This window comes from Lissotriton helveticus, chromosome 5_1 (genome assembly GCF_964261635.1).
Source record: "Lissotriton helveticus chromosome 5_1, aLisHel1.1, whole genome shotgun sequence".
NCBI lineage: Eukaryota > Metazoa > Chordata > Amphibia > Caudata > Salamandridae > Lissotriton > Lissotriton helveticus.
In genome coordinates, this window is record NC_136065.1 from 1666326491 (window position 1) to 1666470669 (window position 144179).

Below are 144179 nucleotides of genomic sequence, written 5' to 3' on the forward strand. Positions count from 1 at the left end.
AACACTGCTTAGAGGTGATAAATTGCTCAAAATAGTTTAACCATGTGCTCCGAGTTATGATAAGTAGCATGGCCCATGTTAATCCCTCCCATGCTCATGACGAGCTCAGCTCGATGCGGTGGCTGTGTGTTCCTGATGAGCTGAGTTCGTCATAACAGCCACAACGCTCGCACACGGGGCTAATTCCCCCGCTGTGCTGAGCGTTCTAAAGAAACGGGTGTGGCCATGACGAGCTCAGCTCGTCATGAGCACACGGCCACCTTGGCTCATGACGAGCTCAGCTCGTCATGAGCACTGGAGCGCTGTGCGCGCCCCCCGCGCCCCCCAGCACAGCGGGGGAATTAGCCCCGCAGGCAAGGGGTTAAGGTGTATTTTAGGCGTTTTTGAAACGTGGTTTTAAATAATGTTTGGATTTTCAAGATGGCATGCGCTATTACTTGAAATAGAGTGTCAGAAAAATCCATGATGGGTAGGCAGCCTGGAAAACTCAGGATTTAAGGAAAATAGTTTTATTTCTGAAAGCAATATAGCTGACAATCCCAGGTGCCTACCTGTTTCAGTTAAGCTCTGAATAATAAACTTCACTTAGGAATAGAGAGAATAATGGTAAAATAAAATACAGCAGAGACACTGGATCTGAATAGTGCCAACAGCAGCCTAGAGTTGTCTGAGACGCAAGTGCTGGGATATCTTTGAGAGAGAAAAAGAGTGAGAGAAAGAGAGAGAAAGAGAAAGAGAGAGAAAGAACCAGTGAGAGAGAGAGAGAGAGAGAGAGAGAGAGAGAGAGAGAGAGAGAGAGAGAGAGAGAGAGCATGGCTGGTCCTAGGACTTTTGGGGCCCCAGGTGAATGGGAAGATGTGGGGCCCCTTTAATTTGAGACATCCAGGGCTGGCGGCCCTCAGTGCGCCAATGTTTGTTGGCGCCTCCCCAATGAGCTCCTTATCTGGGAATTCCCTCACTACCACCCTATAACAGTTCTCCTCAAGTTATGCTATGTGGATTGATGCTAGGCAGTTTATAAAGCGCATAGCTGCCCGAGGTTTTCCCAGTGCTGCGCGAGTCATCATGTTCACTAGCGTGATTCTGAAGTGGTACATGTCTAGGGCTAGTGGTGGTAAAGCCATGTTTTAAGCATTTTTCTGAATCTGGTCTTGTTCATTTAGTTTCTGAGCTCATTGGGAATAGCATTCCAAAGCTTGGGGGTCAAATGCGAGAAGGATACACGCCCCCCAATCTGATCCTTTGGACCTTTAGCAAGCAAGATTTGGAGGATCTAAAGGTCCTTCTAGGAGTGTAAGGCACCATAAGAGACACTATCAAGGAGGGTCCATTATGGTTGATTCCCCTATGCGCCAAGTAAAGTGCCTTGTATTTTATTCTTTCCTCCACTCAAGCCAGTGAAGGCAGCCACTGCAAATTTTGCTGAGGTATGTTTGGGAAGCTTGAGGATAGTCCCTGCTGCCACACTTTCAACTAACTGGAGTCCCTTGATAATATATTTGTGTGAGCCCATATACATGGAATTCCCATAGTCCAAGCAGGAAAGAATCATCACTTGGACCACTATTCTCATAGATTGTGTAGGTAGGTCTAGGATTTTCCGTAGGGTTCTGATAAGGCCACAGCAAGATGGTGTAAATATTTTTACTTGGGCCTCCATAGAACGAGAGCTATCCAACCATATACCTAAGGCCGTAATGGGGGAGGAAGGGATTGGCTGTGCCCCCAGGAACTCTGGCCATTTCGAGGGTTGTTTGCAGTGTTGGCTTGTTTCCTAAAATCATCAGCTTGGCTTTGTTTCCCTTCAATTTAAGTGGCAGTTAGCCCTCCATCATGCAACTTTCTCTAGACAAGGGGCTAGTTGTTGTAAACCTGTTCCCGGGTAACGGGAGACTACCAGTTGGGTGTCGTCAACATAGGAGTCCATCAACACCCATTATTTCTTGATGATGTCTGCCAATAGACTCAAATAAATGTTTAAAAGTGTAGGCCTCAATGCAAGCCCTTCGGAAGCCCACACTTCAAGGGAAAGACATCTGAATAGCAGGGAGGTTCTCAAATTTAAAAGGACTTTTCTTTTAGGAACGAGAAAGGCCAGGTCAAAAGAATTTTGCATTCCTATTTCAGTCATCTAGAGCACCAGAGTCTCATGGTCAACGGTATTGAACGCTCAGCTCAGGTAGAGAAGAATAATGGCCGTGGAACCTCCTTTGTCCAGCACTATTTTCAGCTCCCCTGTTATTGCTAATAATGCGGTTTCCATGCTATGTTGTAGATGGAAATTAGTCTGAGTCGGATTAAGAAGAGAGTTCTCCTGAACACCAGCCTCACTAAAAGCCCTGACCCTGGGTTTATGCCACTCACCTTCATTTGGCTCGGCGCTGCCTTTTAATGAATGCTTTTACCTGCCCTGGACCTTGCAGTTATAATGCAGCTGTATGAGGCCAAGGAGAGGCTCCTTCTCTCCTGGGCTTCACAGGGATAGATCATGTCAGAAATGAGGCTTAATATAGTGGGCTCCTCTCTCCTGGGCTTGGCACCCATCATCCAAGGCTGCCAGACCCTGGGGGAGGTCCCTTTGGCTTGGCTTCCTAGCAATACATTATGACTGTGTGGCCAAAGGATAAACATTCAGTAAAAGGGCTGTACATGTGGAGAGGTGTGGTGCAGTGGTCTGGCAAGCTGACTTCGGAGCACAGGGCTCACGGTTCGATCCCCGGCTCCGGTGGCAGCTCAGCTCAGCACCATATGACTCTGGGCAATAACTCACTTAATTTCCGCGATAACCCCAGCGCCTTGAGACCCATAAGGGTGAGTAGTTTGCACTTTACAACTACGGATTTCCATTCCAAAACAAAAGTAAACAACATAAACCCAGAGTCAAGGCTTTCAGTGAGTCAGGTCCCCCTGGATTTCAGACACCGTAATAATTAAAATCTGCCTTTGAAAGAAGGCCCTATCGCTCTGTATTGATGTCCTTTACAGGTCAAAGCACTAATGCAAATATGGACAAATGATAAGAACCCCAGCAAAGAAGCTGTCCTAGATCAAAGGGAGACCTGCCCCAAAAAATACAGTGCAGCTAACCATCATTTCCGAGTCTGAGTTAATGGTTATATTCATGTTGCTATGGACCAGAGGACTCCCTGGTAGAGGATCACCAATGACTTTGTACAACCCTCAAAGCTCTTAAAATGCTTTCTCCTAACACCCATAAACCTTTTCCAACCCTCATAGCTGCCATGTTTCCCAGGTCCATGCATAATGTGCTGTTCCAGTCCAGGGTTTTTCTTTGATTTCCGGGGCTTGTTGTCTTGCTTCATAATGGCATAAACACTACTACAAGTACCAGAAATCAAAATAAAAACTTGGGCTGTAGCACCACATCTTGCATGGACCTGGAAAATTTGGCAGGTGGGCCCTTAGTGACATTCAACCAACCTCCAAGCTAGCCTGTTCTTGCCCAACACCATTTTATATTTAACTTTAATAGTGTGTTAGAAAGAAATGACATCCTATAGCCTTTCCTTTTACATCAGGAAGATTGTCACATAGACCAATTTTAACGTCCTCTCACTTTGCAATTAGAGACAAGAAAACAACCTCTATAGGCAGCAATTTGTTAGACAACATCGCCTGACATTTGATGTCTGTCTTTGAAATTTACAGGCATCTTTATTGCTCATTCACCTTTGGAACTCCAGCATTCTAATGTTGGGGGTACTGCAGCCCCCCTCCATCCCACCCCTACCCCACACTCCTACTTCCAGCTACTATATCCTTCTTTGTCTCCTACATGGTCCTTTCTTATGCATGTGCCTTATTTGTTTACACTTTTCCTCGACTCCTCCTGGTCTAAGCATATTGTTTCCCCATATTCACCTCCTCGTGTGTTGCTCTTATTCACTTCTCTCCATTATCTCCTTTGCTGTTCTTTCTCAGCCTCCCTTCAACATCTTGTCTCTTGATCACCTTTCTCCTCTTAACCCATACTGTCTCACGTTTGAAGTCTTCCCATTTCCCCTCCATAGCTATATTTTATCTTCACACTTTCGCTCTGCACTCTCCCATCCACTTATCTCCTTAAAGGGCAGGGTAAAGTGCACAACAGACCCAGATGTTAACACACACAACACATGTGATAACATTAAAGCAATAATTTAAAAGCATCTTTATTGCTCCTTCACCTTTATAACAACAGCAGGGTTATTTGGGGGGTTCTGTAGCACCCCACTCTCCCCTACTTCCAGCACATGTGAAAATTCTCTGGACTGCCCACACATCAAATGCACCCACAAATGTAAAACTCTGCTGTGTTTCATGGACTGTGGAAGCAAAGTCAGGCATGACTCACAGTTCCAGAACGTGAGGGTATTTTTATATTATGCGAACTCAGCCCTAAGTCATTAGAGAGCTTTACCTGATCATCAGTTACATTACAAAAGGGTATATTAATTTTTAGGGGCATGTGGAAATAGTGATATGCCCAGAATCACAGAATGTTCAGCAGACGCTGTGACTCTCACCTAATTCCTCAGTTCCATTAAGCTGCTCAATGAGTGCAAAGCCCAGGGGCTTCACAGTCATACTGTAAGCCTACGAAGTTCAGGAGATGGGGGCCCCCCTACCCTGGACTGCACAGTACTGAATAATGACAGTACGACCCAGGGCAGGGGGCACCACACTTGGACCTTGAGCCCTGATCCAGTGCTGCAAGGCACAGGGGAGGGACCTCTCCTGCCCTGGGCCTCACATCACTGGATAATGGATGCGAGGCCAAGAGAAGGGGGTCCCACACTTGGACCCTGATCGCTTCCAAATCCAGTGACGTGGGGGCTACCTCTCCTGGCATTAGAAGAAGTGTGGCACTTTGCCTATAAACATTGCCCAGCCAAAGCGTCTCCCTCTTCTACTGAGCTGCCTCTCCTCACCCATTAATATTCAGCCGATTCTAAAAACAAAAGGGCCATTTGTTGCGTGGAAACGCAAATGGCACCTTTTCAACAGAGAACAACCCCGCCCTTGACCAGCTCAAACAAACATCTTTTCTGTTGTCCCAAGACCTCTGGGCATTCATTCCATCCCCCCATGCCCGTAATCCCAGGAATGACACCACACCTTTAGAACTGCTGAGGTTAAAGCACCTCGTTTGCAGAATGTAATGCAGTGATCAGAGGGAGGGGGGGGGAAGGGGTCCAGGAGGAGCAGGTGGCCTGACTATAATGTAGCCTTTCATGTGGAAGCGGGCCCTATGTTTTTGAGGTGAGCGCGGGGCCCACTGAGAGAGAGAGAGAGAGAGAGAGAGAGAGAGAGAGAGAGAGAGAGAGAGAGAGAGAGAGAGAGAGAGAGAGAGAGAGAGAGAGAGAGAGAGAGAGAGAGAGAGAGAGAGAGAGAGAGAGAGAGAGAGAGAGAGAGAGAGAGAGAACCAGCGCCAAAAACTTACAACTTCTCTGGAAAGAGGAATATGATTCCCAGGATTGGTTTTGTGCAGGAAGGTGCCCCTTTCTGCACAAAAACAATCCTGCATGCAACACATGCACTCTTGCACTATGGTGCAACAGTGCCTCTATTGGCAAAAGGGCGCCAGCGCACGGGAAAGGACAGGAATGCGCTGTATTGCCTTAAAATCAGCAATACGTGACTTTCCCTGTCGTGCATCACAGCAAATTAAATTGCTACTCTGCACAGCGTGACTTCCTCATAAATGAGGCCCTGAGTAGGCAGAAAACGGTAAACAAAAAACAGAGGATAAAGACGAAGCAGCTCGGGGGATAGGCTGAGTAACCTGGAAACAACTGGGAGATGTTGTCAGGCTGTAACCCACTCCTTTCACTTGCCTGTTGTAATCACTTACCCTTAAGATCCAGCGGTCCTGCGAACAACCCAGAAGTGATAACTAGCCAACCTTCTAGGTTCCTGTTCTCCTTACTCACTAAGCCTGATCTGCAACTAAAGGAAGGTCTAAACCCTTCATACCTGGGTAAAGGCACTGTGCTAGCTCAATCTTTCAAGATGTTCCTGACACGCAGCTACAAAGATGTTGCAGGTGGCCAGAAGGTGTCGCCTAAGTCAGGACTGCAGATCTTAGCACTGCAAAATACATAAGAACATAGGATTGAATACAGTATACTTTTTTTTTGTCCTCATTTTGCCAGACATCTTGATGGGATTATACTCTTGTCTCTCTGTCTTGTAGTGGAGGACCTGACTGAAGACCATAGAACAAGACCCTTGTATATTCACCCACGAGTATACAGCTGTTTTCAATTCCATCTCCGCACTAACTGGGCCAACCCTGGAAATAAGGAGATAATATGGCCAACAGAGTAGATGGCGTAATCATCGGACTCACGTTTCCTTTTCTCTCCACTTTATCAACAGAGCCCATATTCTCTGCTTTTTTGATCACACGCCATATCAGATTCACTGATATATATATATATATATATATATATATATATATATATATATATATATATATAAAACACTCTTGAAGTATTCAGAAAAAATCGGAGAGTTCCCGGATTTCCAGAATTTACAAATTTCTTGTCTTGCTAAAAAAAAGCGTAAAACAAAAAATTGGATTCTACAGCAGAAATTTGCATTTCTTGATCCAAACTTAATCCAAAAAAGATTAAACAAATTGTTACTTTTAGATGTAATCCAATGATTTCTTCCAGTAAAACATTAATCACATTCCAAAAAGGGGCGACTTTAGAACATGAAATGAACATATGTATATCGTCAGCCTCCATCTGCATACACCTGGGATATGTTTAGACCTTACCAGTAACCTTCGCAAGTTTTACAGACCAATAATACTCTGTACCGATCTGTACCACATGTTTGACCCCTTTGCTTATTTGTATTAGCTGTCTTATTACTCACATGATTGGCTTTGCAGCCACCTATTTGTACTGTTTTTTTCTATTGGTTTATCTGTCTGACTATGCTCCCTCATGTACCCCCTCTATGTAAAGCGCTCTGATATCTGCAAAGATCTTGTCCGCGCTATATAAAACTTTCAAAATAAAATAAAATAAATAAATATACCCGATAAGTGCTGAACAAGTGGTTTCGTTTAGTGGTGCTGCTTTTACTACTTTTCTCAATATGACATATGAATTACTCCACATTTGCATCAAGTCTCGATTATCAAACTCTTCACCCCACAGTTTGTAAATTTCATTTTCAATATTTCTGTCTGCCTCCGCGAAAGCCCAATACCAAAATGATATTTCCTTACGCCACATTACTTAATTGGATTTATCATCTTCCACCTCTATCCAATCTTGCCTTGTTGTCATGTAGCGTGGAAGGGTATACTCAGATGTGAGTCCCTTGCTCATTGCACCATCAGGATTCAAGCAAGCCGGGCCGAAGACGGCTGAAATGCCAGAAACCGGTCCCCGGAAGCTTGTTTCCTTCCCAGTGTAAGAATTGGCTTTTGTAGTCTGGTCTGCCCTGTTCCCATGATGCACTGGGCCAGGGACAGACTAATTTGCATACAGCCAGGTTCTGAAACTGGGATGGTGCAATGAGCTAAAAAACGGTGTTGGATCTAGCCCTGATCTCTTGACTGGGTGAGAGTATTCTGCTTAATTCAGAGACTCTGTCCATCACCACCCCTTGTTGTAAATATTTTTGTCCACCCTAAGCGTGGAAGGGTATACTCAGATGTGAGTCCCTTGCTCATTGCACCATCAGGATTCAAGCAAGCCGGGCCGAAGACGGCTGAAATGCCAGAAACCGGTCCCCGGAAGCTTGTTTCCTTCCCAGTGTAAGAATTGGCTTTTGTAGTCTGGTCTGCCCTGTTCCCATGATGCACTGGGCCAGGGACAGACTAATTTGCATACAGCCAGGTTCTGAAACTGGGATGGTGCAATGAGCTAAAAAACGGTGTTGGATCTAGCCCTGATCTCTTGACTGGGTGAGAGTATTCTGCTTAATTCAGAGACTCTGTCCATCACCACCCCTTGTTGTAAATATTTTTGTCCACCCTAAGCGTGGAAGGGTATACTCAGATGTGAGTCCCTTGCTCATTGCACCATCAGGATTCAAGCAAGCCGGGCCGAAGACGGCTGAAATGCCAGAAACCGGACCCCGGAAGCTTGTTTCCTTCCCAGTGTAAGAATTGGCTTTTGTAGTCTGGTCTGCCCTGTTCCCATGATGCACTGGGCCAGGGACAGACTAATTGGCATACAGCCAGGTTCTGAAACTGGGATGGTGCAATGAGCTAAAAAACGGTGTTGGATCTAGCCCTGATCTCTTGACTGGGTGAGAGTATTCTGCTTAATTCAGAGACTCTGTCCATCACCACCCCTATTCTGCTTAATTCAGAGACTCTGTCCATCACCACCCCTTGTTGTAAATATTTTTGTCCACCCTAAGCGTGGAAGGGTATACTCAGATGTGAGTCCCTTGCTCATTGCACCATCAGGATTCAAGCAAGCCGGGCCGAAGACGGCTGAAATGCCAGAAACCGGTCCCCGGAAGCTTGTTTCCTTCCCAGTGTGAGAATTGGCTTTTGTAGTCTGGTCTGCCCTGTTCCCATGATGCACTGGGCCAGGGACAGACTAATTTGCATACAGCCAGGTTCTGAAACTGGGATGGTGCAATGAGCTAAAAAACGGTGTTGGATCTAGCCCTGATCTCTTGACTGGGTGAGAGTATTCTGCTTAATTCAGAGACTCTGTCCATCACCACCCCTTGTTGTAAATATTGTTGTCATGTAGCGGCTTCGCCGTTCCGAGCGCCGCAAGGCACGTGAAGGCTCGGAAATCCTCACTTCCGGGCGGAAGTGAAGTCCCGGTCTAGTTCTCCGCCACCTAGAAGCACTTCCGGGGTTAAACGCTTAAATGCGTTAATCTCCGCCGGATCGGTGCTTCTGATTATGAGTGTATCCTGTTCAGAGCCCAGCAGACTGCAGAGGACTGTTCCGCTTCTCGTCGTAACGCCCTTGAAGTCCTCACCGGAGATTCGAGTCACGGTAACGCATTCAGTGCAGATGCGCTGTTCGTGACATTTATCCTTTGCCGCTTTTGCTGTTTCAATTGTTGTTTTCCCCGTGTGTGTTCATATCGCGCAGGAGCGCTATTGAGCATATCACCTGAGTATTCCTCTTCACATGCAACCGCGCAGGAGCGCTGCTGCAATTACTGTTTAGTTGAGCGCAGGAGCGCTGTTGATCATATACATGTTGCGCAGGAGCACTGTTTGAACATGTACTGGGCCGCGCTATAGCGCTTACCCTGGAGCCTTGGTTTTGGGACACATCGCGCAGGAGCGCTGATTTCTTATGGTCAGACATTGCGCAGGAGCGTTATTCCCTTGGTTATTATTCACCGCGCAGGAGCGCTTTATCCTGGGTTATTTTGTCCTTTGGTGATTTTTCTTGCTTTTCTCATTTCTTGCGTAGGAGCGCTTTACTTTATGACATTGCTGAAGCGCCTGGGCGCTAACTTGCTGACCTTTCTTTCCTTGGTCCTACACGCATAGTGCACCTTGGTGAGTTTTGGGGACAGGGGCTCCTTCCTGCATGTGTTTCGTGGTTTGCTCTAAAGCAGGAGTAGTGCCTTATCCTAATTGGGTCTTTTCTTGTTCCCTCAGCCGTGCCAAGACCCTACCCTACTCCACTTCCACCAAAGACCTCTCCAATCCTTATTTGGCCCCCATCCCTGGATCCATCTCATCCTTGCCGGGTGCCACTCCCCGCACGGGTCAGTTGGGTACAGGGGCGGTGGTTCTTGTCGTCTCTGCGGAATTGCTTCACAAGCCCAGGTGAGTCTTGTGGGGCATCCGACACTTGCCTACCAGGCGCTAAGTTAATAATATTTGAACCTTGTCAGTAAACCGTTGGTACAATTCCTCAACGCTTCCCAGCTCATCAAGTTCTTACCAACCTTAAGGTCTGCCCAGCAACGTAACGTAACTGGTGCTATGTAAAGCGCTCCGATACCTGACTCAGTTCGGGTCTAGTTCGTGTTCTATAAAACTCTGCAAAAAAAAAATACCACCGCTTATCAAAGGTTGACTCAGTTGGTCCCTCAGACACTCCGGTGTACCGGGAGAATCCCAAATTGGTGCCCATGGTGAAAAATATGAAATTCTTAATGTTTTTTGCATATACATCCATGTCTTCAGGGCGGACTTTAAAATCTTAAGCTGCACTTTTAAAAAAACATTTAGGGTCTCCGTACTTAAAAAGAAAACCAATTTGACCATAAGGTAAGTCAGTCAATAATGCCTCAAAGAGTGCGCCTATCGATTAATTATCTACTTTGTTGGCCAGCATTCGAACATTCTTAAATTGGAAAGTGTAACAAATACAAGAATATCTGGTAATGCCAATCCTCCATTATCTAATCTCCTACGTAATTTTTACCAGGAAATCCTGGGACCTTTTGATGCCCAAGTAAACCTCCCTATTCCCCCCTGGAGTTTCGCTGTATCTTTCTTTTGAAACGCCAATGGGATAGAATTAAACAGGAATGTCACTTTTGGCAGGATAATCATTTTTATGAGGTTGACCCTTCCATAAATATTAAGAGGTAAATTCACCCACTTAGAAAGTAAACCTATAACATTGTGGCTAACTTTCTTCCAGTTCATTTGTATAATATCTTCCATCTTCTGGGTTATTTGAACTCCTAGGTATCTTATTAGATTCTTCACCCTGCAACCTACCACCCCCTGGTTCCAATCCATAACTTCACCTGGGTTCACTTTATACCCTGAAATGTGACCGAAAACCTCCGCCTTCCTCATCAGATTTGGGATTGGCTCCTGCGGGTTGCTGGTATAAAGCAACCAATCATCTGCATAGAGCCCTAACTTAACTTCAAAAGTATCAGACTTGAAAGGAAAAATAGCCATGTCAGACCTAATCAGATTAGCTAAAGGCTCAACATATATATTAAAAAGAAGTGGAGAAAGGGGACAGCCCTGCTTTGTACCTCTGAAGATTTCAAACCATTCTGACAACCTCCTGTACATTAAAACTCTAGCTTTAGGGCCATGATATAGAGTCTGAATCACTGATACCATTTTTGTTGGAAAGCCAAAGCTTCACAAAGCCTCCCATAGGGAGGGCCAGTGTACCTGATCAAAGGCCTTGGCTGCTTCCACAGACACTATTGTCAGAGGCAGTTTCCGAGCCACTGCCAAATCAATAGCTCCTAATAACTGGAAAGTCAACTCAATCAATTTCCTCCCGGGAATAAAGCCTCATTGATTGGGGTGGATAACCTTGCGTATTACTCTAGCCAGCCGGGCTGCAATAATACCAAAAAAGATCTTATAATCCGTGTTTAATAGCGAGATCGGCTTATATGAGATCTATCTTCCGTGGATCCTTATTAGGTTTCTGGATCATAGTGACTGTAGCTTCTAACCAAGATTTAAGAACCTTTTTTCTCCCATATATACCTTATTAAATAAAATCTGAAGAACAGGAGTTACAATACCTATAGTACAGAGAAATACTTCTATGGGGAGGCCATCTGGCCCAGCTGCCTTTCCCTTAACTATTGATCTGCTTCTCCAGAAGTGCAGTCACAGATTTCAAGACACTGGGCTCAAGAGTAACTGGAATATAACTCTCAAACATGGGAGAAGCAGAGCTGGAGGCTGACAAATAAAGGGGTATAAAAAGTAACAAAGAAAAATATAAATAGAATGAGAGGCCCTGAACACTGAGCTGAGAAGCTGAAATAAAAAAATGTGCAGGACAGAGAGAGATGGTGGCGAACTTGTACAAACTTGTATGAAGGATCGGGGACCCTACAACACAGTTAAAGGCAAGCTGTCTAGTACTACCTGCCAGAAACATGCCAGCGCTCACTCCTCCTTCTCCTGTGTGTCCCGTCCTTATTCTATGCCCCAGCCTTCTGACGGATTTCCTTCACTTCTCCCATCGACCTGTTGCTGTCCAGTTCTTGCACCTGAGGTATGTCTCTGGTAACTTTTTATCTGCATTCCCGATGAAGCTTGCTGATGCTGGTGTGTTGAAGAGTGAACCCTTCCACTCGCTTCATGCCTTCGTTTTTCAATCTTCCTTGTTATACATAGTATTTTTTAGCACATATCTACAAGTTTCGAATGGGTCTGTAAATGTATGTTTGTCTTTCACATAAAGGCATTAATCTCCTGATCTTGGAGATGTGTGTTGCTTACGAGAGAATTAAATGTAATAAATACAGCTTTTCAAAAGTAATGTAGTGATCCATTACTTCTTTGCCATCGTGCTCCCAACACTGTTTTTCCAATATTCTCTTTAATAATATATGCTTGTCTGGAATATAAACAACATGAAGTAAAAAAGAAATAATACATGCATTGTGGATTGCTCCTCCCCACACAACAATAAATATTTCAAACAGTGAAATAAAAGAAGTATTCTTTTCTCATCTTTTTCAGTGTTTGTGAACACCAGGAGATAGTAAAAAAAAAGCATAGGCATTACAAGCGCAGTACTATTCCACTTTTGACAAAATGGTTTAGTTCTGATTATTTTTTATTTTCTTAATTTTATTTATTTAAGCTTATACAGCGCACAGCTACCCGCAGTGGGTTTGCCGGCACTAAGGGACAGACTGAAGAAGAATTTGTATGCTGAGTATGCCAAAAGGAAGCTCCAATTTACTGTTGGAAGAGCCAGGTTTTAAGCCCTTTACGGAAGCGAAAAAGATTGGTTTCTGTCTTCAGGGTCATGGGAAGAGCATTCCAGAGTTTAGGCCCCAGATAGGCAAAAGAGCGGCCTCCTATTTTAGCTAGCCTAAATCTGGGGATGGAAAAATCACCGTTGCATGAAGATCTGAGGACACGATTAGGTTTATAGGCCTGAATAAGGCCCTGAAGGTATTTAGGGGCAGAGCCTTGCCTAATTTTAAAAACATGGCAAAGGGCCTTGAACTGGATTCTCTCCGGGACTCCAAGCCAATGTAGGTCGAGAAGAGCTGGGGAGGCGGATATCCTCCTGGGGACGTTGCGAAGCAGCCGAGCAGCTGCGTTCTGAACAACCTGGAGTTTTTTATGGTTGTCAGATCAGCTCCGAGATATAGAACGTTGCCGTAGTCCAGGCGGGAAACAACCAACGCCTGGACTACCGTTCTTTGTGTGGAAGGGGGCAACATCCAGAGAATTTTTTGAAGCCATCTCAAGGTGGCGAAACAAATAGCGGCTACCTTTACAGCCTGCTGTCTCATCGTAAGTTTCTCATCAATGATGAACCCGATATTGCGAACTACAGTTACAGGCTGAGGGGTAGGTCCCATATCATTGGGCCAATGGTGGGGGCCCCAGAGCTCCTTACCCCTGCCAAGTATCACAACCTCGGTCTTGTCACCGTTAAGTTTCAAGAAATTATTCTTCATCCACCTAGAGACACAAACCAGGCCTTCTCTCAAGACAGAGGTATTTGTGCCCTCTGTGTTAGAGAGAGAGAAGATGATCTGTGTGTCATCGGCGTAGGAGTATAAAGTGAGTCCGGCTTCCTCTATGATGGTGGCCAGGGGTCTTACATAGATGTTGAATAATAGAGGACTAATTATAGACCCCTGAGGCACGCCGTACGCCGATGGACAGATTTTAGATGAAGCAGAGGCCGAAAACACCTGAAAAGTAAAATATAAAATATAAGAAAACATATATTTAATTTCAGTGATGTGTGTTACTGCCTGGGCCATTAAGGCTCACTATGGCGCTATCCTTTAAAGTTCATTAATGCTACGGCTTGCCGCAACTGATATTCATTACTTTTTATAAACACTGATGCTCATCAGTGTCATAGCAAGGGTGCCAAGGACTCTAGTGTTAGTAGGGGAAAACATAAGCTGTTTGGATAGCAAACTGCATCAGTAATCATGATTCAGACCTCTGAGCCCTAGTGCCACTTCACCTGCTGCACTACCGATAACTACGCCCCTGCAGCTCATTGAGGCTAATAACAGACACAGAACATTAATACTTATTATTCGTTGTTAATATTGCCACTGTTTCCAATACCCTGGAGGACTTCTGGCTCATTCATATATTGTGTTATCACAACAGCTTTATTTAACATTGGGGTCATTAATGTTTATTAATGCACGGGTCCATTCAGAGTCCTTACTGACTGGCACCATTGAGACAGAGGCTCTGATAGTGACCAAAATGCCTTAGTCCATTAATGCTTATAATGCATGGAGCCATTGATCCACATTAAGGTCAGAGTCCATTGATGATGTGGCATTGGTTTTGATGCCACAAAGTTTTTTTAAATGCGAAATTCGCTGAAAACTGTTTTTAATTATGGTTTATTTAAGGTTAAGAGGCGGTGAAAAGTGCCTCTAACACAAAGACTTGAAGAACCTTTCATCATGTGTGTAAAGGTGATAGACATATATCAATCAGTGACTGAGGGACTATGTCACTCACTAAGAGATGACACTTCCACTTTTCATCTTTCTACCAGAGAACGTTCACTTTAACCACTATGTAACTAACCTCTTCCCTGGAACGAATTCCTTCCCAAATCATATTGCAGGGGATAAACCTGGATTCCTCGTTTCACCGCACTATTATTATGAAATGAATGGATGTATAAATCCCCAATTATATAATCTCTTTCCATCCTTGGTTTTTTTAAGGGGATGATTAGAAGCAAATAGTGTTATATTTTTCTCTCTTTTTAAAACAAAATTGAAGTGCAATTCACTTTTGAAATCAAAGTTATGGCCCTTAAGAAACTATAGGATACTGCAAATCTTGAGTTGGCCAATAATATGAAATATTGATCCGCTTAGTAAAGAAATCAAGTAGGTGTAACTTGTGCACCCGCTAGCGTTTTGGAGCTAGTTTCTAAGTCTACTGGACCAAGGTAGCAAGTGTATCATCATAAAATTAAGCAGAATGATCTTGAGTCGGATGCTCATTGATGTTATCAGAGACAGGAAGCAAACCGAAAAAATAAAGGGTGATTGGTATGCTGATGTGTAACATGCATCGATCTAGGCATATATTTGATCCGTCCTTTGAGAGACGAAAGCTAAACAGAATTTGCACAATGACCTGGATAGAACAATCTTTGACTAAATTCCCACTGGATTATGGTGCAACATCAGGTACATAATTAAACAGCAACGTGGACATAATTGGAAGCCGAACAATGACATAAACTAAGCAGCGCGACAGGGAACAATTATGCAAACGTTGAGGTATAACTGAGCAGTGCTAAAAGTCATATTGAATGGAGCAGTGCCACATGGCACAGTTGGACAGCTCCACAGGGCAACACTGAGTAGAATCAGAGGCTGAGTTGAATTTCTTTACAGGGGACTTTAGGCTGACTGGACCAGTACCATACGGCATAACTAGGTTGTAATATGGGCCATGGCTGCACTGACCCAGGAATAATTAGATCTGCATTAAATATATAATTAAACTGCAAATAAATATATTTGAGCTGTGCCACACAAAATTGATCTCCACCATATGCTGAATTGGGTTGCACCATGGAACATAATTGAGCTTTATTAGTGGCATAATTAGGCAGATGAATAATTTAGCTGTACCATGGGGCAGAATGTAACTGCACAGAGTGGTGCACTGCATTGTTGAACAGATTTGAGCTGCATCAGGAGCACAAATGAGCTGTATGGAAAACTCAAAACAAAATCCATCCATTGATAATTGAGCTGCACTGTGAGGTACAACTGTGCAAGTTCAGCAGCACCAGGGATATTATTGGACAGGCATAATTGAGCTGCACTAGAGGCATAATTTAGCATAATTGATCACTAAATGGACCATAATTAAGTAGAACCCAGTACACAATATGTTGCGTGAACTAAGAATTTCTTAGCGCTACAAGGTTTGCTTTTACACCCACGAGTGACTGAACTTAGTTCAGTACATCACGGCTTGAAAGTGAAAGAGCAGGTTATTGTAGTCTCACCCAACCCCACTCAATGCATAGTTAAAGTGGTGTCCATCCTTTTGGGGTTACTAACAGTCTCTAAAAACGTTCAGAGATATAGAGGTATTTCAAACCCAATTTTGTACTTTAAAATATCACACACAAGCACTACACTAAGATAAGACACTTTATGCTTAAAAGTGTTTTATTTCAAGTCTCATCCTGTTTCTTAGGACATGCAAAATAACCACACAGAATGTTATTAAAACAGCACCGTTGCATGTTGCTAACAACAAGAAAAATATGAAACTTTTTACAAGAGTACTTGTATGCGCCATACTATGAGAGCATAGAGTAGCTTAACTTGCTTCTTGAGTTTCTTAGAAGGAATCAGTGCACTGCATACCTCTTCACAGTAAGAAGATGTAGTGTTCAGAAGTTAGGAGAGAGTGTTCCCTTGAGAGGAAAATAAATCATCAGTTGGGTTCAGCTTCTCTCCTCTCGGACTTGATTTAGTAGCTGCTCTCCGCGCCGGACAGGATATTAAGGCAGTACAACAGTTCGTGCAGTCTCTGTCACGATCATCTGGAAATATCTGTGTGATAATCTGGGGCGATGGACCTCTCAATCTACGTGCCCACTTGATGAGCCTTTTATACTGTTGATCACTGATCTGATATGGAGAATTATCGAGGAATTTCTTAGACGTATTAGTATAAACAAATATTGTAAATATACCTCAATTCCAGCAACATTGCTTTTGTTACAGCTGCTAGCTGACCTTGAAATACAGATAACAAGACCCTTGTCTCAGACTAATGTTGCATTAAGTGTCGCTTTAGGTGTCTCATCGATGTCACTGTCTGGATGACATGACACCATCACAGGTTCTTGGGAAAATAAGGACAGACAGCATCTATGTCAAAGGTAGACATGCTGATGACCAGCCAGAAAATGGAGTCTCTGCCTTCTCAAAATGGATTCTAGCCTTAGGACCTTTATGTCAAATAGAGATGTTCTATGCAGAAAACTGTACTAAGCTATGTAGTGTCTTGTGAGTTAACAATGACAGAACCCTTTTGGCTCTTGATGAACTTCATGCGCATGTTGGACTGGTAGCATGTGAAGAAAAATGTCAGTCAAAGAAAAGTTGACATGCCAAAGCACCAAAGCTATTCAATCATTAGCTAAAAATTACACTGAAAGTAAACGGGTATCTGATTCCTTTCATCATCAACAGTGTTGCAGCAATAAACATTATGCCTGAGGAGAAATATAATAAATTGCGGCCCTTACCACAACTTATGCCATCGAAAACCAGAGTGTATACATGGGCTGCATCAACAGCCTTAAAAAGTCATCGTTCATTTGCAGTGATGATGAAACACAAGAAAATAAAGGTGCAAGCATCCATCCATGTGATTCAAGGGACAGTATCAAGTGCCTGCCTACTCAGCTTCAGCAAAGCTGTTAATATGGGACTGATTTCTGTGGACTACATAGTAAGTCAGTTCTCTTCGTTGTTTCATGGTTTTGGTAAACCTTAAGACTATGAAAGTAAAGTTGCGCATTAATGAATATGTCTGTCCTGTTGCTTAAAGACATAGGCGAAATGCTTTTTACAAGGGGCTGTTGAAAGAGAAATTGAAACGTTACTTAAGCATGGTATCATTGAGTACTAGTCCGATGCCAGGGGTTTCTTCCATTGTGGTAGTGCCCAAAAAAGACAGTGAAGGAGCCGTACGCATGTGCATGAACATGCGTTAGGCAAACAAGGCAATCGAACGAGAGCGATATCCAGGCCCACACATTGCTGATATATTAACACAAGTAAATGGTGCACAGGTTTTCCCACGCCTTGATTTAAATAAAGGTTATCATCAGTTGGAACTCAAGAAACTGCAGGTACATTACAACCTTTTCTACACATGTTGGTCTGTTTCGATACAAAAGGTGTGTCATCAGATGCAGACCATTTTCAAGACGTCATTCGACGTACCATAAGCCTGTAATGAATGCGTTTAATTATAGTGATGACATATTGGTTTTTGGAGCTACCCAAAAAAAGCATGATAAGGCTCTTATCGTTTACTGCTGATGCAGGTTTGACTTTGAATGCAGATAAATTTGAGCTCCTTTGGAGAAAGTAAAAATTCTTTGGCCATATCTTTTATCATGGGGCATGCCACCTCTCATCCTGCTAAAGAACAAGTGCGGTCACATGCTGGGTTACATTTTTGGCATGGCTAGGTACTGTTCTAGATATAGTAATCACAAAAGGGTGCTAGAGGAGGTTTTAGGACCTGCAGGAGCCAACTCCCGACTCATGTATTCACGTCACAAAAGAAGCCCCGGGTCCGTAGTGTTAGGGAGGTCTATCATGTGACTCGAAGTGCCTTAGTGCAAAACGGGGGATTTCTCTTTTTAAGGACAGTTCCCCTCACACACCAGAGGTGTCATGCTTCATCATGGGGGTACCTCTTTGCGTGAGAGACCTAGTCCTTACGTGGGCGACAACCCCCTCGCTGCGAGGGAGGAGCTCAGGGATGTTTTGATAGGGAGGACGGGTGTACTAAAACCCTATGAGAGCTTGGTGTGAAGAAAAAAGTGCAGTGCTATAATATAAGTGGTTAAAACTGGCTACAGGGTCAGCTATGATGCAACTTTCATTCAGCTGCCGGGTGTCAGTATTAAAAACAGAATATAGCTCGTAACTCAGGTGCTAGAATTCAAGGCCTCTCTGTTATAACAAGAACAACATGTTTCAGCCTGTCAGACCTAGAATAGTGTCATAGCTTTCTTCAGGGTCGGTAATGTAGCTACTGCCATAAATATGTGAATGGTGCGTGAAAAAACATAGAAAAACTTGTGATAAATAAATGGTACAATACTGAACCAGGGATTTCTCCCAGTTCAGTATGTTAAACGTATACCCACTCTGGGTATATGGAGTTCACCACATCTATCCCGGCTTCTTAGCCATATGGTACGTGCGCCATGTGCAGTTCTCTGTGAAAGGCAGCGCTCATCTAGGAACAGTTGTTCTAGATATATACAAGACTTTGCTACTGAAAGTGCTCTATAGAGAGAGTTGACGAAAAATAATTTTTCATTTCAGTGGCCGCATGAATGGAACAGTTTTAGGAAAATTAAACAAGCATTTGAGAATGCTACTGAAATGGTTTATTTCAATCCAAAACTTAATGCAGAGATTGTTGTTGATGCTAGCCCAGTCGGGTTAGTTGCTATCGTTGCATAGCACTGCGGACCCCTGAATGCTTGAAGGCATATATTGCTACTGTGGCGTATGCAAGTGGGAGTTTGTCCCAACCAGAACGTGCTAACTTACAACCTGAAAAAGAAAGTTTAGCCATGGTATGGGCATGTGAACACTTCCATGTATTCCTGTACGGAAAGCATTTTACACTGGTAACTGATCATCAAGCTTTACTAACAATATTTGCAATCCAAAGGCCAAGATGCTTCCTCGCACTGAATGTTGGAGACTTTCAGAAACAAGAGTACAATTGTAACATTGTGCATTGTCCAGGGAAGGATCAGAACCCTGCTGATTACTTTTCCAGAGTGCCCATTCAAGATCATGGCACTCCATCCAAGGTATCTGAAGCTTATATCAAATTTGTCTTAAAAGTAAACACACCAGCTGCCATTTTGTTAGCTCAGATTATCACTGACATGAGCCATGATAGTGACATGCTAAAGCTGAAAGATATAATTACACATCAGTCGTGGAACTAGCACACTCGACCACTCACCAATGGGAGTGAATATCAAAAATACAGAAATGTCAAAGATGAACTTTCCATAACTTAAGAGGGAGTTATTTTTCAAGGGTTGAGAATCTTGATTCCAGATTGTCTGCACCAGAAAATGATGGAAGTGGGCAACGAAGGACATAGGGGAATTGTTGCCACAAAACAAACTCTCCAAGACCGAGCCTGCTTTCCATATCTCGATGAACAAATTGAGAAGGAATTAAAGTCCGGTCATGTATGCAAATGCCTATCTACAAAAGTTACTCAACACACCCTAAACATGTCAGAACTCCTGAAGCATGCGTGGGAGAGAATGTCATTGACTTTTTCACTCCAATCGACAAAGGACATCACCTGATGGTAATTGTGGATGAATACTCGTGATTTCCATTAATTGAGGATCTCTCATCCACCTCTCAAGAACATGTAATTGAGAGAACGTATAGCATCTTTGCGATATGGAGTGTTCCAGCCATCCTAAAATCTGACTATCGTCTGCATTTTAATAGTTGGTATTTCAAAGACTTCTTAGAGCATCAAAAGAGTACTCCTCTGTGGCCGCAGGCCAACAAACTGATTGAGAGATTTATGAGTACTCTAAAGAAAGACATTCAGCATGCTACACTTGAAAAGCTCAATTTTCAACCTGTGTTTAACTCTGCATTGAGAGCTTACCATTCACCAACACCTTACTCGACCACCAGTGAAAGTCCCGCAACATTGATTTCCGGGAGAACAATAATAACCGAGATCCCCCAGTGGACCAATCAGAGAGAAAGAGATGAGAATGCAACTCGTATGAGCGAGTTGGTTCAGAAACAAAAGATAAAAACATATGCAGACTGAAGGTGACATGCAAAAGACATTGTCTTTCAGAGAGAAGACAGCATGCTTGCACATCAGATGCAGAAAAGAAAACCTTATGCTCCCTTTGATGCAGAATCTTTTCAAGTGGTGTCGACCAAAGGACATATGGTGAGTGCCCAGCACCCTGGAATGTCTATTACAAGAGACTCTTCTCACTTTTGGTATTTGATTTATCATTCACCAGATCTTCATGGTGAAGGAGGGATTGATTCTGAAGCACCAGGGACTGATGCTGCCTTTTCACCATCACAACAGATCTTGGGTCATGGTGGTACCAGGTCTCAACTTTGCACGACACGTTCAGGTCGAACAATTACAAGGCCAAGGAGATTAGTTGAAGAGATTTAAATGTATATATTTTTTTAATTGGTAAGCTTTCGTTTAACAGAGCAGGAGATTTAGTGTCTTGTGAGTAAACAATGATGGAACCCTTTTGGTTCCTGGTGAACTCAGTAGAGCTATGACATAATGAGTAGAGTGTATTACAATGAAGGTTGCTTTAGAATGTGGAGTTCACAGTAACACGCAGACGAATAAAGATAGGTAATACCAAGCTTCATGTGTGGTGTAGTCATTTACAGGTACCCCGGCTGGGAAGCCTCTTCAAGCTACACAAAGGGAATGACTGGGATGTAATCTGAATGCTAAGCTGGACAAAGGAAATGACTGAGATGTAAACTGAATGGTAAACTGTACAAAGGGAATGACTATAACGTAAACTGAATGTTGAGCTACAACAGGGAATGACTGAGATGTAAAGTGAAAAATATTTGAGCTCTATCAAGGGCATAATTGTGCATAACTGAGCTTTATCAGGGTTTTAACTGAGTATCGCACTGGAGCATTTTGAGCAGTGCCAGAGCGCATAATTAAGCAGAGCCAGGGAAATAACAGAGCTGTACAACAGTGCCTAGTGCACTTCCACCACAGGCATATCTGATTATCAGCATGAACATAATCCCATGAGACATTCATGAGATGTGCCAACAGGCAGCACAAAGGGCATTATAAATCTAGGGCCGATTCTATGGACACCAGACTGATGATTGAGTAGTACCAGGGGCATAAACAGCAGCAAACAATAAGGTAATGGAAAGAATACTCGAATTATAGGAAAAGTCCAGCCCATAAGACTGGAATTACAGGGCCAAGTGATCGCTAGTGGCTGAGATTAATTCAAGCAGTCTTTCCATCACTCTTTTTCTTTTTTACAGTAGCCACCCTAGATGCGACAGGCATGACCAGACATTGGCTCTGTGCTGACTGAACCATTTATCTCAAGCTATACCTCACTGACAGTGCTTAAGCAGGCCAAAACCGGTCAGGAGCTGCTTGTGTTCCCACCTGGAGGCGACCTGCCCTGGCATTTCGGGTTGGACTTTTTCTATTAGACAAGGACCAAGACTGATTTGCGTGGGGCTGGTTTCTATGTAGAATGGCAATGTGGGCACAAAGTGATGTTGTTGAATGCAGCCCCAAGTGATCACCCTTGCCTGAGATTGATTCAATAGTTTTTTCCATTAAGATGGCATTAAAGTGTAGCATTAAGCGGCACTAGTTGCATAAATACCCAAAAGCCCATGACATATTTGAGCAGCACTCATGGTCTTGATTGAGCAGCACTATTAAGTATAACTCTGTTGAATTTTGTACTATGGTAACCTGGGCCACTGTTGAGATACACACCAGAGTATAATTGAACATTTTGGATCAGTTGCATAAAAAAATTAGTAAAGCAGTTAAATGGGACTTAATTTAGTAGAAAAACATGGCACATTTGAGCAGTAGTACAGGCATACTGAAGCAGAAGCATGGGCAACTTTAAACAGCAAAAGCACGTGAGTACAAGAGAGCAGCTCTTTGGCATCATTGAGCAGTGTCGCGTTGTTACTGAGAGTGCCATATCCAGAAGGAGCATCGATAGCATCTTGTAATATTTTTACAGCATCAAGATATCTGCTGTCAGCATCACATGGTATTTTATCTTCTGACACCAGAGTAGAATTCTAATGGGATATTGCCTAGTACAGGGCTGTGCTAAGCACTCTTTTTGAAACTGGCATTTTGTTCTGCCACATGATTTATGAAGGGTGTTTTGTTCCACTAGAACACAAAGTCCCAGGCACCATTTCTTCTGCGCCTCATACATCTGTCTGCTGTGCATTCATTCTTTTCACTGTGCAGCTCATTTTGTGATTGTCATTCGTTTATCCCGTAGCAAAGGAAACGTGCTCCTGAGTATGATGGCATACCTTGAAGTATTAAACTATTTCATGTCTTTAGAAATACAGCTACAATCTGAGTCATGTTAGCTATTACTCTAGGAAGTATGTTCTTCAAAATGCACCATCTGGTCCTAATTGCTCGCAACGTGGTGTTGATTTCCCATTTTTTGAGCTTGACGTCCAGACCTGATGGGATGAAAATGTTCTCTAATGTGCTGGGGCTGACCTACTATGGTTCCCACTCAAGTTGGTAAAGTACCCCTTCTGCATTTGACTCTCAGTGGTAGCTGTGGTCGAGCTGTCAAGGCTCCCTTTGGGGGTGTAGATACAGGTCAGTGAACAAGGCTCATAACTCAAAGTGCAAACAGTACGAACAATAAATAAATGTTCAGTCAAATACTTGTTTTTATAAGAAAAAGTCTAATTGTATTTCTAACTATGTATGCAGTGAAATATGTCATTCAGAAACAAAAATACAATCTCCCTTAAGTTCGGGGCACTATTGGTTGCCAGGCGAATCCCTGTCCCACCTTCCTTGGTGTAACGTGTTCAGGGTTATTCTCCATACACTGGTGGCTACATCAAGGAATGTAAACTATTAGACTGTACTCAAGAGTTCTCCCTTTTGTCCCTCTAGGAACTTAGTCAAAAGTGTCTATGGTGCAGCATTGTAGCAGAGAGTTCCCCGGAGCCAAACTGACCCTGTTCATGTTTTACCCACCCTCGCAGCACAGAAGAGTTCCACAATGCAGTGAGCGCCTTCAAACATGCACTAGTGAATTCCGCTCAGTTAGGAAAGGTTGAGCTACTTGTGACCCATGTGGCAGCACCTGGCATCACAGGCTCTCTCTCCTGAGCGGCGCTGCTGGAGGTCTCCCAGATGTCAGAGCAGTAGACATGGTGTCAGAGCAGCAGACATGGTAAGTTGACTTTGCTCAATGGGAAGGAGGAATCCTTTCTTCAGCTCCTAAATGGAGCCAGCAAAGGTACAATGCTGTCCTCAGTGTCTGCTGTAGTTCTCAGTTCTGAGTCAGGAGCAGTTCCCTCGCAGTGTGGGTCAACCCGCGGATCGCAGCCTCAGTCTCTCATTCGGGTGCGGTCCCAAAATCCTTGGCAATATTGGTACTGGGAGCCTCTGCTGGCATATGGCATTATCTGGGTGTAGGTTCTCCCAGCTCACACGCCCAGGCCAAGACAGTCACAAGTCTTGGCCCTCCTTGCAGCAGTAGCTTTACTGGTGGCCCCCTATGGCAAACGGAGTCAACACAGCAGTAAGGGCATAGCATGGCCTACACAGTGCTCATGTAAACGTAAATGTAAATGTTTTTGTACTTGTATAGCGCGCAGCTACCTGGACCGGGTCTCCCGGCACTTGAATTCATACCGCTAAGGAACCCTTCCTGGTTTTCCTTGTGAAGTGTCCACTCCTGGGCACCCCCATGGTGAAACCAGGCATCCTCGCACTGTTGGGGCCGTTGTGGAGATTAAGCAAGCTATTGCCCAGAGTTGCAGCGTGGGACCCATGATTAGAATAGGCACTGAGGCGAGAATATCCGGGCAGAGGAATTTGAGCCTGAGACCAGCCAAGGCGGGAATCGAACCCTGGTCCCGGGCCAGAGCTCTGCATCAAGGTCTGCCGCTCTAACCATTGAGCCACCTTTCTCCTCATCATACGGCTCAGTCTGTGGCGGCTCTCTTCTGGTATATGGGGCTCACTGAAAACAATCATGCACACGGTCAAAGGCCTGATCGGTGCTCAGCCGAATCCTCACAGATCACACATGGATGCCTCATGGTCGGGCTCCCCACAAGACCTTGCTCCCTCCAACGTTCTACTCTTTCTCACAGGGCACACTGGTCCTGGCAGGCAGGCATGCACTGGAGCTCCAGTCTTGATTTCCCTGGGTTATGTCCCCACAACAAGCAGGGTGACTAGCAAGCCTCGGGCCCCTGTCCTGTTTACAGGCAGAAGTGTTGCAGAGCTTCCCCTTCTTTCACAACCTGTCTTGATGATGGGCAGATTAAAAATGTCTGGGGACTAAACTTCCCCTTCTTATAGCCCTTTTCCAGACTTACACACTGCCAACACACACACTAGGTGCACGCTGCACAACACTTATCCCTTCATATAGTACTCCACACAAGCACACATACACTCAGCACATACTTTATCCACACATGCACTGCACAGCCCTACATCTCTCATGTAATGTAGTCCTCTCAGGCAAACATACTCCCAGTACATGTACTAACCACACATGCACCACACAGTACTACTCCATCCTAGTACTATATCTTTCCCAGGCACACATACAACTAACGAAGAGTACCTAATCCTGGACAGCACAGCATTCCACAACTTACCTGATGCAGGCCAAAGGGGAGTTAAGAACTCAGCAGCTGAACTATCAAAAAGGTGAGTGAGCCTGTAGACCTCATTCCAGTAACACAAAATAAAAAGGTCCTGTTCACTACTACTGATCACTACACTCTATGCGGTCACCACTGTGCTCATGCTGCTTAAATCATGGTTATGGACTTAGCTTTCCACCTATAGGAGGGTAGAGCTTTGGGCGCCCCTTCCTGTCCAACAAGACCAGCATCCGTGAGACAGACCTATGTCATGGAAAACACACATGATCAGTGTTTAACTGTGACAGACAAAAATCAGCATTAGGGATCCAAACAACAGTACAGTTGGGCACTCAAGGCAGTGGTACACATCTTTACCATGCAGAAGACTTTTCTGTCGCAACACTGAAAAGATGTGCACATCAGATGGGGCACATGGAGGGTGGGTCCCACTCTATGTGTCGTAAGACAAGCAGAGGAAGGAGTGTCGAAAATCTTTGCAACTGCTAACTGTCTAAAATGCTGTTAGCAAAGTTAGGTCCTCATTAATTTATTCAGGCATTTGGGAGGTGTGGAATCGTCTTTGTGTACATGTTTCAATTTCTTACATAAAGGTTTGAGACAGGAGTTTTTCTCTCTTCAGTAAAGTAGGATACTTAGAAAAAAGTATTCTCTAAGAAAACATATACATATGTGGGGAAACATCCTTTACAACGAAACTTTTACAACGCACTACCATTACGACGCAACTTTTACAACGCAAACCATTACAACGCATAGCGCTGGGGGGCGCTCTAGGATAGGGAATGTATTTAATATACTATCCAACACCTTCCCTACTATCCACGGGGACTGGAGTTGGAATAGTAAATTAAATAAATCACTATCCAGCGCCTAAAAGCACCATGCGTTGTAATGGTATGTGATCTAAAAACCGCGTTGTAAAGGTAGGCGTTGTAAAAGTATGCGTTGTAACGTCATACATCCACATGTGTGGCATGCATATGGGGCTTTGTCTAAAGTGCTAATCACAAAACATGTTTAGATTCTCCTTTTCTGTGTGGTCACCCTGGATTTTCCAACTTTTGGTGGACCCTATATTTTTGCTGGCTTTAGAACTCTATGCACTTTATCCCTGATAACCAGTAATAAGGTGCCAGTGCTCCCCCTTTAAACATCGTTGAATTGCCATATTCCTAAAAGGTATATTTAACTTACCTGTAAGTCTCTGTATGATACAAGATGTAACCACAGCCTGGAAGTTAAATGCCAATAGTTGACTGCAGCCCCTATTGAGCCATCTACGTCAGTGGCAGTGCAAACGTGGCTTCAGGTCTACTATTGTAGCCTGACTGCTGCAATTTAAAATCTGCAGCCTGACTTGTCAAAATCACCCTATTTGACAGGAGAAAAACTCCCTTTTACACATTAATAAGTGACCTCTTTGTAAGCCTTGTAGCATACAAGGTAGGGTGCATGGTGTTAAAAAGTGGGCATGAAGCAAATTAATATTACCATTACAGTGACAAGGCCCAAAAAGTTATTTTCATTGGAGCAGGCCTAGCCGTCATAGGTAGAAAACCAGAGTGCTGACTAAAATACTAATACTGCATCTATAATATGAGACCAGGTAAAAAAATAACGAAACAACTATTGTTATCAGTTAACAAAAATCCAATTCAATGGTGAAGTTGGATTTTTAATAACTATTAAGGGCAATTAACTTTTAGAAAGTTACCATTTCCCTGCCTGAAGTTCTTGGAGGCTAAGTTTCATTGGCTCTCCAGCTTCTCCCAGCCAATGATTAGCCTTGAATACGTAGACCTCATTTAGGAGCAGCAACTGCCACCCCTGGCTTGCCCCTTGCAAACCCTGACATTGCCTTTGCGATCCCTGGCCTCAGAGGTGGCAAAATAAGGAGCATATATGCAGCTCGTCCTTATAGATGTCAGTTGGACAGCACTATCTTTGTATTCTGTCACTGATTTATTTACAATAATAGTGGATAATATATGTAGATGAATAAAAGTAGAGTCCAATTAGATGGAATATAAAATTCTCTGAAAGCTGAGCCAAGTAAAAAAAGGTTTTTTAAATGTATGTTGAGTTGAGTGTGTGTGTGCGGGTGGGTGAGAGTGTAAGCGTGAATGTGTGTAAGCATGATGTTTGAGTGAAAGTGACGGTCAGAGGCAGTGGCATCTTCTCCATTATACCGGAGGAGCGTCACCCGCTGAAAGACAGCAGAGGCAAAGGACAAAAATATAATGATAAATAAACATTTTTATTGTCATTTTATTTTTAGCCCTGCAGGCTGCGAGGGGGCGTGGCCTCCCATCTTGACACTGCAGCACCAGGGAGGAGGGGGGAGAGAGGTCGGCCAAACGGCCATGCACACTTAGCCTTTCTCCACCTAGCTGCATTGTACAGCTGGGTGAAGAAACCAACACCGTCTATGTCGAAGCGCCAAACCGAGGCGCTCAGACCAATCCCAGTGCTGCTCACATGCTGGGAATAGCATACCCAGTATGTAAGCAGTTCTGGGATTGGGAGCTGGGAGCCTACGCAGTGTGCTGCAGGAGCCTGACAAGGACGTGAGGATCGGAGCATGGCGGCAACTGTCGAAGCAGGGACGTTTTTTGCTTTTTATTTATACTTGGTTTTTTTTTGTTCCCCTTGGCCCCACCCCACCACTTTGTAGTACGAGTGGCCACTACTGGTCAACGGGTATGTGATGTAACTTCCGCTACGTCTGGCATTTTGGTGAATGGATGTGCAGGCTGGAATAGGTGTGAAAAAAGTGTCAAATTCTTCCTACAAGCAGATAATAAGCTGACATGAATGGGTAAATATGACTCTCTGAACTCGACAGAATATGCAGGGTGGGGGATATGGACATAATTTTTTAACATACAGTGTCAAAGGTGGTGGCTCCTCCAATATGGCGGAGGCATGTCACCCCCCCTGCTTAAAGCCAGCAGTGCAAAAGAGAAAATAAAATAATAAAACAATTTTATAATTTTATTTTTCATCCTGTAGGCTGCCGGACGATCTGAGGGAGGGGTAGGCCATCCATACTGACGCTGCAGCTGCACCACCAGGGAGGAGGGAGTGTGGGGGGAACTGCTCAATGCACACAATGGTTTGGTAGCTGTCTAGGGCCGACCAAACCATCATGAGTACCTAACCATTCTCCAACCTGAGCTGTGTAGTACAGTCGGGTGGAGAACCAACTAAGGTTCCCAGTCCCTGTCTAAGCTTCAAACCAGGATGCTCAGACCAATCCCAGCACTGCTATCATGCTGGGAATTGTATTCCCCGCATGACAGAAGCGCTGGGATTGGCATCTGGGAGCCTGTGCAGTGTGCAGCAGTTCCTGGAAGTCCGGGAGGCAAGGATTGGGAGCAAGCCGGCAGCCGTCGGAGCGGCAGGTAAGTGCAATTTTATATCTTTTTAATTTTGTTGGTTTGTATTCCCCCTCCCCCGCCCCACCAATTTGCAATGCAAGCGGCCGCTACTGGTGTCAAATGCTGCGTGAGTGCTAAATCTTGCTTGACAGGTTTGTTGGGTCCACTTATAACACTTGGGGTGCACTTGAACAGGAGAGAACAAAACAACTCTTGCTATCCACTGTTTGGTTGCGGAAGGACCCATCTTTTGTCCTACCAGACTTCTGTCTCTGGGTTTGCTGTGGGTATAGTAACTGCTCCAAGCTGATTTTATGGGTGGCTGAAGACTTTTACGATCTTGGAAATTCTCTGACACATTGCATTTTGGGCCTGTCTGCACTAAAGCAAACCGAAACTCCTGAAAAGTTGATAGGGTTGGCCCTGAGATTATTTACCACATTGATTAGGGAGAGGCCAGGAGTCCACTCATTCACTAGCTTATGCCCGGCATAAATGTGGCATCTTCAGGCATCCACTTCAGAACACTTTCTGAATCTGAAGATTAGAAGAGGACTGAACCTGCGGTCTGTGACCCGTGGACTGGACAGCCCTAAAGGTCTGGACCTGCTCCATGGGCAAACAAGTGGATTCCAAGGGTCAGTTGGCTGACTTGCTTTGTTGCAGAAGGGAAGCAACAATCTGCAGGAGGCCTTTTACTTGAATTACCCAGCTCGCCAGTGACAACTGGACCTGGTCTGGACCCTGCTGTTGGGCTCTGCCTGACTCTCTGTGACTTTATAAGGTTCTTAGCTGAGGTTCTGGGGGGGTTTAGAAGTGAATGCCTGTGGTGGATTTGGACTTAGAAGAATAATTCAGATTGTAAAATCCCGCTCTCTATCGTGGTCTCCCTCTAATTGCACCTGGTCCTGGTGTACTGCCACCATTGACTGGTATATTTGTACTTTGTGTTATGCTATTTCTACTTAAAACTTTAAAAATTCATCTCTTTGGTACCCCTTATTGGATTTTGACATTTTTATATAATTATGTTTATTACATTTTACTATGTTTTTCTAATTCTTGACTTTATTATTGTTTTGGGTCCAAGATAAATTATTTTACATTGCCGTAATGTTAACCTTGTCTGCTTTGTGCCACGGCGACCAGGGGCTTGAGCAAGGGGTAATTTAGTGACGTTGAGGGTTGACCCTGACAAGGGTTGTGATTATTCCTTGATATGCGTAGTAACCCACCCCAAATAATAAAACAGTTTCTTAAAATGCACTTGTTATTAGCCAAAATAAATTAGTGCTTGTTCACTGACCTCTGACAGATAGAAGGATGAGTAAGACCTATTGGCAGTTATAGTTTGGGCCTGCAGATCACAAGGAATCAAAGCTGCGAGTACTTAACCCAGGGGGCTTTATAAAACTGTTCCTGTAGGACCAGAATGGACAAGTCCCATCCCGTAAATGAGTAACATGAAAGTAACTAGTGAATGAGATGTACGCTCATGTTTCTCTCTGCCTAGAATGCTGCGTTAGTCTTTAAATTAAAGACTGCTGTCTTCTCTCCCTGGTCAGGTTTAAAGTGACTCCTAGTGAGACACTCACATCGCACAGTTAAAGTGTTTCCTAGTGAGATACTCACATCGCATTGTTGAAGTGTTTCTCAGTGAGACCAGGGGCCATTCCTCCATAATGGCGGAGGAGTGTAGCCCCACTACTCAGAGACAGCAGATTAATAAAATAATAATATAATGTTATTATCATTCTATTTATCACTGTACTCTGAGCCACTAAGCTGATGAGTCTAGGGTGGGGCCGGGCCATGGAAGAGAGAAGAGGTGGGGGGCACTGTAAGTGCGCATGGCGGTTTGGTCGGCTGTCTTAGGCTGGCCAAACAGACATGCGCACTTCATTTTCTCGAACACAGCTGTATTCTACGGCCAGGTGGAGAAACGGCACAGACTCCCTGTGCCTGAGCGAGCATCAGACCAGCTTGCTGAGGCAAGTCCTAGCGTTGCTCTCCTAGCATGAAAGAAGGATCTGGATTGGGTGGGGAGTCTGTGCTTTGTGCCCCATCACGAGAGGAGTAACTAGGAGGATGGCAGCATCAGCGGGAGCGGCAGGTAAGTCACTTAAATTTATTTTTATCCCCCCCCCCCCAAACTCCGCCTGCACTACCGTACCACCTTAGACTGGCGGCAGCTGCCACTGAGTGAGACACTCATCAAACAATGAAGTGTTCCCGAGTGAGACACTCAGATCGCAGTTACACTGTCTCCAAGTGAGACATTCACATTGCACAGTAAAAGTGTCTGCTAGTTAGACACTCACATAACACCGGTGAAGTGTTTCCTAGTGAGACACTCATCGTACACTGAAGTGTTTCCTAGTGAGACACTCACATCGCACAAAGTGACTCCTAGTGAGACACTCACATTGCACAAAGTGTCTCCTAGTGAGACACTCAGATCGCACCATTGAAGTGTTTCCTAGTGAGACACTATCGCGCAGTTAAATTGTCTATTAGGGAGACACTCACATCTCACAGTTAAAATGTGTCCTAGTGAGACACTCACATCGCACATGGTCAGCTGTCACTGCTGCGCGTGCAGCTGTTCACCATCAGAAAGTGATGCTTCCAGCAGCCCCATGGTATCCCCACTGAACGTATCCCACACTGATCTCTAGGGGAACATGCCAGGACTTTGCAGAATGCAAGAGAAACTCTTTCAATTGCGCTATGTGTACATGGATAGGGTTGTGTTCTGTGTGGTGCAGCGAATATGGGCTGGGATGTCATTGCTTTGGTTTAACCTCCAGCTGACACTCCCTCATCTGCCCTATTACTTCAACCAAAGTAATCAAGAGCACAGAGAGCATAGTATAGGCCCTACCTCACACTGCCTGTTTCAGCCCAATAACGGTGGCAGCCGCAGGGCTGCATCCGGTATCGGCTTCCTCTCTTGAACAGCTCTCTGAGAGAAGAAGCCGGTCATAATCCCGGTTCCAAAACGATTTAGGTATTTGTGCAGCGCATTGAAGTCAGTTGTATCCAGAGGTGAGTCTTTTCTCACTGTCCTACCCGGCAGGCATGACAGCTGTGGATGGGTGGAATTCAGAGACATACTTGAGTTGTAGGGTGAGTACGCGTGGCCAGTCCTGGGGGTGAGGATGGGCCAACTGATGACGAGGAACTGTCTCAAGTTATAGTAAAAATCCAGGCACCTCGACTGCCGAACAGGGTACTCACACTTGTAGTTTTCTGAGCGGAAGCCTACATATTGCACCACCATGCTTGTTATGAGATTTCCTTTCTTTTTGTGTTGCATTATTGAACGTATTTCTGCAGTAGTGTCTACTGAAGCAGGCAGAAGTGCATTTTGGGAGCTGTAGTCCTGTATGTACATTTTATTAAGTGATGCATAACCCTTTCTAAGATGCATCATGCTACATGTTATCTGTACTCAGTGAATTATAGTATCATGGGCCGTGTAGTGGCTATTAGTACGAGACTCCCTGCATTATTGGACAATATCGGCATACATACATTTCCAACAGAGTGACACCAGTTAATTTCTACACCTATTAACACCAGCAAACAGAACTTCCCCTGCACCCAAAGAGGCAGACCACCAGACATGTATTTACTTATAATCAGGGACTCTTTACTTCCATGGTTCAGAGCTCGTCACTTTTACCATTTAATTGTAGATTGCTACATTTACCGCATAATTCACCATCTGCTGAATAATTTGCAGGTTAAAGGAAAGAAATGTTTCTAACTGAATGGAATCAAAACCTATTAAGCACTGAACTCCGTCTGAAATGCAGTTCACAACAGGCTGCCAAAGATTAATGGACGTTTTTCGCCCACTGATCGCTGTTTTCAAGCATTAAAGAGGAGAAAAGTCTGCAGAAATAATGTTAACATAATGGACAGGCCAAGGGTCTTTAGCTACAGTGTCAAAGGAAAAATAAAAACATTAAAATATAATTTAAGCAAGGTTAAAATAATGATTCATTCTTTGTCATAAAACATTTCACTGTTCATGCAACGCTATGTTTATTTCGCCATATTCTCAAAGGAGCAGTGGTTTACATTGTATCAAAAGTTTAGCAGATTTACAAATATTTAGCAACAGTTTTTAAAGTCTAGGATTTTGAATCTTAAAGTGCCTTCTAATGAAGCACACAGATGATAAATGTGTTTTGTACAAAAATGTTTAACTATGCAGAAAAGTATTGTGCTTCCAGTAAAGCGCACATTGGAGTGGTATGCTTCTCAGGCTGCTCTGGAGAGACAGCCTTTGTGTAAAGTGATGTTCTCGCAGCAGGAAGTGTTAGGGCTGACTCCAAGCTGGATCACCCAAACTTGGGCACAGTGAAGTGTGACATCTCCCTGAAGCAGCAATGGGGGTCAGACATAGAAGGTCTAGAAACTTCCTCTCCTGGAAAAACAGAAAAAGTAATTCTCCTTTACCCCTGCATTCACCAAAAGACAATACTCAGGAAGGCTAATTGGCATCTCCTTGTTGAACAAAAAGGTTCATGACATTTCTAAAGGTAGCCGAAGCGTTTCACTCCTCACTTCAGTGTCCGGGTCCTTCCCTCCAGCTACAGAAATGCAGACAATGCATTTCCATTGTCCCTGGTGTGCAGGGAGGTATCCTCACCCCCATCCTGAACCATGCTAAACCAGGAGGGTCCCACTTAGTTTTATAATTAATACCGCAAGGAAATCTTTAAGGTTAAACATCAAAAGAATGTCCATTTCGATGCATTCGATGTTTGCATTTCTTACTCTGTATATTCTCCCACAATGCTTTGATCATGACGTCATTGCTTCATCAAGCACAGCCTAAAGCTCTCAATATTATCCTATATATATATATATATATATATATATATATATATATATATATATATATATATATATATCAACCATTACTTTATGCTTAAACCCCTTCACCTGATCTTATGCTTATACCCCTTCACCTGATCTGCTGTCCTTGATGAAGTAGCCTAACAGTGAACAGACTGTCCGCCTGATTCTAGGCCCTCTCAAAAAGTAACTAATATAGCACTGCCTCACATGCAAATAATGATGTCTCTTTTTGTACTTTGGCATCCTTGGAGTGCATGCTACCTCAAAAGTATACTCTATAATACTAAAACCCGTCAGAAAAAAGGTTGCCCTTGTCTCAAAACTTCTGATTTCCGCCTCTCCTGTTTTCTTTGAATGACTTTCTCCTTACAGTCCATCCTGTGCAGGCTCTTCTCTTTGAGTACAGCTTACCCTACATCATGTGCATGTTCACTGTAATCCCTTTTATTGTATTGTACTTCATCTTAAAGATCATAACCTGTCATTCTTTGAAAGAAATACCCTGCAACCTAGCAATACCTATTCTCATCTAGCTGATCTGCTATGCCCATCAACCGTCTGCATAAACCCATGTGCTCCCAACCCCCATTAACGATCACAATTAACTCCTACTAATTCAATACAACACAAATAGACAGTAGTGCATGCATAGAATGGTCACCCGCAGAGCACAAGACTAATCCCCACAGTGAACAACAACCAATAACCTCTGGATTCATCATTAACTTTGCTTTCATGGAAAGTGTGTTGCCCAGTGTAAAACACTTCAACGTCTCTTCAGGGGTAGTAAGCACTATATAAATGCAATCATAATCTGCCTTGATACTGAGATCAAAGCCAAGGAGGAGTCTCACTGATCAATGAGATGTGGAGGCTTGATGGCAAAGCCAGGCCACAACAGAACCCACCCACCACAGTCTGCACAGCCATGTTCTGCACTTGCGGTGCAAGAGCAAAGACTGGGCTGGTGGCTGCAGGGTCTGCAGAGATGCAGAGTACAAGAATTTTAGTAGAAAGGTATTTTACGCTGCAAGTATACATGAATTCTGCATACATAGCAGAACCTTGATTTCCAGTTCTGAGGTCTTTGGATGTGCTGTGCTGCTGTGTCCCAACCTAGACCTGTCTGAGAGAGGTGCGTCCCTCTGCCAATGGAATGAGACTGCTCAGGGTTGATTGGAAAGGCGGGCACTCAGGCAATGGGCCAGTAAGGAAGTTGCAGCTGTGGGCTGCTTTTTTGGGCAGCGGGTTGGCTGATTTGGGCTATGTCAGTGCTGTTCATATGCTGCCAGCAGCTCAGTGGGGGCCTGAACGGCCTTTCCGGAGGCAGATGGGCCTCTATTACCCCCCTCTTACCAAGAGTGCGGAGGTCAGGGCTCGAGTCGGGGTACCACGCGGGTGGACAGCGTCCCCCCACTTATTTTACCGGGGGGACGCCGTCCCCGCTGCCAAACAGCTGGACTTCACTCTTTGGCCTCTCTGGGACGAGGAGCTTGGCACCTTTCGTGACGTCACTTCCTGTTGTGACGTCACTTCCGGTGACAGCGTCCCCGCACTTCTTTTTTTATGACTTGTGCCCTGGCCGAGGTGACACTCCCATTCTGTCACTGGGCCAGCCCACTAATGTATGCAGATTTGGAAGGGTGCCAGAGAAGCGGCCTCACTTATATTCAGGTGTGGTTCACTAGTGTGAACTAATCTGTGCACAGAGTGCAGGCAACATTTGCATTTTTTTCTCAGTGAAGTCAAGAAAACCTGCCTCTTTTAGAGTAACACCCCCTCCTTCTTATCATAAAACTTAATTCACTGAAGCAGTATTTAGCAGAAAGGCGCAATCCACAAATGTGTGCCACTTTTTTTGCGTGCCCGGGACGATTTTTGATCCCAATTCGAACCCTGACCCTGCTGCCTTCCTTCTGGAGAAGTGAGTCCTGGTGCTACTGGCCCTGTCTGTCCCAACTTACCCTCTTCTCCTCCTCACTGGCTTTACATGGCCCTGGTCATGCGGCTGTTATTATTGAGCATAGTGTCGGGTATTTATACAATCCCTACAGCTGTGCTTGCAATTCCTTACATTGGCATTACATATCTCAGTGGGTTACTGTTCCTGCCACTGATCAGCAAAACCAACTAGGCTTTTCATCCTTGAATAAAAACAACCCCAACTAATTTAGCCCTAAGAAAAATATCTTATTCAAAACAGTGCTAAACAGATAGAATGGCATCAGGCACTATATAAAATCATAATTATTAATGCATATACATATTTTTACATTTATAATCATGAAGCATTATACTAAGAAGCCTCTGTGGTGTTAGAGATTGCACTCTTGCTTGGATGTGTTAATCTTAAACGCCTGCATGCTGATATAAGACAAAATTAAAATGCTGCGCCTGCTCGTGGAAGCTGCTACCAATTAATACCAATTAACAGAGTTCAACCCATTATTAGAAAAAATAGAACTGTAAGACTTGGCAGAATTTAACAAAAATGCTGGCGTCAGGATTGAGTTCACCCCAACAGAGTGTGCGGTTCAATAAAGAGAAAAGTGAGGCTTTTTGGAAAATGTTTTTTTTCTCCAATAATATTGGCACGATGGCCATGAGGCAGCAGCCTGGCTTCTGGCACCTATTGTCGTTCGTTGGTTGCATCATCGAGAATGCCCTCTCCTGTGGCGTCATCCAAAATGGTGGGCCCCCTGAAGAATGAGGTGTGTGCGTGGTACAAAAGACTCGCTCCCTCTCTCCCCTTCTTCGACAGTCAGTCACTGATGAGAAGGCCAAAGAATGTTCAAAGAGCCCTTCCAGTAGGGTGACCAGAATTTTAAAGCAAAAAACCGAGACATTTCACAAAAATAGAAGGACTACAATTTTACTTCACGCGATGAGAGCGCTCCTCAGCAGAGAATTACAGAAAGGCAGTAAGAACATAAATAAAATGCAATTTTTAAACCAAGTAGCTTGCCTGTTAATTAAATTGGTTTCTTGAAACAATTGCTAACTATCCCTGCTTTGTAAAACATAAAAAAACACCACCCACCGTTTTCAGTCGACCCTCTTTAAAAACGGGGACATGAGCTACATTTCTTGAAATTTGCTGGACAGCGCCTTAAAAACTGGGACCGTCCAGGCAAAACGGGGACGCCTGGTCACCCTACCCTCCAGCCTTTCCCCCCTTCACCAGGACTCTGTTGTCCGCCCTCCTCCTCACACATGCCCAAGAGACCTCAGTCTCCCTGGCTCGAGCCCTGCTGGCCTCCCTTCCGCACCCTTTAGCCTTCGTCTTCTTTACCACTGGAGTCCCGTTGGCGCTCCTCTTCCTCACCAGGGACCTGCTTGCCGTCCCCTCGTCCATACAGTCCGTAATAGAAAAGGAAGACGTCCTGGCGGCCCACCTTCACCCAGCCCCCTTCCTGCACGTGGTAGAGGTCCACGTTGCCCCCGGAGTAGGCGTCGCGGTGCGTGGCGTGGCTGACGGCTCTCTGGGCCAGGTCGTAGGCTTCTGGGACGGACATCTCGTGGTGGTAGCCGGCATCCAGCACCCCGTAGGCGTAGGGTGACCCAGAGCCCACTGAGAACAGATGCCCTTGCAGGCGGCTGCCGTCACTGTACACGTAGTAGAGCGCGGGCCCGTTGCGGTCCCAGCCGCACAGCGTGGAGGCCACGCACACGTCCGTGCCCCGGAAGCGGTACAGCATGGTCGACAGGAGCTTGGCCGCGCCCGCCACCGTCAGCCGGTGGCCGTGGCGCAGCTCGTAGAGACGGCACTCTCGCGCCAGCACCCGCACCCAGGTGGCGCAGTCGGCAGAGCTGCCGGAAGTCGTGGCCAGCAGGTGACTGTGGACGGGGTGGACCTTCTCTGCGAACGGACAGGCCACCAGGGGCCCGCAGGAGGCGCGGGTGTCTGCAGCCACGATCACCCCGTGCCGGAAGGTGAAGGCCAGCGTGGTGGTGCCGTGAGTGGACTCGAGGCGGCAGCCTGGTGGGACGTCGAGGCCCCTGCAGGCCGTAGGCAGCCATGCATCACTGGGGCTGATAGCAGCTGCTGGACCCCGGGGTTCACTCAGCCCACACACTGCCTGTAGGGCCATGATGCTCCAGCGCCAGTGTAACGAGGTCCCCGTGGTCCTTGTGGTTTATGCCTCACACTGCCCTGGTCTTGTATTGGGGGCCCACCCCTCAGCGAACACACCTACCCGACATGGCTTCTAGAGTTCCCCCGTGCCCCACGCATCCATCAACATGGCAGGTAATGGCTTCGGACTGACTATCACCAACGCCATGGACGCTTTCAAGTCAGCGTCACGCGTTGGGATACAAGTCCAGGCTTCACGCTTAGAGGTACAATTCCACGCAGACAAACGCCACGCTGCGTTAGACTGAATCTTCACTATTAACATAGCTGTGATATCAATATCCCTGAATCTCCCCCACTCTCTCTTACCTAACGCTTCACGAGCTTCAGTGCTTATCCCAAGAGTGAGATAGGTATAGAAATTCAGATGCAGTATGGAACATTAAATAACACTTGATAGCAACAATGCCCTGTCAATGACTCACATTAGTAAAAAGAGAATCACTTTATTTAAAGGGAACTGAAAGAGGGGCACAGTTACTTACATTTTACATCACACGCCGTGGTGGCCTCTTGATTGCAGGTCAAGCTTACACCCTTAAGCTTCCCTCAAGCAGGGTTTTCCAGTCAGCTGTGCCTTGTGCAGGTTTTCTCTGCAAAGAAACCACTCTTCCTGGCTGGCATAGTCCAGCTCCTCCCAAGGCAGGTAAGTTATCCTTCAATCTCAATGTCACCACACACACACACACTCATGCACGCACACACACACACATGACCCCTATTCTCTACCTGGTCGTCCTATTATGTAGACCAGGGAAAGCCACCAATCAAACTGGAGGAAGGAGAGCGTTACAATGTGTTGTTTTGTTGGTTGCAATTGGTTGAAAGTTTATTCGTTGTCTAGTTTCACAATGGCTTACCTGTGTAAGTTTGGAAGCAACATGACTTTGATTTAGTAAGATTTCAGTGGATGTGCTGAACGATCTAAAGGGGGAGGGCAATTGTCCATTGCTCCAACAGAACATAGCATTTGCACTATGTGCACCACATCTCAGGTTGGTGACATCTCAGGTAGGTGACTTATGATGCAGTGTTATGTATCCTACATCGAAGTTCCAGACAGTACAAAGGCAATGGGTGTTTGTTATGGGCACTTCTCAGCCCTTCAGTGGGGAGAGCTTGTAGGCCTTTTCTTCACAGCGGTACAGGTACAAAAGGCCTGGGACCCTTGACTAAACTCAACCTGATACTACTGTCAACCTGTTGAACTCATTGGGCACCAGGTATAACAGGGCTCAGATGTCTGATCCAAATCCAGATGTAGAATGGAAATACAATTCTCTCAACCGTTCCGGGTGTCCATATGATCTAACCATCACTGCATCCTTTCCTGGCTTAAAGAAACCTTACCTTCAAACAAGATACCGTTCTGTGCATGGGAAATGTTTAGTTCTTCAATGCCCCGAAAAAGGGAAAATTGTAATTTTCACCTAAATAGTGGCCCTACATTCCTGGCCTACTGACACAATGAGATACATTGCAAGTACGCACTCGGAGGAATCAGGTCGCTGATCCCCCATCTGATTCTCCAACTTGGAAGAGCCTGGCTTTCTGTTACTGGCTTTCAACTGAAACCTGGGCACCACCCACAAATTCAAACAAAAGCCTCCCCCCCTTTCTCCCCCCAGATATTGCATCATTACCAGTCAATATCGGTATCAAAACAAACTTTGGAAAAAACTATCTTCACAGATCTGTTATTCACTTGCAAATAAGAAGTTTGTTTATGAGGTTCTGAATCTGTCATTTTGGGAGAATTCCCCTTCTTTGAGCTGGTGCCCTTCGGGCCACAGCTAGTTTATATTTTGTGATTGATATGTAGTATAACTTCTAAATCTTTTATTTAATTACGTTTTTAGAGTTTCTATAATGTTTTTATTTAGGTTGACTACAGTATATAACACGTTAGCATAGCATGTTATTTAAGACCTCATGATTTATTAAAGTATCAATGTTTTCTCAAGCAATCTTTTCACCTCTTACATTTAAAGTATTTGAGAAAAGTCTTATGGTGGTCAAATCTCCTGCTGTCACATTCGTAGCAATGTCATAAAACAATTTCCTCTTGGGAGCACATAATAAGATATCACATGAACACACTCTAAATTCCTTTCAACCACAACACAAACCACATACTGTGAACCAGAGAGTGAAATCAGTTCAAAACGTTTTGTACTGATTTGACTCTCTAGCCTGCCATGTTGTGCATGGGACTGATGTGCACCTCCGGAGTCCCTGGGGGCCTGCAAAGGGCCCCCCCCAAGCAGACTCCGCATGGGAAAGGCATTTGAAAACCTACATTCTAATATGGCTGGTGGTGTCTTTCAGACACTGCCACCATATAGAACCCTTTTCTGCCCGGTCGACATGTCGACTGGGCGGAAAAGCGGAGGACGGTGTTTCCGTCCGCTGTGGACCCCCCCAGCCATTGTAATATAGCGGGGGTCATTTCTGCACGGATGGTGGGCGGATCGCCCCCGCCGGGCCGGTCGTGGCTAGGAACGGCCTGGCGGGGGCGATCCGCCCGCCATCTTAATGGGGCCCTTAGTGTGAAGTTCATTTACACGTCTCAGGTGGAGCTCTGACGACTGTCGATTCACCAAAGTTACAAGGGCTGTAAAAATGGCAGCGCGCCACGCGCCATGGCATCGCAGAGTTGACCTCTTGTCTCAAACCCAGTTTAGATGGAAGATCAAAAACTATAGTTTTCTATAGTTATCCTAAAACTTGGTCCTTTACTCAAGTCCCTCTGTCCTCTGCTCATTTTATCGTGACTCTATTGCATTTGCTTTCGTGTGTTGAGTCCAAGCACTATTCTGGCTTCCTGGGAAAGAGCACTAAGTACAACCAGAAACTGTAACCAGGGAAGCTGAGACTAGAGCAGCGGCGGAAAGTGAGGGGTCCTGGGGCCCCAGCTGCTGTCAGTAATGTTCAAAGAGGAGAAACTCCTTCACCCTATAGATGTTATGTGACCATTGAAAGTACTTTTGGGAGAATTCACCTTCTTTGAGCTGGTGCCCTTCGGGCCACAGCTAGTTTATATTTTGTGATTGATAAGTAGTATAACTTCTAAATCTTTTATTTAATTACGGTTTTAGAGGTTCTATAATGTTTTTATTTAGGTTGACTAAAGTATATAACATGTTAGCATAGCATAATATTTAAGACCTCATGATTTATTAAAGTATCAATGTTTTCTCAAGCAATCTTTTCACCTCTTACATTTAAAGTATTTGAGAACACTCTTATGGTGGTCAAATCTCCTGCTGTCATATTCGTAGCAATGTCATAAAACAATTTCCTCTTGGGAGCACATAATAAGATATCACGTGAACGCTCTCTAAATTCCTTTCAACCACAACACAAACCACATACTGTGAACCAGAGAGTCAATTCAGTTCAAAACGTTTTGTACTGATTTGACTCTCTAGCCTGCCATGTTGTGCATGGGACTGATGTGCACCCCCGGAGTCCCTGGGGGCCTGCAACGGGCCCCCCCAAGCAGACCCTGCATGGGAAAGGCATTTGAAAACCCACATTCTAATATGGCTGGTGGTGTCTTTCAGACACTGCCACCATATAGAACCCTTTTCTGCCCGGTCGACATGTCGACTGGGCGGAAAAGCGGAGGACGGTGTTTCCGTCCGCCGCGGACCCCCCAGCCATTGTAATATAGCGGGGGTAATTTCTGCACGGATGGCGGGCGGATCGCCCCCCGCCGGGCCGGCGGTGGCTAGCAACGGCCTGGCGGGGGCAATCCGCCCGCCATTTTAATGGGGCCCTTAGTGTGAAGTTCATTTACACGTCTCAGGTGGAGCTCTGACGACTGTCGATTCACCAAAGTTACAAGGGCTGTAAAAATGGCAGCGCACCACGCGCCATGGCATCACAGAGTTGACCTCTTGTCTCAAACCCAGTTTAGATGGAAGATCAAAAACTATAGTTTTTTATAGTTATCCTAAAACTTGGTCCTTTACTCAAGTCCCTCCGTCCTCTGCTCATTTTAACTTGACTCTATTGCGTTTGCTTTCGTGTGTTGAGTCCAATCACTATTCTGGCTTCCTGGGAAAGAGCGCTAAGTACAACCAGATACTGTAACCAGGGAAGCTGAGACTAGAGCAGCGACGGAAAGTGAGGGGTCCTGGGGCCCCAGCTGCTGTCAGTAATGTTCAAAGAGGAGAAACTCCTTCACCCCATAGATGTTATGTGACCATTGAAAGTACTTTTCAATTCGCACACATGGTTTGATTACTCTGAAACCATCATTACATTTGTATCTCAATCTAGTTGTTTGATTTCTAACGAAAGACAAACATTGTATCAATTAGGCAATCCCCCAATAATGCAGCTAGACATTCAATTGAAGCATTTTTTGCTCTGAACACGTCCAACAGCAGGACATAAACAGTGTTTTTCCGATCTGCACTCGCATGACATTGTTCTAATATTTAAAATTGCAGCTGTGTGACTGAACATTTCCTCTCTGCCTTTACTCGGTCATCAATGACTGGAGTCTTGATCAGAATTTTAGGGCGATACCCAGGCCTGAGCAGAACTGGTTTTGGCTGTGTTCAGCGACTAGTGACTTTTTAGAACAAAGACTTTTGGGGTATAAATATCTGTGCCCAAACCCCTGACTTTTGTATTGCTCCTGGATGTCAAGAAGAACCTCTGTCCGTGTCACTGAAGGAATCTGCAGGAGATGACTGTCCTTGTGCTTGTGTGCTGTTTCTTGGATTGGCCTGGACATGGAAAAAGAGGTAACATGACTTTGAGAGAACTTTTATTTTGCTAAAGCAATCACCCAAGGGCTAGAAGAGAGCTAGCCTCCTGCTGGAGTCACAGGCACATCTGACTCCCCCACCAGCCTCCTCATTCCTCCCAGCGATGATTTATGTCTGCAGGTGCGGCCCCTGTGAGTTCCAGGGCCTCTAGTTCTACTACAGAGAAGAGAGTGCTGAAATTGTCACTAACGCCCGTTTGCGAGCCGCCGCAGCTGAAGAGCGTAAGAAAAATCATTGCGCTGCTGCCGCCGAGCGTTCGCAAACCAAAGATCATCGTATCACACGCTTGCAGGCCACAACGTGCTCGCTAACCTCAGAGATTCAGTGCACGTTTGCAGGCTGTCGCGTGCTCACTAACCCCGGATCATCGCATCGAGATCATCGCATCACGACATGACAGTACGGGTGCTGTGCGTCTGCTATTTTCATCGCATCGCACCTGGATCGTCGCTCTCTCGTGGGGCACCATTTTCTTTCATCGCAACAAGGCCGCACACGCAATGGGACCAGCACATCTTCCTCCTTTGCGGCAAGGATTCAACGCATCTCTGGCCTAGCATGGAGAAGTCTGCTGCTTTGTACCGCACGCAACCGCAGATCGGTGCATCATCCTCCCTTGCCGCAAGGATTCAACGCATAGCCGGCCTTGCGTGAGGAAAATCATCGCTACAGCTCGTTTGCGACATTTTGCTTGTTTTGCTACGAAATCCAGGTACTTTGTAAAGTAAAAGAGTCACAGAGATCACTGCTTTGAACTGAGCCCCTATTTGAACACTTTGAACTATTTTTACAGCATTTCAAGAGTAACCCTATTTTTCAGTATTGTGGCTTTTTACCGTTATTGGTCTTGTGTTAAGTCTATATATAAAGATACCTTTTTGTTATAACTACTTGTGTAGTGTCCCTTTGTAGTGTCCTTCACTGTGTTACTGTGTATGATCATAAATGCTTTACACAATGCCTCTGAGATAGGCTCAGCTGCTCGTGCTACATTACCACAGGGTTGAGCAGGGGTTTTCAAAGGGTGTAGCCCCCTTACTCTAACTTAGGAACAAGGGTCCCTACTTGGACAGTGGTCAGCCACTGCCAACTAGAGACCCCCATTCCTAACAATGATAGACAACTTTTTCATGGGGTCACATTTCCGGGGACTGTACAAAGCTCTCATGTTAAGTTGTTTGAGGCATTCTGCCCTGTATGTTGTAGTATCCATGGTCAATGTAACGCCACCTTTGTCTGCCGATATTAGGCAGAGAGCTCCATGAGACGCATGCCAGGGTGAGGTGAGGTACATTCCTCGGCAATAGTGGGTAAACCTTTATCGATATTCCTCTATGGTTTTGCCTGTTTTTTAGGTCTCGCCTGCGTTGCAGCGCATGCGCTGCATCGCCTTGGCGAGATCTATTGTCGTTGGTTTTGTGTCGGGCTTCTTTGGAAGCGGGGTTGGTGTCCGCCCTGTCTCCCATAGGCTCCGCCCACCCGGACTGGCGATTTAGCTCGCGCACAGCATCTTTCTAGCTCACGCTCAACGTCTCTTCCAGACAAGCATGTTCATTTTTGCATCGCGCTTCTCTGGCGCAGTCTCCTTGTAAAAGCCAAATGCAGTGACTGCTTCTGCCCTCGTGTGGCTGCAGTATATGTGGCGCTCCCGTGCACGCTGTTGTCAAGCTGCTGGTGTGTTTCTTGGGATTTCCTCGCCTCGCACATCACTGCACAGGCCTCTACCCCGGTGCTGGACATGGCAGTCACCCTCGCCTCAGGCTCTGTTGCACTGTATGCACAGCTTCATGAAAAAGAAAAAAGAAATTGTGCGTCCGCAAGGAGCCGCTGCTGGCACCGAGTACCCGGAAGAGTACAAGGAATATGAGCTCAAGGAGGAGGAAGATGACGAGCTACTGTCCATGCTACCGCCAGCTGTGCGTCCCGGGGAGACGCAAAGGATCTTTGTGGTTCACCCGGATATAAAATGGGGGCCAAAGAAACCGCACTTAACCACAGGTACACACACTGACGAGAGGGGTCATCTATTGCATAAATGTCACTATGCATAAGTCACAGCAGCATTGTGTAATACTAGCTGCTATGCCACGTGTGACAATTTCAGACAGCCCTGGTAGAAACACTTTGCATGCTGGGATTTGTAGTTTTGCTCTCGATATTGTATGTAGATTGGTCACCTTTCTCCAAGAGAAGTACTGTCAATTTCTACATTCTTTGAGATTAGGAATGCAAGAGTGGTTGTACTCGAAGACTAATATGTGCACACCTGTCAATTCACCCATATTTGGCGTGTCACCCTATTTTTCTCTCTATTGCCTGCCTGGCAAATAAAATGCCTCCATAAACTAATGTGGTCACCTTCTTTTCAAACTTATATCACCCACCCTCTAATATATTAGTGTTCGTTCTCCATTCATCTTCGCAAATGAGACACCTATTGCTGTACACATATTGTTTGTGGGTTGTTTCAAGCGCCCCATGCAGTGCTTGCACTTAATAGAGGCCACTCCCCTTTATTTAGACGCGGCTCATCTAAAGAAAAGAATGTGGCCTCTATTAAAGAAAGCAAAGCCGTGATGGGGCGCTTGGAAACAAACAATATTTGTATTTCAATTGGTCTCGTATTTGTGAGAATTTAAGATATTGACATTTACAGTGCCAATAGCTCAGAGTATCCTAAATGCGAGACCTATTGCATTGGAAATTCTTGTTAAGTATGTCTCCGTCCCCATAGAACATAAGGGGTGTCAAGCACATAAATGTAGATGAGTTTTGGTAATTTGTCTTTTGGTTGACCCAACACATGGGTTTACTACTTTTCGTCTCACTGTAGAACTAACTGTAATGTTTATGTATTTTCTTCATATATGTTTTTTAGTTCTCGCCTGAGCCAATGCACTTGCGCATTGCTCCGGCGAGTTTATAGTAAGGGGAAAAGAACAGTCTACCAAAACGGCGGATTAGACAGAGTTCATGTGATCTATGCGCGTGAGCGCCACCGGCCACGTCACACACCACCATTTGTCAGTGCCTCGCATCAGACTTCAAAGGCTGCCGCTCCCCCCAATCAGACTTCAAAGGCTGCCGCTCCCCCGCCCCCGCATCAGACTTCAAAGGAATGCGCTCCCGCTCCCCCACCCCCCCCGCCACAGCAATGCCGAGAGCTTGTTTTGCTTGCTACTCCTTGCCCTCTGGTCTCTGCCTGCTCTCCCGTGTGCTTGCATATTCCTTCCTTGGCCCTGGGTGTTTTCCGTGTTCTTCCATTCAGTGCCTTCTCGACCCCGTACTTGATTGCTGTCCAAGCCCCAGCCCTCGCTGCCTCTATCATTATACACTCTCCCTGTGTGTTCCTGTTTACCCTTGCTTTTTCCCAGCTCCATCATTTTGTGCTTTGATAAACTGAACGCGCTTTGTAGCACTTAGCCCTGCGTGTTCTTAGCTTCAGTCTCTGTGCTTCTGCACCACATCACTCAGGGACACAACCACATCACTCAGGGACACCACCACATCACTCAGGGGCACCTCTCACAGGCACCACCACATCACTCAGGAACACCACCACATCACTCAGGGGCACCACCACATCACTCAAGTACACCACCACATCACTCAGGCGCACCACCACATCACTCGGGGACACCACCACATCACTCACAGACTCCACCACATCACTCAGGGGCACCACCACATCACTCAGGGGCACCACCACATCACTCAGGGACACCACCACATCACTCAGGGACACCACCTCATCACACTCAGGGACACCACCACATCACTCTGGGACACCACCACATCACTCTGGGACACCACCTCTTCACTCTAATACACCACCACATCACTCTAATACACCACCACATCACTCAGCCCAACCACATCATCACTCAGCACCACAACAGCACTGTCCTTGCTTGCTACCAATAAGCATTGCCATAGCCAATAGGACTCGCATTAGGAAAGTGTAAGCTATTGGCTTTGTGAATAACAATGCTATTAATTCATATATTTTCAAAGCCAACACATATTTTAAAAAATTGTCATTTACAATACCAATAGCTCACAGTTTCCTAATGCAAGACCTATTCCACTGCAAATGCTTGTTTCTACAGGTATCGCCAATTAATCCTTCATTGTATGGCAATTCATAGGATCACTGAATGTTATGTTTTTCACACACATTTCATTTTATTGAGCAGCAGCACTAATTTTGAGGTCCTGAAGAAGGCCACAAAACCTCTATAGAGGGTTATAAGGCTGAAACATGACAATGTTTCTTGAACACTACAAGCTGGTCTGATTTCTTCCTGCAGTGTCTTAGTTTTAACCCTGGCACAGGGAACACAGATAAAGGATTTTGAGTACCCTGTAGCTAGTTTTAATCTTCACTTTTCAAATTGCTCAGCAGCCCCATCACATTAAGCTCATCATCTTGGTATTTAATATACCTCTCCTCTAATACCAAAACATCTCTGAGCTCCATCCTCTCAGTGAGAGGGTCGTAGTCCATACCGTGACTAGGCATCATGGTACGAGGAGATTTCTAATGATGACCCATGCCACCCAAGGTGGGTGAGGGAAATTGTCCTATTAAAAGGATATCCCACAATGGCTAGATCTTCAGTTGTTATAGCGTTTCTACAGACCCAAGGGTTTCTTTTTTGTAATTCATATATGAAATAGGGGAGTTAACCCTTGCTGGTCCCAAAATCTCCTCTGACCCTACTGCGTGAGATACCTCTGTGGTCAGCAAAATCCTTTTGCTTGGCTGAATGCCTCTGATGTCTCTCTGAAAGTGGAAGATTTGCACACAGCTTCATGCGCAGGTGATTTCAGGGTGTACTGGGTGGCACAGGTATTTGGCTGCTGGCTCTTCCTCATTTGTTTCTTTATGCTGGCTATTCTCCATCCAATCTATAGCACTGGTTTGTTTAGGGTACATGAAACCAGGAGATCCGATTCACAATGGGAACACTACACTCCCAGAGTACAGCATGGTCTCACTGGGCAATATCCTGCACACTCACGCACCACTGTCTTGTGAGGGTGTGACAACATACAATGTGAGGTTGTCAGTTTTCTGGTAGTCTATTGCTGCTTTGCTTCGTGTGTAGTTCTCTGCACAACTGTCTTCTCTGTTCAAGTTCTAGATGTCCACCCTGATTCTGCTGCTCACACTGCTGATCTGCTGCATGTGGTGTCTTGTGTATGGCTTCATCGGGAGGCATTGTGTACCCACAACCACCTGCTTCTCTCAAGGACAACAGCAGCACCTCTTTGTCATGGGGTTTCGCGCACTGTAGTAGAGACATCAATCAGGAGGGGCCATGGGTCATGGGACTCTTCAGGTGCACCCAAAAGGCCTCGCCTGTGGCACAAAGTGTATGGCATGGAACTCACAGCGAAAAGCATCACTGTGCTGTGGCAAGTTACTGCTTCTGAAAGTGAATCACAGGGAATCTACATCTCATGTTCACAATTCCATCTTTAAACTCTGACTGATCTTCGTGCTTTTTGGATCTTTCAGTGCACTCTCCATCTCTACAGCAGGTAATACAGTCCCACTTTAAAACACAACATGGAGGCGCCAATTCTCTAAAACACACTAACCAATTCCTGGATGAATGTATGATGTTACAACGCATACATTTAAAATGCATGTACTTACAACGCAGTTTTTACATCGCAACATCCACTACAACGCATTCCATTACATTGCATACTACCTCTACATTGCATACCATTACAACGCATACCATTACATTGTATTTAAGGTAAGTATTGGATAGAATAAGGGTAAAAATTACTATTTTAACTCCAGGGGGTGCAACAGTAGGGTAAGTGTTGGATAGTGTAGGGGTTAAAATTACGATTCTAACTCCAGGGTTTTCAACAGTAGGGTAAGTGTTGGGTAGTGTAGGGGTACTATGCGTTGTAATGGTATGCATTGTAATGGTATGCATTGTAATGCCTGCGATGTAGTGACATGCGCTGTAGTATTATGCGTTGTAATGGTATGCATTGTAAGCCTGCGTTGTAGTTACATGCGTTGTAAGGGGTGTTGCGATGTAATGACTGCGTCGTAAGTATAGTGCAATGTAATGACTGCGTTGTAAGGGTTGTTTCCCTTCCTAGATACTGGTCAATCTCTTCCTCTGTGGTGCAGCACCAGTTTATCTATATCACAGCCATACAGTTATCTGAGACCATGAAGAGCTTGAAGCTTGGTGCCATCGACACAAAACTTGACATTAAAGACTAGATTTCAGAGTATCATTGATATTTTGGGATGTTCCTCCAACCCAAATGGCGGTAATTTGGTCGGTATATTTATTTTCATAATGAAAAATGGGTTCTCTCATGCATGAGGGGCTCGTGAGCCAGGCCATTGCCACAGGGCAATCTGTATGAACAGTTGTATAATACACACTATGGCTCTTCTGGAAAGCCAGTTCAACATATACGGAATACATTTGAGGCAAATGGAGAATGCATATGTAGGGGGTTTTAACCGTTTTTCCTGCTGCCTCTCCAAAGTGTTAGCTTTTCTGTTGGATTTGTTAAAAATATGCATGGTAAATAACTTCTTTAATTTGTCTGGGATTATATTGAACCTTTGGTGTTCTGTACCTATTGAATTGCAAATATTGTTTGTTTCCAAGCACCCCTCCCCTGCTGATGACGGAACTGCTCCGTCATCAGCCGCGGTCGCGCTGTGCTGATGACGGAGCGGTTCCGTCATGGCCCGCTCGGCACGCCTGTGCGGCGCGGTTTCCGCGCCTGCGCTGAGCGTTCTATTGAGCGGGGCGGGCCATGACGGAACCGCTCTGTCATAAGCACAGCGCAACCGACGCTGGTGACGGAGCGGTTCCGTCACCAGCATGCGCCCGCCGCTCTTCCGCCCCGCCCCCTTAGCACTGCGGCGGAATAGCCGCCGCAGTGAAGGGGTTAATAGAGGCCACGTCCCTTGCTTTACATGAGCTGCGTCTAAAGAAAGGGGCATGGTCTCTATGTAAGCGTGGCATGGGTGCTTGGAAACAACCCACCCAGAAAATATTTGTAAAGCAATTAGTGTTGCATTTGCGAGAGTTTAAGCTATTGTAATTTACAATGCCAATTGCTCAAACTCTCCTAAATGCGAGAACTATGGCATTCCAAAGAAGCGGCCACCATTGTCCCGGCTGCTTGAAAAGAGAAAGCGCGCATGGCACACTGAATGTTGCTGCAAAGCACATTGTGCCTGCAGTAAGACAAAAACTCACTAAAGAAAGAGGGGCTTATTTATGAGCGCCTTGCGCCAGTTTTGCAACGCCGTTGCGTCACTTTTAGTGACGCAGCGGTGGAGTAAATAATGCGCCCTGTTGCACTGTTTTTACGAAGTGACGCATCTAGGCAGATGTATCTTCTTATAAAGGCCAACAGTCATGGGGGTGGGGATGCACACCTTTAATGTTCCAATTTCTTTAAATTGTAATCCAATATACTATTTAATGCGTGCTGAGTGGTGTAGTGGCATGCCCAGATACCACTGAAATGAACAATAAACTACGAAATGGGGACAACATCTTTGCCCCCCTCCAAACGCACAGCGGCGAGCCATCACTTAGGCTATCTTTTATACACTCCTCTTTTATCCGTTTTAATCTTTGTTAACCATTAGTTTCAACATTTAACTTCATCCATTTCTTCTCAAGTTAGTGAATCCACACACGGAATTATTTGCCTTTTTACCAAGTTTCTCATATTAAAACAGTGTCCATCCAGACCTCATGTTAAAATACGACTGATGCAGGGTTCATCACAAACAGTGTTTTATTTTTCAAGGTCCCAATGCATTTCGGGCGTCCAACGCGCCCTTCGTCAGGGGTCACTACAGATAATAATAAAAACAACAATTATCCATCACTATTATACACATAGATGCACATAATTCAATCATTTTAAACAGCACACTTAATGTTCGATTTGTACCCGGTATCATATACAAAATTTCTTCATTTACTTGGTCACCATGTGAAAAACATTTTTAGCGGTATGGTTATCTCCAGCGAGTCTCTCTCTACGCCACTCTCTTCTCCCACACATGATGGTACCCTCCTTTCCTTGACTATTCCTTGCTTCCATTCCATTTTTAACATTTCCATTTTTAACAAACGCTTCCCTTTTTCCCAATTTTATCACCCATTAGAAAACCAATGAGGTTCTTCCCATACCTACTGTGAGCATTTTAAAAGAAACAGCCTTTCTTCTGTCTTGTTGTTGCAGCCATACTCGTCCTTTCATTACCCCTCCCTCTTTATCACCATGCTTTCCCTCCCAATTCGCTCCCAATTGGCTCTTTGTTAAACATTTCCCGCCACTGCGTTTTACGTGTCCATTCACTAGACTCCATTTCCCATGATGCCATGTCCCGGTATCTCGATAACGTGTAATCGTGCTCAAAGTCACTTGGTGCTCTTGTTGATTTAATACAATTTGACCTTGTGCGGCGCTTCAAAAGTACACTGTCTTAGTCCTTCAGTCCATTGTGAGTGGCGAGCCATCACTTAGGCTATAAATATAAAAATAAAACACTGTTTTTGATGAACCCTGCATCAGTCGTATTTTAACATGAGGTCTGGATGGACACTGTTTTAATATTAGAAACTTGGTAAAAAGGCAAATAATTCCGTGTGTGAATTCACTAACTTGAGAAGAAATGGATGAAGTTAAATGTTGAAACTAATGGTTAACAAAGATTAAAACGGATAAAAGAGGAGATGTATAAAAGATAGCCTAAGTGATGGCTCGCCGCTGTCCGTTTGGAGGGGGGCAAAGATGTTGTCCCCATTTCGTAGTTTATTCTTTTTTATAAAGGGACAGCAGGAAAGTATTAGAAGTTATATGAAGGTCTCTAAACACATTTAACCTTCCCCTATAAAAACATAATAAACCAAAAAATAGGAATGGCAGATTTTTGATCTGCGTGTTTACTGCCTCCTTTTCCCAAAAAATAACACCATTTTAATCTTTGGAATACACAGTGGACCTTTGTTAGTTCTTCTCTTTTCCTGGTCCCATCGCAGCAAATCTCTTTTGGCATTGTATGTCTGTGAAAATTGAAGTCCTTAATAAAAATGAGCCTTGGCAAAGCCAATAGGTCCGACTTGTGGCTAAAAGAATTTTGAAAAGTCTGCTGCAGTCAAGAACTATTAAAAACAACTTTATTCTGTATAAAATACATTTGTGAGATAAAGGACGCACTGCATGACGATTCAGTGTACGTTTCAGTTGGAAAATAGTCCCTCAAGGATTGCAATTCAAGCTCTCAGTAAAGGGCGGAATGATACATTAAACGGTCAATAACATTAGAAGAGAGAGAGAAATACTTCTTTGATTTGCGCCAAAGCTAACTCCATGTATACTTTAAAGAATTGTTAACAGTATCTCTGGAGACAGAGCGCTGTTAAGCCAGTCCTAAATATAAACAGGTTAAAAGTTCTCCTACAGTGGCAAGAAGCCCAGTTTTATGTGGGGAAGGTTTTCTCTGCAGCAGCTAGTTAGGAGGTGTCAGCAAAGCTCTTTTTAGGTGTTAATCAATATCTTTGTTTTCCCTGCAGTCTCCTGTGTGTGGAAGCCCAGGACTGTTTGTTCAAAACAAACACTTCAAAGTGCCTACATTCTGCCCGTCTCCCCGTGTTCTGCTGCTCGGTACAGCTAGAACCCTGATGCACCAGACTGAATCAGTGAGGACAAACCGTCAAACACGCGAAGGTGCCCTCCAAGCATATTGAAGGGCACACAACAACAGACAATGTCCCCAAAACATTTGTTTCCTGCCTGAGGGGAAACAACCTTTACCACACAGGACTTTTACAACAAAGTTTTTACCACAGAGGTAAGTATTTGTACCTTTGCCATGCAGGTAAGTATTTTTTTTTATAGCATATTGATTGTTATTTAAAAAAAAATTAAGTGATTTTAGGGGTGGGTAGAGGTATGGGGTGACGTCAGGGTTCAGTGGTGGGTAGGAGTAAAGGGAGGTGAGGGTGATTTGAGGGCTCAAGTGGGTAGAGATAGAGGGAGGTGAAGGTGATTGAAGGGTCAGGGGTGGGTGGAGGTAAAGGGATGTTTGGATGACTCGAGGATGAGTAGAGGGGTCCGGGTGTGTATAGGTAAAGGGAGGTGAAGGTGACTTGAGGGCTCAGGGTGAGTAGAGGTAAAGGGAGGTAAGGATGACTTGAGGGGTCTGGCTGTGTATTGGTAAAGGGAGGTGAAGGTGACTTGAGGGTTTGGGGTGGGTTGAGGTAAAGGGATTAAAGGTGACTGGAGGCCATAGGGGTGAGTTGAGTTAAGGGGAGGTGAGGGCTCAGTAGTGGGTTGAGGTAAAATGAGCTCAGGGTGATGTGAGGGCTTAGGGGTGGGTTGAAGTGTTTGGAGGTGAGGGTGAGGGTGAAGAGTGTTCAGGGGTAAATAGAGGTAAAGGGAGGTGAGGGTGATTTGAGGGCTCAGTGGTGGGTAGAGGTAAAGGGAGATGAGGTTGACTTGAGGGGTCCGGGCGTGTAGAGGTAAAGGGAGTTGAAGGTGACTTGGGGGCTCAGGGGTGGGTCGTGGTATAGGGAGGTGAGGGTGATATTAGTGCTCAGGGATGGGCAGAGGTAAAATGATGTGAGGGTGTCTTGATTGGATAGTATGACATAGTGTGGCTTGTCATTGTACAGTATGGTATGGCCAGTTATTGTATAGTATAGAATAATATGGAGTATGGTATGGACTATCATTGAGTTTTATGGTATGGTATGGCCTGTTATTGTTTAAATCTTTATACAGGAAAATGGTCCCTAGACAAACAGAATTTATAAGTGATAAATATAGACTAAATAGACACTATATTCTTTGTCCAGCCGGACACTATTTATTTTAATAGTAGGGAAATTTCACAAAATTACTAAGATGACAGCAGGACACCAGCCGATGTCCGACTAACACACTAAGAAAGGACAAACAAAGAGTTTCAGGCAATATGAACAGTCTGTGTAGTACAAATCACAATCAGACAATATTGTTTACACACTATTGTTGGCATAAAAATAGCACAGTTCATACACATATAGTGTGACACAGTCGACGACGTTTCGAACCTATGACATATTAAAGGTTCATCTTCAGGACATCAATTATATGCCTTCTCTTTAGATCAGAAAAAAGTCACAATTAACTTTTAAGCTCATGTTCTGAGCACTATTGCCATGACACATTTAAAACAAAAAAATGATTCAAGGGGGAGAAAAAGAGCAAAATACACAGATTAAAACATTTCTACAAAGCATGTTAATACCCACACACAATTTATACATTTGGTTTACTAAGCCAATTACTAATCATTCCGAACAGAACCATTCAATTATACCAGAGTCATTTATTTAAAGTTGAGCCATGTGAAAAACGATCGTGTCAGAATTAACCTAATAACGTGAATTAACACCAAGAATTAAAGTTGGCATAATCAGTGCACAAACCGGAAAGTGACAGTGACCAAAAGAAGACGGGACACTGTCACTTTCCGGTTTGTGCACTGATTATGCCAACTTTAATTCTTGGAGTTAATTCACGTTATTAGGTTAGAAGCTTTGTAGAAATGTTTTAATCTGTGTATTTTGCTCTTTTTCTCCCCCTTAAATCATTTTTTTGTTTTAAATGTCATAGGTTCGAAACGTCGTCGACTGTGTCACACTATATGTGTATGAACTGTGCTATTTTTATGCCAACAATAGTGTGTAAACAATATTGTCTGATTGTGATTTGTACTACACAGACTGTTCATATTGCCTGAAACTCTTTGTTTGTCCTTTCTTAGTGTGTTAGTCGGACATCGGCTGGTGTCCTGCTGTCATCTTAGTAATTTTGTGAAATTTCTTACTATTAAAATAAATACTGTCCGGCTGGACAAAGAATATAGTGTCTATTTAGTCTATATTTATCACTTATAAATTCTGTTTGTCTAGGGACCATTTTCCTGTATAAAGATATAATCCCCTAAGGTCCCTAGCATATTGCTTCCTTGGGTTCCCTTGTGTAACCAAAATGTTATTGTTTAAATGGCATAGTATGCAATGGCATGGTATGGTATGGTTACTTACATTGGCTTTCCCAAATTGAGTAGGAAGGCGGTATCACACGAAATGCTACTAAAACAAGGATGAGTCATAAACGTACCCTTAGTGAATACTGCAACACGTAACTTTATTAAAATGTAATAAATTGTATTGTTATGCAGCTTGGAAGAGACTCGCCAGGAAAAACAGGCTTATGGCCAAGTGAAGTTTAACTTTATTAAAATTTATTAAATGGCGTTGTTATGTTACTTGGAAGGGAGTGGCCAGGGAAAAGTGGCTTATGGCCAAGTGAAGTTTTGAAAAATCTGTAAAGTAAACAATGAGCGAGGGGAGCCTTACACCCAAGACGAACAAGCAAGAACAAAGGGGCATAAAAGCAGCTAAAAAACAAGATAGAGCAGCATATGAGTGTTTAAAAAGAACTTACAAAGAAACAATACACAAACAAAAAAAAAAGAAAAGTACCATAATCCAAACACAAGCAGCGCTAATCAAGAAATCAGTAAATACTTGGTCCATTCCCCAGGGAAAAAAACAAAAATACAGAGATGAAGTCAAGCCGACATGCACTCACCAATGAAAAGGAAGACAATGAAATCAATGATAAGTAGTGAGTGAACTAAAATCCCTTTTAAAAAAAATATTTTTTAGTTTTTAAGAAACAATAGATCAGCGCAAGTGACATTGCATATGCACTGCCTCAAGCAAGATCTAAAAATGGGTAAAGACAAACTGGCAGAATCCAAGAGTTCCCACACAATCTGAGCACTGAGTCTCTAAATATTCGGGTAAACTGCACAGTGGTTAATTGATATGAGGAATGAAAAGGTGACAAAACATCAGTGAGTGCATCTGTACTAATGTTACAAAATGAGTTGGGATAGTAGAGGAGTGAAGGGCAATGGCTAAGTGGAATTTCGCAGCTTTAATCAGTATTTCACTGTTAGGATTCATGGCAAGATGAGGGTCCAACAATAAATGAAAGTGTTCATCAAGTGTGTTTATAGTGGGCTTAATAAGGTGATGTAATTATGTATTAACTCATGCATCCAGGCCTGGACTTTTCACTTTTGATGTAACAGTAGCAGAAAATAATTTTTGATGTAATAAAAATATATACAGTATTCGACCATTGCACTAAGGGTGCTTGTTGTATCTGATTCAGGATGGTCTTATACAACCATGGAAGCATCACACCAAAAGGACAGGCCATTCAGTCACGGCTCCCACCAGATGACAGATAAAAACTCTCATTTCACAGATATGTCAGGAAATGAGGATAAATGCACAAGGTCACAAGGCTTTGGAGAGCCTTAAAGCACAGATACACCCTTTCCACAACCCAGAGCAGACCTGCTCACGTTATACCATGATTACGGCCAGTTCTGCCTGGAAGGTTGCCCTGAGGAAGCAGCATAGCTAGGGGCATGTAAAAGAGTTGCTGTTTCAGAGAAATTATGCCCCTAAGTACTGTGCCAGAGCTTGAAGTATTGGAATATTTCATGGGTTCTAATCAGAAGTGCCTGCAAAAATGGTGTTATGTAAATAATATTTTGATAGGAGTGTTAAATGTAAATTGTAAACTTCAAAATGAAGTGTCCCATTTTTAGGTGTTGCCTAATGACCTATTGTGGACAATGCTAGCACTTATAGTGGGCTTTAGGTCAGACCATTGGTTACTGTTGGTTGTTGTACTTCTGCTCACTCAATGATTTGTATTCCTTTTCTTAGAGCACAGGTTCTTTACAATCCCTTTGATTGGATGACTTCTATCCTTCTACTGCTCATCTTCAGGAAACTGCATTATTTTTTTGTTTTTCTTTTTATCACTCCATTGGAATACATGTGTTTTCTTGCTCTCTCCCTTGTTTGTTGATTCCTTCCTCACACCCCCAACCAAATCAAGCATGTATGTTGCTTCCCATGCCCCTCCAAGCCCACTCAGTTTTATTTTGTTTTAAACTCCCTTCATTTCTACCACTCCTTGTTCCCTCTCTGTTGCCAGTTGGCAGCATTTACTATTACCCTCGCCCACCCGATCCACCATTACTCCCCAGACCCTACCCGTCACGTCTTTTTTCATTCATGCTTTCTTGGAGTAGTAAATTAAGACACAAATAAAAAAAATCTGGTATCTGTTGGGTAAATTTTTCTATTAAACAGCACTTTCACACACATTTTTTTAAATGTGTGTCTTACTGTTGCAAGATGTGTAGCTGCCAACCTGGAACTGTAGATAAAACCACAAAATGACGGGTGTATCATGCTGTATATGAGTGCATGCCTGGTGATGTATGCTGGAGGATATGTCATCACTATAGACTGCCGTACCTCATGATGCATTAGTGCTCATGCGCGATGATTCATGCAGGCGCACAAATCATTACATTTAAGTTTAGCTATTGTTTTGCTGCCCCCAGAGTGAGTTGCTGGTAATTAAAGTCCCATCTCCTGCGCTGAAGACAGGCTTGGATGTAGTTCTAGCCACAGCTTCGCTATTCACTTCTCAGCGATGGTGCCGCCCTTCACGGCAGGACTACTGTGTGAGTTTAATTACCAGCAACTCACTCTGGGGGCCCACGAAGGGTAAAGTACATGCTGCAATTCTTGGCAACAAAATAGAACTCACTAAAAGACGAAAATTGGCTGGAATGGACTACAAGTCCCGACATGCAACACAGGGACTAATGACACCGCCCACTGAGGGTTTAAAAGCATGCAAATAATTAAAGCATCAAGAGTCCTTCCGTGCAGTTCCCAAGTTTCCTATGATTAAGAGGCTGAAGCCTCGAAACGCGTCAGGAAGAGAGCAAAGAAATGGATCCAAAGAGGAAAAGCAAAAAAGAAATGGATACAAAAATACCAGACAGAAGCTGCTGGTGTCCTTATAATAAATCGTTAAGATTTCATCAATTGGTAGTGCGTCCTCATGCTTCAGTCTGCTAGCGCCGGGACACGCCATCCGAGGTAGCCGCGCACTTTATAAGCTGTCATTCATTCATATGTCAACTTATTTATTGGGCCTGTCAGCCAGCACTCTACATCCACTGGTCTGTTGTTGTGCCATTCAATATATTCTTCCACTTATTACAGCATACAGAATGCACCAAAGGGTCTGCTCTTTTCAGCCATTGGATAGTTTCAATGTGAGTTCTTCTTCTTCTGCTCTTTCACAACAAGCACAGCCACACACAAGTAGTTCCTTTCAGTGGCAGATGCTACTTTTTAAGACAAAAAGTATTTTGGCTTTTAGCCAATGTTTTACGTTTTTATAAGAGTGAGGGCCAAGCCGCTTCCCCAACGATCAAGTTAAAAAAAAAAACATCAAACAAGCCAAGCTCAGGCGCCAGACCTAGTGGCTTTGCTAATACCTGTTATTTTGTCTTTTTTCCAATGCTGAACAGCATAAGCAAAGAGCATTGGCAAAGGCATTAGTTCTGCAGTAGCAAAGCCAGAAGATGTCACCTATTGTGTTTGCCAATGCTTGTTAAGTTTAGGTTTTGATTGTGCAGCAGCCAATCAGACCTATTCCTTACCTCTTAGCCATTGGCTTGAGGCTTTGTCAGACTCCTCTCGGCTCAGTCAAGTGCATCTAATGCTATTGGCCTTTTAAGTGTGTTTCTGCCTCCAATAGGGTGCTTGTTCTAAACTGCATGAGGAAGCTTGTCTAGCGTTAATGTTTTTATGCTGCATAAAACAGCACATTAAACCCAGGCCTATTGGCTTTCCCAACACTTCTTACATTTTGACATGACTGCAGTTTTGATGCTCTTATGGCAAAATGTAATGTAAAGGTTACGTGAGAGAGCTGATCTGGAAGAGTGCCCGAAATACCTTTGTTTGCCTAGGCTAAGGAAAGATTGCCCAATTTACTGCAGGGCACTGCAGCATACTTTTTTTCTAAATTAATGAATCGGAATGTTTGAATGGAAAGGTAGCCTTGCTGCACTGTCCCTCTGTCAGTTGCCAATCAGTGTTCATGGACAGTGTCTGCCTGTACTGTGCATTCTTACCCATAGGTACTAGACTGCCTGTCTGAGCTGCAGCATTCTGGCAGCCACTCCACTTGTGTGTCATGAATAAGGCTCCCAGTTTTCTGTTTTTACTGTTATTTACAGATAGATATAGACATAAAAACATCTATTTTCCTGTCTGTAATTATTTGTAGATATGGATAAATACGAAAATGTTTTCTTTTAGATGATACTCAGTACTGTATCTCGATGCAAGCAGCGGCGGCTTCTCCGCAATGGTGGAGGTGCGTTGCCCCAGTTCTTGGATCAGAACCAGCAATTGAAAAATAAAATGATGTTGTAGCATCGTTTTATTTTTCATTGCCTACTGTGAGCCAGTGCTATAGGGAGGGGTGGGGCCAAGGCATAGGAGGATGAAGAGGAGTGCTATGTGCACTCCCTAAGTGTGCGTATGTGTTTTGGCTGTCCTTCTATGGCTGACCAAAATACACACGCGCACTTAGGTTTATCCAGCCCGTCTGTATTGAGCACCCAGGCTGAAGAAACCCCATGGACTCCCTGACCTGAGCGGGGCGTTTTTTCAGCCCGCTCAGGCCAATCTCTGCACTTCTCTCCTAGGAGAGCAGCGTAGGGATTGGATGGGAGTCTGTCCCAGAGACTGCCGGGAAGAGAAGAAGAAGCGCAACACAACGCAGGAGACGAGGCGACCGTTAGGTTCAGTTAAGTTCTTTTTTTAAAATTAATATTTTATTACTAAGCCCCCAGATGCGTGACGCGGTCCCTCCCGTGTTTCCTCCACCCGGCCCACCACCCTTCATTTATGGCAGCCACCCCAAGGTCTCTGTCAATAGCTGTGCAGAATTAAAAGATTTCCAAATGCAGCTTCAATAACTGCAATAATACAGCTATTTAAGCTGTTCTACAATGCAAATGGGTTCAGATTACCTCATTGTACTTTAAATGGCTAAAATTAATAAAAATTAATTGGACATTCAAACATGAGTAAGTATTTGTTGGTTAAATAAATGTGGTAATATACTTATTGCAACTTCATTTTTCACACTAAGCACAAAATAATCATGGATAAATACAGATATAATGAGCAAAAAATAAATATGGATGAATACAGATGGAAATGAAAAAAAAAAAACATAAAACTAGGAGCCATAGTCGCGGCCAGCAGCAGTTAAGGCATGCCATTTGAATGCCAATTTCTCATCCAGTCTCCTTTCCTTCATTTCAAACCACACTTACTGTTGAACCATGTTGGAAACGGGACCCCCGGCCGGCCAACGCTCACGCCAAGGTCAGTCAGGGATCGCCATTTCTAAGGTCAGGGCAAGGGAGTTACACGCCAAGATAACCCCTGCTCACCCTCTAGGTAACGTGACGCGAGCAGCAAGGCTAATCTCGGAGGCGATGTGTAAAGCGTTTGCGCGCGCACCCCAGCGACAACACCCTAGGCCCACCACAAAGGAAACTCCACACAAGGTTATATCAAAAATAGCCTTTGTATTATAATAAAAACACATTAGATAAGACACACACTTTACAATGTGCCAACAGGCACGGGCAAGATTTACAAGGGATTATGTACAGGACAGGGCCACCTGGACCACTGTCAGGGGTATGCACTTTATAGAAATAATACTTGTAGGTATAACACTTAGCACATAAACATATAATGAATGTAGCACACAAAATAGTTACATGTAGCACACAACCAGGACTTCCTGGTTAAGGGTAAATACCTCCTACGCAACCCTAAACACTGTAGGAAAATCACACAGGGAACTAGGACCTTATCATCAGGACCTATGGAAGGAAAACCATCACCTAAGCAAGTCACATTTAGCAAAGGGAAGGAAACCTAAAATAATCACCTAGGCAAGTCACATTTAGCAAAGGCAATAAAACATCAACAATCCTCTAAGCAGGTCACTTTTAGCAAAGGGGAATAAACCATAAACAATTACCTAAGCAGGTCACTTTTAGCAAAGGTAATATCAAACAATCCTCTAAGCAGGTCACTTTTAGCAAAGGGGAATAAAAACATAAAGAATCACATAAGCAGGTCACTTTTAGCAAAGGTAATAACATAAACAATCCTCTAAGCAGGTCACTTTTAGCAAAGGGGATAAAACATAAAGACATTGCACATGAGGCATTAAAACACATTCAGAGGTGCAGGTAGAACATTTGCGCAGGAATCAAAATAAGCAGTAAATCATAAATTGCGCAGGGTGCACGTAGCACAACACTAGAATTGTCCCTCAGGCCAACTGGCCTCGCAAGGGCTGAAATGCCCTGAGTCTCAATGTCAGGGAAGCTGCGCAGGCAGCACAGAACACAAAGCCTAAACGTAGCAACTGTCCACTAAGTGCTGGACAGTTGTGAATAAGGCTGGGCAACATTGGAGCCTCGTGGGCTCAAGAACAATGAATGGCGCCCAAGAGCCTCTCTGGGGCTCTAGAACAAATGTGGGCTCGAAAACGGGAATGCCCTGAGCCACGCGGGCTCGAAATATACAGCTTGCCCCCAGGAGCCTCGGGGACTCCAATCTCAAGATGCGGGCGTCGTTGGAGTCCCTCACGGGGGACTCAGAATCAAATAGTGCCCCACGGAGCCTCGCAGGCTTGTAGACACAAATTGCCCCAAGGAGCTTCGTGGCTCCAATCACCAAGGAATGCCCCCTCTCTCCTGCGGAGCGGCCCGCTGCCAACTGGGGCCGCTCTGCACACAATAAAGCCTCGCACTCACCGGGACGGCGGGGAGTCTCTGGCGCTGCTCCTCGGGTGCTGCGGGCGGGGCCTCTCAGACAGCGCGGGCACTACCAGGCGGACGGGGGCTCTCTCTCTCCACACTCGGGGAACCTCGGGGACTCGTCCCGCTGCTTCCTTCGTCTCCCGCCTGGCCTTGTCACGCTGCACTCCGCCTGACTTCCTCTGGGGCCGCCAATGGCAGCGCGGCCCTGTGGATACGGAGGCGGGACTTCCGGGTCGCACTAGGCAGCGGCCCGGCAACGGCTTCAATGTCCCTGGGCTGCGGCGGTGATTTCGGGGCAATGCCGGGTGGGCACCGGCTTTTAAACAATTAAATATAAAGCGAGCTAGGCACTCGCTATGCGCCGCAATTTCGGGCAAATGCCGGGTGGCACCGGCTTGGCAATCAAAGCGCTCCCAAGCGCTCTAGGACAAAGAGAAGCGCGCTCAGCGCTATTCAGGCAGGGAAAAGCGCTCACAGCGCTAAAGGGCAGAAACAAAGCGCTCCCAGCGCAGGGGACAAGGGAGATCGCTCCCCAAGCACAAAGTCAAGCTCCAGCAGGGTCTGGAGGCAGGCAGGGGGGCAAGGCTGGGCCCAGAGCCAGCACACTGTGTCTCCAGGCAGGGAGACAGTCCAAGTGGCAGTCCTCCTGGCCCCAGCAACAGCAGCAGCCCCCTCTGGCAAGGATCCTGGAAGAGAACAGAGAACAACTTCTGTGGGGACACAGCCCCATTTTTATACTAAGAAATCCTTTGTTTCAGGGTGCAGGGTGGGGGAAAACCAGTTGCAGCTGGCTTGGGAGTACCCTTGATGGCCCAACCACCCCTTTCATTCACTGGGGAGGCTAGGGTCGTTAGACACACCACAGGGGGGCGGAGCCAGCATTGTGTGGGGAAAAACCCAGCCCATCCAGGACACAGGTGCACTCCTCCCACACATCACTCATGCTAATCTCACACTCACCACCGGGCAGACCCATCCAGACTTCCTGGAGCCTGGCATGCCATACAGGAACCCTATGTGAAGGGTCCGGAGACCTGGTAGGTATTGTGTGGTTACTGCTTATTAAGTCAGTGTGTACCAAATCATGTAAGAAAGAAAAATTTCTTTCTAGAGTCCCCTCACTCACCGGGGTTGCCCCACGGTGACATGCTTCATCATTGGGGCCATCCCAGTTCTCTACGAAAAGGGGCGTGCTGCGACAAGGCGACTACGCTGGAGCACTGGTTTTGTGAGATGACTATGTGTGGTGCAAGTGTGGTGATGGTGGAGTGGGTGTGAAATTAAAAATACCGTGCTAGTGGGCCTCAACAATTTATTTTGCTCCTAGTGTGGTATAAAAAATTAAAAAGGGGTAACACTGTGTTCTAACTTTTACTGAGCTAGATCAGTGTTATGGTCAACATGTTTCAAGCTCCCCTAAGCTTTTCTTCAGGACCATACAGGGTCCAGCCCTGTATTTCCACTCCTGTATTCAAATGAAAAAGTGTTTATAATAATAAATACTAATTATTTATATTAAACGCTGTTGATAATAAAACATGCGTGTAGTTGTACATACGGTTTGTATTTTACTTGGAATGATAAAAGAGTGTTTGATTACACCCCATGGTCTTAGGCAAGGGCAGGAACGCCTTGTGGAAACATTGTTCCTATCGGCAAACCCGCTCGGTACTACCTGGTGCTTCCTCACCCGACCGCATATGGTCCTTGGTCCTTAATTTTTTATACCACACTAGGAGCAAAATAAATTGTTGAGGCCCACTAGCACGGTATTTTTAATTTCACACCACTCCACCATCACCACACTTGCACCACACATAGTCATCTCACAAAACCAGTGCTCCAGCGTAGTCGCCTTGTCGCAGCACGCCCCTTTTCGTAGAGAACTGGGATGGCCCCAATGATGAAGCATGTCACCGTGGGGCAACCCCGGTGAGTGAGGGGACTCTAGAAAGAAATTTTTCTTTCTTACATGATTTGGTACACACTGACTTAATAAGCAGTAACCACACAATACCTACCAGGTCTCCGGACCCTTCACATAGGGTTCCTGTATTGCATATATTGACTGGAGGCCGACCTGGTTTGGTTTAACCTCCTTCTCCCTCTATTTTTTGCCTGGCATGCCAGCCAGCTCCAGCCAATCACGCTCCAGCACCCTCACTGCACACATACATCAATGTCCAGAAGTTGCACTTCCCTTCTAGACGCATACAAGCCGCACATACCATCGCGCAGCATTCATTCTCGCGATTTCACACATACCAAACTCGAGCCTGCACTCCCCACACATCAGGAACTAACATGGACACACACATTCCCCATGCATTCCTATGGGAGGGCAGGCCAGCCATACTACACGCACGCACTTTACCCTGGGACACACGGAAAAAGTGCGCAGAGACCCAAAAATCACTAACACTGGGTCACAAATAAAAGCAAAAAGATTAGGGGTGAACCTGCCCTAAGGGCCAAGTCCAACAAACCAGAACACCAACCTCTCTCCAGTGCTTAATTTGTAGAATAAAGAGTGCTGTGTACAAAGCTCTGCTCAGAACCCCGCAACCGTCTCTATTAAATGTTGGCGCATCGAAAACCAAGGGTGTGAAGCCTTCAAACTACCTCATATCTCTTTAATCCACTACCAGACACCCCCTGCTCCTTTATCTCACTTTTGCAGGTACCTGCTGTCTCCATTTGTGACGGTTTTTCCGTCTTTCTCTTCAACCTTCTTGTTATGTCTTTCCCCCCTCATGCTCTCAGGAAATATCCAATGAGGAAAAATAAGTGCCGGTCCCCAAAAATAAATCCTAGTGACCGCCACTGACAATCACCGGCTCAAATTATGCACGGACCTCTCTTGTATAGCCGGGTATTTTAGAGTGACCGGATGTCCATGATTTCAGATGAGTGTCCTATGTCCTAAATGGTCATTACAGACAGCATTCATTTGCCAGTAATTTAAAGCAGTTGCTGACATTCGGTGCAGGAAATGTGTGGGATCCAGCTGGGACGAGCAAACTATGATGAATACTTTCATCAGCACCAACACATTGTCTGCTTCAATTCGGAGCTGCAACTTGCAGGGGTGGAGTGGGTGCTATTTTAGTTTGACTTCCAGCAGGGACCAGCGCACAGGAATCACTTATAGGGCCATCAGCCCTACTTTTTTTGGACTCTCATTCTGCCTGGGAATTATCTTGAGCCTATTAACTAGTACCGTGGAAGGAAACAAGGCAGTATTTGCTGTCAGCTTTACAAGTGCTTAAGAGACACTATGGTTTGGAGGCAGGCGTTTTACTTTGATAAACCCCTGTATGTAAGAGATATGCAGGCAGAGTAAGAAAGTCAGACATAACTGACTGAAGGAGTACTTACACTAACAATTATTTAAATAGCACTCACTAATTTATTTTTATTTATTTTCTTTTATAGGCTATTTCATCCCAGTGTGGAGTGTCTGAGTGCTTTACACATGATGCAGAGGCAATGAATAATACAAGTCTGTAAATCAACATACAGGAAATGTTACATAAGATATTGAGGATTGCAAGGAGCAGACTTCACATAGTATCCATAATGGCAGGCTTTACATGTTAGGTGTGCTTGGTCTGTGGGAACTCGAAGTGAGAATCTAAAATGTAAAACAGTGGTTAGGGCTATCTGTATTAATAAAGGCTTATTACTTAATGAGGGAAAACTTTTACCAACCTTAGAATAACGAAAGATTGAGAAAAAAACAGCAAGGGTCTAAATTATGCCTTACAGTTTGTATGAAGCTCCTTAATGGTGAGTCATAGCTAACTGTGCTATATTAGAAGACTTTAACATTTAAACTGCAAGCAAAGGATCTCTGTGAAAAATGTAAAAAGCCTTCTGAGCTATCCACATAAATGACATATAAAATCTGTGATATGCGGTTTACATGCTGTGCTTTGCAGCAGGTATATTTATTCTATATTTTACTATATGTCAAACTGAGATTAGACATAAAAACGGAACTCTCCCCAGCACCAGGGTTATCTTACAATTATTATGATCCCCTGAAATTGCTAGGCACACAAAGATTTTTCTGTAGCAGGTATCTTAACCCCGTAAAATATTTTAAAATTCAGCTTGTTTGTGACTGATTAAGTATGCCAGAACAGATTTACTATCACATTTATCATTGTTACCAATTTTATTGCAGCAGAGCTTTTAATAAATTATAAATTGACTGTGTAATTTGAATTATACACTACATTGCCTTTAGTCATGCATAGCCAACATAATCCGCAGTAATGCAACCAGCTGCTGTGTTTGTATCCAACCCAAACTCAGAGGGGTAAAAGAGGGTAGCCTCAAGTCTACCTGCACCATATAAGGCAGCAACATCCGAAGACCCTCTCCAAATGGCCATACTTGGAATTACAGTTGTAGTTCTGCTTAGTGTTTGTGCAGAGGAAGTTCCCTAAACACTGACATAGCCCGACTCTGTAATTTGCACCGCGTAACTACATTCAAGCTGTGATTCAGTGGCGACTGGAAAGTACGGCGATTGGAGGGTGGTGAAATGGTTTAATACATAAAATAAATAAAAAAATAAATACATAAAACAAATAAATAAAGAGGTTCTTACCATGCTAACCGAAGACACCTCCTCCTTGCTCTGGTTGTCGTCTTCTGCTGACGTCACGTTCAGCTTGCTTAACCCCTCCCCTGCTGGTGACGAAACCACTCCGTCATCAGCTGCGGTCGCGCTGTGCTGATGATGAAGCGGTTCCGTCACGGCCCGTTCGGCGCGCCTGCGCGGCGCGAATTCCACGCCTGCGCTGAGCGTTCCATTGAGCGGGCGGGGCCGTGACGGAACCGCTCCGTCATGAGCACAGCTCAACCGCGGCTGGTGACGGAGCGGTTCCGTCACCAGCATGCGGCCGCCCCGCCCCCTTAGCACTGCGGCGGAATAGCCGCCGCAGTGAAGGGGTTAACAAATCCAGGCGTAGCTTTCATGCTGTTGAGAGCAGTGCCAGGACTGGAGGGAGCCCTAGAAAATTATAAAGGGGTTCTGCCCAAATTACCCTACCATACCTGGGCAAGGAGCATCACAAGGATGAGGAAGTAGAGAAGAAAGGTACTGAGGAATCAATTCAACATTTATTTTTACAACAAGATATATTTAATTATCCTGTTTTTTTTACAGTTATTTGTATCAGAATCAAATTTAAACACATTTTTTTAAGGACATGTATACGTGTCAAAAGACATGGTGGTACAAAACAACAAGGACATTGGAATATTACAAAAATTCACTATATATACAACCTACATATACAATATATACATTACATATACAACAGTGTACCCTACAAAGAAAAAAGAAAAAAAACCTAGATTTTTACAATACCCACTCCTAATTTAGAGTGATATATCACAACAGAGGAAGTCCTTGCAGCGCCTGGGTTGTAAATTCTCCTTAACAAAGACATATATATTAATCAGGGCACCAGAAATCAAACACAAAATACAAATATATGGGGACTCCTTATCACAAAGGACTGGAGGGAGCAGCCTCTCTCGCTGCTCCCGAGGACACTGGAGGCTTGTGTAGGCTCTCAACCCAGCTGTTTAAGACAACCGGGTTGAGAGGTTTATAGTGCACATGTCAGGCTGGCCATCGCAAGATGGCCGGCAAAAGGTCAAGTGCACTATAAACTAGTGTACAGGCTGCCCACCACTGTTGCCACTCAGCAGGCCCCACCCCACCCCGTCACGACTGGTGGACGGAAAATAAAATGGTAATGAATTAACTTAATTACCATTTTATTTTTCGTCTCTGGGGCAATTAAGTGGGTCGATGCTCCTCCGATCAAATTGAGGAACCGCTCCTGCTTTGATGGAAACATGCGTGAGTAAACACTTTTTGGGCTTTTGTCTCAAAATGAGCTCCTTGACTTTTGCTGAGAAACTATTGCTGCAAGAGAGCTAGTTTTTGCTGCAACATTATTGGCATTGTTGCCAGCATAGTATTGAGGGTGTGAAGTGGCTTGGTTACAAGGTGGTTGCCTTGGTTGCAGGGTAGTCGACTTTGCTGCAAGATGGATTGCATGGAGTGTAGCTTTGCAGTGAAGCAGTTGACAATGTTCATTTAGACCGTATTCCATAGTAAAGGCTCTTACCCTGAAGAGTATCACCCTCCTGCTGTGGGTTGATGGGATTGAAGAATGCTTTGGTCAGAACAGCATATGGCATAGGCTGGGTTGTGGCTCTGTAATGTGTAATAGGGGTGATTGGTTGACCAAGGTTAAGTGCAGTGGCTAGAGAAGGTGGTGGTATGCTTGGTGTCAAACTGAAGAAGTTCAATTTTACATCCAATGACTTTCAAGAAGCTCCCTGCCAAGCCAGGGCCAGTGCCCGTCTGGCAGGTTTTCTGTGTGCGTCATTAGTTTTACTTGTTTGCCAACCCCTCAAATTGGCAGTGGTGACCTGTAATGTGGCTGAGCAAGAGAGCGCACACCTAGACGCTCACTCCCACTCATTCACTTACAAGTGTGCGCACACATACACCCACCATTCACAAGCACATACACATGCACACACCCATTCACAGCATGCATACACAGATACACATACTAGCTGCAGTTGGAGACCTCGAGGGAATGGGATAAAATATTAATAACTCATGTTAGCTGCCCTAGAAGGGTTACAACTAGACTAGAGGAAAGAGGGTTAGACTTGCTAGCAAGCCTCCAGATTCAGTGGGAAGTTGAGGACAAAAAATAATGATCTCAGAAGTGGTGGGTTGGCATTAGATATTAATTTAAAAAGTTAGACATTTTATAAAAACAGAATAAAGTAAGGATTATAAGGTAGTTTTAAAAGAACCAAGCACGTTAAAAAAGGTGGCTCGACAAAGAATGGCATAGACACGAAAGCAAGTTAAGGACTCTTGGTAGTTTGCGGAGAAGAGGGCAGGCTGGACTGATACAGAAAGCAATATATAGCCTACAGCAATCATACAAAAAACATTAAGGGAAAAAGGCATTTTATAATTCAAATCAGGAAGAAATGCAACTAGAATAACACTCAAGGGTACAAAAAACTCTGGCAATTGGTGCATCTTGTGGTGCGAAAAAGCTAGGGTGGGCGGAACTCGCAGAGTTTCATAAAAACTCTGCGAGATTCCGCAGGGTTATGCCAATGGGTGCAAAATATGCATGCTGCACTTGCACTGCAATTTTGCTCCAGTAGCACGAGCAGTGCTGAAAAATCAGCTAGAACGGCACCATGCGGTGCAAAAGAACGCGTAGTCATTCAAGTTCATTTTGCTGTCGCCTAAGTAGAGAATCTACTCAAGCGGCAACAAATCTACTCAAGAAGCAGCCCTTTGACCATGACCACTGGCAGGAAGTTTCCATACTGTCTGCAGATTGATACTTCATTTTTTATTACCCGTGTTAGGAAAAGGCGTTAGGGGATGCCAAATCTCGCTCGCATTCTGGAGCCTTGTAGGAAAAAATTCTTCCATGCGGAAAATGGTGGAATTTGGCCGGAACTCCGCATTAAAAGAGTATTGCAGAGTTGCCAAATTCTGACAATTCCCCTAGAAATAGCTCATACAATGTAGAGTATCTAGTATTAGAACAAGCATGGAAAAGACATTTAGAAACCATCTATGCAATTGGGAATGTTAAACCCACAAAGGATATTTTTAATGTGGACAAGGAGCTCTTGTCAAAAGTTATGGTGAATTCCATAAAGGAAGTTATAAAAGGTCTCGCCTTGACAAGGGCAGCGGGGCATGATACTCTCCCAGCGATAATGATAAAGGTAAATGCTTGCGGTGCAGTAGGGTTTTCTAAAGGCTGTACAGAGCAATAACTTTAAACGGAGAAATGCCCGAAAGCTGGCAGGTATCTATTATCAATCCCATTCGTAAAAAAGGGTCGCCCTCAGAACCGAAGAATTAGAGGATAATCAGTCTGATGGACGCGGGGACAAAGTCTATGGATTATTTGTTGTGATGGATCCTAAGGAATGGGCCGAGGAGAATGCTCTAGTTTCGGTGGAGAAGGGAAGGATTGAGGAAGGACATTCCATTATGGATCACTGTTTTAGCCTATAGTCTATTGATTAGAAGGCAATTGACAGTAAATGGAACCTGAATTATTGCTTTGTTGATGTTAGGGCGGCCTTTGACCTGTTAAACCAGGAGATTTTGTGGAAAAATGTAGAAAACCTAGGATTCTCAAAAGGGTAACTATGGGTATTGAGTCAACTCGACACAATGGAATTAGGCAAGAGTGGAATTGAAAAAACAGATGATAGGCTATCAGAGAAGTATAAGAAATGGATTATACCAAGGTTCAGTGTTGGCCTCGACCCTATTTGCACTCTATTTAGGAGATCTACCTGAAGTCTTAGCAAGTACACAGTCCTTCTCACCAAAGATGGGAAGTAGCTATATAACCTGCCTACTCTATGCAGAGTACCTGATAATTATGTATAGAACCCAGGTACGCCTCCAGCGTAGACTGGAGGAATTTGCCTGTTATTGTACCGAAAACAAATTGTGGTAAATATGGATAAAACAAATGTTATGGTCTTCGGGTACCAGAAGATTGGCTTTAAGTGGTACCTGGGAATAACAAAAACTGATGAAGTAGACATATACAGATATCTTGGTATGCTTTTCGCATCCAACCTAAGCCTGTGAAATGGTAAAAGCAAATGCCCTCCCGAAAGTCAGGGGATTCTCTAAATTTAGAAGCGAGTATGTGTGTCGGATAGAGGCCCAGTATTTGAAACTCATCCTGAACCTACCAAAGTTGCCCATGGTCCAAGCAATAAGGCTGGAGACCTGGTCTGACATTTTGAAACAGGCTTAGAGTCCGGAGAGGAAAAAGTGATTTTGTACTGTAGTGATGAAATTGTGAAAAGAGAACTGCATTGGGCTGTGAGCCTAAGAAGAGATATATTAAACATCGAAAAGCAGTTTTGACGCTCCCATTATATGTGAACCAGTAATGCTTCTAAAAAGCAAAGTGCATCTACTAATGGATAAAAGCTCTAAAGATAGAGATCTTAGGTATGCGTTAAGCAAGAAGTCCACTACTCACTGTGGGATGTGTGACGTAATCAGTCTTCATTCCTGCACCTATCTTCCAGGGGTAATCATTAATGAGACCGGACATTTTTAGATATGGGATTAGTGTTAGCCTATTTTATTCTGGCTCAGAGACGGCCATGTTCTTAATTGAGAATGGCGGGGTTTGTAACTGTAGGCTGCAGGTGAAATGTTCAAACTCTCATTTTATTAGACCATTTTAATTTTTTGATGGAAAGACAAAGAATTTTAAAGTCTATTTTAACTAAGTATGAGGGTTTTACTCGGTGTGAAGCTTTAACATTTGGTACTTGATGTGCAGGTTTAATGAATTGGATTGTATGGTTTTAAAACTTCTTTTCTTCAATTTTAATGGACAACGGTCTAAATAAACTTGTTGACTGACAGATACACATACATTCATAGATACACACATGCATACAACATTCAAGAAGCACTTACCAGGCTGTGGCGGTAACATCGGGTCGGGGGAGGAAGCAGCAGAAGGGCCTCAGTGGTGCATGGATGCTTAGGGGAAAGAAGGGACAGAAAGAAAATCCCACCACCTCCTCTCATTGGCTGACATTGTTATGAGGCATTCCCTACCTCTTCACAAAGTGGGATGGGGTCAGTGAGCATTGCTGGCCCCATCCCACTCTGTGAAGAGGTGTCACTCAACGTCTGAGCATACCCGGCTAAAGAACGGTGATGGATTAAACCCAGATCTGTTGACTGGGTGTGAGTGTTTGATTGGTTCAGATGCTCCGTCCATCACCACCCCCTTTTATACCGCTTTGTTCGCCATAAGTTGGCAGGGTATGCTCAGACGTTGAGTCCCTTGCTCACTTTGCCACTGGATTCAAGCAAGCCTGGTTGAAGACGGCTGGAATGCCAGAAACCGGTCCTAGGAAGCTCTATTCCGGTCCAGGGAAGGCATGGCTTGGCAGTTCGGGCTGGACTGTTCCCATGAGGCACAGGGTCAGACTGATTTGTATATGGCCATGTCTGAACTGGGGTGGCAGAGTGGGCTAAAGAACGGTGATGGATTAAACCCAGATCTGTTGACTGGGTGTGAGTGTTTGATTGGTTCAGATGCTCCGTCCATCACCTCCTCCTTTTGTACCGCTCTATTATGTATAGGGCGCACTTTCCCTGTTTGAGCCCTGATGCACCTTAAAACAGGTGCGCCGGGTGCAAACAGGGAAAGTGCACCCTATTACATAGAACGCACTGCCCCCAGGGCAGCCGCAAACTTGTGCTGCCCTGGCGGCAGCACATTCAAGTGAAATACAGAGAAGCTTTAAAGCAGCCACTCCGTGTTTTACTGTGCAGGCGGCAACCTGCCTGCACTTTTAAGGGGGATTTGAGATCCCCTTGCAGGTGGGTGCAGCGAGTGATGGCAGCCACCTGCAAGGGGATGTCTAATGTCCTATAGGCCACCCTTTCCCCCTCCAGAGGGCTGCTTTCTCAAGAGGGAACGCCCTCTTGAGAAAGAGCTGGCGCTGTACGTGCGCAAGCATCTGCGGCCCCGCCTGTAATCCAAAGTGCCCCGGGGGCACAAAAAGCGGGCGCAAACGCCTGTTGCGCCCCTGGGGTACTTTGTCTAATACGGCCTAAGGTGTTTCTATGTTTGACTGCCAGAGTGGGGTCACTTTGCTTGCCCAGCAATTTTTTGGGGACGTGTAGATAGGAGAGCAGCAGCCACTGGTGAATTTGTGAATACAGAAGGAGCTGGGCTTGCTGAAGCCTAAGGCTATAACCTTCTTATTTAGGGGCTTATTTACAAGTCCCTTGCACCACCTGTACGTCAGTGTTTCCCAAATTAAAAGTAACACACCCGCAGCACAAGGGGCTTGTAAATAAGCCCCTTAGCGTTCAGCAGAACTTCTTCTTCCTTAATTGCTACTGATGTTGCTCTGGCCTGGGGGACAATGCCTACTATTTTTGTTGATTTTTCCCCGCTGTATGCTCCCTTGTGCTCATCCTACCAAAGCTATAACTATTTGTGCACTTTTGCTACGACATGCAGCAATTAGCAAGCAATTAAGATATTTTCAGTTTTTTTGTTTTGCATATGTGATTAACAGCTAGTTTGTTAGCTGAAAACTGCAGGCTATGACAGTTAGAGGAGTGTGGAGCTATCGGTCATTTAAAGTTAATGTTTATTTCATATAGCATGTTAGTATATTTTCGTCAAAGCTAAAAGCACATAACATCCAGTGGGTGAGACTGCTAATGAACTTGCCCTTAACACCAATAAAACAGAAAACAAATGCGAATCTTAAAGTTATACTTTTCTATTTTAAAGTTTTCAAAGATGTCAGCTCCATTTTCAGAGTGGGTTTCTTCGTTGATACGCTTGGAAACATCCTGTTGTAGTGTCTTGTAGCATTTATATAGCACCTCAGAAACTTGGTTGACAGATGAACCCACCCCGGATATTCCTGCCGCACTCCCAGATAATTATTATCGCTTACAATCTGTAGATCTACAGGAAAAAAGGGTGGCAGGGTGGAAGTCGCTATAAGAAAAGGACGGTCTTTTCTTTCACCACCATCTCCCTGCTAGAGATAACACCAGTTAACAGCCTAATAGTCAAATTAGACTCCCCTCATAGTACAATGCTATGTGTACTCCACTACACCCCACTGACAGCGATGCCGGATTTTCCCAAAGCATTTGCAAATTGCATCGCGTTCCTGACCGTGGACTATGCTAAAGTCCTGGACATTGGTGATATGAACTATTGGGCAAATGAGGTGGAAGGGGGTAAGGTGCCGAGGAATTGACTGAGTCCCTACAAAGTTTGAATCTTATGCAACATATCCATGTACCTACGCACAGCCGCGGTGCATCCATTGGGGCGTAGGGGCGTAGCCCCACCAGCCCATGGACCCGCGGCTGCAAGTAAAATAATTGTCCCTGTATTTAAAAAATAATTATCATGATTATCCGAACGCCGCCGGGAATCGGGGCAGCACCCGACTGAAACGGGAGTGTGCTGCGCAGGGGGGCGGGCTGGTCTGAGTGACAGTCGAGTGAGTCCACGTACATTTCTTTGTTGTGTCAGACAGGCAGACACTGGTACCTAACGCGCAAGTGCTGCTTGGGGCTGAAACTAGCCCGAGCATGCGCATGAAAGTTCCCCCATTAGCTAGTGACCAGGGGGTGCTGGATAAACCGGGCGGCAGCCCCCGGCGTTAAAAAGGGCGACAGGGTGAGCAGTTAGTGTGCCCCCCTAGCCAATCCATTGGCCGGTCACCGCGCAGCAGGGCAGGGCAATCCATTATTGGATGCCGCGTGTGGGTGGCTCAGCTGCACTGCACAATGGCCAAACACTGTGTCTGACTTCATGTAGTCATGCAGTGATTGGCCATTTCGCGGCGCGCGGCGCTGCTGACGTTGGATCCGGTTCTGGGGCCCTAGGACTCGCCTTGTGGTGTGTGGAGTGGAGTGTGCACATCACCAGCCTGTGCTTTGCTTTCTCGAGTCTCCTCTCGACCCGTCGTCATCACCACTACTTCAGTTACAGTAGACAGACAGACAATAGTACTAGTCTCTTCTTTTAGTGAGAATCCACTATCTCAGTTGTTTTTTAGGAGGATAAATGTCATTAAAGCCCTGTTGGCAGGTAACGGGAAAGGTGCATTGCAGAACGGCTGGCTGCGTGTGTGTGGTCTCAGGCAGAGGAGGGGAGTTGTGGTATAGTGCCCCCCAAGTAGCAAGGGAAGGTAGGGGGTTAGGGCCTGGCAGGAAGCGCTCTATGACCCGGAAGGAGAAGAAAGCCCCCAGAGCTAATGCATCAAACTGATGGCAGAACTTTTCTACAGGAAAAAATATAATTATAAGGCTGCTCTAGGGAGGCCCCAGCGCACAAGAAAATGCTGTGAAGGGCGCCCTTCTTTCTTGGTAGGTGCGTGGCGCTCAAGGGTATATATGCTCACAGAATCGCTATTCGGAATAGAGCGGTGACATTCCAGTACGTCACAGCGAGGGGCGGGTCGTTGCGTGTTGAAATACGGACAGACAGACACCTACATACATTTAGACATCATTATGAAAAGCCGATTAAAATTGTTAGGAAGAAACAGTGGCTAATGCTCCAATCCACAGCGAGGAGCTTTAGTCATGGTGGTATACATGTATTTTTAATATGTATATAAATTCGGCTCACTTGACTTCAAGGTGGGATGAACCGACTGCCAAGGTTTAAAGCATAGCGTATTATTTGCATTTTACTGTCCACTGTTCTGCTCCAAAGGCAGCATAGATTGGAAAATGTAATACAAGGTTGGATTCTAAAGTTCCCAGATGTAATATGAAGAGAGTATTTTTGTAATATCTAACAATGCCTTAGATCGACAGCAAAAATAAGAAAAGTTTCATCTGGTCACAGGGGACGCCCATCTGAGAATGCTCCTGTCTGTTTTAAAAAGTTTTGTAGTGTTTGTTCTATTTGGAGACTACACAGATTTTACTGATCAAATGGCATATTAAGTACATTTTGTTTCACCTTAACACTATCATCTGTGTGGAAAGACATGCGTGATAGTCAATCAATCAATCAATCAATCAATACATTTATAGAGCGCACTACTCACCCGTAGGGTCTCAAGGCGCTAGGAGGGGGGGTGCCTTTACTGCTCGAACAGCCAGGTCTTGACCTTCTTCCTGAAGGAGAGGTGGTCCTGGGTCAGGCGCAGGTCGGTCGGGAGGGAGTTCCAAGTCTTGGCGGCCAGGTAGGAGAAGGACCTTCCTCCTGTTGTCGCTCTTCGGATGCGGGGGACGGCGGCGAGGGCGTGGCTGGTTGATCTGAGGTGGCGCTTGGGAGCGTAGAAGTTGATTCGGTTGTTGAGGTAGCTCGGGCCTTGGTCGTGTAGGGCTTTGTGTGCGTGGGTGAGGAGGCGGAAGGTGATTCTTTTGTTGACGGGGAGCCAGTGCAGGTCTCTCAGGTGTCCGGAGATGTGGCTGTTTTGTGGGATGTCGAGGATGAGTCTGGCTGAGGCGTTCTGGATCCGCTGGAGTCTCTTCTGGAGTTTGGCAGTGGTTCCGGCGTAGAGGGCGTTGCCGTAGTCCAGTCGGCTGGTGACGAGGGCCTGGGTGACAGTCTTCCTGGTCTCGGTGGGGATCCACCAGAAGATCTTCCGTAGCATGCGCAGGATGTTGAAGCATGACGAGGAGACGGCGTTGACTTGTCTGGTCATGGAGAGGGAGGAGTCCAGGATGAAGCCCAGGTTGCGTGCGTGGTCCGTCGGTTTGGGTGCGGTGCCCAGGGCGGGGGGCCACCAGGAGTCGTCCCAGGCGGAGGGCGAGGAGCCCAGGATGAGGACCTCCGTCTTGTCTGAGTTCAGTTTCAGGCGGCTGGTCGTCATCCACTCGGCTACATCTCTCATCCCTTCGTGCAGGTTGGCTCTGGCGGCGGTGGGGTCGTTGGTCAGGGAGAGGATCAGTTGGGTGTCGTCGGCGTAGGAGATTATGTTGAGGTTGTGTTGGCGTGCGATGGCCGCGAGGGGGCTCATGTAGACGTTAATTAGGGTGGGGCTCAACGAGGATCCTTGAGGGACGCCGCAGATGACTTCGGTGGCCTCAGACTTGTACGGTGGTAGGCGGACTCTCTGTGTTCTTCCGTCGAGGAAGGAGGTGATCCATTCCAGTGCCTTCTCCTGGATTCCGATGTTGCCAAGGCGCTGCACTAGGGTGCGGTGGCAGACAGTGTCGAATGCCGCGGAGAGGTCCAGGAGGATGAGGGCCGCTGTTTCTCCGTTGTCCATCAGGGTTCGGATGTCATCGGTGGCAGCGATGAGGGCGGTCTCGGTGCTGTGGTTGGCTCGGAAGCCAGACTGTGAGGGGTCGAGGGATCCATTTGTCTCGAGGAAGGCGGCCAGCTGTTTGTTGACGGTCTTTTCGATGACTTTGGCCGGGAACGGGAGGAGCGAGATGGGACGGTAATTCTTGAGTTCGGTGGGGTCCGCTGTAGGTTTCTTGAGTAGAGCGCTGAGTTCGGCGTGCTTCCAGCTCTCAGGGAAGGTGGCGGTGTCGAAGGAGGTGTTGATAATGTCCCGTAGGTGGGGTGCGATGACAACGTTGGCTTTGTTGAAGACGTGGTGAGGGCAGGGGTCGGTTGGAGATCCGGAGTGGATGGAGTTCATCGTGCGGATGGTGTCTTCGGTGCTGATCGGGGTCCAGGCGCGGAGGGTGGTGGTGGGTGGCGTTGCTGCGGTTGTGGCGTGCGTTGGTTGGATGCTGAAGCTGTTGTGTATGTCCGCGATCTTGTTGTGGAAGTAGGAGGCGAGGGAGTTGCAGAGGTCTTGCGAAGGGGTGATGTCGTTGTTTCCGGCGTTGGGGTTGGAGAGCTCTTTCACAATGTTGAAGAGTTCCTTGCAGTTGTGTGCGTTGTTGTCCAGGCGGTCCTTGTATGCAGTTTTCTTGGTGGCGCGGATCAGTTGGTGGTGTTTCCGGGTGGCGAGCTTGAGGGTGGACATGTTTTTCATTGTTGGTTCCCTTCTCCATACTTTCTCGAGGGCTCGGCAGTTCTTCATGGAGCTCTTGAGTTCGTCGGTGAACCATGGGGTTTTTCTGCTGCCGGGTCTGCTGGGCGGGATCCTCAGAGGGGCGAGTTCGTCCGCGCAGTTGCTGATCCACTTCGTGAGGTTGTCGGCGGCCTGGCTGGGGTTCGTTGAGCCGGCAGGAGGGTGCTGGCTCAGGGAGGCGGTGAGCTGGTCGGCTGTGATCTTGTTCCAGCTTCTTCGGGCGACCTGTTGCTGGTGGTGGTGGATCGTCGTTCTTTTGAAGGTAAAGTGGACACAGCTGTGGTCCGTCCAGTGGAGTCCTGTTGCGTGGCTGAAGGCGATGTCTTTGCTGGATGAGAAGACGGCGTCGAGTGTGTGTCCAGCGAGGTGGGTGGGGGTGGGGGTGCGTTCTAATGGTAAAGGTAAGGCGTGGTTCCCAATGCTTTGTGAAGGCTGTTTCCCAACTGCTGTGCAACTTCTTCTACTCTTAGAGCTGAGATTTTCATGAAAGTCTTATAGTCTGAATTCAGCACCTGAGCGTGATAGGACGGAATGTATGAAGCTCTGTGGTTATACTGAATAAGCAGCTACCTATGTTATGCCATCTATTAATGTAATAACTGCACTTTCACATTTGCTTTATTAACCTTCCTGGTTGCTCAAATTTGCTTGAAAATGCACGATTTTTCTTCTTTTTTTTCAAAATTTTCTTGAGGGAGTAACCCCCCCAAACCCCACTTATGGGGTTCGGGTTCGCTCACTGCGCTCGCTCGCTCGCTACAGTGCAGTATGCAAATCACTTTGCGCCTCACCACTTTCAAATGTCACCAGCCGCCCCTGCCTACGCACATTAAAGGTCATACACTCGACCAAGTTTGTTCTATTAACCTCAATCTTCAGAATTTAGCAATCCACCCTTGTGAATGCTCAGACCATTATACAATAAGTTTCACTTTATGTGACATTACTCTGCCCAAAACTGTGTCCCATCGAAAGGGCTCATCCAGGAATTGGAATCCCATAAACATGGAATCCCTATGTGATACCCTGAACCTTGAGCTACCCACAAGTCTGGACAATATAGACAACTTTGAGAGAAAAATCGTCAATTGGGAACTGAATGCCCTCAACACTCATGCTCCTCTACAGACTCAAACCTCTCGGATTAGGCGACATGAAGCATCTAAATGGTTTACGACCAACCTATTAAAATCAGCTAAACTCAGAACACGTCAGGCAGAAAGGAAATGGCGAAACACCTACTCAATGGAATCCAGAGAACAGCATAAGACGGCCTACAAAAAAGCTATTTTGGAGGCAAAAAAATTGTTTTTTACTAATAAAGTATTGAACTCAAACAATAAGACTAAATACATTTTCAACACATAAGGGAACTATCTAACCCGGACCGTGTGACCCCTCTGATCACTGCCACACAGAAACTATGTAAGGATTTAAACACCTTCTTTGTAGATAAAATTAAGAAAATTCAAGAATCTATTGATCCACCCACAAGGAGGTGGTAGAATTGTCAGGAAGCAAGAGACCTGTTGGTGAATGTGCGCTCTACAAATGTTCAATAACATAACAACCTTATACCCCTGATGAGGTCACTAGCTGCTATGATTTGCAATAGTCTCATGGGCGACCTTTAGGAGTCTGTGATTCATAAGGTATTGGGCATAGTTTAGTGCACATGGGAGATGCTGATTGAGGTAAATGATACAGAAAAGGGGGTGGTGATGAACAGAGTGTCTGAATTAAGCAGACCACTCTTACCCAGTCCAAAGATCAGGGCTTGATCCATCACCGTTATTTATCTCACTGCCCCATCCCAGCTCAGAACCTGGCTATATGCAAATTAGTCTGTCCCTGGCCCAGTGCATCATGGGAACAGGGCAGACCAAACTACCAAGCCAATTCTTCACCAGAAAGGAGACAAGCTACCGGGGACCGGTTTCTGGCATTTCAGCCTCTTCGGCCCGGCTTGCTTGAATCCTGATGGAGCAGTGAGAAAGGGGCTCATGTCTGAGTATACCCTGCCACACCTATAGTGGCCAAAAACGATACAGAAAAGGGGGTGGTGATGAACAGAGTGTCTGAATTAAGCAGACCACTCTTACCCAGTCCAAAGATCAGGGCTTGATCCATCACCGTTATTTATCTCACTGCCCCATCCCAGCTCAGAACCTGGCTATATGCAAATTAGTCTGTCCCTGGCCCAGTGCATCATGGGAACAGGGCAGACCAAACTACCAAGCCAATTCTTCACCAGAAAGGAGACAAGCTACCGGGGACCGGTTTCTGGCATTTCAGCCTCTTCGGCCCGGCTTGCTTGAATCCTGATGGAGCAGTGAGAAAGGGACTCATGTCTGAGTATACCCTGCCACACCTATAGTGGCCAAAAACGATACAGAAAAGGGGGTGGTTGTAAATAATTTTGTCCACCCTAAGCGTGGAAGGGTATACTCAGATGTGAGTCCCTTGCTCATTGCACCATCAGGATTCAAGCAAGCCGGGCCGAAGACGCCTGAAATGGCAGAAACCGGTCCCCGGAAGCTTGTTTCCTTCCCAGTGTAAGAATTGGCTTTTGTAGTCTGGTCTGCCCTGTTCCCATGATGCACTGGGCCAGGGACAGACTAATTTGCATACAGCCAGGTTCTGAAACTGGGATGGTGCAATGAGCTAAAAAACGGTGTTGGATCTAGCCCTGATCTCTTGACTGGGTGAGAGTACTCTGCTTAATTCAGAGACTCTGTCCATCACCACCCCTTGTTGTAAATAATTTTGTCCACCCTAAGCGTGGAAGGGTATACTCAGATGTGAGTCCCTTGCTCATTGCACCATCAGGATTCAAGCAAGCCGGGCCGAAGACGCCTGAAATGGCAGAAACCGGTCCCCGGAAGCTTGTTTCCTTCCCAGTGTAAGAATTGGCTTTTGTAGTCTGGTCTGCCCTGTTCCCATGATGCACTGGGCCAGGGACAGACTAATTTGCATACAGCCAGGTTCTGAAACTGGGATGGTGCAATGAGCTAAAAAACGGTGTTGGATCTAGCCCTGATCTCTTGACTGGGTGAGAGTACTCTGCTTAATTCAGAGACTCTGTCCATCACCACCCCTTGTTGTAAATAATTTTGTCCACCCTAAGCGTGGAAGGGTATACTCAGATGTGAGTCCCTTGCTCATTGCACCATCAGGATTCAAGCAAGCCGGGCCGAAGACGCCTGAAATGGCAGAAACCGGTCCCCGGAAGCTTGTTTCCTTCCCAGTGTAAGAATTGGCTTTTGAAGTCTGGTCTGCCCTGTTCCCATGATGCACTGGGCCAGGGACAGACTAATTTGCATACAGCCAGGTTCTGAAACTGGGATGGTGCAATGAGCTAAAAAACGGTGTTGGATCTAGCCCTGATCTCTTGACTGGGTGAGAGTACTCTGCTTAATTCAGAGACTCTGTCCATCACCACCCCTTGTTGTAAATAATTTTGTCCACCCTAAGCGTGGAAGGGTATACTCAGATGTGAGTCCCTTGCTCATTGCACCATCAGGATTCAAGCAAGCCGGGCCGAAGACGCCTGAAATGGCAGAAACCGGTCCCCGGAAGCTTGTTTCCTTCCCAGTGTAAGAATTGGCTTTTGTAGTCTGGTCTGCCCTGTTCCCATGATGCACTGGGCCAGGGACAGACTAATTTGCATACAGCCAGGTTCTGAAACTGGGATGGTGCAATGAGCTAAAAAACGGTGTTGGATCTAGCCCTGATCTCTTGACTGGGTGAGAGTACTCTGCTTAATTCAGAGACTCTGTCCATCACCACCCCTTGTTGTAAATAATTTTGTCCACCCTAAGCGTGGAAGGGTATACTCAGATGTGAGTCCCTTGCTCATTGCACCATCAGGATTCAAGCAAGCCGGGCCGAAGACGCCTGAAATGGCAGAAACCGGTCCCCGGAAGCTTGTTTCCTTCCCAGTGTAAGAATTGGCTTTTGTAGTCTGGTCTGCCCTGTTCCCATGATGCACTGGGCCAGGTACAGACTAATTTGCATACAGCCAGGTTCTGAAACTGGGATGGTGCAATGAGCTAAAAAACGGTGTTGGATCTAGCCCTGATCTCTTGACTGGGTGAGAGTACTCTGCTTAATTCAGAGACTCTGTCCATCACCACCCCTTGTTGTAAATAATTTTGTCCACCCTAAGCGTGGAAGGGTATACTCAGATGTGAGTCCCTTGCTCATTGCACCATCAGGATTCAAGCAAGCCGGGCCGAAGACGCCTGAAATGGCAGAAACCGGTCCCCGGAAGCTTGTTTCCTTCCCAGTGTAAGAATTGGCTTTTGTAGTCTGGTCTGCCCTGTTCACATGATGCACTGGGCCAGGGACAGACTAATTTGCATACAGCCAGGTTCTGAAACTGGGATGGTGCAATGAGCTAAAAAACGGTGTTGGATCTAGCCCTGATCTCTTGACTGGGTGAGAGTACTCTGCTTAATTCAGAGACTCTGTCCATCACCACCCCTTGTTGTAAATAATTTTGTCCACCCTAAGCGTGGAAGGGTATACTCAGATGTGAGTCCCTTGCTCATTGCACCATCAGGATTCAAGCAAGCCGGGCCGAAGACGCCTGAAATGGCAGAAACCGGTCCCCGGAAGCTTGTTTCCTTCCCAGTGTAAGAATTGGCTTTTGAAGTCTGGTCTGCCCTGTTCCCATGATGCACTGGGCCAGGGACAGACTAATTTGCATACAGCCAGGTTCTGAAACTGGGATGGTGCAATGAGCTAAAAAACGGTGTTGGATCTAGCCCTGATCTCTTGACTGGGTGAGAGTACTCTGCTTAATTCAGAGACTCTGTCCATCACCACCCCTTGTTGTAAATAATTTTGTCCACCCTAAGCGTGGAAGGGTATACTCAGATGTGAGTCCCTTGCTCATTGCACCATCAGGATTCAAGCAAGCCGGGCCGAAGACGCCTGAAATGGCAGAAACCGGTTCCCGGAAGCTTGTTTCCTTCCCAGTGTAAGAATTGGCTTTTGTAGTCTGGTCTGCCCTGTTCCCATGATGCACTGGGCCAGGGACAGACTAATTTGCATACAGCCAGGTTCTGAAACTGGGATGGTGCAATGAGCTAAAAAACGGTGTTGGATCTAGCCCTGATCTCTTGACTGGGTGAGAGTACTCTGCTTAATTCAGAGACTCTGTCCATCACCACCCCTTGTTGTAAATAATTTTGTCCACCCTAAGCGTGGAAGGGTATACTCAGATGTGAGTCCCTTGCTCATTGCACCATCAGGATTCAAGCAAGCCGGGCCGAAGACGCCTGAAATGGCAGAAACCGGTCCCCGGAAGCTTGTTTCCTTCCCAGTGTAAGAATTGGCTTTTGTAGTCTGGTCTGCCCTGTTCCCATGATGCACTGGGCCAGGTACAGACTAATTTGCATACAGCCAGGTTCTGAAACTGGGATGGTGCAATGAGCTAAAAAACGGTGTTGGATCTAGCCCTGATCTCTTGACTGGGTGAGAGTACTCTGCTTAATTCAGAGACTCTGTCCATCACCACCCCTTGTTGTAAATAATTTTGTCCACCCTAAGCGTGGAAGGGTATACTCAGATGTGAGTCCCTTGCTCATTGCACCATCAGGATTCAAGCAAGCCGGGCCGAAGACGCCTGAAATGGCAGAAACCGGTCCCCGGAAGCTTGTTTCCTTCCCAGTGTAAGAATTGGCTTTTGTAGTCTGGTCTGCCCTGTTCCCATGATGCACTGGGCCAGGGACAGACTAATTTGCATACAGCCAGGTTCTGAAACTGGGATGGTGCAATGAGCTAAAAAACGGTGTTGGATCTAGCCCTGATCTCTTGACTGGGTGAGAGTACTCTGCTTAATTCAGAGACTCTGTCCATCACCACCCCTTGTTGTAAATAATGATTGAGGTAAATGAGGCTCAAAGATGCAGCGAACACCACTGCACATGAGCCAGAGGATATTGTGGAAAGTGTGATAATATGTGCATTTGTGCAAGCCTGCTAATTTTAGGAGTGGGTAGAATTGAGTTCTTAGTGTGTGGATCAGTCCTTTCCACCAGAGTGTTTGGTGTATCATGTCCACCAGGAGGCACTGTTAGGCAACTGTGGTTCTGAAGACCAACAAGACAGGGGCACCACCGTATATGGAAGGCAATGAAGAAGCAATGTGGGAAGAATGCAGTCATCTTTGATGGTACAGAGAAACAGCATGTGTGTGAATGAGGAGAAACTGTGAGAACCAAAAGAGATTGGTGTGGTGGGCCCAAACAAGAAAGGTGGCAGAGGAAGATGTCCTTAACTTCTACGCCCTTTTCCTGGACACCTGGACTGGATGCACTTAGAGAAAATGTTAACAAGGGTCACAACAAGAGAGGGCATAACAGGAAACCTAAATGAGTGAAATTAAACACCTATTGCTTGAAGTTAGTAGAGTGTAACTGTAACCTGTAGCAGCCATGATTTCTGGTAAACATCGTTTACAGCGATGTTTATGCATCACATGCCATTACAACTTGGTTATTACAATGACTGGGTTGTTACATCGCATGCCATTGCGACGCAAGCTGTTACAATGACTTGCTGTAGGGGGCAGAAGGTGTTGGATTTTAAATCCAACACCTTCTCTACTGTTGCACAGACTGGAGTTGGAATAGTAAATGATACTATTCCAACATCCAGCGCCCTCACTACAGCAAGTCGTTATCATGACATGCGTTTTAATGGTCTGCAATGTAACAACGCGCCGTTGTAATGACAGCGTTGTAATGGCATGTGCTCTAAACGCATCCGTTGTAACGTGGCATATTCATGATTTCTTGCTCGATGCAAACTCTGCTTACTTAATGTGCATCATCACACATATAAGAAGAGGAGAGAGGTACTACTACTTTTCCATCCTCCCTATTGTATACACAATACCCACAAAAGGAGGAAAAAGAGGTAGGTGTCTGAGAAAACACGACTCTCTAGGAAAACGTAGTGTTTTTAAACAAATGCCCTCACACACTAAATAGTGGCATGCTTCATCATAGGGCTGCTACAACATCCCTTCGCCGACCAGTGCCTAGGATGGAGCAAAGCGAGGGGGAAGACAATACAAACATATATGTGTTAGGATCCACACAGTAAACTACATGTATGTAGGGGAGCTGGAACATACACTGGGGGCACTCCTGTAAGCCAATTACAATCTATAATGATGGACACGCACACCTTGGTTACAGTGTCGAACCGGAAGCCTCGAGCGACCTCGGTTCATTTATTTATAGGCTTCTGGCCATGCCTGGCCAGAAGATGATACATTGTGCGATAGTGTTTCCGGGTCTCAGCCGAGACCCGCGAAACACTAGACTTCTACATCCCTTCCCAACTTGGTATTTGTTTTTCTTGTCTTAGTTACAGTTTTCTTAAGTTCACATGCAAAGTCCGCCAGCATCCGATTGGGTCTGGGATTTGGCCGAAGGTTGTGGGTACTTCGCCCCCTGGTGAGCACTGGTTCAGGTTGTCTTCTCTGTGGAGACGAGTAGGTGTTGGTACTGACGTCGTTCTCACCGGGCTCCTGACCATTGTCGGATTGGCTAACAGTTTCAGCAACGGGCCCGTCGCCTGCTTCTTGGGTCTCTCTTCTGGGTTCTCTGCGTTTAAACCATGACACATTCCTGGTGATTTCTTCTCCATTCTTTTGCGCCGTCACGGCCGTACCTTTGGTTGTCTTGATTGTCCATGGTTCAACTTCATATGGTGTTCTGAATTTACCTCCAGGCCTGCGTGTTCTCACCAGCACTGCATCTCCCGGTACTAACACTCGGTCTTGTGCCCGTCTCTTGCAGCTTGCCTTCTCGTTCGTTTTTCTTCTTCTTTCTTGGGTGGCAGCCGGTGAATACGGTGCAGGTTTCCAATGTTCCGCCGTTGGCAGTAGGTCACGCCTGGGTCCTGCTAACATCAATGACCAGGGAGACCTCTGAGTGGTGCTGTGAGGGATGCTCCTGTACTCTCTCAGGAAAAGTTGCAACGCTGTCTCTGGGTCTACTCCTTCTACTAGCGCAATCCTTAGGGTTTTATTGACAGTCCTCATAAATCTTTCCGCCTCCCCATTTGCTTGGGGCCATTGGGGGTGATTTGCCGGTGTTTTATTCCTAGTCCTTGCATGAATTCCCTGAATTCGTGACCCTGGAACGGGGGCCCATTGTCTGTTTTCCTCACCTGGGGGATACCAAACATCGCAAATATTTTGCTGAGGATCGGCTGGATAGTTGCAAAACTGGTGGACGGTGCAACTTCTACTACTGGGTATTTGGTGTAGCTATCTACTAATACTACCGTTACTCTCCCGTCTGTAAAACTCCCAAAATCCAGGCTGATCCAGGTCCAGGGTGCTGGTGCTGGCTCTTCCGTGATGATGGAGGCAGGTACCTCTGAAGAGCTGGTCAACTGACATGCTTGGCAGTTCTTTACCCACATGTCCACTTTCTCATCCATGTGAGGAAACCACACCTTTTCCCTCATTCTGGCTTTCATTCGTTTCGTGCCTTGGTGTCCCTCATGAGCCAGTGAGGTTGCCCTGTCTTGGAGAGGGAGGGGAATCACCACTCTTGATCCCCTGAGTATAAGTCCATTGTTGGCTCTACTGAGTTCATTGCGTAGTTTCCAAAACTGTGACAAACGAGTCCGGTCGGCTTCATCCCAATCACTCACGTTCCGAAGGAAGTTCTCCCAGGATCCAGTATCCATAGCCATTCTCACTCTCATAATGACCGCATCGTCCTCGTACTGGGCCACAATGTCTTCTGGTGCAAGGACCTAGGGGCATGACAGCTGGGACACCATGTCTGTGAATTCTGCAGTCCGGTTTTCCTGCTCAGGGGTTCCACTTCCTTCCACCGGGGGATGTCTTGACAGAAAATCCGCCGTTTTTTTGTTGCTCCTGGCCTGTAGACTAGATCCATTTGGTAATGTTGGACCTGGATGGCCCATCTTTCAATCCGTGGCGGTGGGTGCGGGGCCGTGCCCTTGAACAGAGGCACTAGAGGCTGATGATCCGTGACCATTCTGAAAGGCTGTCCAGTGATGTACAGATGAAAATGGTTACAAGCCCATTTCACGGCCAACGCCTCTCTCTCAATCTGAGAATACCTGGCTTCCGTCGCTGTCAGCGCTTTGCTTGCGAACGCCAATGGCACCCACACTCCTGGTTCCGATTCTTGCATCAGCAATGCCCCTAGCCCTACGGGACTGGCGTCCACTAGTATTTCCGTATGCCGTGCCGTGTCAAAGTAGGCCATCGTTGTGCTGTCTAGCAGTGCTGCTTTTATTTTGTCAAAGGCTTCCTCTTCTACCTGGGACCACTTCCATGGGTTCTCCTTTTTGGTCAGATTCCTCAGCGGTTCAGCTAACGTGGCAAGTTGCGGGATGAATCTGGGACAGTGTTGGGCCATACCCAAGAAACCTCGCACCTCTGATGCGGTGGTCGGGGCTGGGGCACTTTTGATGGCGGTTGATTTCCTGGGGTCTACTTTGACTCCCTCTGAGTCGAAGAAGTATCCGAAAAACTCTATCGATTGTTTGCAAAACTGACACTTTTCTTTATGTAGCGTGACACCAAACTCTGCTAATCTCCTGAGTGTGGCTTTCAGCCTCCTGTGGTGTTCCTCGCTGGTTTTGGCATGGATGAGGATGTCATCGCTGACATTTAACACCCCATTCAGTCCCGACAAAATTTCTTTGATCGTGTTCTGAAATATTTCAGCCGCCGATGTGATGCCAAAGTTCAGCCGCTTATACCTCCTCAAACCTAAGTGTGTCGAAAACGTCGTGATGTACCTGCTTTCTTCCGCCAACTTGAGTTGATGATAGCCGGCCTTTAAGTCCAATTTGGAGAACCATTGTGCTCCATTCAAATCTGTTAGTATGTCATCCACCGTGGGCGTGAGATGCCTCTCTCTCTTGATCGCTTTATTGGGCATCCTCATGTCAATACATATTCGAATCTTGCCAGGTTGTCGAGGCTTCTCAGCAATCACCATCGGTGATACCCACGGTGTCGGTCCTGTCACTTTTTCTATAACCCCTTGCTCTTCCAACTTGAGGAGTTCCTGTTCAACCGCTGACCGCAGATGAAATGGTATCCTCCGATGCCTTAACGCAATGGGTTGTATGGCCTTGTCAATATGTAGCTTGACAGGTGGTCTCTTAATGGTGTCTAACCCTTTAAATAACGACGGGAAAAGTTGAAGGATCTCCTCTGTGTGGAATGCGTGGCTCAGTGGTTAGAGGCGGCAGACCCGGAAGCTGAGATCGGCCATGGACCAGGGTTCGATTCCCCGCCTCGGCGGGTCTTGGGCTCAAAAATTCCACGGACTCGACAATTCTCTCTCCGGTGCCTACTCGACTCACGGGGTCACACTCTGCGACTCTGGGCAATAGCTTGCTTAATCTCCACTACGGCCCCTCGTGGCGGGATGCCTGGCTTTCACCTTGTGGATACCCTGCCGGGGTATCTCACAGGGGAATACCAGGACGGGTTCCCTAAGCAAGCGCCTTGAGACCTCTGGGTGATTCGTGCGCTATATAAGTCGAAATACATTTACATTTACAATGCTTTGACGGCATTTGCGAATGCAATTAGCGTGAGGTCCTCTGCCGTGTGACTGCCGACTAGCAAGTCTGCTTCTTTATCAATTACGTGGAACATTGTCGTGAGCTCCTGATCTTCCGCTTTCACCTGCACCGTCATCTTCCCTCTCAGGGGTAAAGGAGTCTTGCTACCATAGGTGAGTATGCGAGCCTTAGACGGTACCAGTTGGGGTCTAGGCCGTAGCGCCTTGTAATGCTGAATGCCCATCACATTGATCGTAGCTCCAGTGTCTATTACTCCAGTAACTGTCGACCCATCGATTTGGATCTGACATTTCGGCTGAGGTCTTCTTCGTCGTTTGAGCTCACTCACGAAGGATACGTAATAACACTCTTCTTCGTCGTCTGTCAACAAGTCATCCAGCCGTTGTGGGTGGCGGGATGATGTTCTGTTCCCTCTTGACGCGTAGACCTCCCTTGTGTCCTCTAGGGCTAACTGTCGAACAGCTCTGGTGGGTGTTCTTCTCCCCGCTGGACCTTGTCCTCGTGAGTTCCCTCTCGCACCACCCCTGCAGACACTCGCAAAATGATTATTTCCTCCACATTTGTCACACGTCTTGCCTCGTGCTGGGCAGCTGTCTCTGTTGTGATCTTCATATCCGCATGAGCCACATTGCGCACGCCGCTGTGTTCTGGTCGGCCACCTTCCTCTACCTCCGCGATTGCTGCTCCGCACGGCATCTACTCTCTCTGTCTTGACGGCCACTTCCGTACTTGTTGACGGGTTGATCGCTGACTCCATCACAGTGGCTCGCGCGTCTGACAGTTCGTGTGATCTAGCCAGCATCAGTATTTCGTCCAGCGTTATGCGTGGCTGTCTCAGGATTAGCGTCCTCAGGTGTTTGTTTTTGCATCCCTGAATGAGCTGTGCAGTCACCTCTTTCTCTTGATCGTCATCCGGGCACGTACTTATCAGTTCCCTTAGTCGTGCATGAAAAGCATCCATTGTCTCTCCCTCCCTTTGCCGGGATTGCCTAAACTTGAACCTTTCATAATGGGGGTTCAATTGTGGGTCAAAGTGGGCATTTAATGCTTGTACTGCAGCATTGTAGTCTGTTGCGGCTCCGGTGTTCGGCAGATGTAGGAACAGTTTGTAAAGTTCATCGCCCCCAAAGTGCAATAGCAAAGACCTTTTTACCTCATTGTCTTTTTCCCTGGTGGCCGTGAAATAGTTATTCAGGCGACTCAACCACACCGCCCAGCGTGGTGCTGCTGTGCCTGGGTCAGCCAGTGCGCTGAATGGAGGAATTGGATTTATCTGGGCGTGCGGCGACTGTTGGATCACAGCGCCCACCATTTGCTGTCCTGCCTGTCCGGCTCCTGGCGCTGGAACTGCAGCCTGTGGAGCTCCTCCTGCCGATGCCGCATCTTGCACCACTGACATGTTTGCGGTGGTTTGTGCTGGCTTGTCTCCACCCTCTGACAAAATGGCGCCCGGCGTGAGAAGATTTGGATGGCACAGCAGCTAATCCCTTCCCAGCCACTGCGCGTGTACAGTTGGCTCTGCACACTCACTTATCACCCAGGTTAGTGTCTTTCCACATCTTGGCCTTGTCAGTGTACCCTTGCACTAGCCTTTCACTTGAGGGCTGAAAAACTTTCTTTGCCAGTCACATGTAATTGAACCTTTATTCTTTGTCCGTTATTCTCAGTTCTATTTCGTTCTTTTATTTATTTTTTTTGTTTCCTATTGCAGGTACCAATGCTTGATGGGAGCAGCAGGGACCTTCTCTGCCTACACACTTCCCCACCGGCAACTGCCCCTTAGCACCAGCGTCGTCCGGCGTCCTCCGCTGATCGCTCCGACCACCAGCTCAGCTTTCCTCCCCGTCTGAGGCTTCTTCGCGCGTCACTCGACGCTGTGCAGGCCTCGGACCAACTGCGCATGCGCGCGTCTCTCCAAACAGCGGCCGGGCCCTCACATCGCTGATCTCGACCGCTCCTCGTCTCTCCGACGGCACCTCCACACGCCGGTCCCCACGCAGCTCTACACACGCTGCTTACCGGCTCCAGGTCGACGGCTCGAACTCGAGCTCACGCAGCGCCGGTACCTCCACGCCACACAGCACATGGATCGGGGCCACGTCGACACCAACCCGCTCCACAGTCAGGGTCCACAGCTTCGTCGGACCACCCTCGTCACCAGTGTAGGGGAGCTGGGACATACACTGGGGGCACTCCGGTAAGCCAATTACAATCTATAATGATGGACACGCACACCTTGGTTACAGTGTCGAACCGGAAGCCTCGAGCGACCTCGGTTCATTTATTGATAGGCTTCTGGCCACGCCTGGCCAGAAGATGATACATTGTGCGATAGTGTTTCCGGGTCTCAGCCGAGACTCGCGAAACACTAGACTGCTACATCGTACACAGACAGTGATTGGGTAGGTGTAAAACTAAATCAAGGATACCCTTCAAAATCTTTATTTATTGGTTCCCTGGATAGGATTAAAAATTAAAGACTGGAGATGGCCTAGGGGATAATTAGGATCCCTTGTTTCTCTTGTACTGCTTCTATGTTGACATGTTTTGGCCACTTTTGCTGCCCAATAAAGATCGCTTGGTCTTCCTCATCACTAGCGTTCCTGTTTTCTATATAAATTCCTTTTCAGGTAAATATCCTGCTATCCTGTTGTTCACCTCTTCCCCCATTGTAATTAGATATGTGTTGACTCGCTGCTGGCCTTTTCAGTGAAGCATTTTTTTCTAGCCTAAACGGAGGCTGTGTTGGTGAATGTTGACCATCTGTGCCTGTGGTGGGGAAGAATCTTTGTTGGCCAAAAGGCAGAGAGATATCTTGGCATCAGATATCCAAAAAGTCGGACGAATTCTAGATTTGACCTCAAGTAAGGGCAGTGGTGCTGGAGTGATCAGGGGAGTTGAGGTGGGTGCTAGAGTGACTGTCCCTAATCATTCGCTGGGACTCCGTTACACTTCCCTGGGGATGTTAAGGAGATGGTGCTCGTGCCAGGGACCATGTTATGGCTCCCTTACCCAGGTCCATCTCCGCTAATGGTGCCGGGGGGATTACTCATTAGGGTTGGTTCGAGCACAGTGTTCTTTAGGAGCCCAGCATACAAGATGGCCTAAGCTCCCTCGGTACTGCGGAGTTAGTGAGTTAATCTTTTGAGAATTTTAGCAGGGATTCCAGGAGGTAGGGTTAGAGGCCCTCAGTCAATTAGCTGATGTTTGAAGGACCAATCATGACACTGGTGAATCTGCTGGTAAGGTGATCAAATGTCAACGTTTGTCTAATAACAGATGTATATAATGTTTTCTTTTTCATGGCTGCTTAATCTCACTTGTGAGTAAATAGAGCCTGGGAAATGGAATCGCACGTGCAACAATGGTGGGTCTCAGACTGAATTCTTGGGGGGTAGGAACAAGATGTTGGGTAAGTGGTCTTGCTGTTCAGTCTCCCCACCTTTCTCTGGAGGGGGGGAGGTCCATCATCAATGGGCTGGATACTCTGCTAGAAGATGTTACGAAGGATCACAACAGAAGGGGAAGGAACAGACAATCTAAAATGTGTGTATTAAACATATTTTGCTTGACAGTAGTGCAGTAGAACTGTGACCTGTAGCAGCCATGATTTCTTGCACATGCTATATCTGGTTACTGGCTGTGTCTCCGAGATGAGATACGTTGGACCTTGACACCAGAGGTGTGAATTTCTTAAACCATTTACAAGGTTGATACATATGAATTTTACCAACTAGGCCATTCATAAGCTCATCTGTGCACCACTCTGCATTCTTGGTGACAGTTCAACCATATGATCCTACTAGAAACATCTGTAGTAGGGAATATATTTGCATCTTGTCTTACTTTGTGGCGCTTCTGTCCATTGGCAGTGCAGGAAGATCCTCGTGTTGCTACACTCTGTGACTCACACTAATGTTTGCAATAAAGGCTTTTCTGACTCAACATGATTGTGAGACACAGTTATCTACAGCAGAACTTGGTACGTTATCTGCGAAACCTCACCATGAAGAGTGACTGAAGCGGGACGGACCTCCATTCGTTAAACCCAGGTGCCAGAGGCAAGACAGAGGTTTTTACATGGGGAAACGAAGGTGGAGAGTGGCCCAGTTTTCGGATCCCCAATCAGGCCTGACAAACTTACGCCATTTTAATTTTAAACTATGATTGTGAGACGAATAGAATAAAACGCTTGGTTGGAAAGGGGGCAGTCCCAGGAACTAAGAGATAACGCTGCAGCTGATGACAGTATACAGCAGTAGAGCAGACGACTTGTGAAGGATGGCCTGGCTGCTTAGTTCCCAAGTACAGATCCTATCTATGAGTATCATATTTACGAGTGCCGATGAAAGCAGTACTCTGGTTCAGCCACCCTGGACCTTCTGCAAACCTCAGTGGGTTTGGACTGGGCGTGTCCTGCTTGCCTGGTGCAAGTGGAAACATATTAATGCACTTTCTGACCTCCCTCTTAGGTTGAGCTGAGCAGAAGAGCCATTAGTCCCTTCCCTCTAACCCTCAAACCTTTTCTACTCTCTCATCTGTGATGACTTGCAGCGATAGGGGGCAGACTACCTACACTTTTTTCTTCGGGGAGAGTGAATGTACATTAGGCTAAGATTGGTCTGGGGAAACCAAAAAGACTGAGGTTCTACTTAAGGGGACTCCTGCCCATATCATCTTGTCCTGTCAACCAGTATGGGGAGGCATAAGAAGGTTTTTAGAAAATTGGAGCATGTGCACTGAAGATGCTATAAAGGCACTTTCCCAAAGAAGGTGCCTTTAATATTGGATGCCTAAATAACCTTGAGAGACAACTAATACAGCCCAAAATTAAAACGTCACTGAACTATGGTTGGCTTCCTTGAAATGACACAAGGAAGCCTTGAAATGCAGACAAGAAGCACAACTCAGGGATCTTACATATACCCAAGAGAAAAAGAGACAACATTAGTCACATGAGGAATATAATCTGTGCTTATTTGCCCACTGCCCTGCCTCCCACATACCTTTTAGCCCAAGTCCCTGATGAAGCACAGAAAGACGATGAGTAGAATCTCCTTGATATCCTAAGTTTGCCCATTCTGGCAAACGTTGCAAAGGGCACACAAGTAGTAGCAGCTGCTGGTGGTGCAGAAATAGCTGAAGCAGTGAGTGGCAATGCGGAATGGGATGATGCAACTGATGGGAGCGTGATTAGCACTAGGGCCTGGCGAGAAGCTGACAACATGACCACTTAGTTACCACCCATAGCCTGGTCAAAATTGTATTTCACCTTTCCGAAGTGCACGCTCGGAGCAGTCACGTGGGCCGTGTGGTTATTACATGGCATAGAAATGATCGACTGCTGACTTGAGAGCTACAGACCCAGACCGGTGGCCCAGCCCAGTAGATGACTGTGTTCCCTAATGATGATGGCAGTGATGGGTCCAGTGTCCTTTATAGTATAAACCGAGATGGCCTCCTTCCCTAAAGTCAATATCCAGACCTAAGAGGTGGGGGTAAGGCAATTATACATGTCCATTGATCTCCAAACAACCTTTTGAATATTACCAGACAATTTTCAAAAATGAAAATCCTCTGAATTTTTAAAAAAAAGAACTTTAAAATGTTTTTTGAAAGTTTAGTATTCTAATGGAGATGATTTTAGCCAATTGCTGCATATTATTAATCCTGGAGAGGTCCAGGTCTAATAGGTCACTACAAACCTCTAGGGATAATGATGCATTAGGCACTGCTAAACTGAAATACAAAAACTGATTTATGATTCGACAAAAATGAACAATTGCAAACAATATAAGGGTTAGTCTCCCAGTGAGCTCTTGTGTGATTTGAAGGGTATATAGAAGTTCATTCTGGCTTAGTAGGCACTGCTGAAACAGTAAAAGAGCCATCAGGCAGCATACATTCAAGGGTTACTACCTAAAGTGAAAGAACAGCTAAGAAAGATTGTCTGTGTTCATTTGCTGTGTGATTGTTCAATTAAGAATTTACTGAGTGCAAAGTAATGTCTTTGCTAATGCACTACTTATTGATACTGGTGCTAGTCAATCTGCCCTGAAAATCTCTGAGTATCAATCTGTTCCTCTCGCAGCCAAAACGATTGATACATGTGGAATTGCAAACACGTCTCAACTTGCTACTAACTCTATCTTGTTCCTTGGCTCAAATTGCAGACCACATGCCTTTCCTTTGAGCCCTAGGGTTCTGGTAAGTCTGCTAGGGAGAGACCGTTTATGTAAACTGAACTGGATTGTGTATTGCATGAGTGATGGTGTCTTTTTGGGTGTTCAGATTGAAAATGCTGTTTAACCACTGCTACAAATGGTGATACAAATATTCATTTTCAAGAAATGTCAGCTGTATTAGCACAAGTCCCTTTATCTATTTGATCCCAGCACACTAGCGATGCAGGCAGTGTTTTACCCCTGACTCATTAAGTTTCAATTGACCCCAGTGAAGAAGCTGCTAGCATACCACAGTACCCTTCTGTCATGCTGCATCAGATGCAATCTGCCTAGTTATTGCTGCTCTGCTAATCGAAAGGTTCTGATCACCAATGTGAGCATCTGCCATACTCCTGTCCCAAAAGACTTGTGAACCATCGATACTGTATGTTACCCGGATTTAATTTTGTATCAAACCCAGATATTGTTTTTTCGTGCATTCACTGCCACCAATTTGACTGTTGTCAATTTTTGCTCTGCTTTCTTCTCTATCACTATTCACCTTGAGAGACAGTTTCTTTTCGAGATCTCTTTAGGCTGCTCGCAAATGAAGTGGACTTGGCTTCTATAGAAGTATAGAGAGTCTTAGTGAGTACAGTCTGGCCGGGGTCCAGAATGCCTTGTGTAGTAGCCAGTACTTATTCTGTGATAGGACCGGTGAGATCTTGTTCTGTGATACTGACCCCCATATTGCTGCCCATAAGTGTGCATTCGGTGAGTCTGGTGTTTGTTGTTCCTAGTAGGCTATGGTCTTATCATTAAGTTTAGTCGCAACCTGCAGAACGGGGGCCTAGCCCACCTTATCTTTCAGTGCCATCAACTAGCGCCGTTTTGGGAGAAAATCTTCGCTTTCCTAAAAGACCTGTTGGGTTGTGAAGTAACCAAAGTTTTCTCAGCACTACCTATAGCTTTTATGAACCCAAACCTCAACTCTGACTCTGACAAGGACCTGCTTGACCTACTAATCACATTGGCAGTTAAAATGGTCCTAACTAACTGGAAAGACACAAGCAAAACGTCCTTTAAAGGCTGGTTGAATTGGATTATACCCCTACGAGGGGCGGACAACATCTCAATTCACAACTCCTCCTGGCAACCTTTGTCAAGGAGGATGTGGGATGCTTTGGACAAATTACTGGACGCCTACGACCCTCCCGGATATATTGGACCCACAGGATGTCAACAGTGGGCCCACCCCATTTTGTATTTGAGAAAAAATGGGTGCATCCAGGTTGCCGGCACTTGAGTAAAGCCTGCAGACCCACCAAGCTTCAACTGCCCTTTTGTCAACTAATCCTTAGTATATCAGAGATGTTCAATATAGCCAGGCTACTCGTCATGCTCTCTTTTCTGCTTCTATCTCTATCCACCTTTTCCTTTCCTTAATCTTTCTTCTGCACAGTATACAGGGGGTTGTCCTATTGGCCAACCAGGCATACGTTCCCCTGACGGTTTATTATAAATGTATAACCTTGCCTTATAACACCTCACGTTAGTAACGATAACCCTGTTACTGTCTCTTTGTATGCTCTTATAAAATCAATAAAGAATTTTGAAATAAAAGAAAAAGAAGAAGTATAGAGAGTCACTTTTGTATTTTCACAAGCGCTTGAGAGAGTTGGCTTTCTCGTGTGATTCTACCCCACTACAGTATATTGTCGATGGCTGGTAGTGTTTTGTTCTGTGGACCAAAGTAGACGTGACTTCCTCTATCTAGGGATCAAAACAGAAAGGCTTTGGCACACAGACTCTGCAGAAATATTATATGTATTTTTTGCCATGTGCCATGGCATTGCTGCACGATAAGCCCAATTCCTGCTGATCACATACATGGGGTAAGTCATTGTACCCCACTGTACTCTGTCCAGTCGCTATACCTCAAATGCGCACTCTTCTAGGAATGGCAGGCGACTGTCCCCTATGAATTTTAGGTAATGCTAAACTTGTGAAGCCTTTATAGGACCTGATGAAAAGGAATACTCACAAGCCCTTCATCTGGCTCATGGCACCAGTGCAGGCCATCGCATTCATCAAAACTGCGCCTTCTGTCAATGTTCTAGGTCTGCCTGACTATACAATACCCTTCTCTCTGTGTGGTCATGAAAGAAAGGGCTTTGCCTTTGTCATATTGACTTCTGGATGATGGTGATAAAAAAATATAAACCAGTTGCATATCATTCTTCAGCTGTTGCCGCTTTGGCAGCAGGCCTGCCTCGCTGCTTGCATAGTGACTGCGGAGCTTCTTGAAGTGTTTGAAAACATTGTTTTGAGATCATTTTTTGCTGCTCTTTTTGTGATGGTTACACTGTTATTTACTACTAAAACAAAACAACTTCAATGGCCATATTATCTAGCTAAGAAATATTGCTGGTGCGACAGTCTTTTTGGTGCCCCCCCCATGACCTCCTTCTCTATTAATTCCTTCACTACCACTCTCCAACAGTGCTCCTCACCTCCCCATTGCCCCCCTCTCAAGTACATTAATTTTTTAAAGTGCTACTCCCACTTTACTCAGTTGTGTGTTCTGCATGGTTCACGTTCTTTGCAGCAGGCACTTTATCCCTCTGTGCTACTTTATGATAAGTAAAAACTGCCACTAGACAAAATGTATCTTATATAAAGTTATCTTAACATTATTATTTTTTGCCTGAGAACTGCTGGACACACTTTTAACCATTTAAGTTATTTTTAAGCACAGTGCCCCTCACCAAAGTCAGTGCCAGGTACGCTGCACCGGTTGCACCTCCCTAAATCCGGCCCTGGTACTGTTCTGAATTCAGCCTCGTCGTTTCTTTTTATCTTGACCAGGAACCACAAGATTGTATCCTCAACACTGCCCAACTTAAAAACCCTGAGACTCATTTACAACAAAGTTCCGCAGCGCTGCATCGCAGGCCCTTTGGTTGCGCCACGCTGCTGCACTTTCAGAGCACAGGGATTTGACATATTTACAATAATATGTTGCATTCCTAAGCTCTCCCCTGCCTTGGCGCACATTGGGCTGCCATATGCTGGCGTTGGCACCCTTGCACCATGGTGCAAGGATGCCTGCATCACTGGGATGATTGTTTATGTGCAAGAAGGGTTCTCTTCCTGCACATAAACAATCTGACAGGGCGTTTTACTTCTTCTATGTGTGCTGCATTAGCACACATAGAACTTGCAAAATAAATGTTTGAGTTAATATTCAGGTGCAGCAAGGGTCACCTTCCTGTACATAAACAATCACCAGAGGTAATTTTCTCATTGTATGTGTGCTGCAGTATGCAGCACGCAGACAAAGAGGGAAAAAACAAGGAGAAATTAATACATTTCTCTTTGTTGCGCCTCCCTATGACTCCCCTTGGGAGGCGTAGCATTCAGATGCATTTCCAGGTTTACAATTTCTCGTAAATCTGGAAATGTGTCAGGTTCCATGGGTGTTGCGTGGGAACACCCACAGCAACACCCATGGCATGTCCCTGTCACGCAAAGTGCTGCGTGTAAAGGGGCCATATTTACAAGGACAGGAAAAGCAATGCAGGGTGTCTTTTCCTGTCCTTGTAAATATGGTGCAGTAAAATGCGCCGCCGGTGCATCACAAAAAAGTGATTCAAAACATGCTTTCAGGCCAGGGTTGCTCATGATATTGGACTCCTATGGTTCCTAAGGGGTTTCCTTACTTCAGCAGGCACTGCTACTGTAATATGTGCACATGTGTTACACGCGCTCTCACACGAGCGCAAGTCAGTAATAGACTACACGCGCATTTGCATGCGCGCATGTTTTTATGTATTTATGTTTAAATATGCATTCTCGTGAGGGCGATCTAACTCTCTGGCATGGACAGTTTCCTTTGTGAGTTGCTGTTCATAGCCCGGAGAGGAAGGACGCACTCCCGTGGTGTTCTGCTTGTTTACTTAAATAAATCCAATCTTTTAATCTACTATTTCCTTTGGATTGCTCATTCTTGGAAAACCTCACCTTTACATTTGGCGACGAGGATGGGATGTGGTTCAACCATTACGACTCCTATTGAAGAAAAACATTCAGTTTACATGGAATGATGATGCACAGAATGCCTTTGAATTAATTAAAAAGTTAATTCTTCAGGCTCCTGCGTTATCACCATTTTCACCTGGTTACAAATGCATACTAGCGGTGGATGCGAGCCAAAAAGGTTTAGGAGCTGTCTTATCCCAATGGGTGAATGGGAAAGAGTACACTGTTGGTTTCTCTTCCAGATCCCTCTCTATTGCTGAATCTAACTATAGCACAATAGAGAGGGAGGCCTTGGCTTGCACTTGGGCTGTGGAAAAGTTTAGGACTTTTATTTGGGGTAATTCATTTACTTTCAGGCAATGGAACGGGTAAAGCTTCCTCAAGGCTGGTAAGATTATTATCACGCCTACATGAGTACAATTTTATTATCAAGTATATCCCGGGTGGTCGAAATGGCAGAGCGGATTGTTTGTCAAGACTGTCCTTAAAGGATGACTTTTTACCTTCAAGGTTTGATGACGTGGAATGTGTGGTAGCCACCATAGAGGATGTTATCACTGATCTTCCTCACATAACAAAAGATGATTGGTTAAAAGCGGTTACAGAAGATTCTACGCTTCTAGCTGTTAAGAATATGATTTTAACTGGCTGGCCTAAAGAGAGGTCATTACCATCTCCACTAAAATCTTTTGCACAAGTTAGTGAAGAACTATCTATAGTTGAGGATTTAGTTATGCGTGGAGACTTAGCTGTACCTCCTTTTTCTTTACGGAAAAGAATTTTTGACATAGCACATGAGGGCCATTTAGGTATAGGTGCGACAGCTAGAAGATTGAAAGAAAGTTTTTGGTGGCCTGCCCTAGAGTCTGATGTTACCAAATGGGTAAATGCTTGTAGCACATGTCTGGTCTCAGACAAGCACTGGAAGATTGCAAAACTTCCGTTACACAACGTACCAACGCCTGAAGAAGCTTGGTTGAAAGTCGCAGTAGATTTTGCAGGCCCCTTTGATCTACTTCCCAATAATAAAAAGTACATCTTAGTATTGGTTGACTATTACTCAAAGTGGGTGGAGTTTGAGTTTTGTTCTTCAGCTTCTTCTAGTGCTGTGATCAACTTTTTATCTAGAATTTTTATGACTGAGGGTTTTCCCAAGGAGGTAGTAACTGACAATGGTTCTCATTTTACCTCGACAAGTATGGAAACATTTTTTTTGTCTCACGACATCAAGCATTTGAAAGTTGCTTTATATTCTCCAGCAGCTAATGGTTTAGTCGAACGCATGAATAGGGTCATAAAAGAAGGAATACAGACAGCTTTAGCTGAGAGGGTTCCTGTGGATGTATTTCTAAAAAAGAAACTTTGGGCATATCTCACTACCCCACACACGACCTCTGGAGTTTCCCCCTTTAGACTTTTAAGAAAAAGGGATCCAAATGGTACCTTGTGTCCTTCTTGGATCAAGGATTTAAAGAAAGGCGACAACTCATGTTTGGTTTGTAAGGACAAAGAAAGAATGCTCAAGAGTGTGTCTTTCAAACAAGCTGCTCAGAAAAAAAATTATGATGGTAAGAAATGTAAAACTGATTCTGATTTTGTAATAGGAGATTGGGTTTTGATCAAGTCTCCGATGAAAGTAAAGAAAGGCCTTTCCAGGTTTTCTCTTCCAGTACAGGTATTGAAAACTTCAAAGGGCTCTTTGTTTCTTGGGCAAAAAGGTTGGTGGAGTAAGAGAGTTTTGGCGAAATTAACGCCAGATCAAGCAAGAATGATAATTGATAGAAAAGAGGTCTTAACTGATGATTTACACTTTTCACATTTTTTGGAGGATTTAGGTATGCAAAAAGAGTTTCCTCTTGAACCTAATTTTGAGCCTGAACTTATAACTGTACAAAATGAATTTCCTCATAATCAGCTCGAACAATGTCAGAATCCAATACCGTCAATTGATTCCTTTAATACCGATTTTGAGTGTACTGATCAAGCAAGACCAACACGTAATTGCTCCTTTCCTTCTAGGTACAAGGATTTTTATTTATCTTAACTGTCTTCATTTCTTTATGAAAGGGGAAGGGTGATGTAATATGTGCACATGTGTTACACGCGCTCTCACACGAGCGCAAGTCAGTAATAGACTACACGCGCATTTGCATGCGCGCATGTTTTTATGTATTTATGTTTAAATATGCATTCTCGTGAGGGCGATCTAACTCTCTGGCATGGACAGTTTCCTTTGTGAGTTGCTGTTCATAGCCCGGAGAGGAAGGACGCACTCCCGTGGTGTTCTGCTTGTTTACTTAAATAAATCCAATCTTTTAATCTACTATTTCCTTTGGATTGCTCATTCTTGGAAAACCTCACCTTTACAGCTACTAAGAAAGGATCCCGTGTCAAAGGATTGATTGCTGCTCTCCAATGTCCACTTTCACCGCACGTCCGGAGCAAGAAAGAGCATCATGGGTAGGGTCTCGGAGCAAGGCCCATATCATGTGGGCAAGTAAGGACTATAAGTAGTGCAAGCTGCAGTGGCCTCTTCAGCAGGGCCCTGGCACTAACTTTTTCAGAAATTAAGCAGTGAATAAAGCCATTTTCTGTCTTGCATAAAGACAAACGACATGCTTGCAGGGAAGAACTAATACATATGCCTTTTGTGAGTGCCAGACGCACGTGTTTAAGTCTTAAAAAGACACGTGCCTCTGCTTCTGCATTCCGTTCTTCCTGCTCTGTCATAAGGAAGCTGCCTGGGTTCTTCCTGCTCTGCCATAAAGAAGCTTGCACATCTAATACCCAGGCTGCACCTGTTCTGTTTTAGGAACTCGTATATTTCTGCTGCCTCTACTGTAACTAATCCGTGTGCGAGGGGAGCTTGGAAACCACCCGAGCCTATGCTACTGCCCATGCACACATGTCCTGAGCGGAGCCTGAGAAACCTGTGCAGCGTTTGATCTGCCTGCAGAGCTTACACTGCCCCTTCCGTGTGTGAGGGAAGCTTGTGCTGCTGATGCTCGTGTGGTACCTGTGGCGTGTTTTAGAGAGATCGTGTTCGGCTGTTCGCTATACAAAAGCCAAAATGATGGTATTTGTCACTGCTTGTCTGTGGCATATTTGGGGAGAGGAGCAGGCAGTTCCTCGGAGTGCGAGAGGGCTTCTGTGAGACTGGGATCGAGCTGGTATACTGAGGTAACTTCCAGAGCTGCCTCCGCCTCCCCCTGCGGCCTTGCCTGGGACTTGGCAGCGAGGCAGCGTCCGCCCGGGCTCGGGTAAGCGGGTCTTTATTTATGACCCTTCACGCAGACTCGTGTCATGATGAGCCGTCCTGCTCGGCGTCGGATCTCAGCGACGCGCTCGGGAGCGCAGAGAAGCGGATCGTAAAGCGGCGTGATGCTTGCCAGGGCGTGCTAGCGGCGGCGGTGGGGCCCCCCCTGGACGCAGAGGAGGGGCGGGGAGGTGGGGGGCGCAGTATGATCAGAAACCATACCCCAACTCTCTGTGTGAGCTCCGCCCAGGTGAGAGGCCCTGCTCCCATCGCGCCTTGTGAGGGGAGCACCCCTGCGGTCCACGCTGTACTGTGTGTGTAACCGCAGCCCCACATTCGAGGGCCTCATAAGAGCACCCGCTGCTGTCGATGACCACCCCCACACACACACACACTTTCTTATAATACTCAATCTTGTCAGTGCCTTCTCCCTTCTTCATTCAGGAGCGTGGCTTCCATTGGTGCGGCAGGTGCAGTGGCACCGGAACCCAGTGACTGAGGGGCCCGCTGACCTCTATTACTGATATCTTGTATTATTTCAATAGCAGCCAGGATTCCCATTATGTTCCTTGCACTACGGCCCACGAGACACTGCGCTACGGTCTTCATGAAAATGCCCTATGTTGTTGTCGATCAGTGCCCCACCCTCACGACAAGCAGCCCCGTTCTTTCAGTGCTCCCTTCATAAAAGTGTCCTCCACCCTTAGAGTGCCCATTCGTGTCAGCAGCTTCCACCCGCAGAAGACCCCCACCTATCGGCGCCCCCCTCCCCAACGAGTGACGTGGCTTCCAGTAATGCAACGTGCACCGTTCACCAAAGCCCACGGCGTGAAGGGCCCACTGCATAGAATTGCGGCTGCTTTTACTACCCAACCGAGGGGGCGACGGGGAGGGAGGGGCAGATAGAAGGCAGATTCCTTGCTTGCTTTAGGACCCTCTGTTCCCCTGCTAGGCCACCGCCCCGCCCTCTGTCTGCTGTTAGTGTCACGCACCAGTGGCGTGGCAAGGGTACACGGACCCAGCTGCCACCAAGTGGAACCGGCCACCCTACCACCTGCAGATGTATCAAACACGCGCAACCGTAGAGTGCAACTGGCCACGCAGACCACTGGAGCCCGGTGCCACTGCACCTGCAGCACTATTGAGAGATATGTCACTGCTATCTGTGTCACCCACTTTATACGAGGGCGCGCACCCTGGTAGACCAGCCCCTCCAACATTCGTGAGAGCGAGCCCTGCTTTTACTACTCAGTCTCCTAATAGCTCACTGCTGTCAGAGCTACCCCAGCCCGAAGAAAGCACCCCGCCGTTCTTACCTCTCATTCTGCTGAGAAGAACACCTTCTAAATTCCATGTCCCCCACCCTGGTGCGAGTACCATCTGCTCTCTCCAAAAGCACCACAATGGAGGAAAGCTCCCTTTTTTCAGAGCCACATTATGCTGCAGGGTTGACTAAATTACGCAGCAAGAAAAGGCAAATTATGCGTCATAATGTAACTCATCTTTTGATAGCATTACTTCGTTATTTTGCAACTTGTACAAATGACTATACTGCCTGTGCAGCGATTTCACATCATTAGTACCACTTTAACAACTCAAAACAGATAAAAGCAACTCAAAGATGACCAGTACACCTTTGCGAAGGGCCTCCTACTGTGTGCAGACACATCACTTGATCCAATTGAGCTAGAAACAATTTGTTTTGTTAAAATCTGAGGATTGTGCTGCAGATGATGAATCATGTGGCATATACTCCAATTCCACAATTATGCAAAACATGTTATGTTCGCACGATTGAATAATTCCATTTGCCCTGACTTTTTGTTTTTGCATACCACCTTCTGTGAGCACACTCACTTGGCACTGGTCCAACCAGGTAAGAGTGCTCCCTGTTCTCACCAACCCCCTATACTGGTGAAAAGGCCCCTGTAGTCATGCACTCTGGTCAGAGCATCACCTCCTGCCAGTGCTCTCACCCCTGTGAATGTCCCACCCTTGTGATACTGGAAAGCACTTGGGTCCTGGCTGTGCACTCTCTAAGCTGCTGTAGCAGGATTTTATATGCTCTTGTTGGTTATCAGCGCCAGGTCACTTTTTATGGTTACAGTCCCGCTGTATAAATGTAAACCAAAATAATATTGTCAACATTTGAATCTCAGCTGCACCATTTCTTGCCTGTAGCCCCAACTCTACGCACAAACCCTCAATAAAGGCCCAATGTGAGGCCGCCATACATCATGTTAGATCTTGTGTCCTCCCTAGACCTCCGTTTATTACTTGCCATTTCACCCCTATGTGCCTTCCATGACAAAAGCGACTCTACTGTGCTTATACTTCAATACCAGTAATAACGTGCCCCCAGCCAGGAACCAGGTGTTCAATTTTCTCCCTTATGTGCAAAGATAAGAGTTCATATTTTTTTCATCAGCTTTTTGTATATGGCTTCCACTGAAACCCTTCAGGGTTAATAATCAAAATAGAATCCGGTTATTCACTGCCAAAATCCAGTTATTCACTCACCAAAGTGGTTAACTACTGTTATGACGTCACCCAGGGGAAACATTCGCTTCCTGCTTGTTCCCTCAAGTGCTATTGTGCATGTGGTTAGCGGTCTCACCTGCCTTCTTCCATGTCTCCTGGATCGCCACAGGGTGATTATGGAAGAATACAATCACAAGCATGCCTCTACATTGGGACGAAAATAAAAATCAAAGAAAAGAAAAGTTTGAAATATTAAAGAAAAGTTTCTAAAATTACGCCTCGGAGTAATCCCTATACTCCCACACCTGCCACCCCGGGAGAGAAATAACTCCTCACAGCAGTGTCGCCTGTGCAAAATCGGCAAAGAGGACATCATCCATGCGATCTGTATCTGTTCTAAACTAAAGGACCGGAGGTATAACTTATTACGACCATCCTTCAAACTACATGCTGTTCGGACTTGCAGGCAGGCTGTTAAACTGTGCTTCAACCCCAACAACACCAAATTGAATTGCCAGGTTGTGAAGTTCTTTGATTTAACAGGAAAAAGACTTAATAGCGTTTGATGAACATTATAAGGTTCTGAGGATAACCACGAACTGATCTTAACCAATTTTTTTTTTTTTTTAATTTGATAAGATTTAGTACTAATTGATTTTTTATACGTATTTACTGATGTTTTTATAATTTTGTAAAGATTTTAATTAATCATGTACAAATAAACGATTACCTACCTACCTACCTACCTACCTATCCTGGATCGCCACAGACCAGAGGGAGACAGGAGCACGTGGGTGGTGCTGGTCCTGCACCAACCTCCTTCTCCTCTGTCAGGGTGAGCCTACCAAAAACAGCACAGACGAGAAAGGAAGCTATGCTGACAAGACACTCTCAGCGCTGTGCTGACAGTCCGCTCTCAGTGTGAGAACACCCACCCTTTTGGCTGTGGGTAAGGTGTAATTGCACAAGGGGTGGTGGGGCGGGTGGCAATAGACGAAGGGGTAGATTTTCAAACATTTTTCTGGCGTTAGCATAACAAAAGTGACTTTAACCAGCACAAAATGTTTTGGGGGAATTTACTTTCCAGCGCAAAACTTTTTTGCACTGGAAAGTATCCTACAAGTAGCATAAAGCTGCGCGAAGCTCTGCTTTGCATTACTTAGCAACAAGGGGGCGTAACATGGGTGGTACATGGGGGTTCCCATGCACCCACCCATGCCTTTTGAGACAAAACCCTATCTACAAAGAATAATAGATAGAGTTTTGCGCCAAAAGTTTATGTCACTTCAAAGGAGGCACTAACAGGAGAAATGTTTTTATTTCTCCTTTCTTTTCCGACTTCGCATGCGTGTAGCATACATACAAAGTGGGAAAAACTTTTAAACTTGTTTAGGCATTGTATTTTGTATAGGAATGGTACCGTTCCTGTACAAAACCTATGCTAGACTCACGCACACACTCTATCACTATGGCGCTAAGGTGTGTGTATGGCGCCCAGCAGCTGAAATTAGTGCCAGCGCCAGGGAAAAGGGAGGAAAGTTCCAGATCTCTGTGGATATGGCGTTCTCCGGCTCCCTCCCTGTCAATCAGTGCATCGCAGCCTCTTTGAAAATCTGGCTTTAGATATATTCTTTTTGGCCAATTTTCTTGATGAAGAGGTCAATTTGAACAGAGGGTTCAAAACCAGAAAGCCAGATATTTTTTCTCTGTCTATGTGGGGGTGAGAGTGTGGGGGGCGGTAAGGGGGTTGTGCAGAACGGGTAATAGTTGGTGCCAGGAGGCCATTATTTCTTTTTTAGTTAAAAAAAAAAATCCATGTTATTTATGGTTCACCGATTGCACTTTTGCCCATGCATAATTAAAAAGTTTCACGAGCAAATATCAAATAAACCTGGCAACATTTTGATATCTATAAATTTGCACCACAGAAACTCCTAATCAAATCTATCGAAAGCTGTAGAGAATAAACAAAACAAACCTAGAGTTTACATTTGAGAGTCACAATGCAATGACATAATGTGAGGCATTCATTTTAGATTGAGGATGTACCCATTCAGACCGTGGAATGTGACAGAGGTGGTGAGATGTGACTGAGGATCTGGCAACTCATAGGAATTTCTGCAGCGGCCAAAATAATGAGCATAACCCTTAAAACCGACTGGAGCTGAGAGCATGGTCTAGCAGCCAGATGCCGCTACCACTGTCTGAGGTGAGTGTGAGCATGAATAAAGGATAATGCCCCAACCAGCGATGGGCATCTCGACTTGTGCTGTCCTCACTAGACTCTCTGTAAAGATACCCAAAATGACAATAAGCACCCCTGTTTATCCGGTTTGTTTTGAAACCTGATAATTCATGGAGAATAGTGTTTGATTATCACAATTTAAGTTGGCACTGCAAAGTGCTTGCTGTAGAAAATGCACAAAACAAACAACTATTCGACTAATGTGTAAAAACGCAAAGCCACATGAGTTTTAATGAATGGATTTTTTATACAAAGTTAAGCACGCACATCATATTATTTCATCTTTGTTTTACCTTGGTAGGAGTTTAATTAGAATTCATCCAACTTCCTCAGTGGTGTAGTGCTGGACTTGGCCCTTTTGCAGGGTTATCCCCAAACCTTTTGCTTCTTCCTCCTATTTATTCCTGATCTGTTGTTGTCGGCTGTAGGACTCTGGGCACTTTACCACTGCTAATCAGTGCTAAAGTGTATATGCTCTCTGTGTAAGTTGTGAACATGATTGGTTATCCATGATTCGCATATATTTGATTTACCGGTGCACCCCACAGGAAAGTGCACTGAGTGTGTCAGGGGCTGTAAATCAAATGCTACTGGTGGGCCTGCAGCACTGATTGTGCCACCCACATGAGTAGCCCTGGAAAGGTATCTCAGACCTGCCACTACAGTGTCTGTGCACATTTTGTAAACTGCCTTGTCAGCCTGGCAAGGGCACCCACTTGCCAGGCCGTAACCTTCCCTTTTCTTACATGTACAACACCCCTTTGGTAGGTCCAAGATACCCCCATGGGCAGGGTCTTGTGTATGTGAAAGGCAGGACATGTCCTGGTGTGTGTGACATTTCCTGATAGTGAAATACTGCTAATTTAATTTTTCACTATTAAAAGGCTATCTTGTCCCATAGGATAGAATGGGAAATGCGTTGTAACATCTCACAAGTATAACTTATCATTAGGACAAGATAGAGGAATAACGTTTAGGCTCTCTGAACTCAGAATTTAATAACACATCATTTAGTAATGATGGTTTTTAAATTGTGTGTTTGAAAATGCCACTTTTAGAAAGTACGAAGAAACTAGGACAATCTGCCCTAGACAGAATCTGCACTACCGTAATTCACTCCTCCTGGAGTGAGAATAGTTTATGAAAAAGTTTGATCAATCAATGAAAACAACATTCATCATGTATACCATTGAAACAATCTCTTTGAAACCAATGTGAAATAAAAAAAATATTTTTAGTATCAATTCATCAAGCACTGGTCTTTAAAAACTCATGTGACAGAAAGTGTGTCCAAGTGAGCCGTGGAACAGTCTCAATCCAAGGTGTGGAGAAGGTCCCTAGTGTGGTTGATCAACAAAGAAACAAACTCTCCAGTGCTCCGTGCAAACTACAAAAACGATCAGTGCTTTAGTATGAGTGGTTTAGCATGCACGCTCTCCCAAGGCAATAAGAAAAAAACTGTATCTTGAAGATACCTTATGGCTGACGGCTGGACGTGACACACAAGCTCTTTTGCCAAATTAATATTCTGTAACGCGAGAACAGAAAGCTGTAAAATCCAGGAGTGAATCCTGCATGCTGAAAGTAGGCATTTTCTTGTTTAACCATTTTGTGTGGCTCTGCCTGTTTGAATATTGACTGTCTGGTTTTAGAGTGATAGGGGCTGGGGATGTGCATTTAATGTGGGCAACCACTTGGGGGAGGGGCAGGGGGAGGGGTTGAGGCGTGCCTGGCTTTCCTGGATGACTCAGAGCTGAGCTTGGCTGCATTTAGTGTAGTGGGAGGAGATTTCCGTGCACCTGAATAGGGCCTGTCTCCCTTGCACAATGCTGACTCCAGCCCCTTTGGTCATACTTCACAAATGAGGACAGAACTGATTTGGACTGGGCTCAGAGACCCTTGCACAAAGAGAACAAAGACATTTTGAGGTATAAGTAGTAGACCTAAAACCCCAGAACTTTAGATTACTTCTGGACTCAAGAAGAACCTCTGCCAAGGTGAAAAGCTGAAGAGCTGTGAGGAGGAGCACTGCCCCTATGCTGTGTGCTGTCTGGGGTTTCTGCCAAGGAGAAGACAAAGACTGGAACTTTGCTTTGAACCTGCTTGAAGATATCTTCAAGGGCCTGTGTGTGCTGGCCATCTGTTCTGAAGTCTCAGGGCCACAAAGACTTAACCCCCAGCTTCCCTGAACTCTATTGCTGTGAGTTCTGACCTGCCATGAGGTTCCTATTCCAGTTTAGGGTCTGTGGAGGTTATTCCTGCTGTTGGGAGCTGGAAGCAACTTGAAAGAAGTAAGAAAACCTGTTTCTGATGCTGTGAGCGATGCTGCAGTAATGCAGCGACCTGCACTGAGGCCCAGGGCACTGCTAGTGATGTGAACGACTTACCGCCCGGCATTCATCGCAGCCCTGATGCCCTTCGATGCCTGCAGTTATCGGCTGTGCCCGACACTAGCGCTCGCACCGACTCCAGCATCGCTAGCGCCTGCATGCTGTTATCGTGGCGCCAATAACTGCCGAGGTTGACTCCACAAACTTGCCGACTTTGCATCATCACTGGAACCGATGCCTCACCGCCAATGCAACCGTCTTCCCCTGCCCTGCACTCAGCACGTTGCCTCCTTGCAGACACGATGCCTGGCCTCCCCAGTGGCAGCCAGGGAGCCGGCTTCAACCTCGACACCGACGCCTCACCTTCACGACACAGTGCATCATCATAGACTTCGTTTCCAAGGTACTGTTTTTTGGGGGTCCTGTGACTCTGTGCCTGACGCCGCGCTCCTCGTGGTCGGTGCCATAAATTGAATTTATTGCTGTTACGACGTTGCAATAGCCCCAGGTGGAGCTATTTGTTTTCTACAACATTTATTTTTGCAATACCTGTTCTAAAGTAATTTCTTATTACTTGTATGTTGGATTTTTGTTGTTTTGGTCTTGGTGGGTTTAGATAAAGATACTTCATTTTTCTAAACTGCTGTGGTGTCCATTGATGTTGTTATCACTGTATTACTGTGTGTTTTGAGTACAAGTACTTTACACATTGCCTTTGGGTTAAGTCTGTCTGCTCGTACCAAGCTACCCAGGGGATGAGCAGGGGTTATCTAAAGTGTGTATCCCCTTACCCTGACTAGAAGCAAGAGTCTGTATTTGGACAAAGGTACCTACCTCTGCCATTTAGAGAACCCCATTTCTAATGTATATGAATAGTCTTGGGGTGTTTTCAGCAAGAATAATTGAGATATTGCAATGTGATTTAAGTGTACTTTCTTATGTTGATGACATTTACATTACAGATGATGATTTGGAAGAATATATATTTACAACATGTAGACAAAATAATTACTGAACTAGTAGAAATAGGATTTAAATTGAATTTCAAGAAATCCAAAATATGTTTTAAGAAATTAATTTTTTAAAGGATATGAGTTATCCAGTAAAGGAAATGACTCACACCCTGGTTTGTAGCAAAATGTGTGACTCTTTAACCCTCAAATGCCCCTCAGGAATTTCAAGCATTATTGGGATAGTTGAATTTCGGCAGGAAATCTTAGCTGCATTATACTGAGAGAGTATAAGCTCTTTATGAACTAATTATACCTATTTTTTTTAGAGCAGACTGGAAACAGGACCATACCCAAATAATTTGGGATTTTGAGGGAGACATGATTACTACAGCACATTTTCAAATGAGAGATAACACCTTGAATGTAGTGCTAAGGATAGTAGACAGTGAATCAGGGTATACATGTATTTTGTACAATGAAGGACAGACTGTACTAATTCCATATATTGAATACAAATCACATTTATATACATCTGCAGACGAGAGATTTACACGGACAGAGAATAACACTAACAGCAGGGCAATCTTTAAGGAGCCGGACACAGCACAACTAAGAAAATAGTAACTAAGAAAATAGTCTTAGTAACACGAATACCATATCTGGAAGCTGCCACTAATGCAAGTATCCCAAATGTATGTGCATTACATGCATTTTAGATACTATGAGATGCAAGTCAAGCTAGTACTGATATACAGTTAGTCAGTCAAATTTGCTTTATTCAAGATAAAACTCATAAAAGCACAGTACATTATTAAAAAAAAAGGAACATTTTTGTTCAATGTTATAATATTAAAACATGATTAGACACTCCCATACTTATCATTTCATTTTTAAAATACAGTATAAAAAACAATATTTACCAGAAATACACAGAAAAAAGCATTTTGACATCAATAATTTTAAAATTCTTCCATAGAACAACCGAAGTAGACAAAATCGCAAGGAGATTCCAGTAGGTGCCCAAGTTAGGCGGTCTAAGCATTCAGATCATTTGTGCAGGAAGCAGCTAAGAATCAGAATTAAAACAATCTATAACATTTTTTACAGCAAGTAATTCTTTCTAATGGACCATGTCCACCCCGGAAATTTAGCAACCGCCACAGAAATGACCGACAATGTACTAGTGCAAATTAATTTTAGAGCCACCTTGCTATCCCATATGCCTAACAATTTGCACGTCGTTCTTAGCCAAACACGCCGGGGAATTGAGTAGGCGCTACAAACAAAAAGACGATGGGAAACATTCTCATTTCCGTTTTTGCAAGCCGGACAGACATTGGAATGAGCTTCAGCCCATCTACCTGTTAGTGATCTAGTCGGGAGCGAACCTGCTCTAAGCTGGAAGTAGAGTTTCCTACCCCCAGGCTTAGAGATGACGTCCCAGTAGGACCCTAAACAATACAGTACTGATATACAGTTTGAACATGATACGTCTTTGTAAACACATGAATTCTTACAGTTTAATAAACAATTCAGCACGAAACAGAGGTGCAAGGACAATTTGAGGTTTAGAATTTAAAATTAGTAGCACATATTGGAAGGCAATAGGATATTTTAGTGTACAAATAGCAGAATTAAATGCACTCCTTTTAGCTCTACTAATACTAGACAAATTAGTTCCAACATTAAGAGTATCTGATTCACCATTTTGTGTACAGGGATACAATCTTGATTTAAAACATTCAGTAACCAATAACTACAAAGACTAACCGTAAAGATGATAAAAAAAAAGCTAAATAGCTTTGGGCTTGGGTACCTCCTTTTCAACAACAGCTTCCATTGGTGGAAGTCCAGCACATGCTGGCTCACCAGAGAGAAGGGGTTCACTTCAATGGCAAGTCTACCACAGATCAGGCTGGGAAATTTACATCAATAGTGCAGGTTTGTAAAGCAGCTACAACGAGCCAGTTAAAAACTCAAACTGATCCGGGTTTATATTCAGCAGTCTAAACATCGCACAACAGCCAAAACAAAGATGCCTCCAGGCTTTCCGGAGAAATACAGCTACTTCCTGGGACAAGATGGGCTCCATACTGTAAACATACCTAAAATAGGGTAAAGTAATATCCTGGATGAATGAGCACGATTAAAATTAATAAAAGCCAATCCATGCTGGAGTGCTTGCAAAATTACACATGATACTGGAGCATTACTGGTGTCAATTAATGCTAAAGCAACCTAAATAATTTGTGTTACAATGTGATTTTTTTCGGAAAATAAAACAGACTTGTTAGGCTTAGTAGCAATGGATGGAGTGCATTAATTTCATTATGACCAAGGGCCAGCATTTACCTCAAAGACATTAGCCAAGACACTTGTTAAGGTGGGTGTAAGTCTCCAGTTTTTACACCCCTTTAGGCCCAATTCAAACAGGGTTGTATTGTGTGTAGAGCTATTGTTATGTTAAAACAAGCCTTGATGGTTAGGGTCTTAGATAATGGTAGCCAATGGGCCAAAAGACCAGGGTGGGAGGATCCTCATGATCAATAATGTCTCACTCTATCAATTTGTAGCATACCCAGAATAGTCTGAGCCAGAGTGCGTCTTGTGGACGGTTACCGAAGATTGGAGAGCTTGTGTTAGAGGGATTGAGACTTAAGGAAGAGTTGGATCCAACTTATTGAGAAACTGTACTAGTTCCAGGAATAAAGGAACAAGAACAGTGATATTACCACTGTTACCTAGAAAACAGATAGCAAAAATTGTGTTGATAGACACATTAAAACTGTATCATGTAGTCCATCCTATAGAGCAGTCCAGTGCAACTTCTAAAAACACCACTCCCATGTAAACATATAGAGCAAACCTGTTGAAAGAACAGATCAACAAGTTGTAAGCACATAAGGAAATAATGGGAATGTCACATTTTCAGCAGCACTACCTTGGAAAAGAGAAAGTGAATTATTAACACATTTTGACTGTTTCAGTGATAGTAGTTGTCAAAATTTAAATACAGGACTATCAGAATGTGAGACGATTCCCTTAAAATGATTTGATGATGGATGGTCAGTCAATTGAAAGAAATAGATTTGATGGAAAATGTTCTGTGCAGAATAATGGAGAAGAGGTAAGAATAGTATGAGAGCATTTCTTTTTTTTATTATACGGATGGTGTATGGATCATACATCTCAGAAATGGAGATTCCAGGAACTTCATAACAAAAACATTATATCCACCCAGTTGCAAAATGGTGTCTATAGGGAAGAATTAGAAAATCAGACTTTTTTTCATGATTTAATTGACTTCTTGCCTCCAAGACCTTTTTTCAAGTGATTGGACTAGAGACGCTGCCAAAAATCTGTTAATGGAATTAACCACTTGGATGCTAAGGCATGTTCCATGATTTACACAAAATTTCCATTGAAATCAATGGAAACTCCATGACGAGCTGGGCTCGTCATGAGCGTCGAAGGGGTTAAAAGCATGTGCTTCAATGTACAATTCTGACCCTCAGATTACTATAGAAAATCCTAAGCAGATGTCCTGCTACACCTGGTTTGCTCACTGGTATTTACACATATCTAATGAATCAAGGAAAATACAGACTTATCAACAATGGGAACAATACCCAGTCTCGACGATCTACAGTAATGATGGGTTTGAAGAAATATTTCCATATTTTAAGTCTCAATCGCAGTACATGAGTGATATTGAAACATATTCGTATAATCTAAATGCTACAAACCTTACATATGTATATATTTCTAGGCGCAAAATGATATATTATTTTGAATTTCTAAATTCACAAAGGTTGTCCAACCTTGAATATAACCATACCAGTAAAATCAGCTTTGAGTCTGGAGATACATTTTTAAATGTACCATTATTAATCATTGCTTGCACTTATTTATAATTCAGTGGTTTTCCACATTTCCAGTTTGAGAAATTAGAATAATTCTCCCTAGGAATCAGAGGTATGAATAACTCATTTACATCAGCGAAACCTGCATATGTTATTTATTGAATTGTATCATTCAAAAATATAAAATATTCTAGACAGTAACATGCTTGTAACAATGTTTCTGACCTGTGAACCTGCCAGCTTTCTGTTAATAAGAGTACTGGTAAATTATGCCAAGAGTGGGCAAATAAATTCTCGCTGGAAGCTATAAGACAACACATAGATACATTACATGAAAACATGAATGTTAATGTTTTTCTTAATGGTTCAAGAAAAGAAAGAAAAATGAAATGAGACTTGATTGCCTTCGTAGCTATGGCTATAACAGATACTTCTGCGGTAGAAGCTTAATGAAAACTTAGAGAAAGATATTTACAAAAATCACAAGGAAAATGTAATATTTTAGAAAAGGATTTAAAGATGATGGTAAAGAAAATATATTCAATAACACAAATGACTTCTATTGCTTTTGATGTAGTAAAAACACATTAGAAAATGATTGAGTTGAACAAGAACAGTTGCTATATTCACTTTACAAACGTCCTTACATGAACTGAGATCTCATAGGGTTCCATGGAATCAGATAAATCCAATTGAAATATTTTGTATGTATAAACTAAGTTTTCACCTAAAAATGCCGAGCAAATGTGTCTCAGTGTATCTACTCCAACTTTACTCTTGAAGCTGAAACCAAGACAGAGAAATGTGCATTTTACCAACAGATAGCGATGCCAAATTTTGATGTAAAAAATGTATATTTGGACTCTTTTGTCTTGTCATACCAAACAGCTTTTGTAAAACGCTGTCATAACTAGCCTTCAGTGCAACAAACAAACCCGTGACAGCCGTCATTAACGACATGCAGCATACACTTAAGGGACACCACACACTTTGCTCATTGTGCTGGCCGGAAGTCACGAGCGACCCTGGCCCGTTTATTTATGCTCTCTGGCCACGCCTGGCCAGAGAGTGATACATTGTGTGGCATGGCTTCCGGGGCATGCTGGTGTTCTTGGTACAACAAGACGGCTAAACCCCATCTCAACTTAGTCCTTCTTTTTCTTTGCTCTCACTGGCAGGCCATGGTTCTCTTCAACACACACAGTCAGCTAGCCTTCTGTTGGGTTGTGGGTTTCCCCTGAGGTTGTAGCGATGTTGGCTGTGCTCTCGTGCGTGCCGGGAGCCTCTCGGGCTGTGACCATACTCTCCACTTTGCCTGCTAGGTTGACTTGAGTGTTCGGGCTCTGTAGCACTCCTGAGGTGACTCATTGTCAGCGCCACCTTCTTCTGTGACTAGATCTCTTTCGTGAGCCACAGGTGGGGATTCTCTCTCGTTTGGCTCGACCGGAGGTGGAACTTCTTTGAACCACGAGACGTTCCTGGTGACTACTTCCCCGTCACGTTCTGCGGTGAAAGCCGTTCCTTGGGTTGACCTCACATTCCACAGACCCGGCTCATAGGGTGTTCGGAATTTTCCTCCGCTCCATCGATTCCGCAGTATCACTGTACATCCAGGGGTTATCACTCGGACTCTCGCTCTCCGTCGGCGACTAACCTTTTCGTTGGTTTGCTGCCGCTTAGCTTGGGCGTGTGCTGGATCATAAGGTTCCAGCATCCAGTTAGTTGCTGTTGGTAATAGATCCCTTCGAATGCCATTAAACATAAGCGACCACGGGGACCGTTGTGTCGTGCAATGAGGTGTGCAGCGGTATTCCCTCAGGAATTGTTGTAGTACCGTTTCTGGATTGGTGCCTTGCGCCACCGCTATGCGAAGTATTTTGTTAATGGTGCATGAACTGTTCAACTTCCCCATTTGCTTGCGGCCACTGAGGCGTTATCAAGTGATGCTTGATTCCTAGACGTGTCATGAAATCCTTGAATTTGCTGTCTTGAAAAGGTGGCCCGTTATACGTTATGATAATGTGAGGTAATCCAAACATTGCGAAAGACTTCTTCAGGACTGGCTGCAGGTTGGCGAATGAGGTTGACGGCATGATTTCGACAATCGGGTATTTGGTGTAGCTGTCAATGAGGACAGCGGTGATTCTCCAATCCGGGAAGCTCCAGAAGTCGAGGCTCACCCATGACCACGGTGACGGAGCAGAGTCTTCGGTGATTATCGGTGCCGAGACTTCCGCACTGCTGGTGTTCTGACAGGCAGTGCAGTTACGCACGACCGCTTCCACGCTGCTCCCAAGGTCAGAGAACCACACCTTCTCTCTCATCCTCGACTTCATCCTCCCAATGCCTTGGTGTCCTTCGTGGGCAAGTGTTGTTCCTCGTTCCTGCAAGTTGTGTGGTATGACGATACGTCTGCCTCTCAACACCACGTCGTCCTCCGCTGAGCTTAGTTCATTTCGAACTCTCCAAAGTTTTCCTAGGCGGTTCCTGTCGGGCTCGCTCCACTGAATGAATGAATGAATTAATATACAGCCAGATGCATCAAGCTATAAACCGGTCGCAAAGGGGCAGATTCTCAGAATCTGCCCCTTTGCGACCGGTATTTTTGGAAAATATCAAATAGAGAATTCGCTAAATTGCGATTGTTTGCATTTAAGGAATCTCAAATTGAGATTCCTTAAATGCAATGCATGAAAGTTCCAAAAATAGCGAATTCGCTAATTGGGCACGCAAATTACCACGAAGTACAACTTCATGGTAATTTGCAAAAACTTTGAAAAGTGCACTAAAGTGCATTTTTCAAAGTTTCATGTTGCGCACACACATGCCCTAAGGGCATGTGTGTGCACAACATATGTGCACAGATCAAATTCAGGGGTGCAACAGGGTGTCCTTTGGACACCCCTGCACCCTTGAAGTCGCAATCTCAATCTGCGAATCGCTAATTGCGATTCGCAAATGAGATTGTCTTCCCATTCATTCCTATGGGCCTCTAGGCCCATAGGAATGACTGGGGAGGTATTCCTTAATTGCGAGTCGCAATTTGCGAGTCGCAATTAAGGAATTCTAAGAAATCGCTATTTTTGTAGTGATTTCTTGATGCATTCCATTTTGCTATTCCTTATTAGCGATTCCTTATTTTTCGCTAATAAGGAATCGCAAAATGGATGCTTGATGCATCTGGCCCATAGTCTTGTACCGCGCAACTTAGCCCAAGGGCATCAAGGTGCCTAAAGATCGTACAGCTTGTAGTTCTTCTAGAGCAAGACTACAGATAGGCCTCTGCAAAGAGCCCAGTTTTCAATGCTTTACGAAAAAGCATAATGGAAGATTGTCCGGCCAATTCAGGGGGAAGGGTGTTCCACAGCCTATGAACCCTCCCCACCTTGCTTTACGAAAGCGAGGAACTGACAAAAGATTTTTATTGGAGGAGCAGAGGGCTCTGCTGGGAGAGTATGGGTGTAAAAGGGACTTAATGCCTTCTGAGCCTGAGACATAACGGGCCGCATAGGCAAGGCATAGGATCTTAAACGAGATCCTAGACTGGATGGGCAGCCAATGCAGGCTCTTCCTAGCCGGAGAGGCTGACTATAGTCTCGGAAGGTTAAGAATCAGCCTGGCTGCCGCATTTTGCACTATCTGTAGGCGCTGAATGAGACTCTTATTGATGCCTGAGTATAGCACATTACAGTAATCTAGTCTCAAAGAGACGGGAGCCACTGTGACCTGCTTCCGAGCTTCAGGACAAAGGAAGTTTGCGATCTTTCTCAGGACTATCATGATCCCACAGCATGTAGAAACAGTCCTACTGACATGACGGTCAAAGGAGAGCGTGGAATCTATCAGCACACCCAGATTCCTGGCAGATTGAGAGGGAAGGGGACACACCCCTAGAGACGGTGGCCACCAGTCACTTGACCAGATGTCCTGGTTATCCCCGAAAATCAGAACCTCCGTTTTCTCTCCCTTCAGCTTCAGGGATTTCTGAATTATCCATAGTGAGACTGCTTCCATGCAGTTCCTGATGTGTTTTTGAGAAATCCTTCCCACGATCCACTTGTGAGAGCATGACCACCCTCTGAAGCACGGCATCTTGTTCCGTTTGTTCTTTTATTTCTCCCAATGAGAGGGCCCGCGGGCATGACAACTGAGTGATCATACGGACAAATTCTTCTGTCCTTGCTTCTTGCTCGTCCGCCTCGCTGACCGATGGCGCTGGGTATCTGGATAGAAAATCGGCCGGATTCTTGGCACCTGGTCGGTACGATAGCTCCATTTGATAATGTTGCAACTGTATTGCCCATCATTCAATCCTAGGTGGCGGGTTTGGTGCGGTACCTCTGAACAACGGGACTAATGGTTGATGATATGTTATGACTCGGAATGGGTGTCCGCTGACATATAAGTGAAAGTGCTTGCATGCCCACTTGATGTCAAGAGCTTCGTGTTCGATTTGCGAATATCTGGCTTCGGTGGCTGTGAGCGCTTTGCTAGCGAAGGCTGGCGGGACCCAGGTCCCTGGTTCTGTCTCTTGGGTTAACAGTGCCCCAAGGCCTACTGGGCTGCCGTCCACTAGTAGCTCCGTGGTACGTGATGTGTCGAAGTAGGCGATGTCTAGTAGGGCTGACTTCACCTGCTTGAAGGCCTTGTCCTCTACGGCAGACCAGGTCCACGGAACGTCTTTCTTCGTCAGGTTTCTGAGTGGCTCTGCGATTGTCGCCAGATTTAGGATGAACCTCCCACAGTATGTTGCCATTCCCAAGAAGCTGCGTACCTCCGACGCGTTGGCTGGGGCTGGAGCAAGTTGTATTGCTTTGGATTTTCTGGGATCTACCTTGACGCCGTCTGAGCTAAACACATAGCCAAAGAAGTCAATTGTCTTACAGAAGAACTTGCACTTTTCTTTGTGTAGTGTCACTCCGTGTGTGGCCAATCGCTGCAGCATGGCTCGAAGTTGCCTATGATGCTCCTCAAGGGTTTTAGAGTGAATGAGGATATCATCACTTACGTGTATCATGCCTTGGAGACCTGACAGGAGCTCTCTCACCGTATATGGAAAAATCTCTGCTGCGGATGATATCCCGAAGTGTAACCTCTTGTATCTGCGTAGCCCCAGGTGAGTCGAGAAAGTTGTAATGTATCTGCTTTCTTCAGCCAGCATGAGTTAATGATATCCGGCATTTAGATCAAGTTTCGAAAACCATTGCGATCTGTTTAAGTCAGCTAGGATATCGTCGACTGTCTGTGTCAGGTGTCTCTCCCGTGTTATCGCCCTGTTGGGCATTCTCGTGTCTATGCAGATCCGGATCTTCCCCGGCTGCTTCGGTTTTTCGGCGATTACCATGGGAGATACCCACGGGGAAGGCCCATGCACCTTTTCGATAACTCCCTGCTGCTCCAGTTTTTCGAGTTCTTGTTCCACCAATGATCGGAGGTGGAATGGGATCCGACGGTGTCTCAATGCTACGGGTTGCACTGCCCGATCTGTGTGTAGCTTCACTGGGGGTCTCTTGATCTGTCCTAGCCCTTTAAATAGCTGAGGGAACATGTCCAGAATGTCATCAACCTGGAGGAGCTTGACTGCTTTGGCAAAAGCGATGAGGTTGAGATCTTCAGCAGTGTGGCTGCCAACAAGTATATCGGCATCCCTATCCACCACGTGAAACGTGGTCATTACTTCTTGCGCTTTGGACTTCACTCGAACGGACACCTTTGCCTTCAGTGGAAGCGGCGTTTGGCTTTCATACGTAAATATGCGGACTTTGGATGGCGTCAATACGGGTTTTGGTTTCAGCTGCTTGTAATGCTGTGCCCCCATGACGTTGACGGTTGCCCCGGTGTCAATCAGGCCAGTGACAGGTGAACCATCTATTTCAATGTTACATTTAGGTTGTGGCCATTGTCTTTTCTTCAGATCTTCTGCAAATGATACAAAATAACATTCCTCGTCATCTTCTGTGGAGGAGTCTTCTGGGCACTGAGCGGGCTTCCCGAGCTGTATCTGCCACGTGAGCCTCCGCGACATACACTCGCGAAGTGGTTGGGGGTCCCACATTTGGAGCATGTGTTTCCTCTCGCCGGACAACTTTGCGGCGGGTGCTCTTCTCTCCCACAGTATCCACACTGCGATTGCCGCGGTGTTGGAGTGGGCCACCTCCCTCGTCCACCACAGGACGATGTGCGTATTGCGTCTGCCCGCTCCGTCTTGATTGTTACCGCTTGCTCCGGCTGCTGGTTGACGTGCGCTTCCATCGCCGTTGATCTTATGTCTGAGAGCTCATGGGACCTAGCCAAAATCAGAATCGCCTCCAGGGTTATTCGGGGTTGCTGAAGGATAAGTGTTCGCAAGGTTTTGTTGCGACAGCCCTGGATGAGTCGTGCTGTGACATCCTTTGCCTGATCATCTTCGGTGCATGTACTCGCTAGTTCCCTGAGGTGCGCATGAAATGCATCCATTGTTTCGCCCTCACGTTGTCTGGCTTGGCGAAATCTGAACCTTTCATAGTGGGGATTGAGCTGAGGGTCGAAATGGGCATCTAGTGCTCGAACGGCGGCATCATAGTCATTAGCAGCACCTGTGTTTGGAAGGTGTGCGAATAACTTTTATATTTCATCACCTGCTAAATGTAATAGTAGTGATCTCTTGACGGCATTGTCGGTCTCCCTCGTCACGATGAAGTAGTTATTGAGCCGACTCACCCATACTTTCCACCTTGGTGATGTAGTTGCTGGGTCTTTTAATTCACTAAATGGCTGGATCGCCGTGATTTGCGTGTGGACCGGAGGCGGAAATGCCATGGGGATTGCTTGCTGTGGCCCTGCTTGCACTGCTGGAACTGCGGGTTGAGAGGCTTGTTGTTGGGCAGCTTGCGCTGGCGGGTTTGACATACTGCAACCTCACTCAGTCGTATTTTGGCTGGTGGTGACTTGCAACTACCCTTGATTGTATTTGCTAGTGTTTTGTTTGTTACCCTGCGGTGGCGTTGGGGTTGTGGGTAGTTGTGTAGGGCTTCTGCCTTTAGGACTGATTGTTTTAGTGTCTTTGATTTTTCTTTTTCCTGTAAGTGTCGGTTCACTGTTGGTTTAGCCAATGTTTGTTTGTGGTGTTGTTAGATCTTGACGTTAGGCAGGCTTTACTTTGTGGCAGGCTTATGCTTGAGGGGCTTTGCTGGGGCTTCGCGCGTTGCTCACTGTTAGGGGCAGATTATCTCAGCTTTATTGCCGTTTTCCCTAGAGAAGGGCCTCACTGGGCCTTCGCGGTCTTCACCTCGCTTTAGCTCTGGGGGTTGGCTCTCACCCGCTGTCTTCCGTGCATGTGTGCAGATATTTCCTCACTCCCCGGCCTCTGATTATGCTGCCTTTGTCGCCACTGGTGTGGGCAGCGCTCCTCTCACCGCACTGGACTTCAGGGCACTTCACTGAGTCACGCGCTGCTCAGCTTGATGGACGCTGACTGCATAGCACCTCATACCCCTCCGATGGTCGCGACGCTCATCTCAGTCAGTCGCCGGTCCACAGCTGCGATGGTCGTCTGGTATCAGGTGAGGCGTGTGTTTCGTTATCCCACCCTCGTCGCCAGTGTGACAGCCGTCATTAACACTCATGAGATTATGTGCTAATCACTGATAATGCAGGCACGACATGCAGCATACAATTAAGGGACACCACACACTTCGCTCATTGTGCCGGCCGGAAGTCACGAGCGACCCCGGCCCGTTTATTTATGCTCTCTGGCCCCGCCTGGCCTGAGAGTGATACATTGTATGGCATGGCTTCCGGGGCATGCTGGTGTTCTTGGTACAACTAGACTGCTACAAAACCTACCCATGAAAACACCCAAGCACTATTCTTACTTGGTTTCTTGCAGTACACTGGCACCCCCGCGCGCTGTCACACGTTGTGCGTGCTGACACATCTCCGTCGCGCTACGTTCAGATTCTTGTGCGTCTCTGTAGTGTGTCTCAGTTAGCGTGTGGTTCCTTTCACGTGCAACCGTGCCGCACACTGCCGATACCTGAATCAGTGGCATAGGTTATCCTTATTCCCCAAGTGACTACCGTCACCACAGCCACCTCCAAAATGTTCCCTGGTTTCAAATGTTGCTCTTGCCGCTCTTAACCTCTGCATATACGTTAGCCCAATTCAGCAGTACTTGCAGACTCACAGGATGGCACATGAAGATATCGACTCCAAAGACCTCCACAGTACGATACATCAATCAGGCATGCCAGAGACTCCTCAGCCATATGATCAAGAATGACAGGATGCTGGAGGATCAGCCCGTTGTCACTATTAAATCCATAACTCCTTGTAATGTGAGTAAGAGGGAACTTTATTACTTGAGAAGCAATGTATATTCTCCAGCTCTCCAGTCCAGCAGTAACTGCCATTCCTAGAACTTCCACCCTTTCATTCCACATTCTATATGTTCTGCACACAACACTGGATATCATAATACAATAGTATTTCTTGACTACTATGTGGCCAAGAAACTCTCACTCTTGTTCTTGATGCACATAGTAAAGTTAAAATAAACTCTCTGCATTTATTTATTTATTTATTTATGAAGCTTATAGAGCGCGCGGCTACCTCCAGTGGGGGTGTCCCGGCGCTAAGCTAACAGGTAATCACACGAGAGGGAAGCCCGGTACATGTCCAGCCGAATGGCAAACCATGGGCTACAGGTATATGATTAGCGTTTGGCAAACAGCCAGGTTTTTAATTTGCGACGGAAGACTTGCTCAGACTCGATAAACCTAAGATCTAGAGGAAGGCTATTCCAGAGCTTGGCGGCTGTGACGGTGAAGGTTCTGCCGCCACTTCGGGAGAGCCTGAATCTGGGGACGTTCAGCAGACGTAGGCTGTTAGATCTCAGGTGTCTTACTGAGGATGATAATTTGAGCCTTTTTCTCAGATAGACCGGGCCAGTTCCATTAATTGCCCGAAAGGCAAGGACCAGAACTTTGAAGTCAATGCGACGGGCAATGGGAAGCCAATGTAGCTCATCTCGGTATGCTCTGACCGAGTTGCGGGCAGGAATGTTTCCAATGAGCCTTGCTGCCGCGTTCTGAATGATCTGTAGTCGGTCTATAAGATATTGGGGGGCACCGGCATATAGGCTATTGGCATAATCAAGATGTGCCGTAATAAGTGCCTGGACCACCGTTTTGCGGGAAATCTGGGGGAGGTAGGGAAAAATCTTCCTGATCATTCGCAGCTTATTAAAGCAGGCCGCCGTAACTTTATTGACCTGGGTTTTACCGGACAAGGTGTTGTCAAATACAAAACCAAGGTTGCGAGCAGACTTCGCTGGTATGGGAGGAGGATTGAGGACGGTAGGCCACCATAAGGTTGCGGGGGGAGTAAATTTCTGACTAAAAAAGAGGACCTCAGTTTTGTCAGTGTTTAAGGCAAGATGATTAGCAGCCATCCATGAGCAAATGTTGCCAAGGCAGTTTCGAAAGTTGGAGAAGAGGGAGTCAGAGTGGTCTCTAAATGAAAAAACAAGCTGAGTATCATCAGCATAAGAGACCACCCTGACACCCCATGACTCAACTACCTTGGCAAGCGGGGCCAGATAAACATTAAACAATAAAGGGCTCAAGGCGGAGCCCTGAGGCACACCACACAAGAGGGGTTTATCTTCTGATTCAAATGGGTGCAGCAGTACCCTTTGGGACCGACTGGCCAGAAAGGATTTGATCCATGCCAAGGCATTGCCACCAATCCCCAGCTGTTGTAGTCGGGCTGTGAGTATACCATGGGATACAGTGTCAAATGCAGCGGATAGGTCGAGGAGAACCAACATGGCCTCCTCGCCCCTATCCACTGATTCCCTGATAATCTCGGACACTTCCAACAGCGCAGTCTCGGTGCTGTAGCCGGTTCTAAAACCGGACTGCGAGTCGTGCAGCAGCTTATTTATATCAAGGTACTGAGCCAGTTGTTTCTGAACCACTTTCTCCAGCACCTTGGCAGGTTTAGGCAGGAGCGAAATGGGACGATAGTTGCAAAATTGTGAGGGGTCAGCATCAGGCTTCTTCAGAATAGGAAGTAGCCTAGCATGTTTCCAAACTGAGGGAAATTGGCCTTGGGACAAAGAAGAATTCCAGATGGAGAGGAGAGGATTAATTAAAACAGGGGCAAGATTGCCCATTACCTTAGCAGGGACTGGGTCTAAAGGCGAGCCAGACTTGACTTTATAGAGTAGCGACAGGGCGGAATCGTGAGTAAGTTCACAGAAAGAGTTAAAAAAGCAATGAGAGGGCTGTGGAACAACAGATGGTGAGTTGGGAGAAACAGAGTCAAAGGAGGAAGAAAGTTTGACGATTTTATCCTGAAAGAAGTCAGAAAGTCCATTGCACAGGTCTTGAGTGGGGACGCATTGGGTTTTCATGGCAGGAGGGTTCAAAAAATCTTTCACAATGGTGAAGAGAGTTTTGGAGGAATTCTGCGCCAGATGGATGAGGTTTGAAAAATAAACTCTCATAGAGGTGCGTTTAAGTTTTTGAAATTTATTTAGGGCAGATTTATAGGCCAATTTGGCCAATGGGTCGTAGTCCTGGCGCCATTTGCGTTCCATCTGTTTGCACTTACTCTTTTCTTCCCGCAACATGGGGGAAAACCAAGGAGCAGAGGGGCGAGATCTGGCGGACGCCAGAGGGACAAGAGGGGCAATGGAATCCAGAGCAGAGGTAAGAGCGGCATTATATCTTACCGTTTCCTTGTCAAGATCTTCCGCCTGATTAAAATGAAACTGAAAACGGGAGTCAATGGACTCACAGGTGACTTTGGACCATTTGCGACCGCTGTCTCTGTTGAGGGAAGAGGGAGGTGGAAGAGGTGGAGTGGTAATAACAAAGGGAAGAAGAAAATGATCTGACCAGGTAAAGGGGACGGTAGGAAGGGTAGAAATACCAGGATGGTTTGTGAAAATAAGATCAAGTGTGTGACCTGCTTTGTGGGTGGGGCCTTTGACTAATTGGGACAGGGTAAGTCCCTGTAGGGTTTCCAGAAATAAGGATGCTTGAACACAAGAAGGATTATCAATATGGAGATTAAAATCTCCCAACACTGTGAAGTGGGAGTGTTTAAGTGAGAAATCCGCATTTAAGTGCGTCAAGGCATTAAGAGAAGCTGCAGTGGCAGAGGGAGGATTGTATACCAAGATACCAGCAAAGATGGTGCAAGCGGAGTCCTTAATCGTAAGATGCATGGCTTCTATGAGGCCAGTATTAGCAATTTTTGTACTGCTAAGTATAAAGTGGGATTTCGCAATTACCGCGAGGCCCCCACCAGATTTAGAGCTGTCTCGATTAATACCTAAAAATCGGTAGCCAGGGGGAATGGCCAAGTTAATGTCCGGCTTGGATGAGTCTTTAATCCAGGTTTCTGTGAGAAATAATAGGTCCCACTTGTGGGTGTCTAACGACAGCCAAATATCAGAAGCGTGAGCAGGAAGAGATCTGCAGTTGATTAAGGCTGCATGTAAGGTAACCGAGGGCGGGCGGTGAGCAACATACCTAGACTGAGGGGGCGGTTTGATAAAGGCTGGATTAGTAACGTTACAGCATGGACAAGAGTATGAGGTAGTTTCCAGGCTATGAGGGTTACAACACATAGCTGGGTAGCAGACGCCTTGACGTAAATATAAAAGTTGATCTGAGGACCAGGAGATTAATGGGGTGCGAGGAGCAGGGGGACAGGCGCTGGGCGCGGGCATGGCGTGGACGGGCGCAGACGGGCTTGCCTTAGGCGCGCCTTCGGCGCGCCATCGGCGCGCCCGCTGCGCCCGCCCGCTGTGCGGGCGGGATGACCCCTTCCTTTTATCCATGTCAAAATGTGGGTGGGAGGAGGGCGGGAGGCGTCCAGGAGCTGGAGCGCTACACTGCCTCCCCCCAAGATGGCGGTTCGGCGTTTTCCCGGCCGGCGAGAGCGCTGTGCTCAGCTGCGCCGTGGGAGAAAGAGCAAGGTCGGGACCCCTATGACAAAGTAATCTCGTCAGAACAAGGAGGCAAGGAGGTCAATTTCCGATTTTAAAAATGTGACAGTTTAAAATATTTACAATTTTTAAAAGCCAAACGTAAATTGCGTCTATACGCTGATAGTAAATCACCATGCATACAGGAATTAAACTTCACACTCACACTGTCATATTTTCCGCTTTCAATATCAAAGAGAGAAGGAGATGCCCCCGGCTTCCGCCTCAGGGGAGAAAACAAGTAATCTGCAGTATGTTAGGGCCGCAATCCTTAAGTAGTGAGGGAGGGCGGGAGGCGTCCAGGAGCTGTAGCGCTACACTGCCTCCCCCCAAGATGGCGGTTCGGCGTTTTCCCGGCCGGCGAGAGCGCTGTGCTCAGCTGCGCCGTGGGAGAAAGAGCAAGGTCGGGACCCCTATGACGAAGTAATCTCGTCAGAACAAGGAGGCAAGGAGGTCAATTTCCGATTTTAAAAATGTGACAGTTTAAAATATTTACAATTTTTAAAAGCCAAACGTAAATTGCGTCTATACGCTGATAGTAAATCACCATGCATACAGGAATTAAACTTCACACTCACACTGTCATATTTTCCGCTTTCAATATCAAAGAGAGAAGGAGATGCCCCCGGCTTCCGCCTCAGGGGAGAAAACAAGTAATCTGCAGTATGTTAGGGCCGCAATCCTTAAGTAGTGAGGGAGGGCGGGAGGCGTCCAGGAGCTGGAGCGCTACACTGCCTCCCCCCAAGATGGCGGTTCGGCGTTTTCCCGGCCGGCGAGAGCGCTGTGCTCAGCTGCGCCGTGGGAGAAAGAGCAAGGTCGGGACCCCTTTGACGAAGTAATCTCGTCAGAACAAGGAGGCAAGGAAGTCAATTTCCGATTTTAAAAATGTGACAGTTTAAAATATTTACAATTTTTAAAAGCCAAGCGTAAATTGCGTCTATACGCTGATAGTAAATCACCATGCATACAGGAATTAAACTTCACACTCACACTGTCATATTTTCCGCTTTCAATATCAAAGAGAGAAGGAGATGCCCCCGGCTTCCGCCTCAGGGGAGAAAACAAGTAATCCCACAACCTTATCTGTGATAAAGGGCTAAAGTGATACTGTACAACACATTCTATGAAGTAGGGCAGGGAGTTCAGAGGTCAGCAGATATACATCAACTGCACAGCTTGCACCAGCTTTTGCCTGGCTCTCTTTAAATAGTGGAAAAACCATGGTGTTTTCTGGAACTAGCATTAAGTAGACTGTCCCTAAGGGACTATTTATGGACACCTAATAGTACACATAAACTCCAAGGTTCCCGCTTACTGTCAACTTGAACCGTGCTAGCTTACAGAACAGAACGGTAACATTCTGCCAGATAACCAGCTACCCTACTCCCTTGACACCAATCACAAACAATCGTGATCTTTTGTCAGGCATAACAGGCAGGGGATACAATAGAGTGAAGGGTGGTTGCCTCCCTACACTTGGAGCTTTATAAAACTAAGGTATGTGGTACCTCGAGTTTGTGACCTAGTTTTACTTTTGTTTATATTCTATATTGGAATGTGCATTTATGAAAAGGTTGTGGAATTTAGACATTTGTAAAGGTGTACCTTATTGGATGGTAGATGGAGCTTTCCTTGCTGTTCTAAACTGGAGAACCTCTCAACGTCGGTGTCGCCTCTTCATTTATGAAACTACACTGGTGATAACTGGGCATTTATGTATGCCTTTAGTCAAAGACGCTGTTATACTTGCTAGGTACTCTAGACCCTGATACCCTCCTGTACTGTCATTCCCTCAACTTTGCTTTACCACTGGAGTGAAATCTTCCACACCAGCCCTGTGGAATGCAGAGAGAGCTAAAGAATGTCTGGAGAATTATCTGTACAAGTGAAAAGAAAAATGTAAGTTGACAAGTGCAAATAAGCGAAGGATATTGATGTAAAAGTGTGTGCTGAAGTATTGATGAAAGTTTCTAAATGCCAAGTGGGAAATTTAAAATGTTCTTCCTCACTCAAGGTGGTCAAAATGTTCATGAGTGTGTTACAATTGGAGGAATCGTACAATTAGAACTTGTATTGTGTAGTTATAATTGGGAATTATCTTGTTTTACTCCTTTATCTTGTTATTAGGGCACTCTGTTGTTTGAGGGTTAGGGTGAAGGGTAGCTTTCATGGTGTTCACAGTCTCCAGCATAGCATTTAAATAATCAGGCATTATCAGCTATTAAGGAGGCTTTTCCTGTCAGAACTAAATACAATGATCGGAGAAAAACAGCTCCGTGGTTTTCAGAAGTACTTAAAGACCTCAGAGGCAATGTTGGAGGCTGGAACGCAGGTGGATAATGGTTCTCAATTTTGAAGAAAAGAACAAACATATAGAGTTAATTCAAAAACATAAAAGTGCCCTTAATGAGACTAAATCTTCTACTTTTTCCCAGAAGATAAGATCTGCTTTTAATGCATCTAAGGAATTATTTAGGACGGTTAGCAATTTCATCTCCCCGTCGACTCAACATGCTGTGGAGTATTCCCAAGATTTTTGCAAAAGGGTGGCCGTGTTCTTTAAGGACAATATTATGAAGATTTTTGCAGAATTTCAATAGCCTAAGGACAGGCCAGAAGCTTCATTCATGGAAGGTGATACTCCTAGGCAGCCTACCAACATCTTTTTAGCCATGTTTTCCCCCAATTCGGTGGCAAAAATTACAACCATACTGGTGCAAACTCCATTGGGATCACCGGATGACACCTGGGTACTACAGTTTGCCCCAGATTTAATTGCAGCATATTTAGAGAATGTTTATTCTCAGGTTCTGGAGTCAGGAATGTACCCTCAGAGCTGGAGGGAGGCAATAGTTATTCCCCTTAGGAAAAAGCCTAATAGGGACTTAGGAGATATAAAAAACCTCCTCGCTGCCTGTCCTGTCCCAGTTAAAACCCTGGAGGAGCATATTACCAGGAATTAGCTCAGTTTTTTCTCAATCATAAACTACTGGACCCCTCCCAAAATGGGTTTAGGAGTAACCACAGTACTGAATTTGCACTGCTTGTGGAGGCTGATTCGATTTGCTGTCAAGTTGATCAGGAAGGTACAGCTATTTTGGATATGATTGATCTGTTTGCAGCCTTTGACACCATATCACCATCTCTTTTAGTGCAAAGGCTGCAAAAGGCATGGGATGAAGGATGTTGTCTTGAACCTGCTGGAGTCCTCCTTAGCAAATAGGACTCTCACAGTCAGCTGCGAGGACTTTAGGGCTAAATCTTTTCAGCTTCCCTGTGGAGTTCCGCAGGGCTCCTCCCTCAGTCCTACCTTATTTAACCTGTATGTCTCCCCCGTAGGGAAACTGGTGCACTCCTTTGGTTTCCAGGTGTCTTCCAATGCTGATGACACCCAAATCATCGTTTCCATCTCTGATGATTGGGAAGGGGTGGTAGACAAGTTTAGGTCCTGTATGGCGAAGTCAATATTTGTACAAGGGAGAACTAGCTTAAAAGGAACGGGGGAGGGGGAGAGGGGGAGACAGAGATTGTGGTCTTTCGGGCAGAAAATTCAATCTGGACTGACTGTTGGTGGCTGGAAACCTATGGTCCACTACGCATTCCGATGGCCACAGCAAAAAATCTCTGGCTGAATTTTGACAATACATTGACATTTGATACCCTGGCCAATTGAACAGTGAGTTCTTGCGTTTGGATCAATAAGATCTTAAAGAAACTCCTTCCCTTTCTTGCTGGGCAGTTTAAGGTGTCAGTGGGCATTGCGCTTATTACATCTCGTCTTGACTACACTAATGCATTGCATTTAAAAGTCACCCAATATTTGTGAAATAAGCTTCAGGTCATCCAAAATGTGGCTGTTTGGTTGGTCCTGGGTCTGCCTATACACATCTCTGTAAGGGAGGGCTTGAGGACTCTCCATTGGCTGCCAGTGAAGAAGCGGGTGACCTTTAAAGCCCTGTGCCTGGTATGTAAGGCTCTCCATCATCAGGGTTTATGGTGCCCCAGGCAGACTTCTGAGATCAGCTGGATGGAGAAACGATATAGTTCCTAGGTTCCGGAAAACTAGATGGGGGGGGGGTGGGGGGGGAGAGCTTTCTCGGTGGCACCATCCAGGTTGTGGAATACTCTCCGGGAAAATATTAGGCGCTTGAACTCTTGTTCGATCTTTCACAGGCAGGTGAAAACCTTGATATTTAAATGATTACATTGCTTTGGGTGATTTCCTGGCTAGTTCTGCAACTATACTACTAGGGCTGATCCCCTTTCCCTCTGGCGCCTTATTTGATGACATTGCTTTGATGGCTATTGGTTTATGCGCTTTATATATTCTAATTCTATATTGAAACGGGCTGCTATGAAAATGTTGTGGCTTCTATACAGTTGTGGAGGACAGCCCTTCGGGATGGTGGTGAGAGCTTTGGCTGCATGAACTGCAGAACATCTCAACTTGTGTGGTGTATCGCTTATTAAATGCTACAAGTTAACCTGAGAACGAGGGAGCAATGCCTTGACTTCACTGCTCTCTAAAATTCTGTCTTCATGGTGCCAGTCCTTATATGCTGCCACACTAACAACACTGTGGAAAAATGTGCATTTGTACAACACTAAATAAAATGCAGCGGGCATCAGAAATGCATGTAAGTTAGCAGGTCCACTTAGACTCTAGTGATCTACAGACTGGTATAAGTGGGTGGGCTTCTCCCCTTGACTGATAAGAGGTTTCACAACTCCTTATAGCCTTCAATAGTTGCCTTGAATAATGCTCTAATGATATGAGACAGACTCTTGACCTGTCACCAGTTGTGCACACCTGCCTAAACCTGGACATCACGATAAGAGCAGGTTGTATGTGTTAGGTAACAAAAGTTTAAGTAAAGGTTTTTTAAATGGCTAAATGCTGGAACCCTTCCATGAAGCTGATAGCCAGACTATGCAATAAAGTGGAAAAGAGGACAGTAGAGCCTAGACCCCCAAGCGGGAGTTGTTTTTATTACTGTTTTTATTACTATACTAGGTATGATGTTTGGGCCTTGGGCTCTACTGATCTTAATTGTTAGAAGGATTTTATGATACCTGCTTCAAATATGCTGTGCTCAAAATAATAACAGCGGCAAACCCAGCTCCAGCGCCAGTACCCTCATGAGAGGAGCAGTAATCCTAAAGGCAACCAGGTGGACTTTGTATGATTGTCCAAATAACTTTATTCGAAGGGGCCATTCAGAGTAGAAGAAAAGTAATAATCCTCCTTGTCCAGTCCTGCATCTTTAACAATTACCAAAAAGAAATCTTCTAGAATGTTTGTTAGTTTACCGATGTAGTTGTGGTTTTGAGATCTATTGTTGTTTTTACCGAGGGGGAACGAGAGTTGGGTCAAATTTCTTTTTAAATTGGTAAATATTTTTAAAAGGTACTTGTTCTGCATGCAGCTCACTGCATATTTGCACATTTGCTCGGTTCCGTATGTCAGAGTGGGACCTCTATTTTGGTTGCTGCTCTTGTATTTTTGGTAGGAGAGCATAAATGCACATGCTGACATGACCACGCAGCGTTGTTATTACCAAGGGGGCACAAGAGTTGGGTCAAAATGCTTTTAAATTGCTAAATATTTTTAAAACATACTTGTTCTGCTTGCTGCTCACTGCTTATTTGCACACTTGGTAGGTTCCAGTATGTTAGAGCTGGTCTGCCATTTCGGTTGCTGCTCTAGTCTTTTTGGGAGGAGCGCATAAATGCACAAGCTGATACGACCCCGCAGTGGACGTGCACAGCGGGTGCACCGTTGGCGCCTAATGCAAGCACGTCTTCGGCCGTCCATGGCAGGTATGCTCTGTGGGCCAGGATTCCTGCTCATTTCTCCACCCAGGCCTATATGAGATGAGCTGTTATGTATTAGTAATACGAGTAAGCAAAGATGTTGGGTACCCTTTGACTTGAATTAGAATGCTAACCAAACTTGTTGTCCTGTTTGTAAATATGATCTTAACACTAATCAAATTGGATGTCCTAGTCACAGGGCTATTTTGAAACCTACTCAACCCTCAGAGAAAACTGAACAAATGGATGAGGCACTTACCTGTGTGCTGCTTAATACTGGGTCGCTCATTAAACATAAATACGAATTTGCAGACTTTATGGTAGAGCATAATCCTGATTTGATATTCTTTATGGAAACTTGGACTGATAGTACATCGGATCCCGATTTGAAAATTGCTATCCCGTTAGGATATGAGATGTCTAGAGTAGATAGAAGTGGAAAACGTGGAGGAGGGATCGCGATTAATTATCACAACCATATGAGAGCTGTAATTACTACTATTTCTCCTTTAGAGGGAGAAGCCCTGATGTTTCTTTTTAAATGTAATAATAATGTGACATTCAATGGTGTCCTAATCTATCAACCACCAGGTCCCAGTCATAGTTTTATAAGGTCTGTTCAGATATTTATGGAGTCTTGCGTGGAGTTTACAAGTTTTACTCTACTTTTCATCATACTCCAAAAGTTCACAGGACTAGTTCTATTTAAATGTTCAACAGCCAGTTTTATTTAAACATTCAACAGCCAGCACGTGTTTCGCCCTTTGGTGGCCATTTTGACCAGGGCTTTCTCAAGGCTAGAAAGAAGCAAATAACTATTATAATCAAAGCGGCAGGTTTGACCATATCAGATAGTATTTGACAAAGTATATTGCATCAAAACTAAAAGTATCAGGGGAAACAAAGATATTGTCAAGTCAGAATGCCACAGGTCCTGGGTAGAATACCTTGCCAGTCGAGTATTGCTGTAAACTTTTGGAGTATGATGACAATCTATGAGCCCGGATACAAACTTGAAGAACAAATGCAGAATACAAAAATTACCTGGAATTTAGAATTTTTACAAATTGGAATAATGTTAATCTTTACTAGGAAGGAGTATGCACTCATTTTGTTGGACCCCTCAGGCGCATTTGATACGGTTAACTATCAAGTACTTGACAACCGACTGGAGAAACTGGGGATTAAGGGTACAGCTTTGAGCCTGCTCAGTTCTTTTTTGTCAAATAGAGGACAGACTGTGGTGCTTGGAGGGCAGGCATCAAACTCTTTCGCTCTTCCTTGTGGGATGACCCAGGAATCGTCATTATTCACAACATTATTCAACATCTATTTCACCCCCTTGGCACAGCTTATTCAATTTCACAGTTTTTCTAGAATTTCATATGTGGATGATATGCAGATAGTGGTATCAATTACATCCGAGGTGGACGGTGTGGCAAAAAAATGTAACAGCTGTTTGGCACACATCACTAGATGGATGCAGGAAAACTGATTCAAGTTGAATACTGAGAAAACAGAGGTGATATTGTTTGGAAACAACACCTCTTTCTGGAATGATTCTTGGTGGCCGATTGTTTTAGGGACGTTTCCATCCCCAGTTCAAAAAGTAAAAAATCTTGGAGTCATGTTTGATGACAAACTCTGTTTCTAAGAGCAGCTCAATCATATCAAATCTTGATGTTTTTACCTTATGAAGATTTAAAAACAGATGTTTCCATTCATCCCACTGGATTTACAAAAAGCGGTAATAGTTGCCTTGGTTCTATCAAAGATAGACTACTGTAATGAAACAATTGCAAACTTTTGGTAACCAGGTTTAGTAAGGGTGCTCAACTGAGTATAAGGGTAGTATTGTGGCCAAATATCAAAATATCAACGGTGCATCAAAAGGGTAAGGAAGGGGTTGGTTACCAAACAGCCCCAATGATCCACAAAGGATGTGGATCCTAATCACTAAAATTTAGATCCTCCCTGAGCACAATATATTATTCACTAGAAGTAGAAAGGTGTAACATATATAGACAACATTCAATTATCCTGAGTAGGTACAGCAAGTTCCCAAAGATACTCCGCTTGTAATTATATCATAGTCCAAAAGAAATCTCAAATATAAATCAGAATCCCAATATGTCCAGATGCCATTAATTCAATTCAATAGTCCTTTCTTCACATCCATTTATTTTCAGTCAGTATTCCAAAGACAAAGCAGATCTTCTTTTTTTTGCGAGAAAAAACGTAGCCAACACGTGTTTCGTCATGCACTTGTATGTGCTCAATGACTTCCTCAGGGCTGTATATATGTTGTCTGTGTTCAATAAATCAATAATACTGATACTCCACAGTACGTATCTCAATATGGGTCATTTGTTACGTCCTACTGTTTACCAAACGTATCCCGCATTATCGATATTCTAAGTCACTGTATCTAAATATATAGTCTGATCGAACCCCTATTTTAGTCAGTGAATAGTATCAATAACACGTAAACTCTAGTCTTCGTAGTACTCGTAGCTAAAGTAACCTCTAATGATATCTCAAATATTATTCATTCATTATATCCAGAAGTCCCAGTTCCTAATCTTCATACTAAATAGGGCCAAAGTAATGCCTTCAAAAGTCCTCAATATTTATGATCTCCAAAAATCCACGAGTACGTGATCTAATCCAGCATCTTGCAATTCATAAGTCCGAAAGTCGTGTACGAACACGACTTTCGGACTTAGGAATTTCAAGATGCTGGATTAGATCACGAACTCGTGGATTTTTGGAGAGCATAAATATTGAGGACTTTTGAAGGCATTACTTTGGCCCTATTTAGTATGAAGATTAGGAACTTGGACTTCTGGCTTGATTCCGGTCCAGGGAAGACATGGCTTGCAGTTCGGGCTGGACTGTTCCCATGAGGCACAGGGTCTAGGCTGATTTGCATATGGCCATGTCTTAACTCGGGTGGCTTGGTGAGCAAAAAAACGTTGGATTTAGGCCCAGATCTCTGTACTGGGGTGAATGTATGACATTGTTCTGCATTCTGTCCATCAACTGTTGTTTTTGCATTTGTCACCCCGAGTGGGACGGGTATGCTCAGACGTGAGTCCCGTGCTCTCCACGCCACTGGAGTCAAGCTATCCTGGCTGATGACGGCTGATAGCCAGAAACCGGTCCTAAGATGCTTGATTCCGGTCCAGGGAAGACATGGCTTGGAGTTCGGGCTGGACTGTTCCCATCAGGCACAAAGTCTAGGCTGATTTGCATATGGCCATGTCTGAACTCGGGTGGCTTGGTGAGCAAAAAGATTTAGGCCCAGATCTCTGTACTGAGGTGAATGTATGACATTGTTCTGCATTCTGTCCATCAACTGTTGTTTTTGCATTTGTCACCTTGGCCCTGTGTCCTGTGCAAGAACAGTATCCTACCACTTTCATTCCTTGTGTGTGCATAGGCATATGTGGCCTGATGCCAGAGTTGCAGAGATGGGGAATCAGGTTTGAGTCCCAGCGTCTGCTCAACACCCTGTGATGCTGGGCAGATCACTTAATCGCCCAGGCCCTTAAATTAACCCCTACCGCGCTACCGCGTTTTCCCGCTGTGCGCTGGAATTTAAAAAATGGCTTGTTTATGACAAAGCCAGCTCTTCATCCGCGTAGCGCAGGTAACGCCCATGACGAGCTGGCTTTGTCATTAGCGCTGAAGGGGTTAAAAATCGGATCTTGTGTACTGTAATTGGTGCTCATGAATAGAACTCAAATAGCCTTTGTCTTGGGCTGAGTTCACACTATATATAACTGTCAAATGGAAAAACAAATATAAAAAATAACCATTTGTTCATGCTTTATGATTTTGCAAAGGGAACATGACAGATAAAGAGGACACTTTATAAAAACATGTCTGTATTTTTTAACACCGGTTTTCTGATGCAAAATTAAAAATTTTAATTTAATTCCCCTTAGTGCTCCCCTGTCTGGTTTTCTTATGTTGTGGAAGCTGCGACCTGACACTTAAGTCATTCTGTACCTCTGCGCCACGAATGTGGGCCACGCCCTGCGAATGTGGGCCACGCCCGTCGAAGGTGGGCCACTTTTTCATCAGTGCCCGGGACAAATTGTGATCCCAATCCGACCCTGCACACACTCACAGCACGATGGATCCTGGAAATCTCCCCCTGTCCTGTGCCCCTCCTGCCATGAACGCCCTTCCTTGCCCCACCCGCTGCCCCTGCCCCTCCAACCACCCGCATTTATAAACTGCTGGAAGCATGTGGTAAACTGGAGAGGAAAGGGGCCCGCTGTTCCTCCTGAATGTGGACCAACATCTGGGTTCGTATTCGGTAAAACCGGGCCCCATGGTATTCCCCATTCCTGGTGGAGTGCCTTTTAATTTGACAGTGCAATAGAGGAATTAAAAGTCGGAATTGGGAACTCATTCATCAAGCGATTACTGTGTATATGCACGGCTTACTAAAACCTAGCCTCAACAGTCTGTGTTCCTAAGAAAGGCTTCTGTAGAGTGGGGGAGGGATGTCCGTGTCTAGGGTGTGAAAAAAGACGCCGCATACACCTCTTGACGTTTACTTTGACCTGTGTTTGGGGCAGGCGTGCATGCTGCCGCCTGGACGTGACCGTGGAACAGGCGACAGGCTTGATTGGTCAGACGTCTAAACTGAGGTAAACTACGTCCGGCTAATTCCTTGTTCTCCGCTAGGGGGCTGTAGTCTCTCACTGTTAGGCGTGTTCTTTCCTCGGGCTAGGCTTTATTTCAGCCTCTCAGCACTGGCTCCCATGCCGCGACTCTCAGAGAAACAGGCTCAGGGTCAAAGGAGAGGTCCGAGGCATACACAGGAACAGTGGTCAGTGGAGGCTTGTCAGTTCGCAGTGCGTAAATGTAAAATATTAATCTATGACAACATGAATAACCATTGCCTTGGAGTGAGATGCTCAGCCAATCAGGAGAGAGCAGGCTGGGTTAGAGCCTTACCTTTAAGTTATGTCAATTACTGGATTTTGCTTTTACATATCACTGCATTGTGGAAGATGTAATCTCGGTTCATTAAATAGCGACATTTGCAACAAAAAAACATGATAACAATGATATGTAAAAGCAAAATCCAAGAATGGAAAAGTGGTTCAAGAATTCTCTGTGCAGCCCTGTGGTACAGTGCGAGTAAGTATAGCATGTCATTCTGGCCCAATTGTGCATTTCTGGGGTGGAGGTCACTTTCCAAAGAATTTTTTTGAAAAAACGAATTCAACTGTTCACATAACTACGCATTTCTTTAAAAAACACACTGACTAAAAAGGCATAGGCAGTACAGGGAGTTCTGAAGGGAAACAATTCAATCTTTGGTTTGGCCACAACATCGTGGAGCAATATATTGCCAAAATAAACAATCGTCTTTGCACCTGGGCTATAACAATGTTGAAGTGGAGAGAATGGCTCCTTTGTTAAACTGTCTTAGCAGAGTTTGTTTTGTAAAATATTTTATTGATATTCTTTGAGTTACAAATCAAAAATCAGTGAGTGAGGACATGAAAGGCCAATAATTAGACCAGATACAATCATGCCATCGATAGAATTAATAATGACCAATAATACAGTTAACACTTGGCGAGGTTTAAGGCATAATATTATATTAACTTCAAACTACAATAATATCACTTGTCATATAAAGTATACACTGGAAGTCATTACTGGGGTGTGGGGGGCGGGGGGGGCTCTCAAATGTGATCTTATTTCTGGCTGGCCTACCCATTACCCATTGTGATTGCTTCTTTTCCACAGACCTTCTCAGATTTACTTGGGCTCCCACAGCTTTGGTAAATTTCCTGTTTAGTGGCCATACACTAGTCCATGCCTCCTGTCCCCTCCTCCAGTGCTGGCCTGCCATGGCTCCCCCATTTTCTGGCTATATCTCTTTTTGCTACTCTGAGGCCCAGGCTGACGAAAGATTTCTGGTACATCGAAAGGTCTGTCGTATCCCATATTCTGAGAAGCATAGTGGCTGTCCTCATTTCCAAGGTCAGCTGTTAAACCCACTCTGTTCCCTATGTTTCACGCCCGATGATTAGCACTCAAGGGGCATTCAATGATTGCATGGAAGAAGGGATCCCCTGCTCACCAATCCCTCATAAGCATTTATTATTGTAGGCGCACCCCAAGCCTATATATTGGGACCCTATGTAGTACACCCTGTGCAGCAGTTGTATCGGCCTGAAGATGGCCTTACTGAAGATAGATCTCTCTGGGAAAGAGAAGGACCGCAGGCCACATATTGTCCTCCAAAGTGCCGACTTCTAAATCCGACTGCTTCTAAGTGTTGTTAATTCTTTACACGTGTTCATTAAGGTAGATTGTGTTAGGAAGATTGTCCTTCAGCACTTCTGGGAACCTACTCTCTATTGGTGAGTCTCACTATTGCACCCTAGGCATGCTATCAAAGTGCCTTTAAGTTGTAGGTGTGGGAAGGTCTGATAGAGGTATAGTTCATATTCCAATTAGAAATGTGTGAATCGGATCATGTCATCCCCATCCCAAATTTCTTCTCTTATCTTATGGAGAATTTTAGCGTTAATGCTGACACACGTATTTTAGATTAATAGTTGTCTTAATATTGTATATAGTTTTGAGTAGGACTATGTTTCTCTAAGACCAATATTAATGTTTATATCCTTTACAGATTTTGCTCTTCGAATATCATGGCTACCTGATGAAGGTGCCAGGCCGAAACGAGCGTAGACATGAACATTGTTAGCCATGACTTTATCTGTTTTATATTTTTCATCTGATGTTTTGTTTTGTTGTTATAGTTCATCTACTGTTGACACACACATTTAAGACCTATATCAAACAATATCATGCTCTGATATATCAAAAAAACGTCTAGGCCATGTGTGAATGAACCTGTATGTATGATTAGCCTTCTAAATCCCTTGCATCAACAAGAGGCATATGACGTGTAGGCAATCTATTAACTATTAGATGCCCCAATATCATGATTTATAAATTGTATATTCTTTCATTTTGTTTTTCCTATGTTTAAATAACTGAAATATTTACAAAAATAATTAAAAACATATATTTTTCTAATAATTTTCTCTTCAACCTTGGTCTTTTATGCATGTATATTTATGTCCACTCAGTTATTCATTTCCGAAATGCTTTATTCACACATTGTCCCCATCCCAAATCTCATTTAGTGTTGCTGTCCTTATACTGTCCCACCCTTCGAAGCAGGGCACAAGTCCTAAAAAAAGAAGTGAGGGGACTCTCCAAGTTAGGCGTGGTCACAGGAAGTGACATCACAACAGGAAGTGACATCACGACAGGGAGTGACATCACGACAGGAAGTGACATCATGACAGGAAGTGACATCACGACAGGAAGTGACATCACGACAGGTGTGAGCAGGACAAATGCAAGGCAGGGAGATCTGTTGAATAGGATGGCTCCCAAGATACTGTAGCTGTAGTGTAAATAAAAGATTCCACATTAGGCAACTGTCAGCATTTTCATAGTTGAAGGAATGGTGGCATCCTGCTGTCACCGTCATTCATTCCTTAGAAACGATTCTGAGGCATTCCATAGATGTCCATCAATCTTGAGCACCCAAATGTTTATATTTGAAGAGGTTAAAGCGCTTTTGGATGTTGGCGACACAGCAGTTTGCCTTTAATGAATGCATGGAGACCTTTCAAAAGTGATCATTTTTAACCCTAAACTTAGAAACATCCATGCTTCCTTGCCCTAACAACAATTCCACAAGGGAACTAAGAGGAAAGTCAATTGGAAAGGCCATGTATGATGTGCAGAGGAGCATTGGTCAAGAGAAAAGAAAAAGATACAGTTCCTCAAGCTTTGTTACGCGCTTGTAAAGGATGCTTATGTGTAAGGCTCCCAGTTTTTACAGATAAATACAGACAGAAAACAATGTGTTTACGGTCTACATTTATTTGTAAAAGTGGATAAATACAGAAAATTGTCGTACTTTTAAGTGACTCTCTGTGCTGTCTTTCATAAATTATAGGCCAACAGTTGGACAGCATGTAAATAAAAAAACAGGAGGACATTTCTTTAAATAAAGGCATATATCAACATACATTTATGGTATAATGCTAGTATTTACAGTGGATGTATTGTTATGTAATATTTGCCAGCTTAATAGCTAAAACTCGCCAAACAGCAAAGTATGAGTGCTCGCCTATCAGATAAATAAATATGGAAATGTACAGTTTGACAACCTCATTTATATGCAAAGCACAAAATAAAAATGGATAAATACAGATAAAATGGGCACAAGAAAATACAGCCATCGTTGATCTGAGAAATCATTGAGAAAGCAGTGTGCACCAACTCCAAAACCAGAATTATCTCTTCCAGGACGACCACACTGGTGCCACAATATTGCTAGTGAGAATCTCCTGATTACCAACAAGGACAAAGCCAACCCCCTGGCCCAAAGTAACCCCTCTACAGCCTTTGTCACGGTTAACAACTAAACAATAATCTGCCCAGTGGGGAGGCTCTTGCACTTCTCAATGGTTCACTTTCCAAGGCACCATCACCAACATTCCTGTTTTTCCTTGTCGCATAACTTAGCCCTGCCGCATAATTTGGTCACCATCGCATAATTTCAGTTGCTCTCTCACATTGCTTCTGTTGAAGTTTACTTCGATACTACTGTAGAAACCCCAACCCCCCCCCCGCCCCCCGTAACAGCACTGCTCCCGCTGGACACTGCATAGCACTGGAGCAAACATACCAACAAGGGGCGCTATATCTGAGGCAAGAGCCCTGTATCTTCAAGGGGCCCACACAGATAGCTGTCGACCCCTTTAGAAATATCGCCTCTGTGAGCATCAAGGTGATGAGTGAATTATTTTAAAATTAACATGCGTTTTGAGATTTTCTTTGTTTACAGACTAAGCTGCATTTAAATGCTCACATTTTTACAAACAAGGGAATGGACCCTCTTATGCCCAAATGTACACACTATGGGGAGAAGCTGGTGTTACGCCCTGGTTCTGCCCACGATCACATACTTTGGTCAAACGGAACAGCTGGAATTATGGCTTTGACCCCCTGCATTCTAAACCACGTCACCCCATCACCTATAAAATTAAATGGGATAGAGGACTTTCCCCCCAACACTACTTCTAGCTGAATAGAGGGCCGCATATGCGACGGCAGAAATAACAATCCTGCTGCATTGTTACTCTAAAACACGTCTGATACTTTTCACAATATTTTTCTTTTTCTTTTTCTGAAAGCGGAGTTTATTTTCTGGGTGTTAAAGATGTAAAATTAAAAATGTAATTCTTGGAAATACTCGACCTTTGGTGGCGATGTCGAAATAGATGCAGTACTGCTCCTTTTATTGTCTGGCGAGGCACACATTAAATCAGTTAGCAGATGGCTGTGGCAAAAGAATAAGGAACATGGATGTGATCACGTTTTAGTTTCGGAAGGTCACCTGCGAGACTTGTCAACAGTGATCGCTAATTATTCTGAAACTGCTTTCTCACTGAGAGCACATCCCCCTCCCCCCCCCTCCCCCGTTTGACTTCCAGGTACCCGCTAATCTTTTCTCATTAGGGGATGATGGGCCATGTGGGGCATGGTGACCGGCGGCAGTCCGAGAAGATTCAGCCAGACACCCGGAAATGCATTCTTTGTGGACTTTGTGCGTGCTCCTATTTGGGAAGGGTAGACGGCGTTTTGATTGAGCAGGGTGGACGGCGTCCACCCTGGAAAACCCTGGAAAATAAGTGGGGGGATGCCGTCCACCCGCGTGGTACCCCGACTTGTGCCCTGCTTCGAAGCCAATCCATGTAGTTACTACTTTTGCCTCCCGTCAAGTGCTTAATTTGTAAAACAATAAGTACCAGGTCCCTCGTTTGGAGGCCATCACAGCTTGCACCACCCATTGCCCCTGTCAGCGCTGCCATCACAATACCTGCAAAACTATTTATCATCACACTGGTACAAGTGTGACAACTCAGAGGGATATTCTCAAGAACGTTTGATAATTACCACAAAATTAGCTTAACGCAACTCTAATTATCGCAGTCTATCGCGGGAAAATAACGGTGTGTTAACGTAGCATTCACAACACAGCGGTACCATGCAATAGGCTCATGATAACGCATCAAATGTCCGCAATAAAGTCAACGTGATGCTGCAAAAATGCAAAACACGAACGCAAAAAAAGTTGTGTTGAGGCCAATCGCAATACAAAAATCAGCGAAAAACCAGCAACAGGCCTGCAATTCACACACGTCAGCCGGGAAAAATCACCAAAAAAGTAGAAAAAAAACAGACAAACAAATGCCAAACAACAGCGAAGCACAATGGATGTTGCCGGAGCAAGTACGGAGGACAACCAGAACCCCACAAGCCCCCCGGAGGACCAGCCAGAGACCTCGGGGTCAGGGAAGGGCAAGGAGAAGAAGAGTAGGAAGAAGCGGTTCAGTCGGCAGGAAAACAAGATCCTGATAACGGAGGTGGTAGAACATCATTAACAACTGTTCGTCACCTCCACTGTGTCATTGGCTACAAAAAGTGGACTATAGCAGTCCATCGTGGGCAAGGTGAATGCAGTCGGAGTGCTGAAGAGGACAATGGAAGAGGTCAAGAGATGCTGGAATGATGTGAAGCGCAAAACCAAGCTGAAACTCGCCAACAACCGGAAGGCAACAATGCAGACTGGAGGTGGGAGTCCTGCACCACAGGAGGACTTGGACAAGATGGAAGAAATGGTGTTCACAGTCATCAGTGGGGAGACGGTGGCAGGAGTTGGGGGACCGGACACTGCTCAACATGACCGGACACAACAGCACCAGGATGAGTAACGACCAGGGACTGGGGGGACGGGAGGAGATGGGCACAATGGCACACATGTACAATTAAGTAGAGTACATCTGTGGACAAACCATGCCCCAGCCCCCAACTCCCACCAAGAGACCAATGTACCCAAGTATGCAACATCTCAGCACTGTACAAGCACAGAAGTCAAAGGCACACCGCATGAAAGGGATAAGGGGCAGCAAAATCAGGGCTGCAGGGGCGACTCCCCCAAAATGCAGCACACACACATAACATGCAGAGCACATCAACATTGACAACAATGTGGTACAAACCGCAACACGTCCACAACAGAACCCAGGACACACCTGGTGCTGCTTGTGTGTAGAAACTGACCAATCAAATTTGGCATTGGAGGCAAATGTGAGTTGATAATCTATAAGTACGAACACACATCCGTTATGTTGTCGAAATGTCCACTGTCCCCCATCAACTAGGCAGCTCCTCCCATACAGCCACAATGTACACAGTCATGCAGTCTTTATGAAAACATGTACAATGCGACAACATACATGTGAACACATTGTTAAACTGCATCTCCCCTTCACATTGCAGAAAGAGAATCAACACCTCCTGCAGAGCAGCCCGAACCTCTCTTCTCTGATGATGAAGAGGACCACCACAGCTTTGACTCCGATGCCCTCCAACAGCTCCTGGAGAGACTCCACAGCCCACCTCCAGGACCAGGGCAGCCCAGATGCTACAAGGAGACCCCATCCCCTGCACAGACCACACAGCAGGCAGCACCCACCACCACGGCTGCCTCCCAGGACCCCACGAAAACACATGGCCTTCCAACGCCGTGTGTTGGGGTGCCAGGAGAATCTGTCTCAACAGGTGCGCGTAGACTTCGACCACATGGCAGCCAAACTAGATGCCAAATGTGGGTGTCTAAGTCCCATCAGGGACCACTCACGGTCCCTAACGGACACCCGCAGTCCGCTCCATGTTCTCCAACGGATCATGGCGGACATCGCTGGAGCCCTGACTCAGAGACTAGAACAACTGTCCAGTCAGAGTGGCTCTAGCGATGTCACCCAGGTGTTGGGACCCATGTGGAGGTTAATGGAGACCATGGAGCGGGTGCAGGCGTAAAAGGGATGTATGTCACTACAACGCGGGCTATTACGAAGCGTGCCATTACAATGCTGTTTTTACAACGCAAGTCGTTACAACGACTTGCGCTGTAAGGGCTGGATAGTGAAATAGTTTAATTTTCTATTCTAACTCTAGCCCACGTTGACAGTAGGGAAGGTGTTGGAATAGAAAATTAAACTATTCCTTTGCCAACAGAGGCCTCCAGCGTAAGTCGTTGAAACGACTTGCCTTGTAAAAGGAGCGTAGTAACGGCAGCGCATGGTAATGCCTGTGTTGTAAAGGCTGTTCCCCCGTAAAAGAGTGGCTGCCATGGCTGCATACCAGCGAGAGGTAGCTGGGTTTCTCAATGACCTCAGGACCATCCTCATGGCATTGCTGCCACAAGGCCTGGCGCTGATTCATGCTGCTGCTACCACTACATCCACATCTCCGCCCCCTGAAGTGTCAGTGCCACACAGTGCAGCAGACATTCCACCTCCGACCCCTGAGGTATCACTGCCACACAGTGCTGGAGACAGAACACCACCACCAACACATGAGGCACATGAAACAGCAGAGGACGGAGATGAGGATGAAACCGCCTTACTGGTGAGAAGAAAACTGTAGCATTCATCTCTGCTATATGGCCGGTTTCTGCTTGGTTCTGCCCTCTGCATCATCACCTTCCACTGTCCCCCGATACACTATGCGACACTCACCTTGGACCTCGACATGGACTGCCATATTCTGTTTGATCGCCAATGACACAGCAATCAGACTACAGACTGAACTCTTCCTCTTCCTTTGGACTTGTCATTCCCTGAAGGACTTTGGCTGGCCCTCCAAGGGCCAACATTGTCAAGTGGGGTTAGTATGGCCCTGTACTGCTCCAGCTGCAACACTCCACTGAATGTGCATTAAACATTCATAATCACACAGATGTGTCATGTCTCTGATCTTTCAAGTGTGGAAGTATGGATGAATGTAGGCTCAGTGATTCCCCCTTATGTACATGTTGCTCATGTCGTTAGACTTGAGTCACAGGGTGACACATTGCCGAATGCGGTCCGGGTGGCACCGACAACAATATGGACACATGCATTAGTTACTTCCTTGTCCAGCCCAGTACGGAACTACGTCCAGACCCCCTGGGTCATTGTGCAAACCCTTATGCTGGACTGACATACGCCAGGCCAGCCCACTCCGCTCACGCTCACAGGGGACGACGACAATGCTACATGTGCCAGGTCTTCCCTGTAGTGATCTGCAGATCACAGGTCTAGTTGTCAGCATGCCACAGCCACTCCCTCATGGCTGGTTTACACCCACACCACACCCATCCAGCACACGTGTCACAGTACATGTGACCCTGCCAATAAAAAGGGCCGGGCACACGTACTCAACGTCATTTCCACTCTCTATCTGGGTATATCCGTGTGGTGTTAATGTAGGCATGAGGGCCTAAGGCCCTGCAACATCACATTCCCCAGGGCCGGAGGTGACATGATGTTGTCCGCACCACAATACTCAATCATAGAGGGTCCATGACTTGCGGGGCACAGACTTGGTGGCACTGGATACACTGCAGCCGGCACAGGCACACCACCACAGGATGGTGACTTTCAGTGCACTGAGGTAGGGGCACCTTAAGTGCTGAGCGGGTGTGCAGCCTGTGATGATGCCCCGTCCAGGTGGTCCGGACTGGTGACTATTGTTGTGAGCCCTGCTAGATCGCAGTGTAGGCCTGAGTCAGCGG

The 144179-nt window shown here is 45.4% G+C and overlaps 1 protein-coding gene across 1 annotated transcript; it reads right to left on the reverse strand.

Moving 5' to 3' along the window:
• Positions 1-35684: 35684 nt before the first annotated feature.
• On the reverse strand, positions 35685-37504 carry LOC144753765 (proteasome subunit beta type-11-like). Its single transcript, XM_078641345.1, has one exon. It carries the CDS (start codon positions 37483-37485, stop codon positions 36667-36669), a length of 819 nt encoding a protein of 272 aa, XP_078497471.1. The 5' UTR covers positions 37486-37504; the 3' UTR covers positions 35685-36666.
• Positions 37505-144179: the final 106675 nt, after the last annotated feature.

Bases quoted from the DNA above. Each gene is read 5' to 3' on its own strand.
- LOC144753765 (XM_078641345.1), bottom strand. From the start codon at position 37,485: ATGGCCCTACAGGCAGTGTGTGGGCTGAGTGAACCCCGGGGTCCAGCA.